This window comes from Bidens hawaiensis, unplaced genomic scaffold (assembly GCF_021521415.1).
Source record: "Bidens hawaiensis isolate Kalapana, Puna unplaced genomic scaffold, B.hawaiensis_p1.1 tig00024818_1, whole genome shotgun sequence".
Classification (NCBI taxonomy): Eukaryota; Viridiplantae; Streptophyta; class Magnoliopsida; order Asterales; family Asteraceae; genus Bidens; species Bidens hawaiensis.
The window spans coordinates 127,560-271,738 of NW_027493929.1; the positions used below are offsets into that span (position 1 = coordinate 127,560).

A 144,179-nucleotide genomic window follows, 5' to 3' on the forward strand; every position below is an offset into this window, starting at 1 on the left:
CACCCGGTGTTTCATGTTTCTAACTCAAGAAGTGTCTTGCCGAAGGTAATCTCCACATTCCTCTTGATGAACTTAGTATTGACGAGACTATGCATTTTGTTGAGCAACCCGTTGAGATCATGGATCACAAAGACAAAGTTACCAAGCGAAGCCGTATTCCCTTAGTTAATGTTCGTTGGAATTCAAAACAAGGCACCGAGTTTACGTGGGAGCGTGAAGACCAAATGAAACCCAAATATCCTCATCTTTTCGTTGTTGCTGATTCTCTAAATTCGGGACGAACCTCCCAAAAGTAGCGGATACTGTATGTGACATTCGTCATTTTCAGTTTAATTTATATTTGTTTCGGAAACCCAACCCATTTTGTCTTTCGGATCCTTTGTTATTAATAAAATATTGGGTTTTATGTTTCATTTATGTTTCACAATTTCCAGAACAATAAAACACCCTTTACGGTGCCTTAAAACACCATTTATTATTAAAAACGACTTAAAACGAACTTAAGGGACCCAAATCGCCAAACAACCAAAGCTAAAGGGGTGTTTCAAACTAATGGACAACCCTTACTTTTTCCACCATCATCCACCTGGTTTGACCATTATAACCAATCAAAATACATGCATAACTCTTATGGGTAACATTTGCTTTTTCCACTATAAATACAAGTCCAATGCGCCCATTTTTGTTGCTCATTCTTCCTCAAAACTCTCCCAATCTAGATCTAAGTATTCATATTTTAAACTCTTGATAGTTTGACTTCTCAATGTCAAACTAATGTTATTCTTTGTTCTAACTAATTCTTGTTAATTAAAGCTTGTTGTTATAGTTTGTTTAGAACATACTTCCCTTGTTTCCTTAGCTTTCCCTTCTCCGGCCATGGTCGATTTAGGTGTATTGCTAGGCAAGGCTACATGGAGGACTATTATAGTCCTTGTTAACACTTTAAATTTGTTTAAGCTTATTATAATTGTTTAGTTTCTATTCATTTTAGTTGCCAAATCAATCTAATAGTTCAATGGTATTAGGGTATGTGGCAACCATCCTCGGTTTCATTCAGAGTCAAGGACATAACCAAAACCGAACTCTTATTTAAATACTTTATTATTAACATGTTATATGTAAGACTTGAGTATTATCATTTATAAATTTATTTTAATAAGTTCTATGGTATTGGGTATATGGTAACCATCCTCGGTCTTATTCCGAGTCAAGGACCGAACCAAGACCGAACTAAACCGGGTTCACTAGCTTAAGACACACTAGTTGTGTTTTGGGCCACCGAATCTCGTATTTTTCTCTAAAACAATATTATAAACAAATTTTAATTATTTTCTCAAAACACTTGGCATGTTGGATCCAACTTGGTCTTATAACAAGTTTGGACCAACAAAGCCAAACACCCGTTTAAATGACGTTGAGGTTCTTCCTAATAGAACTACACACTTGGTTAAGTTTCTTTTGATTTCATTGAGTTAACTCATAACATTTATCACTTTGGAATCTCGGCTTCGGGCTTGACCATTTATCAAGAATCGAACCAACAAATCCGAACACTCGTAAAATCTCGTCTTAGTATCTATTTAACAAAGGGTCTTGCAATATCGCAGTTATACTAATATATTTACTTAACAAAGGTTAAGTAAAACTAATTGATAGAATACCGAGACCCGATTTTGAGTAAACTTACTTTTCAAAAACCATTACTTTAATTTCTTATGTATTTACACTTTAACCCTCAAACTTTAATTATTTATCTTACTTGTTATGTTATTTTACTTTAAAGCTTTTAAGACCATCTACTAACTCAAGACCCTCTTAATCTAGGTCTTGCTCGTTGTTACCTTTCCATTTATTTGCAAATTAATCCTTCAAGTTACTTATTTCATGTGAGTACATTTCATCCCTCATTTTCACTTTTATACTTTGGGGGTAACATGCATACTTATTCAAAACAAGAATGATTTAATATACTCGATCCTTAAACATAAACTCTAGGGTGTATGATACTTAGAATACTTGTTCTATTGTGTGTTATATGTTTCATATGCTTTACGTGCACGAGTGTTTATTTTATTGTTGTTGAGCCTCAATAAGTATGTACATACACACCCCTAACTATTAGCCTTGTGCTAGTAGAATAGGGCCTCATTATCCGAGTATGTTGGTTGTTACCGATTAGAAAGGATCCTCATTTATTTATGATTTATATACCGCAATTGTTGCTTTTATTTATAGTTTCATATACGAGTTGTGGATTTTGCCTCATATTATATATACTCAAAACTATGAAATTGCTCACCAACATACGTGTTGACATATTATATTTTATGCATTGTTACAGAGTTGATTATTGGTTGATTGAAGTTTGGAAGACGCTAAGTTATTTTGAGACCGTTTAGGTTATTAGAAGAATGAACAATTTATTTCTTGCATTTGGTGTTGTTTTGTATGAACGATGTTGTGTAACGTTTGATGATTAAATGAAGTGAATGAGTTGTATAAATATAGTCAATTTAATATTGTCTTGTGTTCTTGAGCAATCTGTTGCACCCCGGCATGTTCCGCCACCTTTGGTCGGTGTGTGACTGTAACAATTCAGATTTTCTCATATTTCTTTGTAACCGTTACCCAACCCATTTACGGGTTCGGGCTTTCTCATTAATAATATTCCCGCATTTATCGAGTTAAATTGATTATTTTATTAATATTTAATTATTTATAATTATATCTTTTATATTTTGACACATTTAACCCAAAACATAAGGTTTCAACTTCTTTGTACCATCATTAAACATCAGGGACTAAAGTTGAAATTTTGTTATAGTCCATTTCACATAAACTGGATATCCATTATCCAAACCCGTTTACCGATTTCGCAACCCGAATTCATAATCTGTTAACTTGACCATAATCTTAGTTTTTTTGTTGCATTTGATCTCGTGAATATCATATTTACAGCCTAATAAACGGTATAAACGTGTTAAATAATTTCAAATGTGATATATTATCCCTTATTAAACGAACCGTAAACCCTGATAACTAATTACTATATAAACAAACATGATTTGTGCAATTGAATCATCCCACGACATCCTCTAACCCTCACCATCAGCACCCCTTAATTAATTAATTTATCATCGCATGCAAGCACTTGTTCACCATCAAATCGTCATCAATTAAGGTAGCTTAAATATTCATCATTATCGCAATACTGTTATGAACGAAAGCCCTAATATCTATTATGTCAACATCAATCAGATTAACCGACTGATGTTGTTAGGGTTTATAATCAAACTTTGATGAATCTGTTTCTATTTATAATGAATGGGTTCTGGTTTAGTTTGCACGTCGCTGGTTAGCCCAGCTGGTCAAGTCACTTGATTATGGGTGGCAGGTTGCGGGTTCGACCCCTGCCAACCCTATTTTTAGCTTATTATTTATATTTTTTTTTTAAAAGCATTTTATTAAGTATAATAATAATAATAATAACAATAATAATTAAATAAAATTATTTTATTAAAAACCAACTATAGAACTTTTGTTTTCTCGCATCTTTCGTGTATGTATGTATATGTAACATATATGTATATATACATGTATATATATAATAACACGAAAACTAATATTTATGATTTAATATATATATATATATATATATATATGTATATGTGTGTGTGTATGTGTATATATATATACAACAAGTAAACTTTATATATAAATATATTTATATAATTTATTTAACAAACTAATAATATATTTTTAAAAGATGTATTTTACTTTTATGTGATAAAATATTTTAATATACTTTATATATAATTAACAAACTAATAAAATTTCATATAATATTATACTAATCATTATTAAAAAGAATATAATATTAACCTAATAATAATTATAATTATCAACCTTTTATAATCTCTAGTTCATTAACTTAGCGTATCTGTATTCTATTTTCATTTATAGACTTTATCGTCAACGCATGAATTCGGTGAATCATTCTTAATATTCTATTTCACCTTTGTATCCATATCCATACCACATTCCCCTATTTTTACATGCTTCCTACACTGTTTTTAGGACATATACGTCAACATATTATTTTATATTTATATATGTACTCAAGCTGCAACTATAGTCTCATGTGTTAACAATTTTGTACCATACTTGTTACGTGCTTACATGCTTATTGTGAATCACATTCGGAGAGGTCCAACATAATCTCATAATAGTATGATCATACGCCAGTCGTTATAAACATCGTGCTTCTCGACATCTCATTTATCTTTGCTCATTGGTTAAATTGCTTATCTTATTTGACTTGTGTAATATTTAATTTTCTATTATATGTTTTAAAAATCCTGTATTAATAATATCCAGAAAATTAGAAGCAATAAACGACACAGTAAACCGGGCTTGTGTTTAACACAATTCCCTTAAACAGATTCGCGGTCTGTTCCCAGGGTACTCCAGTTCGAAACAAAATCGGTGCTCTGCCGGACTGATCACTTTCCTAAAAACGAAAATAATATTGCTTCAGTAGAGAGGAAGATGAAGTGTGTATGTTGGTGTGTCTTAAACTAAAGACCGGTCCTGTTTATATAGCCATACAATTACACTCAATAATCAATATTGTTAATGACCATTAAATGATAATAATATCAAATAATGGCCATTAGTACAGATTATAAAACTGAAAATCATAATCATTCTCATAATGATTATTAATTGTATTAACCAGACCAATTTTTTGAATTTCAAAAACAAATTCAAAAAATCAGCTCACGCGGGCTCGGGTTTTTGGAGTTTCATTCGTGTCTGCGGGACGTGCGGGCACGCATGAATTCGATGAATTTCTAGTCCATAAACCCAAATTTGCAACCCCCCCCCCCCCGCGCGTGTATGACTTGTGGTAAAACATGTCATAAAGATTCAAATGAGTGGTAAGTGCTCTACCTTAAATACCACTCATTATTTTGTTCCCAATCCGTTTTGGGACAAACATTTTACCACTTCCTTCATTCACACACTTAAAACTTCCAACAATCCCCCACATGAATGGAGGTCAAAACAACAACATTATTGCGATTAGATTTCAGCAGTTGAATCTTTCATACAATAGGTATGTGTTATCCTTTGAACCTTTCTTATGAAGCATACTTATCCCACTGGCTCTGAGTAGACAGTGATGTCTTTGAACTCGTCTGCCGTTTGTGTAGACGGCAATACACTTCACACAAGACTCTCCCTTAAAAATTCAAGTCCTCATAATTATGTTCGTTATGGTCATGAACATGCGCCTGGTTTTGCAAGAGCTATTAAGTATTGTGCCCAACAATACCCTTCGAAGCGACCCCACTTCTCTCTCACATAGGTGATTCACCATGTATGACTACTTTGGTCGAATCATTAAAAGCCATATACTTAGCCTCACACTTGTCACTTTAGGAATGGACTAGGAAGTTTACCTAGCTATGTAGTAAACTCCTTTTTAAATTGTAGGGTTATCCCCCCACAATGATCGCACTAATTCATACAATTAGGTTTTCCTATTGAACTCAATTCTTGGGATCTCCATTCTGTTGAGTTAGGTTTCCTTCGTATGAACTTTAATTTTTCAATGGCTTCAGTCCCATTCCCATGGACGACTTTTGAACTAACTCTCTACTTAGGCCTTTTGTTAGCGGATCCGCAACATTATCCTTTGACTTCACGTAGTCAACAGTGATAATTCCAGTAGATATCAGTTGCCGTACCGTATTATGTCTACGTCTAATATGTCTATTCTTACCATTATACATTGTGCTATTAGCTCTGCCAATTGCCTATTGGCTATCACAATGTACACAGATGGCCGATGCCGGCTTAGGCCATCTTGTTATATCCTCAACAAATTGACGTAACCATTATGCGTCCTCGCCCGCTTTATCTAGGGTGATGAATTCTGATTCCATCGTGGATCTAGCTATAAACGTTTGTTTTGATGATTTCCATGATATAGCAGCACCTCCAGGTGTGAATACACACCCACTTGTTGCTCTGGAATCATTCGTGTCAGATATCCAATTTGCATCACAATGTCCTTCGACAACTGCCGGATACCTGTTATAATGTAACCCGTATTCCCTAGTGTATCTTAGGTACCGAAGTAACTGAATCACATTGTTCCAATGACTTGAACTTGGGTTGCTTGTGTATCTACTTAGCTTGCTTACAGCATATGCTAAGTCGGGTCTAGTGCAACTCATAAGATACATCAAGCTGCCAATAATTCTTGAGTATTCTAACTGGTTAACGGGTTCTAGCTACATTAGAGTCATTGGCATTAAACTTCTCAAGAATTTTTCTCACGTAATGGGATTAACTTAAAACAAGTCCATTTTGGGTTCGTGTGATTTTAACTCCCAAAATCACATCCGCAAAACCTATGCCCTTCATGTCAAATCTTGCTTTTAGCATGTTCTTTGTGGACGTTATGATTTTGTCATCACTTCCAGCAATGAGAATATCATCTACGTGTAGACACAAAATGACATATCCATCGGATGTGTCCATCACGTTTACACATTTGTCACGTTCATTGATTTTGAACCCAGCATCAAGCATAAACTTTTGGTGCCATTGTTTAGGAGATTGTTTCAATCCATACAAGGATTTCACAAGTTTACACACTTTCTTTTCTTGCCCAACGGCTATGAAGCCTTCAGGTTGTTCCATGTAAATCTCTTCCTCTAGATTTCCATTCAAGAAAGCCGTTTTTACATCCATTTGGTGAACTTCCAAGTTTCTAATGGCGGAAATGGCAAGCACCAACCTTATAGATGTTATTCGCGTAACCGGCGAATACATATCCAAGTAATGTAGACCTTCTCGTTGTTTATATCCTTTGATCACCAACCTTGGCTTATACTTATCGATGGTGCCATCAATTTCATCTTCTTCTTGAAGATCCATCGATATCATAGTGGTTTACACCCTTGAGGAAGATCCACTAGTTGCCACATATGATTTTGTAAGATTGAATCTATCTCACATTTGATGGCCTCCCTCCACTGAGGTCCTTCAGAGGAATTCACCGCTTTTTGATACGTTTGAGGTTCCTCTTCTACCATGTAGGTAAGGAAATCAGGGCCGAAGGATTTTCCAATCCTTTTCCGTTTACTTTTCCTGATTTCAACCTCCTCTGTCTCAGATTTTTCCCGAGGTTCATCTCCAGTACTCTCGTTTTGAACACTTTCCTCAACCGGTCTAGATTAGCTCGGTTTTCCTTTAACTAAACATGGGAACATATGTTCAAACCATGATGCATCCTTTGATTCTATTATGGTGCCATTGTTTATTCCGGGGTTCTTGGAATCATGCACAAGAAATCGAAATGCACCATCGAGACGGGTATATCCTATAAATACACAATCCACGGTTTTGGGTCCTATTAGTAGGCATTTTGGTGGAGTCACCACTACCTTGGCTAGGCACCCCCACACTCGCAAGTATTTATATGATGGTTTATTTCCCACCCATAACTCATATGGCATTAGATCTTTCTTCTTATTCGGTATCATGTTCAAGACATAATTCGCCGATAAGATTGCATCCCCCCACATGTTCGGGCTTACCCCAGAACTTATCATCATGGCATTCATCATTTCTTTCAAGGTTCGGTTTTTACGTTTCGCTATGCCATTTGATTGAGGGGAGTAAGGAGGCGTGACTTCGTCAATGATTCCTTCTTTTTCACACAAGTCAATAAAAGGTGAAACATATTCACCTCCTCGGTCACTCCTTACTCTTTTGATTTTCCGATTTAGTTGATTCTCAACTTCGGCTTTAAATAATAAACTTATCAATAGCCTCGTCCTTACTCTTAAGTAAGTAAACATAGCAATACCTTGTACTATCATCAATGAACGTGATGAAGTACTTGTTCCCATCATGAGTAGGAATTGCTTTTAGATTACACACATCGGTGTGAATCATTTCGAGGGGTTCGGTAAATCGTTCAATCTTTTTGAATGACGATCTCGTTTGTTTTGCTTCGACGCAAGTTTCACATTTATTATTTGAGTCGATATCGAATGTTGGTATGCAATTAAGTTTAATCAAACGCCAAATGGAATTAAAATTAACATGACCTAGTCTACCATGCCAAACATTAGAAGACTCAAACATATAAGCAGAACTAGTAGTATTCTCATTCATTTCATTAAACATGGTTACATTCAACTTGAACATACCATTGAGGGCATAGCCCTTACCAACATACACACCATTTTTGGTAAACACGACCTTATCAGACTCAATCACCATTTTGAACCCAAACTTGTTCAACTGTCACCCCGACACAAGATTCTTACGAATTTCGAGAACATACAACACATTTGACAAAGTGAGTTCCTTTCCTGAAGTCATCTTCAAAACCACATTCCCCTCACCTTTGACTTCGGTCGTAGCGGAGTTTCCCATAAACACCTTTTCTCCATTAGTCACCTCTTTGAAAGTGCTAAAGAGACTTTTGTCAAAGCACACATGACGGGTAGCCCCCGTATCGACCCACCAATCTTTATTATTTTGCCCAACCAAGTTAACTTCGGTAACCATAATCGAGAGGTCCGTGACCACCGCAACAAGGTTCTCAACCTCTCGAACCATGTTCACTTGTCGAGCATTTTCTTTCTTTGGAAGCTTGCATTCATTGGCCCTATGGCCTTGCTTTCCACAATTATAACAAGTTCCTTGGAACGTCATTTTCTTCCCAATTCCCCCTTAGGACCAAGGTTGAACCTTTTCCCATGATTTTTCTTTCCACCATTTTTGCCCTTTGAAGATTGGCCATGTTCAACCACATTGGACTTTGTTGTTCCGGGACCGTCAATTCTTTTTAGTGCAATTTTGTTATCTTCTTCAATACGAAGACGAACAACAAGATCTTCAATGGTCATCTCCTTTTGCTTATGCTTGAGATAGTTCTTGAAATCGACCCAACTTAGTGGTAGCTTTTCAATAATACAAGCAACTTGGAATGTCTCACTAAGCGACATTCCTTCCGCATGAATATCATGAAGAATAACTTGCAAATCTTGGACTTGACTCATAACAGTTTTTGAGTCTATCATTTTATAGTCCTAGAATTTAGCCACCACGAATTTCTTAGTACCGGCATCTTCCGTTTTGTATTTGCGGTCCAACGACTCCCATAATTCTTTGGCAGTCTTGGCCTTGCAATACACGTTATAAAGTGCATCCACCATGCCATTCAAGACATAGTTCCGGCACAAGAAATCCGAATGATTCCAAGCCTGAACCCCGCTTACCGACTGCACATCCGTTGCCCCTTCATTAACTTGGGGAACGGTTTCAGTCAAGAACCTCGCAAGGTTCAAAGTGGTCAAATAAAAGAACATCTTTTGTTGCCAATGTTGGAAATTCACACCGGTGAACTTCTCCAGTTTCTCAGCATGAGACATGACTGCACTAGGCAGCGGAGCAACCGAACCGATTGTGACAGCAACAGCGGAAGTCACGATTGCAGAAACGACAGTACTCATGGGTTGGGATTCCATTCTGAAAACGAAAATACAAAAAATAATAAGTAATCTGTTTAAGTTTGTTAGAAATCTTGTATTAATAATATGCAGAAAATTAGAAGCAATAAACGACACAGTAAACCGGGCTTGTGTTTAACACAATGCCCTTAAACAGATTCGCGGTCTGTTCCAGTTCGAAACAGAATCGGTGCTCTGCCGGACTGATCACTTGCCTGAAAACGAAAATAAAATTGCTGCAGTAGAGAGGAAGATGAAGTGTGTATGTTGGTGTGTCTTAAACTGAAGACTGGTTCGTGTTTATATAGCCATACAATTACACTCAATAGTCAATATTGTTAATGACCATTAAATGATAATAATATCAAATAATAGCCATTAGTACAGATTATAAAACTGAAAATCATAATCATTCTCATAATGATTATTAATTGTATTGACCAGACCAGTTTTTTGAATTTCAAAAACAAATTCAAAAAATCGTCTCACGCAGGCTCGAGTTTTTGTAGTTGCATTTGTGTCCGCGGGACGTGCGGGCTGATGTGCTTGAAGTAATCAAATAATTATTAACTAAACTTATACTAATCTAGACACTAAGTAATACTCTAGACCCTTAAACTTAACTTAAACTACTAACCGGCAAGTGAACCGGTTGACTCTAGTACAGCTAAGTAAGTCCGGAAATCGAATCCACGAGACTCTTTAAATTACGAAATTAGAAAACAAGACTCAACTACAAGACACGACTATTTATTAATAATATTTGAGGGGGAATTTAGAACTAATAATTAAGACTTAATAATAATTAACTAATGATTACTTTAATTAAATAATAATAAACTAAATTAAACCTAACCCTAATTAATATAATAATAATAAGACATAACCATTACCTTAAACTTAATTAATTTATTAAACTTAAACCTTAACCCTAATTACTTTAACTAATAAACAATTTAGAAAGCTTTGATTAATTCAGATGATGAAGATAACTACCTAGGCTATAATCCCCAAAGTTACGGTTATTAATTAAATTAAAAACTCAAGTTATGGAACTGGGATCGTAAAATAGACCCTTGACAGAAAACCCGAACAGGACCCTTGAACTTCAAGAAGACGCCTATGGATTTCTAACAAGTTTTAAGACTCGCCAGTTTTATATTAAACTTCCTAACGGTTATTTAATCGCTTATGTCTAAATATCTTTATGACGAAAACCTACCTTACAGCGCGGAATTCAAAGATAGCCAAGCAGACTTAATTAACTTAATAGACTAAGATGACAATAAAACCTAGACGGACTCCTTACGAAGAACTAAATCTAGCAATCCCGACAAGCAAAGATCTATTAATAGCCTATCACCTTATAGCTTTTTAGACTAGCAGCTCACTTTTATCTGTTTAATTGATTTTATTGTTTCTATGATCTTATTCGAATTCAATCACAAACTAGTCAAGAACACACAGTAAATGACCTAATAAAACCCTATCCTATGAAACAATCAACAAGGGCAATATGAAACAATAAATTCAAGTAAACAAAACCAAGCAATCAAACGCATCAATTAAATCAAACTCAACCGTTTACTTAGAACATAAAATCCATAACAAAACGAAATCCAAATAAAATCAAACCGAACTAAGGTTCATCACGACCTAGGTAGTTTATGGAATTTAGCCTAGCATCTTTAAGTCTAAATCAAACAAAACGAATAATAATGAAAACATGGTGAAAATATAAGAAACGGGGAATCGAAGATGATAAAACCCGTAAACTCGAACGTGAACGTGTAGCTCTTCACCGGATGTTCTCTCGCCTTCAAAATAACCAACCAACTAGAAAGTATGCTCCAAGAACTCTTAATTTCAGCCAAGGGTTTCCAGGTTATGTCAGGTTTAAGTTAAAGGTGTTTAAATACCCAAAACAAGGTCCAACTAGGCGCAAAAACGAATTAAAACCCCATCAGTAACCCCTAGGCGACGCGCGACCGGGTATAGGGAATCCCTCCGCGCGGCGCGGCATGCTTTTCCATGGGGCCGGTCAGACCGGCCCGGTCTGACCGTTTCTCTGTTCTGACCCTTCCTGACGCGTTCCGGATCTCCGTTTCGGCTCGTTTTAGCTCGTTTTTCGCCCTTTTTAATCATGATCAAATCCCGGAACCTACGACACACAAAAACGTTAGTAGTATACAAATCTTGGCTAAAAACGAACAAAAACAATTAAAATACTAATTAAAATATACACGGGAAACATAAATATTTAGCATTATATCAAATATCCCCACACTTATTCTATTTTCGTCCCTGAAAAAGTTTGATGCAGTTGGATCAGAATCGGAAAATTACAGTCTAACAAACATATAGTTTAATTTTTAAAGCTCAGAAAAACGCAAAAACCGCGATCACCGATATTGTTGTCCACTTAAACCTATGTCTTAATCTTTACCGGGACAAATATGATCCAACAATTTGTTACTCAGTGATTTACACAGTTAAGACCCGTTTATTTTCATTTTTTATCAAACTAGACCACCCCAACTTTACTTAAACCTCAAAATTAGCATATTTAAAACTTTTTGTTGCTCTATTTTTTCATGAATAGTTATGACGATCAAGGGTATTGTTTATGCACCTAAGCTTAAGAATCAAAGTCTACCAAGCAGCCATTAGATATTATTAAGGTACAATTATTTTATAGCTAGTGTTCCCCACAACATGTCATACCCCCGTTATCAAGCAATACCCCAAATCCATCACCATAGGTGAGTATGCAAAATTTCATCTGTAGGGCTTACATGTAGCGTGTCCCTTGTGGTCCGTTTCTTAATGGTAATGAGACGCGAGCAAGGGGACCCCACATGGCTAACAGCGTGGATGATCAAGTCTGTAATGCATTTGTACTTTTGTACTTTTTGTGATCATGTTTAAAGACTTATATGACAGAAATTTGCGGGTTTGCTCTTTTTTAGCTTTTATTTTAATTATTCACAACCCCATTTGGAATTGTGAATACCCATGAATAGCCGGCATACAGACCCATGGTCTCCGGACCTGGGGCATCCCATCAATACAAGATTTAAGGTTATAAAACCATACGCCAATGATGTGTAAAACACCAAAACTAGCAGTTTAAGATTTATATCACAGGCTACACGGCATACTCTAACGTTACCAAGCATCATATGATAACGTATTCAATTTTTTAAACTTTTCAAACTTTATAATATTTCCACTTTTCATACCAAGAATTGAGGCTTGAGTATGGCTCGACCTTTCATTACTTACTTTCTACGGACAAAACGCTTTACCCACAAGAGATTTCTGACCCATTTTATCAAATTGCCCTTTAATTTTTAAGGCTGAGCCTACCGACACATCCCAAGTTAAGTGCATTTTCTTTTATTTTATCTCATATTATTAGTAGTTTGAAAAACCAATTTCCGATAAATATCATCATCTCCCACTTTTAACGCAAAAACTAGATTCAAGGGACATTTTTAAAACATTTTTTCATTTTTTTTCAATTTTTCATTTTTTTTAAACAATAAATTTAAACTATGACTCAAATATCCTATACTCACACTTAAATTTTGCATTGTCCTCAATGCAAGGATAAGGACGACTCAAAATAAAAATAAAAATAAAAAATAAAGTCAGACTACAAAAAATTAAAAACTAAAAATTAAAAACAAAAATAAAATAAAAATTTAATAAGTTAGATAATGGAAAAGACTTAGCTGGTAATATGCGAATGAAACATGATGCCAAAGTCTTCTTCCATGAATGCCCTCCAACTACGAACATGCTCAGCAAATAGTAACTCCTTCTCTCTCACACGAACACAAGCGGGAAAAATTCAACAATATCTAATTATATATCTTATCACATGGATAGATATTATACATGTAAAATATTTCACCAACCAACAAATATATAAAACATGAATAATTCGGAGCAAATAAATAAACATGAAGTATACGGCTCCACTGCTCCATCATCCCCACACTTGTTTTTTTCCATTAAATTCTTCCTTGGGGATCGTCTCTATCTCAGTCTTTCTTCAAACTAGCAAAACTTAAAAACACAAAAACAAAGAACTACAAAAAACTACGTTAGTGACTCGATGACTTGTACAAAACTCGTGAAACCTCTACACACTTGAACTTAATATTTGAAGGGGAATTTAGAACTAATAATTAAGACTTAATAATAATTAACTAATGATTACTTTAATTAATTAATAATAAACTAAATTAAACCTAACCCTAATTAATATAATAATAATAATAAGACATAATAATTACCTTAAACTTAATTAATTAATTAAACTTAAACCTTAACCCTAATTACTTTAAACTAATAAACAATTTAGAAAGCTTTGATTAATTCAGATGATGAAGATAACTACCTAGGCTAGAATCCCCAAAGTTACGGTTATTAATTAAATGGAAAACTCAAGTTATGGAAATGGGATCGTAAAATAGACCCTTGACAGAAAACCCGAACAGGACCCTTGAACTTCAATAAGACGCCTATGGATTTCTAACAAGTTTTAAGACTCACCAGTTTTATATTAAACTTCCTTACGGTTATTTAATCGCTTATGTCTAAGTATTTTTTATGACGAAAACCTACCTTACAGCGCGGAATTCAAAGATAGCCAAGCAGACTCAATTAACTTAATAGACTAAGCTGACAATCAATCCTAGATAGACTCCTTACGAAGAACTAAATCTAGCAATCCCGACAAGCAAAGATCTATTAATTGCCTACCACCTTACAGCTTTTTAGACTAGCATCTCACTTTTATCTGTTTACTTGATTTTATTGTTTTTATTATCTTATTCGAATTCAATCACAAACTAGTCAAGAACACACAGTAAATGACCTAATAAAACCCTATCCTATGAAACAATCAACAAGGGCAATGTGAAACAATAAATTCAAGTAAACAAAACCAAGCAATCAAACGCATCAATTAAATCTAACTCAACCGTTTACTTAGAACATAAAATCCATAACAAAACGAAATCCAAATAAAATCAAACCGAACTAAGGTTCATCACGACCTAGGTAGTTTATGGAATTTAGCCTAGCATATTTAAGTCTAAATCAAACAAAACGAATAATAATGAAAACATGGTGAAAATATAAGAAACGGGGAATCGAAGATGATAAAACCCGTAAACTCGAACGTGAACGTGTAGCTCTTCACCGGATGTTCTCTCGCCTTCAAAATAACCAACCAACTCGAAAGTATGCTCCAAGAACTCTTAATTTCGGCCAAGGGTTTCCAGGTTATGTCAGGTTTAAGTTAAAGGTGTTTAAATACCCAAAACAAGGCCCAACTAGTCGCAAAAACGAATTAAAAACCCATCAGTGACCCCTAGGCGTCGCGCGACCGGGTATAGGGGATCCCTCCGCGCGGCGCGGTGTGCTTTTCCATGGGGCCGGTCAGACCGGCCCGGTCTGACCGGTTCTCTGTTCTGACCCTTTCTAACGCGTTCCGTATCTCCGTTTCGCCCTTTTTAATCATGATCAAACCCGGGAACCTACGACACACAAAAACGTTAGTAGTATACAAATCTTGGCTAAAAACGAACAAAAACAATTAAAATACTAATTAAAATATGCACGGAAAAAATAAATATTTAGCATTATATCACGGGCACGCACGAGTTCGATGAATTTCTAGTCCAGAAACCCAAATTTGCACCCCACCCCTCCCCGCGTGCGCGCGCGTAGGACTTGTGGTAAAACATGTCATAAAGATTCAAATGAGTGGTAAGGGCTCTACCTTAAATACCACTTATTATTTTGTTCCCAATCCGATGTGGGACAAACATTTTACCACTTTCTTCATTCACACACTTAAAACTTCCAACAATATGTACATTAAACTAGTGGGTTTCTCACTCAACCTTGTGTTAACAAAACTACTTTGTTTTTAACGCATATGCAGGTCATCGTGTGATGTGAAGTTAGTTCAAGATTGGAAAGAAAACTTAAGAATCAAGATAGAGAAATAAATAAGACATTTTGCTTTATGATTTATCTTTTCTTGGTGAATTATTTGTTTTTGGATATTGTATTTGAATAATATGTTTTAATTGAATTTTATTAAATAGATATTGAAATTTCCAATGTTGCATAATAGTACCTTGAGAGCTATGAACAATTAGCTCAAGCCCCGACATTTCCACTTTAAGTTATGGTGTGACATGTTTTTAAAAATAATTAGTGAGATCTTGTCTATGCAATTGCATTTACAATACATTAGGATTTACCCTGTGCGACACTGGTGGAAATATAGACAACGTTAATTAAACACATGTATATATGTGTGTGTATAAATTTATATTTCAGTAAATTTAATAATAATTTGTGTAGGCGTGTTATCAAATTAAAAGTAAGTATTGTTACTACATGAGGCGAAGTATAAGAATCATAAAAAAAGATATATGCAAAGATGTATACATACTGTAAGATTATTGTTACTTCATATAAAATGTGGATAGTTTGTATAATATGATTTTAGGAGTAACCAATTATTTGATTTGTATAATTGAAAACTATTGAAATATTGAAAATAATCATGGGAAAAAGCGTGAAACGACAAAGATTTAAGCATGAAAATAATCATAACTAAAGGAATTGATAAACAAATCAAATCAAGGAAAAAACAAATCGGATGTTGACGTATAATAATTCATACATCTATTCAACACTAAAGTATCTCCAAATAATCGTAATATCAACAATTATATTAGAATAAATAGTCACTAATGTTTATAATCTTTATTTTTAGGAAACTATAACCTTGAAAAATAAAAGAAGCTGAAATGAAGAAAAACGAAAAAAAATGTGAAAACAGACTCAACACATCCCATGGTGAATCAAGGCATGACCATGTCAAGAACATGGAAGAAAAGACAAAAATTAAGAAGACACAACATGCCATGTTGACATCAACACACCCCATGTTGGAAGTACAATAAGAAATGACATAATAGAATATTCTGAAGCTCGACATGGACATCGTGACACCTCAACACGCCCGTGTTGATAGTACAAGAGAAAAGACAAAATTGGACACTTCTAGACTCACCACGGCCGTGTTCAGAGCTCAACATGGTTGTTTTCTCTCTCCTACTGTACCACCTGCCAACGAGCATTTAATACAATAAGACAAAGTGATCAATACAATTGTGCACAACTCAACACGAGCCGTGTTGAGTGCCCAGCTTAGCCTATAAATTGAATGCTCATCCACCACATTCAACAGACCTTCAATAACATTAAATCCACCTCCTTTCACCACCATTAGTAAGGAAATAATCACATCTATCCAACCTTTGAAGATCAAGGAGACTAAACTCTTGAAAGAAGTCATTAGCATCAAAGATTACTTATCAAAATTGGTTAGATTGTTCTAAATCATGTTTGTATGTATTATTTTAATGTATAACATTATGCTTACTGTTAGCTACACTTTCATATTATCATCTTGATTTGTAATAAATCTTAATTAAAGTTTAATACTATTGGTTAAACATGTGAAAGTTTATAATAAGTAAAGGTTATGTTATAATTATCACTTGATGAGGAATGTTAAAATACTCTTAAAAGATACCACAAGTGTCGAGCTTGAAGATAAGCCGAGGAATTGTCACTCTTGTGAGGCCTTGGTTAATAAACTTTAAAGAGACACCAAGTACCGAGCTTGATGATAAGACGGAGAACTGCCATTCTTGTAAGGGTTTGGTTGAAAAAAAAATCCTAATATGAACATGGACCAAATGAAGTATTAGTAGTACTTGATCGTCTTAAAATGGGAATGATTGACAATGTTATGAAAACGGATTGTTGATGTTCTTCCACTAATATCGGTTAATTACTTGTGAAGTGCGTGTGCAACATAACATATTTTAAACAACTCTTGGATGGTTATTACATGAGTTCTATAATTGTCCAAGAGTTGTGTGGTTGGTAACTCAAGGTTGATCATTTACAACTTAACTAATCCTAATTGGTAAGTACAATACAAAGGTTATTTTTACTAAAATATCAAGGGCAATTCACTTAATAATTTAAGGGATTGTCTAATCTTTAAAGTAAGTTATCTTATAAATACTTATTATAAACTACTTGATTACATAAAATGATGTTTTAGTGTAGATCATGAAGTTATATATACCTCTTTCTTTAATTATCATGGAATAGCATGGCTTAGGAATAAGGTGTTATTTCCACGTTTAATCACCATAGCAAGCTCATATCACATGTTTACTAATTAATTGTTAAACCAAGTTAAAAAGGATGATGCACATTTATCCTTGATCATCTCTTTAAAAATATAAAAACCCAAAATATTGTCTTTATATTATGCTTTTAAATTTCTTTTAAAACTTACTTATCAAACAAACACCACTATGATGATTTTCCGATTAAAATAAATACAACGATTTAGTAATAAAAATCATACAAGTGTGTCCGTGGATCGATACCTTCAAGAGAGAAAGAGGGTGGATTATGCGGTCAGATAATCGCTTACAGTGGGAAATGGGGAATTAGATCAAAAGGCATACAAATATTAATTACACACATTAATTATGGAATTCTTCTCTTACAAGAATCTTGACTAAAGAACCCAAAGCCAATGTTCAAATTCGTTTTAGAAGCTCGCTAGGATCGCTCACTAGTGAATTCAGCTCAATGTATGAGTTACTTGAGCCGAATTGGTCCATGTGCCAAATCATCTTGATTTTGTATACGATCAAGCTACCAACAGCTCGAACTCGACACAAACATGTTACGAGCAAGCTACCTATAGCTCAAACTCGACACAAACATGTTACGAGCAAGCTACCTATAGCTCAAACATATATATAGCCAACAAGCTATAGTTTGAGTATTTACACAGGCCAACACAATTATAGTCCACAAACTATTTAAGCAACGCTACTCTTAAGTCAGTGTTGTAGTAACTGCTAGTCATCGGTCGGATGATGAGGTGAGGACTAGTGATTCGTCGACGCCTAGTTGGGAGTTTTACCACCATTCTTAAGTTTAAACTTAGTTATGTATTTAACAAGGCATTAACTATAATGAAATAAGAATTAATTACACAAATGGTCTTCATGGTTAGGACAAGTCACACCTTTAAAGTCCAAGACATCGCCCTTTTTGCATCGTAAACCATAGGAGTGATGGTATTGGTAACATGACGAATCGAACTGACATTGTCCTAACAATTGGCAACACAAAATTCTTACCGAACAACATCAGTACCGATAACAATAATGTCCGTTTCTATGATTTTTAATCAATGTAAAATATGCGTCGAATCATATCGATAACGTAATGAACCAAATCGACACTGACTGAGTTTCGGTCTTAACGGAGTTTAACTAGTTAAAAAACATTTAAAGGAAAAACACAAACACAGTGAAGGCTGAAATATGAAACACGGTAACCATGGATGGCTGTTGCTAAAATATGAAACACATCATGTTTAGATAACATGATCCATTGCCGTCTATTTAGAACAACCCATCATGGGTTTTCCGTTCTGCTGCAACTGTCATATCATTCTTACGGGCACGAATTGGATGTGGTAAAGTCATCCAACAGGATGATCACTGAACATATCCGTCAAGGTAATCTTGATTCAGCATACAATGTGTTTAAAAACATGTCAATTAAGACTACTGTTACATGGAACTCAATGCTAACTGGGTATTCGAAAACACCAGGAAGATTTGAAGATGCCCGCCAACTGTTTGATAAAATACCTCAACCAGATATTGTCTCTTATAACACAATGTTGAGTTGTTATATCCGTAACTGTGGCGTTAAGGCTGCTCAGGCTTTTTTTGACCAAATGGTGGTTAGAGATACCGCGTCTTGGAACACGATGTTATCGGGTTTATGTCAGAATGGGATGATGGATCAAGCCTATCAACTGTTTGATGAAATGCCTGAGAGGAATAATGTGTCGTGGAACGTTATGATTTCGGGGTATGCTGCTACGGGTGATTTGATCGATGCGGAAAAGCTGTTTAGGAAGGCACCTTCGAAATGTGTTATTGCGTGGACTGCTTTGGTGACTGGCTACATGAAGTCTAGAAAGGTTGATTTGGCTGAGAAACTGTTCTATGAAATGCCTGAGAGAAATCTTGTGACATGGAACACGATGGTCTCGGGTTATGTGGAAAATGGACGGGCTGACGATGGTTTAAAGGTGTTTAGAACAATGGTTGAAACCGGGGTTAAGCCGAATTCGTCAACCATTAGCAGTGTGTTACTCGGTTGTAGTAATCTATCTTCACTAAAACTAGGTAAGCAAGTACACCAATTCACACAAAAATCTCCACTTTCTTTACAAACCATAGTGAATACGTCTTTAATCAGTATGTACTGCAAGTGTGGTGAGTTGGAGACCGCGTGGAAGTTGTTTCACAAAACTTTACATAAAGATATTGTCACATGGAATGCTATGATTTCAGGATATGCTCAACATGGTGAAGGCAATAAAGCTCTTATGTTATTCGATTCCATGAAAAAATCGGGACTTGAACCCAATTGGATCACTTTCATAGGTGTTTTAACAGCTTGCAACCATGCTGGATTGGTCGCTCGTGGGATTCAATACTTTGATTCAATGCAGAGAGACTACAAAATCAAACCAAAACCTGATCACTTCACTTGTATGGTTGATCTTCTTGGTCGAGCCGGTAAGTTTGTTGAGGCTATAAGTTTAATAAAAACCATGCCTTTTAAGCCCCACCCGGCTTTATACGGGACCCTTTTAGGTGCTTGTAGGGTTCACAAGAATTTAGAGGTGGCTGAATATGCAGCTAGAAGTTTGCTTGAATGTGACCCATCAAGTGCAGGTGGTTATGTTCAACTTGCTAATGTCTATGCAGCCATGAAGAAATGGGACTGCGTATCTAAAGTTAGAAGATCAATGAAAGATAATAAAGTTGTTAAATTTCCAGGGTATAGTTGGATCGAAGTAAAGAATACTGTACATGAGTTTAGATCAGGTGATAGAGTCCACCCTGAACTTGTTTTGATTCATGAAAAACTGAACCAACTGGAGAAGAAGATGAAGGTGGCTGGTTATGTTCCGGTTCTTGAATTTGCATTGCATGATGTGGGTGATGATCTTAAGAAAAAGATGTTATTATGGCATAGTGAGAAGCTGGCAATTGCTTATGGTTTGATTAAAATGGCAAAGGGGGTTCCAATTAGGATTTTCAAGAACTTGAGGGTTTGTGGGGATTGTCATGAGGCAACAAAGTTTATATCTGCAATAGAGGAAAGGGAAATCATTGTGAGAGATAATTCGCGGTTTCATCATTTTAAGGATGGAAAATGCTCTTGTGGAGATTATTGGTGACCTTGAGGTCCATAGTTGCAGTGGTTTACCGCGAAGTGTTCATAAACCGTCCAAATCGAAACAAATCAGCTGGTTTGACATCCAGACAGCGTGGTTTCCAAGTCGGTTTTGAAATCCAAACAGTAAAACTTTAAGCGAAGTAGTCAATTCCACCAACAGTTGTTGGGCGGGTCAGAACTGAAATACTGTTGGATTCTGAATATGCCGAGCGGGGACTGTGTGTTTTGGACTAAAAGCCGGCTTTGAGTGAGCTTAGAAGGTAAAATATAGAAATTGTTCTTTATGAAGACCTCAAATGGTGTGTCAGGCTAGATAATCGATCAAGGATCAAAGAAAACAAAACAGGTGGCTCTAAGTGAAAAGACTCTTTTTTGGTTGTTGCTTGTTTAAGGTACGTCATAGATTGTAATTGCATCTCAGGATATGATTTTGGTAACTTTTGGTTGGTTCATACGAATCCTTTTTAATAATTATTATTGAGTACTTTACATGCTGTTAGATGTGTCAAAAGGGTTCTAGTAGAAATGAGCCATTTTAATACAGGTCGAAATAGGTCGGAAGTCGGATTGATCTGACCTGCAAACATTCTCTGTCATTTGTTAAAAGATTTATATTAAAGGGTTGTATTACTTTTAATGTTTGATATGTAGGCTGTGTTAATCAGTAATGTGAAGCTCTAGACTGTCCAAATATTGTTGGAGGGCCTTTGTTATGCGGTTTTTTTTTTCATATATATAGTTTATTATTTACTGCTACAGTGAAAACTACAGTAAATACCGGAAAATTGCAAAAATAAAAAATAAAAAAGTTAAAAAAACCTTCAATAAAAAGGCGTTAAAACTGCATACAAATAGACTTATTTAAAAAAACTATGATAAAAGCTTTTGCTTTTTGAGTGATTTTTCAAAATGGCCTGTTTCGGTTTTGTCACAACCCATTCTGACCTAAACCAAAATAACCATTTCTTTAATGCCCCGTCTCAACCCGAACTCATTCTGACCCCACCTGCCCAATTTGTTAGGTCTATTAGTTTCACTATGATTAAACACACACACATGGATGGTTACTTCGGTAAAAGAGATTAGACTACTGTTTTAGTCTCAACATATTGAAAATTACGAGTTTGGTCATCACCGTTTGTTAACCTGTAACACGTTTGGTCTTTGACATTAACCGGTAAAATTTCTCTTTAATTTATATGAAACGAATAAAATAGCCCTTTTATTTAAAAAAAATACAAAAAAAAAAGAAAACAAATTATAGCCCGAACACTACCGCTCTTTTCTCTTTTCTGCGGTGTAACATATCACCCTCCATTGGGTCTTGAAAGAATTTTGTTTATCAACTCCAAATAAACAACAAACACACACATGCAAACTAGCTTAGACGGATGAAATGATGCATTTGAATGTACACAACAAAATAAACAATGACAGTTGGACCTATGACTACAAACTTTTGGTGATCGGACTTTTTAGCAACGATAATACCAAGTGGTGTTTGAATATATCCTTATACTTGTTTGATTTTTTCAATGACTCAAATTTAAGTTTAAAGTACTCCAATAAACAAGAAATATTAATATTACGTACTTGCTTTTTTTCTACTTACAGTTGACCACCCTATATACATATAGATCGTATAGGAGTTATACGATCGTGTGGAATAAAAGTACAACAAAAAGCGCAGTGTACGGAGTTTGACTAGTATGACTCCCATACGATCGTATGGAAACAAAAAACAAAAACCAAAAATTCATTAAGTTGAGCCGTGTATGTTAAAAACAAAACGTGATGATACATGGACATCAATGCTACATGAAATATGATATGAGATACCATACGTACTTACCCTCGTTTTACGCAACAACACAATACAATAAACGGTAACACATGCATCTACAAAGTTATACCCATTCTCAAAACTCACACGCCCTAAAAAAAGATCGTATAATTGTTGGTTGTTTAAAAAACTCACAAACCCAAAGTTCATACGAAAGTTTCCGATTGTTAAAAAAAAGAAAAAAAAAACTTATACGATCGTATAGTGTCCATACTATCGTATGGAATGTTCCCGAACAGCAGACAAAGGCTGCGAGAAACTGACAAAAGCTGCAATCTTATACGATTGTATAAGAGCCATACGATCGTATAAATTCCAAGGGTGTGTGGATAAGTCAAAAGATGCGTGGATAACCGAAACCATTTTAATTATCAACTTCTTGAAAAGAACAAAAAAGACTTCAATTTTCTTTTCTTTTATATTGATTGCGTTATTATCTTAAATATTTTGTTTGGTTAAAACTCATACAGTGAGCACCGTTACATATGTATATAGATAAATACCAAAATGTTGGTCCCACAGCTTTTTTTTTAGAAACCCACACTTTTTGTATTACTAAATTTAGTTTCATCATTAAACATTAAATCAAATCTGTTAGTATAGTAAGTTGGTTGATGTTTGTTATGCTAACCTCTCCGGGTTTATTTTGCCTGGGTTCGAACCACCTAGCTGGCTAGCTGTTCATATGCATGTTTCTTTTATCTATCTATTGTTTTAATTTTGGTGGATTGTGACATCATATTTTTTTAAAGATCTTTGAATTTAGGTTATTTTTAAAGGTTTTTTAAAGTGTAATAATTTGAGGAGATTTAGTTTCGGCATTGTAAAGAACCTAAGTGATGCCGCAACGCCTCGTTATATACTATAGATAATTATCAGTTTGTCGGTGCCACAAACATTGAAAGCTACTTGTCTATGTTTATATTCAGAGTGTTTGGAATACAAAACAATTATGTTGTTATGGTCTAATGGCCAATGGGTGTTCCTTTTTTTCAAAAAAACTTTGCCTAACGCACGCTCGAACCTTTGTTACATCTATATCTATTTTTTTTCTTAAGATTTCTCTCTATATTATAACTGTATGGAAACGTTGACCCCCCAAGTCGTCAATTTGTATATGCTTATGACCCGTAAGTTTCCTTACTTTTTCTCATTGTATTTGTGTATCAATTGGTTAGCTAGTTTATTAATTATGTTAATGTTAATATGTTGTATTTTGGTGTTTACGAATTTTAGTTTCAGTATTGTAATGAATGTAACCGATACAGTCCGATTCACGTCGACTCATCGATGCAACGCCTAAGTTTTACATACCAGATAGACACATGTTTTTTTTATTCTAGGCTATACGAGTGTTCTGGTGTTTACTAATTTTTTTTTTATTTAGTGTCGGTACCATAACGAAATCAACATATACCAATCGAATTTGTCTCGCTTTGATCATAAGTTATTATGTGCCAGTACTATTTGGGCATTCACGAATTTAGTTTTTGGATTAGTGTCGCCGTCATTTCGAAGTTACTGATATGTCATACATGTGTCAGTGCTATTTTAGGCATTCACGAATTTAGTTTTTGGATTAGTGTCATTGGCATTTCGAAGTCAGTGCTACCAACCCAATTCACGGTTGGTGGTCAGTCAAATGTTGATTTAGCGTGGAGAAAATAGGTTGACCGAATTCGTAGCGTTGTGTCGTCGTCGGCCCGCCACGTTATTTTTTAATAGGTTTATGGGGAAATAGTTTAGGTCTCAAAATAATGATTTATCAATCTTGTTATTTAAGAGAGAGGGGAAGGGGGGGGATTAATTAAGCAATCGGCTTTCTCCAATAGTGTTATTATTGATAAGAATTACCGTTAAAGGTTGCAACTGACAAGACTTTTACCAAGCTACTACAAATCGGGGCTCAAATTGATGTGAGCTTCCTATTGCTCTGACAAGTTACTACTGATGCGACCCTAAGATGACATGATGTGGTTCAGCCATACAAACATTGTGAATGAGCATTTTCCACTTACTACATTTGTTGTTGAAAAAGGTGGAGATAGTTCGAGTTTCGATTGCTGCAAGTTCTTTTGATTTATTCATGTCTTCGGCTATGCTACTCTTTGTTCTAATTCTTTGCTTCTTCTTCGTCTCTTTGATTTTTAGCTCGAGGTCGTCTCTTTAATTTCTTTATGTCACTAACTGCTTCAGGTTTTTGTTTTTATTTTCTTAAATCAAGCTCAACTTTTAGCTCGGATAATATTTTAATCAAAACTTAAAGCCTTATTTAATACTCAAGCCTAACTAGAGCTCAACGTGACATTGAACTCACCCCGTATTTATAATTTTTGTTTTCAGTATTTTAAATAAATTCATACTATTAATAAAGTCTATAAATAAAAAACCTTATGAAATGAACAATTTAGAATATGATATCATCCTCCTTTTTGAATAAACTTTATACCACAAAGTAACGTAAAAAACGTTTAATATATGTGCAAAAATAGAACAGTTTTAATAATATCATAAAGCGGCATCACTGTTTGGTTCCACTTCCAGCTCTGAAAATTTCAAAGTTGTTTTGGAGGGATAATAATATTAATAATATTAACACCAAGGGCGGCACACCGTCATCTCGTCGTCAATCTCCACCAATGTCCTTCACTTCCCGGTCATCCAGATCCTCCATCTCACCCTTCCGGTCCAGAAAGTCATCGGAGCCACCGGACACCACTCGCCGTACCAAACCTCAATCCAAACCACAAATTTCTCCGATTCCGACCACTAAACCCTCGCAACGTCCGGTTTCAACCAAAGTTAAGGAGAGTGTGACGGTTACCGTCAGACTTCGTCCTCTCAAGTACGTGATTCCTGTTTATTTTAATTTTAATTGACTGTTAAATGTATTTGTTTTTATCTAATTTGAAGTGTTTGATTTGGTGGTGGCAGTCCTAGGGAAATTAACAAAGGAGATGAGGTTTCGTGGTTTGCGGATGGAGATTATTCGATTCAGAACGAGTTTAATCCGGCTATTGTCTATGGATTTGGTTAGTTAGTTAGTTAGTTAGTTAGTTAGTTAGTTTCTATACCTAATTTTGATTTGTTAACATGAATCTCTTTTTGAGGTAGTTATTATAGTTAGTGAGAGTTTTGCACTTTTATTACAGATAGAGTTTTTGGACCGGCAACGACTACTAGGCAGGTTTATGATATTGCAGCTCACCATGTTGTTAATGGTGCCATGGAAGGAGTTAATGGTAATCTTTTTTTTTTTAAATTAGTTTAAATGAAATATCTGCTATTATGTTAACACTACATTATAACATTTTTGTGTTCTTAATTATGAGCTATATTAGGTCAAGTACATATCTGTTGGTGTTTCCTTCACATGACATCTATTGACCATGTGACAAGTAGCAAACTTCTAATTAGAATACTTGCATGCAGAGTTCGGTGATTGGTGTACTTGTTTACAGTTTGTCTGATTATTAATTCTTATGCAGGCACAGTGTTTGCATATGGTGTGACTAGCAGTGGGAAGACTCATACAATGCATGTATGCCTCTATATGATCTGTCTTTTGCTTTGCCTTTTTCTATATGAGTGACATGATAGTACCAAAAAAAATAAAAAAATAATGTGGTTATACCATTTTTAACTTACAAAATACATTATTTATTCAACCTTTTTTGTTGCTTGTCGTGTTTGGTTGACATTAGATATAACTGTAGTCACTCATGAAAATCAATTGCTTGTATAGGGTGAGCAAAAGTCGCCTGGCATTATACCTTTGGCTGTAAAGGACGTGTTTGGAATTATACAAGAGGTATATGCTAATGCTCCACTTAATCATTTTTCTATTTAGTAGATACTTAGACTCTGATTGTAAAGTTGGGGCATGTTTGTTTAACTTATATACACTCTAAAAACATTGTATTGTATCAGACACCTGGACGGGAGTTTTTGCTTCGTGTTTCCTATCTGGAGATCTACAATGAGGTCTGCACATTTTTTTGTACCTAATATTTAATTGCATAAGCATCAGTTATTTGTAATTTGTCATGTCATAGCAATGTATGAATCTGCTGTGTTTCTTGTCTCTAGGTCATAAATGACTTGCTTAATCCAACAGGGCAGAACTTACGAATTCGAGAAGACAGCCAGGTTTATATCACACACTTATTTTAATCACTCGTCTAATGTTGAGGCGTATAGATTTTTTGTTGGTCTCATATGTGTTCTGCACTTGACAGGGAACTTATGTTGAGGGAATCAAGGAGGAAGTTGTTCTGTCACCTGCTCATGCTCTTTCACTAATAGCGTCTGGGGAAGGTATGGTAATTTCTCCTTGTCTTTATTTAAAATAATTCTGAAGTTTTATTTTTTCATGCCTGCAGCACATAGGCATGTTGGATCAAATAACTTTAACCTACTCAGCAGTCGTAGCCATACGATATTTACCCTGGTAATTATAAATGTTCATAAATTCTTTCTAGTTGTATACAGTTTACTGGCGAACTTACATGATAAACATTATTCAGATCATGCATCGTGGCAACATGGCATTCTGGATAGTAATCTAATGAGCTGTTTGTTTATTTGTCTACCAGATGATTGAAAGCAGTCCATGTGGGGAGAATTTGGAGGAGGAAGTAACTTTGTCACAGCTGGTATTTTAAATGATTTTTTTATTTTTTTTTGGGCTTTATATTTGTATCAAATTATGTTCATATCTGCCACTCTTTTTGTTGCAGCACTTAATTGACCTGGCAGGATCTGAAAGTTCTAAAACAGAGACAACTGGAGTGAGGAGAAAAGAGGGCTCATACATAAATAAAAGCTTGCTTACTCTTGGCACAGTAAGACCACTTATTGCTTTCTTGACTTTTTATAGAACGGGATAATATACTATTTATTGCTGTTGTATTTTTTCTGACGATTCATTGGTGTTTGCTTGCCTAATTTCAGGTGATATCTAAATTAACAGATGGTAAGTCTGCACACATTCCTTATCGGGATTCAAAGCTTACACGATTGCTGCAATCTTCCCTTAGTGGCCATGGACGAGTTTCTGTAAGTTCAAAGATATTTTTTATTTCTTTCGGTAACCTTTCTCTTAAATCCATATTCAATGACATTTTTTAAACTTTTATGTAGCTTATATGCACTGTGACTCCTGCATCAAGCAATACTGAGGAAACACATAATACCTTGAAGTTTGCTCATCGTAGTAAGCATGTGGAAATAAAGGCTTCTCAGAATAAGGTGATTACTAACATGATATTTGAATAGAATCATCTGGTTCTAGCAGTTTGTCTGACCTAATTTGATATTTGGTTCCTAGATTATTGATGAAAAATCACTTATCAAGAAGTACCAAAGGGAAATTTCCAGCTTAAAAGAAGAGCTTCAACAGTTAAAGCGTGGTATGATGGAGAATTCACGTATGATGGCGCCGAACCAGGAGGATCTGGTTAACATGAAACTTCAGGTTTGTTACAAGTTTTTTTAATTTTAAAACTAGTTGTAAGCTGTGATAGTAGGCACTTATAATCTTAAACAGTTACCCTACCTGTATTATGTGGCAGTTGGAAGGTGAACAGGTCAAACTACAGTCTAGATTAGAGGAGGAAGAACAGGCTAAAGCAGCTTTGATGGGAAGGATTCAAAGATTGACGAAATTAATTTTGGTATCAACGAAGAACACAATGGCATCAAATGTACCTGAAAATCCAGATCATCGGAGAAGACATTCTTTTGGTGAAGATGAAGTATGTAAATTAACTTATTTATAGAGTATATTAAGCTGTGTAAATTATGAACATTTCTTATTCATTATGGTTTTCATTTTTTTCAACAGCTAGCATACTTGCCAGAGAAAAAACGAGGGATCTTTATTGATGATGATGCTGGAAGCATTGATTCTGAGAAGTCTGATATGGCGAATCTTGATGAGCTGGTAAAAGATTTCAGGAAGAACAGAAGAAAAGGAATGCTTGGGTGGTTCAAACTAAAGGTATATCTTTAGTGATAAACGTAGCATAATAATGTTGTCTTTTGATCTTTTGAGTTATGTTTGCAGAAGCCTGACCATTTATCTGGTTTATCATCATCACATACTGATCATGAAAGCTCGACAAGTGGCTCACCTACATCTTCCAGATCATCAAAAAGTAAAGCGGTGTTTAGTGATATGAGAGATGGAGTGAGAAGTTCTGTTGGAAGAAAAGGTGACGACTTGGCATGTGGTGATGTGCTTCTGCAAAGAACACAAGCAGGTGACTTGTTTAGTGCAGCTTCTGGCAGCAAGCGTTTACCTCCGGTGAGAGAAACTTTTCTGCTTATTGCTAAAAATTTATGTCTACTCTTATAGTACTGGAAATTTGATTTTACCAATGAGTGTCTTACAGACAGGAACTACTATAATCGACCAAATGGACCTTATCAGCGAGCAAGTGAAAATGTTATCCGGTGACGTGGCACTTTGCACTAGCTCTCTGAAGAGACTTTCAGAACAAGCAGCTAATAGACCTGACGACTTGCAACTTCAGGTTACCTATTTTAAATCCATGTGTTTCACCTTAAATTTAAAGTTTTTCAGTCAAATGGTAGGTTGACTTTGTATTTTTCCTTAGGAACAAATACAGAAACTAAAATATGAGATTAAAGGGAAGAAATCTCAGATACGCCTATTGGAGCAACGAATGATCAGTTCTGTTGAAATGAATCCACATAACATAAAAGGCTTTGAGACATCTCAGGTAACATATGATTTAAATAGCAATTGGTTCCATTGTGTTACCATATGTATTTATCACCTTACTGCACATGCATTTTAGGTTCCTTCCAAGCTTATTACTCAACTAAATGAGAAAACATTTGAACTTGAGGTAGGTTCTATCCTTTATACAACAATATGGTGTTATTGAATAATAACTCACTTATTATAGTTTCTGTTGAAAGATAAAAACAGCAGATAACAGAGTTCTACAAGACCAGCTACAAGTGAAGGTATCTGAGAATGCTGAAATGCAACAAACCATTCTTTTATTAAGGCAACAACTGGAATCTCTAACAGCAGACAACAATTCGAGCCCTCGACAAAAAAAATATGTATATGAAGAAAAATACACCAATGAAAGCACACCAACCAGTGTTATGAGTTTAAATAAAGTATTCTCACAAGAAGACTCCAATAGCAGTAGCGATGATACATTTCTAAACTCTAAGCTTCTAATGCAGGTTAGTTAAAACCCTTTTCACATTTTTCATTATTTGTATCAGTTTTTACTGATTATGTTGCAAACTGAGTTGACTCAGGCGGCAGAGATAGAGACATTGAAGAAAGAGAAGGCTCAAATAGCTGAAGAAAAAGATGGGCTTATGATATGCAGTCAAAAATTGGCTGATGAAGGTTCATATGCAAAAGAGCTGGCTGCGGCTGCCGCAGTTGAGCTTAGAAACTTAGCTGCAGAAGTAACAAAACTTTCTTACCAAAAGGCCAAACTCAACGCTGAGCTGACGGTTGCAAAAGAATCCTCCAAGTCTAACTTATGTAAACAAGAAGACGGTTTGATTGTAGAAGAGTTGCAGAAAGAGCTCAATGCCCGACACCAACGAGAAGCTTTTTTGGTTGGTGCACTTTCTGAAAGAGATAGGTTGGAAAGTGAGTTGAGAAAAAGACTCGATGCTGCAAAGAGACATGAGGGGGATTTGGAAGCAGAGCTGGCAAACATGTGGGCCCTTTTTGCAAAGCTAAAGAACTCTTCTGCTGGTTCAGAGGATATTTTAACTGATAAAACCACAATTGTACGATGCAATGAAGTTTTTGTGGAAGATGATGAGACACAGTCGGTTAATGAGGTAAGATTATTGTATGAGAAAGAAAAAGAAAGGTGAGAGGAACTGGAACGTTATGTTTCAAGATTGAAGGTACTCGTTTTCTTTTATTAATGCACATTTTCTTCATGGGAGTATCTGTTATATATAGTTACCTAATATTGTATTTGTATTGTTAGGGTGATGATATTGCTGATTTGGACATTAATTCACTAGAGGAGCTCCAAAACCTTAATGTTGAGGCAATAACTAAGATCTGTCATGCAAAGGTAGAGATCGACATGACACTTTATGTATATGCGCGTGCGCTCGTGCGTGTGTATATTTTTACTAACAATTTGCTTATGTTGGTTGTTGATTACGCAGGCATCATACAGGTGAGGGTGCTATATGTTTAGCTAACTGCAGAAGGGTATTTGTAATAGATGTATTTATTTTAAAAAATTGTCACTACTAAAAGTTACACCTTGTAACAACTGAATATTATGTACTTATTGGCACTCTATAATAATTATTTCTTGCATTTTCTACATCCGAGTCTGGAACCTTTTTATTTATCAATCTTTTCTCAAGTTACTATGCATAGGCTTGTAAGATCTTCAGGTTGGATTCATCAGACTTGCAACGTCCTCTGTGATCTTGAGCTCCATTATAATGTATGCTGTATATAAACAACAAAAAGTTCTTGCTGTAATAAAATTGTAAAAAATCTATATTGTTTATTGGTTAAATAACTAAAAAAAAAAGAAAGACTTGGACTTTGGGAGTTTGTTGCAGTTTGCTGGAGCCCATCCTATTCGTTGCTTCTCATTATCATAGATGATGAGTTTATCATAAAATGATACGTCTGTAAGTACCACGTAAAATAAGCAACTTTATAATGCATATATACACCGATAAATGAAATGATATGTACCTCCGATTAGATTAACACTTTCAATGCCGACTTCTGAACCATTCAAAATCCCAAGGCAAGCGTTACCGTATTTCTGCATCAACATATGCAAATGTTAACCAACATTGTGAAAAAAAGGGGAATTGTTTTAGATTTCTGATGGCTTCTTACACTAATGATGAGATATGCATCGAGGTCCATCTGAAACCGAACTTTCTTTGATTTTGCAAAACTCAACATTATTGGCTTGAATAAGTTTTTGACATCTTGAACAGACTTAAACGGTTTTGATCCTTTCCAACATACCGGGAGAGTTGTATCTTCATTTGCATTCTCAATCTGCTTTCCTTTAATGTCATTCAAAAGCTGCAACCATGAACGATCAATTTCATATATGTAGCCTGAAAACTTGTATAATATCATATTTATAATTTATCCCACCATAGATAGTAGAGCTTTATAAGCTTCTTCACAAAAGTAAGTGTAGGTGCTTCCACTATCAAACACTATAGGGAGACCTTTTTTTCCGCTTGTTTTTCCACCAACATATAGCTCAGCGGTTCCTAAGTAGTAGTGGTTTCTGTAAAAAGCTCATAAGTTTGTCGACAGTTTACAATCTTTAAAACAAAAATGGAAAGGAAAAGGAATCTTACAATATTTTGGTTGTTGACATTGGTGACCAAATGACTCCTGAAGAAGGGACAAACTCATCACCGAAAAACAAGTGACCGTCTCCTTGCGCACCAAGACAATGAGCCACAACATTTTTAGTGACACCAAGTTCGTTTAATTGGTGCAAGATGCTTGCTTTACCTAACCCGAGACCAAGAACTCCATCTGTGTAAGGTGGGTCCATTGGGCCTTCTACTTCTTGATTGTAACCACATCTGAACATATGAAACTAAGACGCCATGAGCCATGCATTGAATAACAGATTGCAAAAATAAAAGAAAAAGGCGTTGACCCGAATGCAAGACGAGGTTTGACTACTGTTCCATTGGAGTATTGTAAGGGGAACCAGTCTTTGACCAAAAGACCAAGAGACGAACCGTGATCGGCATACTGAACTTCATAGTCACATTGATCGCTTGGAGACTCGCATTCGAGTGTTTCTGGTCCATTAACAGACGCACATAGTGGGTCTATGCATGTCACAAGGTTTTTGTTAGGCTTATAAGGCTTGTGAGGAGCCTACAAACATATTAAAACCATTGTTGTTTCAAATGCTATATATATATACACACACATCATGTGAATCACCACGAATAATAATGAAAGAGGAGTTACCGGGAAGCATTTGGTGCAAGGAACATCACACTGAAGCCAAGTGAGATCACTACCGGTATCGAGGTCTAACCAATATGGTTTTGGTGGATTCCCTATATTAACTGTCACATAATAATACCTGCATATACAATTACAACTCATCCCTTTATTCACAATAATAATAATAATAATAATAATAATAATAATAATAATTTCCATAATTCACAACACTCTACCTACTTCTACAAGTTGTACCAAAATTTTTGTCTCAAAATAACATGTTATAATAAAGGTCCTAGAGTTAAATAAGAAATAATAATAATCAAACAAGCTAGCCCATATAAATTAAATACTAGATAAAAGAAAAAAAAAATACCCAGTGGGATAAACATTTCCGGTGACTTGAAAGGCGATGGAGGAGGATGATCGGTGGCCGGAAGTAGAGTTGACGGCGGAGTTGGGGTGAACTGAGTCTGAATAACATGTTTGGAATGATGTTAATAAGTAACAGAAGGGTATGAATATAAATATGATGATGAAGTTGAATCTTGAATGCATGTTGAGTGATTAATGAATTATGAGTAATTGAGTTCTCAAAAGTTATATAGAGGATGGATGAGTTTGTGTTAGTGAGAGAAGAAGACGTTGACTTGGTGTTGGTGTGTTTCCTCCGTACATGTCTGAACTGAACTCAAGACTGTTTTTACCATAACAGTATATTTTATCTTGGATCATATGAATCATTACATGGTTACAGTTTGGTGAGCTGCTAGCTTTGGTTTACTTTTTCCATTTTGATTTTTCCTTTATTTATTTAAAATATAATAATATAGTGTTTACATGGCAAACGTATAATAAATTGGTCTCCAATCACCTTTTAAATCGTAAAACTTAATATTTTAAAAAATACATTAACAAATTTTGGAGTTGTAACATTATAGCGGTTGGCATTTAGTTCGATAATACAGGGTAATGATTAAAGATTAAGATCTTTATGATCTTATATTTAAACATGACTTGAGATACTTTTCCAACAATAATCGTTTTCTTCATTTGAGTGAGTCATATAATCAAATGAGTGATTTAACTCAGCTATAGAAGATTTAGTTCTATTAAGTCAAATGAGTTGAGAGATTGAATCTAGACAAATATAAATGCAAATACAAATATGATTTTTATTTTTTAAAGTTTTGTTATAAAACAGGATTAAAGGTAATCGGGTTTGTTTATTAAACGAGTTACAATATAGTCTAATTTTTATTTAAATTCAACTTGAGGTTAGCTTTTAAGTATTAACATGCCTAGATCTTGTTTTAATTGTTTTGTCTGTTTGCTCAGATTGTTGTTTCGTTTGAGAAAATGGTTCAACCCATAGAGTTAGTAAGTGGAAAGTCGTAGCTATAATAAGTTAGTTGTAGGCATTTGGCTCTCCCCTCCCCCCCCCCCCACGCCGGGGGGGGGGGTGTTTAATGATTTTTTTAATGACAAAAGTTATTGCCAAAATTTGTGTTAGCGTTATAATTGAACAACAAGAACAACAAATTTCATTTGATTAACTGAATGGACATGAATAAAAGTTCGTACATAAACAAGTTTATTTTCTTAACTATTAAACACGAACAACAATTTCCTTTACTTAGGTGTTAGTAAACTATTTGTTGATGCGAAAAAACTTTAAAGAAAGAATAAAAAAAAGACGCTGCTCAGTCTGTATGCATATAGCCCTGCCTATACATGATTATATTACGTGCCAACAATACAACAAAAAGAAGTATTTATTTTCCTTAGGATCCAAAATCAAAATCAAACAGAAAGAAAATAATAAAAATAGATTCATCATCATCATCATCATCATCACTCTTTGATCCAACAATCAATCAATCGGATCTACCAACAGGTGAGTCTGTTGCTCCAATTTCGTATCTTATTCGTCTTTAATTTCGTAACCATCATCATCATCCTATCAAATTGATCCGTGTTCAGTTAGGCCTTTGACAATTTACATGTTATTTATCATCCTAAAGCTTCATATTAACCCTTCTGTTTTGTTTAATTTATATATATGAAGTTCAAATAACACACGTGTACAGTAGATAGATCCCACTCTTTTCTTTCTGCAAATCGTGTATTGTTTTCATTTTTGTAAGTTGTGAGCCCTAATTTCATCATCAATCGTTGTTTTAGGTTGGTCTTATAATTGAACACGGGAGTTGAACAGAACAATAACACCATGGATGAAGGATCACTTGAGATTGGAATGGGTAATTATTATCATTATTTTCATGTATAAAATATATTATATTTTTTTATTAATTTGATGTTTACACAGAGTATAGAACTGTTTCTGGAGTGGCTGGACCTCTGGTCATCCTTGATAAAGTCAAGGTTAGTTTCGGTTGTTATAATCGTTAAACATGACACATCATCAAGTAACAGGTTTAATCTTCTATCTATCATGACAGGGACCAAAGTATCAAGAAATTGTTAACATTCGCTTAGGTGACGGAACAACGAGACGTGGTCAAGTCTTGGAGGTTGATGGAGAGAAAGCTGTTGTTCAGGTAATCATGTTATTATACAATATAATACGCTCACATTTTGTATGTGCATGGCTTATACATGTAACTTTTGACCAGGTTTTCGAAGGAACGTCAGGAATTGACAATAAGTTCACCACTGTTCAGTTCACAGGGGAGGTACGTGAGTTTCGTTATAGTGTCTTTTTTATATATCTTTTACACTTCATAATTCATTTGGATGCTTAGGTTTTGAAAACTCCTGTGTCTATGGATATGCTTGGACGCATATTTAACGGTTCTGGGAAGCCAATTGATAACGGTCCTCCTATTTTGCCAGAGGCTTACCTGGATATTTCTGGTAGCTTATCAACATTTAAAAATGTGAACTTTACATGTTATATATGTATGTATGTATGTATCACTGGTTTTATTGTTTCAGGAAGTTCTATTAACCCTAGTGAAAGAACATATCCTGAAGAAATGATACAAACCGGTATCTCAACAATTGATGTCATGAATTCAATTGCTAGAGGACAAAAGATTCCTCTGTTTTCTGCTGCTGGTCTTCCCCATAATGAAATAGCTGCACAGATCTGTCGCCAAGCTGGTTTGGTGAAACGGTTGGAGAAAACAGACAACTTACTTGAGGTAATATTTTTGATACTGTATATCATATTATCTGATGTTTTAAACGTTGTTAATTACTTGTTTTTGCAGGGTGGGAGTGAAGAGGACAATTTTGCCATTGTGTTTGCAGCTATGGGAGTGAACATGGAAACCGCCCAGTTTTTCAAACGTGATTTTGAGGAAAATGGGTCGATGGAGCGAGTGACTCTTTTTCTTAACCTTGTGAGTCCCTCGTGTTTGTTAATTATTGTTTTAAAGTTTTTGTTGGAATGCTGGATTACCTTTTAAAGATATTACTACTTGTGTTATAGGCCAATGATCCTACAATTGAACGCATCATCACTCCTCGTATTGCTCTGACCACAGCTGAATATTTGGCATATGAATGCGGGAAACATGTTCTTGTTATCTTAACTGATATGAGTTCCTATGCTGATGCCCTTAGAGAGGTAGAATATAAAACTTTGACCCAGTAGTGTTTGACCTGTTAAAAACCATTTTGACCTGTGCCCATATGCCATATGACACATATTTCAGGTATCTGCTGCTAGAGAGGAAGTGCCAGGTAGGCGTGGATATCCTGGGTACATGTATACAGATCTGGCAACAATATATGAACGGGCAGGGCGAATTGAGGGCCGAAAAGGGTCCATCACACAGATCCCAATTCTGACTATGCCTAATGATGGTCAACACCGCGCTAATTGCTTTTTACCCTTGTTTTCTTTTTCACTTTTATAAGTTTCTCTAAACTTTATGATCATTACAGATATTACACATCCCACTCCGGATCTCACGGGTTACATTACGGAGGGACAGATATACATTGACAGACAGCTCCATAACAGACAGGTGAGATCCTAGTCCACAATTTCAGCTTGTTTAATAGTGGATTTACCTGTTTGTGTTATGGAAATTTACAGATTTACCCTCCGATTAATGTGCTTCCGTCACTATCGCGATTGATGAAGGTAAACCTTAAACTCTGCTTGAAGTTTACATGGCTTCATGTTTATGGTATTAAGATGTTAATCATGAATGTTTATTATTGTAGAGTGCTATTGGTGAGGGGATGACTCGCAGAGATCATTCTGATGTGTCCAACCAGGTAAAATTACCTAATTGCCCCAACATGTCATCAAACATACACTTACGTCACCAATACTTTTATATTTTCAGCTGTATGCAAATTATGCTATTGGGAAAGATGTCCAGGCCATGAAAGCAGTGGTTGGAGAAGAGGCTCTGTCTTCTGAGGATTTGGTCTCTCTCTCTCTCTCACACACACACACAACACATTTAATTAGATAATCAATAAACATATGTTAGTGATATTTTATTGTATAAATATGACAGCTATATTTGGAGTTTTTGGACAAGTTTGAGAGGAAATTTGTGGCACAAGGTGCATATGACACTCGAAACATCTTCCAGTCACTTGATTTAGCATGGACACTTCTGAGGATATTCCCACGTGAGCTTCTTCACCGTATTCCTGCCAAAACCCTAGATGCATTCTACAGTCGCGAGGCAACCAATTAAAAAAGGAAGAAAGGTTTTGTATCATAATCTGGTTTATGCTTCTATTGTAATAAGGGTTTGTTATGTTTCTGTTTGAATTTGTTGAAGCCCAAGTGTTCTTTTCTATAAGAGGCGGTTAGGGTATTTATTTGGTATAGAACCAAACCAGCCTGACTGGCAAGACGTTTTGGCCCGAGATTTTGTGTTTTGTGAACCAGGTGGCTGGCTTTTAGAATTTGGGATGTTTTAAGACTTTGATCCTCTGTATGCATATTTATGGTTGAATTATAATATGAGGTCATGGTCGTTACTTGTTTTTATATTCATGCCATTCATTATTATAGTGAACTAGTGTTCAACCTGTCGGGCATGTTGAACCTGAATGTTCATGTAGCTGTCGTATTGTAGCGGTGCACTGATATGGTTTCGATTGGTATCATAACTACACCAAAAAACTAAATTTGTAGAAATAAATACATTAGCATGTAAAAAATTAAAATACTAAAAAACATTTATTCGGTTATGTTTATTACGCTACGGAATAAACGAAACACATACATACACAAATATATATTATGGTAAAGGAGCTTTAAACCACAACGAGGTTTTATGAGAAGAGTTTTAAACCCTCATCTCTTGCATGACGTCAAGGGCGGTATAAACCCTCCACAACACGCAACCTAAGCATATACAAGTAAATAGCAATTTAAGTGACTAAGTGCATGAAGTACCATTTGTCATTAAGTTTGCCCTTTTGATTCTAATAATTTATTCATTAAGCATTTTACCAAGATAATATGAGTGGCCAGTATTTAATTAGTAATGACTTAGACAATGAGTAGTGGTGGAGAGTGAACATCCTCCATCTTCTTCTCCATTGGCTAGATCTTGGTCCCACCTTTTTCTCCATCAGGGCGTTTTGTACAAAACGCTTTGAAGCCAAAATACCCCAAAGCTCCCCGGGGGCGGTGTACCTAGGCGTTTTGGGGCCTTTTCCCACACCACAACGCCCCACCACGTTTGGTCTTATTATGTAAGCATTATAGAGTAACTGATGTATGGTTTGCCTACATCCCATCATCTCCAAACCCTGATAATAATTGTGTTATTGATGGGATTTTACTGGGTATGATTGTTGCTAACCTATGTGATGTTTCATTCAAAGATTTATCAAAGAAACATTTAGTTTTTGAGGTTCATGTTGTATATTTTAGTTAAATGCTATGACACATAACTATATAAGTGAATACAATTGAGACACTGAGTAAATATACGTAGGTACATTGCAAGCACCAACCTTTATGTTTTATGCCTAGTGATTTGTATTTGGTGACAACATTTTTACAAGTGTACGTCTAGGTTATACAACACCTTAACTTCCGAAACTTATTATTTCAGTTTTACAAAGTTTCAATCTCATCTGCATGTGCTTTTTCATTATCGAACCACAAATTTCAGACTGTATTAATAAGATATCTATTTATCTAAACATACCGAAATTGTTATGACCACTTTTAGCAATTGCAATATCTGCTTTACCGCCAACATACATTTTCGTAACATTTTTCGCACATGAAAGAAAGAAATCTATACTTTGATCGCAAACTGATTCTTATGCAACCTCATAATAAGCCGGAAATTTGAATACACTAAGTAGAATTTCTTGACCCAAGTTTAGCAACAAATCGTTAACCAAGACTTAAAATAATTTTAACTAAAAAACATATTTGTAAAATGAGGAATGAAAAAAAAATTATTACAATCCCGTCTATAACTTATAAATTTCTGTCACGGCCCCCAGTGTAGAACTTTTTGTTCCGCCACTGCTAGAATGAAACATTATTAGACAAGGTTTAAGAAAAAAGTAAATTAAAAACAAAAATTGTTGAATATATAGTTTGAAAAAAAGGGGTATATTGTTTTGGATAATCGGGCTTGCGGTGCAGCTTATTACCCGTTTGTTCTCTGTATTGATGTAAACACTTCATATTAGACGAATTTAATAAAATTGCGTATCACCTAATTTAATAATCTTCCCATGGCCACAAAATAATATTTCTTTTATTTTTTTGAATTTCTATATCCGATCTCATCTTAAAATATATCCTTTCAAAACTGGCAGGGCCGACTAGAAGGGTGGGCTCAGGGCCCATGCCCACTCCCTTAAGTGTGCCATGGATTTTAAAATTTCATTTATACCATACTAGGTTATAACCCGTGTACTACACGGGGTTGGGTATCAGAAACTGCATAAATTAAGAAAAAATAATAATAAATCAATATGTTTATATGTGAATATTTTACAATTACAGTTTACGTATTAATATTAGATTTACAATTTACAATAATATAGCTACAAGTACAAATTACTAATCTTTATAAAATTCTTTAAATACAACATTAATTTTACATTTACAATGTACAAAAGAGCACAAATAACCTAACGGCCCCGACCCGGCTATTTTGCCACACCTACAACTCTACAAGTAATTTATCTAAGTTTGTATATTCACGACATGAACCAACATTTGTTGAATTATTTCTATATTTGTATACCTTGTTAGTTTGCACCTTGGGTTCCCGAAGATGGCTAACAGTAGAAACCAAATATCTAACCTTGCTTCAACCGTGTGGGTAGAAAATCTTCATGTAAAATGTAAATCACATGCAACCAAGTCAAGCTTTAAAGTGAAAAGTATAAATAAACACCATTATTTGTTATAAAACCATAATGGAAATTGAGACAGGTGTAGAATATGAAGTTGAAAAGTAGTCACTGGACCTAAAAAAAAAATAGCATTGCCATTTAGCTGTAGCTACTACATATTCCGAAGGCCACTTTCTTGCTAATCTGAAACTCTTGCTATAAATTCCTGCATTTTACCAAAAAAAAACATTGAAAATAAATAATAATAATAATATATTAAATCAATTATTATTATTGGGTCGGTGTATATCACATTTTTTTATCACGTTGTCATATGTTTGCCCTAAGAACAAAGTCATTGTGTCATTAAAGACAGTAGCAATAGTTTATAGTTGTACTTAATCGCGAGCTATATTTCCAGTGACGGAATATCTGTACATAGAGACGTTAGTATACTTATGTTATATTGTACGCAATCTGCAATATCTAACTTAGTCTTTAACTTCAATATATGTGAATTTAGGCCTACACAGTGGTGTGTAGCAAACATGCAAAGACAAACACAGTTGTGTGTGTGCACTTAAAACTCCCATAGACATGAATTCATGGACACAGTAGTAGTGTGTAGCATATAATTTGGCATTCAAAATTCAATAACATCAGGTCCCGAACTCAACTTGGCTAAATTGATGATTCAGTTTAATCTACGGGTTTCTAAAAATTGATGTGGAAAAGAAGTCATGTGAGGGGCAAGTGATGTTATTTAACTGGAAAATGTAACTGACATAAACCACATACCCTAATTTTGTTAAAAGATTGTTTTTTAGATTGAAATGGTTAAAAGAGGACAAATCACACGGAATAAAATTGTAATTTACTCTCACAAATATAAATACATCCCCATATTAAAGATAAAAACTGTGAAAACAAAGCTGAGACGAGTACAAACCTGAAGATCATGATTGGCAATCGTCTCAGTAAACATTAACGCATTAGCAAGAAGCGAGTGATAAGCATGAAACCCTATGTCACAAATCAAAATGCATTGTTACTATGAAAGATGAATGAATACCCAACCACACAATTATAACGCTGGTTTTCGATTAACTGCCGGTGTGAAGAATAGGGTTTATGAACCTATACAATTCACTGATATTAATCTATTGAAAATTGATGATGAAGCATGTATGTATGGTGGTGGTGGTGGTGGAGTTACTTGAATTCGACGGTTAGAAAACTAAAACCTCTACAAACTGCTTGCAATTTTTAAGCCCAGGCTCATCATTTATGCCACGGCTCACATACCACCACTTTTGCATTTATATAAAAACCAAGTATTATTAGCAAAGTAATTTTCGACCATATCAACTCAAAATAATAAGTCTACTATTTAAAAGGTTTCAACATTTTATTATAACAAGTATATCTGTTCGTGCGTTATGCGAAGCGTTTTATATGCACTATATGTTCTAATGCTATCGCGCGCTGTGATGGGAAGTTGATCGGTAACGATTGAATATGTTACGATAAACGTCTTGTGACAAAAGTTTCATATTAAAGTTAAAAGCCCAAAATGTATACACGGAAAACACTTTAAATTAGTGTTGCATCAGTGATCATGATTGATGTTTAATCAAATTTTCAACAAATCAATTTTTATGTTAGTGTTCATTTTTTTAGATGTTATCCCATCTAAGCCTAAATGCTTATCCAATTATTCGGTAGTCAAGAATTTAAAAGAGAAAATAGAAAAATAGTTAGAAAAAAAAGAGACTAATTGGGAACGGTGTATTAGAGAGTAGAGACCATGGATTACAAAGAGGTAATCAAAGGTTTTGCTTTCAAAAATGCTAAAAGAGTATCACGATTTAACAGCTAAAAAACTTTTGTTTTGTTTACTATTATATTTGTCTAAATTATATACGAAATTTTGAATTTGTATTATAGGTCCTTTGTTTTCTTTGTCTCACCCATTTTTATTTCGGTATTTTCGGGGACGGCTTTGATACTGGCTACGTAATCTTGAATATATACGAGCCCTATTAAATTATTGTTATATTTTAATTTAAACATTATAGCTGTTACGTTATTTGGTTTTTTACTTTATGATTTTCTGTACTGCTGAATGTTGAACCTAAATAGTAAAACTTAATTCATAAGCAATAAATAACATTCTAAAAATCTCGTTTGACCAATTGAATACGCGTCTATTTCATGCTTATCTTGTTACTATTATTTTTTTCTATTTTTATTATTTATCTAGCCCATCTTCAAACATAATATAATCAATTGCTTTTTTTTTTATTATAAAATAAAATAAGGTCTATGTCATTATTAATTAATAAAAATCAAAGCCGCAAATCATTTTATCGATTAAATTATTTAGTTTTAGATGACCCTTTCAATCTTAGGAAATTCCTAGTCAATTGGTTTTGGATTCTATAATAGCATGTATATATTTCTTAATGTTGATGTTTAGTATAAGATGTGATGTGCATATATAGGACTGATAATTCTTGTTTAATATGTAGTTGACGGGGTCGCCTTGATAAACAAATCAGGGTCACCAAAGTAAAAAGAAAATCATTTAATAGTCGTAGTATGTATGTATAACTATCTATAGCTATAACTATAACTATAACTATAACTATAACCAACCCAGAAGTCGAAGAAGCCATGCGTTACATTATTATTACACTTTCTTGCATAATTCTTTGTCTTTGACATCTTACCTCATCAATGTCAGACTCCACCTTTTCTCTGACAATCCTGTTTCTATTTTAGATCCTGTCCATACCTTTCATTCCGAAAACATCATATTATTATTCAACGCGTTTTTTCAAATTCAAACACACACCCACGTCATCATCTTCTACAATTCTCTGTCGGAAACACATTTCAATACTATATTCTTTTGCCGTTTAGTATTATTCATTCATTATTATTATCAGTACACATGATGATGATACGAGAATTAGGATTAGGGTTTTGTGGGGGTTAACCGTTAATAATAATATTTACTTACTTACTTACTTCAATGGGCTGTAGAGTTTCCAAAGTGGATGATCTGCCATTAGTGATACGTTGTAAAGAAAGAAAAAGATTGATCAACTCCGCCGCAGCTTACCGGTACGATCTGTGTGCTTCACATCTGGCTTATTTTCATTCGATGAAAGATTTTGGTTATATACTGTCTAGATTTGTGGATGAACAGCTTGTAATATCTTCCCCTGTACTCACATTGCCCCCTGATGTTAACATTAGTGGGTCGGGATCATCGGATATTCATTCGATTGATGGCGGTGGTGGTGGGAATCACGATGATTCGGAATCCGAGTTGAGTGTGTCTTTAGATGGTCATATTCATATACATGATGATGATGATGATGAGGAGGATAATAGTGGTTTTCGGAATGATAATAATCGACCGAAGGGCTATAATTCGAACGAACCTTATGTAACGAACCGAGGGCCACCATGGGGACCCATATATGATGAACCCGTATCAACACCTTGGGGACCAAACCAGGCTAGTTGGGGTTGGGGTGAGGGTGACCCGTATGTGATGAACCCGTCTGCATCGCAATATCCACCTCCATGGGGTCCATATCAGTCGAATTTTGATTCTGGATATAATGGGAATTCAAATTCAAATCGGTATGCTTTTTATATGAAAAAATCGGCTCCAGCTAGCCACACTGTGATTCAGCCAGAGGAAGCAAGGGGTTATCAAGAAACAGGTCCACCGCATTATGATCCGTATGCGAGTGCTTATGGGTACGGGTTTTCTTATGGTGGGTCATCATCAGGTCCACAAGAGCCGGAGAAACCTAAAAGTCCACCGATGGAATCTGATTATTTTAACTTTTTTAACGCGTATGATAATGAGTACCCTGGGTATAGATATGGGTACGGGTATGAAGCAACGGGTAGTAGTCCGGACACAGTTGAAGTGAGGGAAAGAGAGGGGATTCCTGATTTGGAAGAAGAAACCGAAACCGAGTCTCGCTATGAAGACGTTGAAAAGATGAAAACTTTTAGTGAAAAAAGAAACTTAGATAAAGGAAAAGAAAAGATTGAAAGTAGTTCAAGGAAGGAAAGTTCGAGTGGTACCGAGGGTAGTTCTGGAAAAGTACCATCAGGGAAAAGTGAAGGCACTCCAAATGCAGAACATGTTGAATCCACTTCAAATTCGATACATTCGGTTAACACTGAAGTAGATGAGCATAGCTCTGAAACAATTGTTTCGGAGGGCCACGAGGGTAAAAAGGGGGTAAGTGTTGATATGGATGAAGGGTCTATACAAGAGTTAGAATCTTCAAATATCAGTAGTTTGACAACATTGTTGCCTCATGGTTCTCGGGATCTTCATGAGGTGGTTAATGAGATTAAAGATGAATTTGAGAGTGCATTTAGTCACGGGAAAGAGGTCGCATTGATGCTTGAAGCAGGGAAGTTGCCTTATCAATCCAAGTTTGCAGTTCTCAAGGGTAAAGATTAATATTTTTGTCACCAGAATAAGTTTTATAATTTTTGACCACTTATACATGTCACTTTGCAGTAATTTTATCCAAGATTATCCATCCATTAGCACCTTCAGACCATTCAAAACAATCTGTAAGATCAACTTCTCAAGTTACAAAACTAGCAGGATCCTATAATGAGGATGCAAATGTGGATGTTAGGCCTATTAACATTTCTTCTACGCTGGAGAAGCTGTGCGTATGGGAGAAGAAATTATACAAAGAAGTAAAGGTAAGATCATCGTCATCATCTTAATACTTTTTCGTTAATGTTTTTGATGTGTACTTAACAATTGATACATCAGGTGGTTGGTCTGGTTTTAGGGTGAAGAGAGAGTAAGGATGATTTATGAGAAAATGGTAAAGAAACTGAATGAAATGGATGCTAAAGGAGCCGAATCTAGTAAGATTGATGCTGCAGAAGCTTCTAGAAGAAGACTGGAGACCAAACTTAATGTATCCATCAAAGCTATTGATGCCATATCCTGTGAGATACAGAAAGTAAGGGACAACGAACTGCAACCTCAACTCCGTGAGTTGATCAATGGGTACGAAAATCTTTTATTATGTTCATTTTTTATACTTGTAGCTACAACATGAGCTCATGCATAAATGATTGTTTTATTGTGTTTACAGATTAATAAGAATGTGGCAATCGATGATAAAATGTCATCACAGGCAGTTTGAAGCTATAATGGAGAGCCGGCGTCGGACGTTAAGGGCAAACACGAGTCTTGAAAGAGATTCAAGCTTGAGAACCACTCTCGAGCTTGAAACCGGGCTTTTAACGTGGGCCCGGCATTTTAATAACTGGATTAACGCGCAGAAATCGTATGTTAGTAACCGGAAGTAACCATTGATGGTGAGGTTCCTTATTCCCCGGGTCGTTTAGGAGCTCCACCAATTTTCATAATATGCAACGACTGGCACCGGGAAATTAAAGGCATTTCTCAAGAAAAAGTCTTGAAAGCAATGCATAGTTTTGCTATAAGTTTGAGGCAATTGGTGGAGAGACAAGACGAGATGCAACAACTTATGGTCAAGAAAGAAGATTTTGTGAGAAAAAGTCAAAACCATAGGTCAGATGACACACACGGGTCAGTGGTTCAGTCTGAAGACCGAGTAGGTCCGGATTATAATGAAGCTATGAAGTTGGTTCAGAATGGTGGTTCAAGTAGTTTACAAGGCGGTGTGACTCCAATATTCAAGGCTTTAGAGGTTTTTACTCGTGATGCTTTGAAAGCCCATGAGCGAGTAAGGTTGGCACAAGTAGGGTAGCAGAAACTGTATTATCAGTTTACCAGACGGGTGTGACCAGATGGTATCTGTGAATTTTGATATGAGAGATTAGTATTCAACTGTGTCATACAGTAGGCAATTGTTAAGCCATTTCTTTTAGGCCTGCACTACTGATAGGGTATTTTGTACATACAACTTTTGCAATTATTAATATTCTTTTCTTCTAAATATTGGTTATCTTTGAAGTTATATTATGAAGGTAAAAAAGTAATGTTTGAGACCGAAATACCGAATAGACATCAGTGATCAAGCCAGATGAACTAGGGGTTTTGAGCCATTGACCGCTGATTTGTTTTTCTTTTTGGCATGACACAAGAATGAACTGTGAAAACTGTATAGACACTTGTACGTGACGCGTAAAAGATAATCTTGCAGTCTAATCTTTTACTAATTTTCTTATAAAATTCTTACCCTAACTCAAAAGAATATTTAAAAAAAAAAAACTCTTATTTTTTATATAAAAAAAAAAAACAAAGTATACACTATTCACTTTCATATAACCAGATTTCAAACGTATTACAACTCACCAATCACCAACACAACCAAACCATCACTCTAGTAACAAGCAACCACCACAATATTAAAACATATACAGTAACTCATCATAATCAACATTCTGGAAGAGAGTGAGCTGAAGCATATGGAGAAAAAGTAGCAGCAGAATCACTATACCGCAACGCGCTTGGCCGCTGCTGACTAGACGACCCCATATAACCGAACGACCCAATTCCGGGACTCGGGTAATACGAAGACAAGTGTCGCGAATTCCGAGGCGACAGAGAAGGATATCCCATAGAATTTGACAAAATCAAAGGAGAGCCCCGAGATCTATGTGACGAAGACGCCATGTTCCTAATATCTAATGAGCTTCTCGATGGAGTAATATTATAAGGCGATTGGTGTCGGCTTTGAAGAGTATACGCAGTACTTGAAACAGAATTAACGTTAGAAGGTGTACGCGATGTTTGACCTATTTGTATTGCTGAAGATGATGCCGCATATGATGATGAATATGTAGAAGATAGTATTGTTGATGAAGCCACGGATGAAAGTAACGGTGTTCGTTCCGAGGCTGGTGGCTCATCATTAGCGGTCCTCGCATCACGTTTACAAACGGGGCAAAATGTTCTCCAAGAAGTCAACCACGCATCCACACAGATTGAGTGAAATTCTGTCGATATTCAAATGTTAGTGACATGAAACACCAAATTATAAAAATAATAATCGCTAAATATTAGACATCTAAACACACCAAACATTCAGTGAACCATCCGACTTCGTTTATGTTTGTTTATTTAAAATAACTGTATCAGCATGTACAGATTATTTGTTCATTTAGTTAAACAAACGAACACGAGCATGTCCCGTTTGTGTTTGTTTGGTTCATATACAGGTATATTAAGTATGTAGATTTTTATTAGTCACTACTATTTATTAGGGTTTAGTTGTCTTTAATCTGTGGGCTTATTAGATGTTTATTTAGGGTTTCTGGTTTCTTATATATTCGGGAATCCCCTTCATTGTAATTACAACTTTAAGATATATAACTATTCCAATCTCTTTTACAATAACAAATAATAATAATAATAATAATAATAATAATAATCCAAAAAGAAAATGAAAAAACGACTTACTATGTCGACATGGAAGAATTCTAAGTTTATCGCCGACATTATAATCTTCGAGGCAAATCGCACACGTGGCGGAAGTGGAATTGTCTTCTAAAACCGCTGTGAATACGAGGCTAGGCATGGCTTTGACTAACCGACTACTCATCCCGTGAAACTCACGAACACGGGAAGACTGAGGGCGTTCTCGCCTTATTCTATGTCTACGAACAAAGAAACAAGCTGCCAACACAGCAGACATTGCCAGCAAGGATATAAAAGATATGGCCATGATTGACCATGCTGAGTTTTCAAAGCTCGGGATGATCCATAACTCCATTGAAGGTAAGCCAGCGTACTTCAGGAGTTTCAAGCCCGATGACTTTGAAATAAATACTGCATGTATCACTATACCCGTTGAAGTCCCTGCCACTGCAAATTTAGGAAGTGTAGATTGTTAGACCATTTGAATACTGATTTAAGTATACATCATATGTCTCATATGAATTTGATACTCAAAAAAGTTAAGTGTCCATGAAACCGAAAAAACCGACCCAAACAAAAACGACAGCCTGGTTTTATTTTTTGTTAAAAAAAAGTTCGGTTTCAGTTTTGCATGCAACTAAAATCGAAAAAAAAAACATAACCGAACCAAATTTATGAATTTTCATTATTAGTTTTGAATAAGTAACTTATAAGAATTTAATAAACAGTGTAACCCATATACTTTATCCCAAATGTATAATAATCAATTAATTATTGAAGTAACAAAAATATTAAGGTCCAAATTCTTTATTTTGGGCCAAAATATTTTTTCTTCTGGCTTAAAAAATTTTCAAGCCCAAATAGCAAACCTGATAGACCAACCAAAAAACTAAAAACCGATAACCGAAACTGAACAGTTTTCAAAAACTCAAAAATCAAAATTTTAGTTTTTGGTTTGGTTTAAGCCCAAAACTGACCAATGCACACCCCTAAAAAGAATCAATTCAAGTGGACTTCCATAAAAAACTTTTGAGTGAATTAATTCAAGGACATATTTGTCAATATACAACCGAAAATGGCAACAATTTTACAGGTAGGGTGGTTTTGCCCAGAGTTAGCTTAACTGAAACAAAATTGATCCTCGGGTGGCCTGCAATTCTGTTTACTTTATCCCTAAAACTAATTGCATAAACTATAAACCGATACACGTCATAACAGTAATAATAAAGGCAGATAGATAAAGGGTCATACTTGCAACAAGATCACTATCATCATTGTCATAAATAATGGCTGCCTTGAACCCTGCAGATTGTGCTCTTTTAACTTTATCCTCAAAGCTACATCCTCCTCTAACTATTAACACAAAGGGCGGGTTAATGGTTTCTTCGCTCAACTCATTAGTCAACGGTGCACACGCATCCAACGGCTCAGCTTGAAACAATGTTCCACATTCCCCAGACCCTTTCACAGGTGGAGCTGCAAAAATGCCGACAAATTACAACACAAGAAGAACATGGCCACCACTATACAAACACCACTGACGTGTCATACGTGTTGTATGGCAATAGTGAAAAGTGGTCAAACCAAAAAGACCAGGCCATCGGTATACAAACACCATCTATACACAACTTATGTGTCATACGGGCCATATGGTCATACGAACTGTATGATAGATCGAAACGTGGTCAATCGGATTGTTCTGATAGTCATATGGGCCTTATGATAGGGCGGAAATGATCATATGGGTCGTATGAGAGCCAAATCATCCGTCAGAAAGACGTGTTTGACTAGTAAAGAAATGAATTATGCGTTTGACTTACAAAGAAATGACTAATGTAACCACTGATAAAGTCATACGACCGGTACAAACTTATTGCCCGTACCGTAGGATGTGATATGTTAACTTGTTTTGACCCCATATGACCTGTATGAACTATGAAGTAAAACGGCCCGTATGAAGTCATGTGATATGACCCCATTCAAAATTCTTCAGTTTTGCATTTATGTTGATAATTAGTTTTGTAGCCACAACACCATTCAAGATTCTTTGATCAAAATAATAATAAAGTTTCAAACAGCCTAAATAATATAAGAAGTGTGTGTATTGTAACAGGTTTAAAGGATCCAAATAAAGACAGCATCTAAGTGTATAAATAATAAAGAAGGCGTTTTGAAGTAAGGAAGGAAATAAAAATAAAAAGAAGAAGGTGACCAAAAGTAGCTTCGATGTCATCGAAAGATAGTGTGATATTATTCCCCATCAAGACAACATTAGCCACCACCCCAGAAGCCATCAAGTAGCAGCAAAAGATCCAAACTTTGAACAGCATGGTATAGGAATCAAGAAACACTAACTAAATATATATATATATATATATATATATATATATATATATAAAGATCCAATAAAAAATATTATATTTGGTTGTGGTTGTGGTTGTGGGAAAGGTAAAGTGGGATGGAAACATCAGCTTCCATTAGGGCTTTCTTTTGGAATAATAAAAAGGTTGATGCTTTTGGATCCAATTGAATTGAGGAAACAGTGAGGTGATGACGATTGGTGCCTTGGTGAGCTTCAGTTATCTATCTGGTGAAATAATAATAATAATTATAATAATATATTAGATAATAATAATATTGTTTTGGTTTGGTTGAATCCGGGGTGCTACCGCCAGTAGACAGTAGGCTGGAGGGTCCACTGGAACCAGGAGGAGGTTTCCCCCAACTTGCCCAACAATATTTCTATTCTATCATCATCCTAAATATTATTTTAATAACTTAATAATACGGAGTAATTAGTTTATTATATAACATAACTAGGTTAGGTACCCGTGTAGAACACGGGTTAAAATAAATAAATTTATTTAAATAATAACACAATGTGAAATATAAAAAATATGTTCAACATATAAAAAAATATAATATATAATTGAATAAATTACACAATACACAGTATGGAAATAAAAAATTACAAATTCGTAAATCTCTAAATATTTTTTTGTATACAATATTTGTAACTTTATCATCCATATTAAAATTATTAGTTTCACTTTATTTTTGTTTCAACTATATATAACGGAACACATAACTGGCCATATGTTAAAACATGTTGTCTCAAAAACAAACAAATTATCTAAAGCAATCGGCCTTGTCTTTTATTAATCTTCATTGAGAACCAAACATAAAATGAAAATTTCTTTTTTTGAAATTTGAAATTAATTATTTTATCTAAATCAATGTGAAAATTCATTGTTTATAAAAACTTACTATTAATAGCTAGTACAATATATTAAAAACTAAATAATATATACTTAAAATAATATATATTAAAGCAAATTGGACTTGTAAATATATACTTAAAATAAAATTCCATAATTAAAGCAAATTGTCAAAAAAAACATGAAAGTTAACAAAAGTCATGGCTTAGAATCAAGTAACCCTTGAGCACTCATCAACAGCCTTAAACTTGTTCTCACTTACCCTTTGTATTTGTAACATCAAATATATTACAGACTTCCTCTTAGGTTCATTCCATTGTTGCTGCAAACGTAAATGCAAATAGTCAACGGTCTTCATGTTTAGTCTTCTCTTTGACTTTTAAGGTCAAATACATTATATATTTTTCAGCTTTAATTAATATGATTATCTTTAAATTTAGACAAGTCCACAATGATTTTACTTAATATAGTTGAAAGTACAAAGGTCAACTTTTACCTCTATAACAGCAGCCAAACGCAAAATCGTTGCTTCACACCAAGGCCGTCCTATTAGTTGCAGCCCTATTGGAAGTCCCTGCTTATCATAACCAACCTAGTCAGACGCAGACAACAACATAAGACACGAGGAGTGGTTACGTTTATCATTTCCATACACACTTACAGGGACAGAAATGGCCGGGAATCCAAGAACATTTGCTGTCAATCCATATTTCATTAGGCTAGCTGAACAACACACACATATAATAATAATTAGACTCACATTCCATTTTGTTTGTATAAATAACAGATAATCTTTTCTTAAGTTAACTATGCACCTGTAACCTCCAGATCCGATTCACCACAAGCAAGTGCACTCGGGTGAATCTTAGGTGCAGTCATGCTGGACAATAACGCAATTAGATCATGAAAACAATCAACATATACATACATAAATACATACATATAGTAGCTGCTGAGCTTATCATACCCTGTTGAAGGGGTCACAATAATGTCCACCTTCTTGAAGATTTCCATATGGTAATACATTAATCTCCATCTGTAGCATATTAAATTATAATTATTTCTCTAGCTATAGAAATCATAATAAAGAATTTTTTTTTTTACCTAAGACGTTGGGCAGTAACATAGTTTGAGCCTATGAATGACTGAATAACTGCCAAATTTATACGACTATCCAATGCAAGTTTCTGAAAGTTCCTGCATGAAAAACAAACAACCTGTCATTCACCAAAAGTCCATTTTTAATGTTTATAGAATTCTGAAATCGTTTTACTTGTAAATTAAGACTACTATAGTAACATTAAAAATTATATTCTCATTAAACTCAAAACGATTACAATAAAGTCGTGATTAACATGTTTGTAATTATACATAACAACACACACATACCTTTCTAGGAATCGAGGCATTAATGAGCACAGGGCTTCACTACCATATGAAACGATATGTGCTATGCGCATCTTTTGAAGCTCTGGTATAGTAATCTCTACTATCTTGGACCACAGAGAAAGCAAATTATTTCAAGCTAGAAGAAGTAACATTTAAGTAGATATATAGACTTACTTCACACCCATGCATCTCTGATAATGAAGTAAGAACTTGTCCACAGACACCAGATATGTCAGGCGAGTTTACATCATCAAAGCACTGAAAGAGTGGTACACATAGACATATTTAGTACTCTTTAATACCTTATTAGGTAAAAGTATAAAATTGTGTCCGTTTCAACTCAATTATATATTTTAACACAGTAATCGGCGAGGCATGGATTATTTGAGGACACGCCGGAGCAATTAAGAACTATACCTTAGTCGCTGTAGCAATCGGCGAGGCATGGATTATGATGATAAGACGTAACAAATCTTCTAGTGCTGGATCGAGAAGAAGAAAGATTTGAGTTTTTTTTTTCATTTTTTGTAGTTTATTAATTATAATATATGATTTTAATAATCCTTTTATATATATTAATTTTTAAAAATTTAAAGAAGATGGAACCTCTAAAAGAAGTGCTGACATATGAAAAGATTAACAAACCTGAGCTTGCTGAGGCAAAAGTTCCTTTGTTTCTTCGGGCTTTGCAAACTCTTCCTCGGTTTGAGGTTCACAATTTGCATCTGAAAGAAGTTGTTTTAAGGATGCAATGGTTTCTTTTAGTCCTTCACATTCAATTATCTTGCAAAAATCAAAAATATTGATACATCAGAAAACAAAGAATATCAAAAGGCAACAGAAATCTGCAATGGACGTTTAAAATTGTACCTTTTGGTTGAGCTGTTCTTGTATTAGTCGATGCTCCTCGGTTTTCACCTGTTAATCAAAATGATATAACATCTATGCAATAATAATAAACATAATCATCGAAATTCACAAAATTGAAGAACATTTGGTTAAAACAACAAATAAATAATCGACCCTAAAAAGAATAAGGAACACGATTTAGAGTTTATATCAAAACAAAAATAAAGATAAAAGGCACATATCGAACATAATTTCATACATTATGAAATCGAAGAATAAACAATGGTGAGATGCTGCTTGTTAATCAATTCATGCCTAAATACATTCTGAAATCGATTTAGGGTTTATATAAATAATTAACGAACACCGAATCATATGAGAAAGCAAGAACTATAACATACCAGCCTGAGGTCCAAAGACTGGTGTACCAAAAGGGTTGTCGGCGAGACCAGTGGTGGAATCAGGTGAGAAAAAGTGGGTGGCGGTGGCGGTGGCGGTTGCGGCTGCAACATCGGAGACGAAGGTAGCTGAAGAATGATTTAACAGATGAATCGGACCAGTGTAAAATCCGGTGAGAAAAAAGGGGTGGCGGTGGCGGGTGCAGCTGCAACATCGGAGACAAAGTAATTAAGCTGGAGGATGATTTAGGGTGTGTATGAAAGAAGGCGTTCAGATTGAATCAGGCCTGTTATAGGAAATGGGTTTGTAAATGGATATTGGTGAGAGGCGGGAATGGGAGACTGATGATGGGTTAAATGGATGACATGTGGCATAAAGAAAGGTTTATTTATTTAGTAGTATAGATTTATCATCTTCATTATAGATGCATATACTTTTATAATTTATATTGTATATGAGTTGCTTGATACATCTTGAGGTTGGAGTACGTACATGTGAACATAATACAAAAATGATAAATATTAGTATTACTTTTGACATTTCATAAATAAAAAATAGGATTAACTTATGGGAATATGTAAGATTGGTATAACATCAATTAAAATTTTAGTTATTTGTATGTTTTAAAACTGACATCATGCTTTTATACAATTTCTCATGTTTGAATCTTTAAAGAGAGTACACCATGAGTTTGCCAAAAGTGAAAATATAAAGTTAAATCTCCTACATCTCATATTAAGGGTTTTATTCATTTTCAAGTTACATCCATGTGACATTTCAAATCTTCTTCATTCTATTGTAAGTTTGTTAAAAATTTAAATATGAAGTTCAATCCCCCCATCTCAGATAAAGGTCTTCATGTTGACGGGTGGTCCATGGAACAACCCTTAAGTGGTTTAAGTTCGTTAATATTCATGCGTTTAATCGATTTATCCCGTTGAATTAGATAACTACCTTTACTCGTATAATGGCAGGTATGAGAAGATAGAAGATGGAATTACGAAAGCGTGGGCGAAAACGGTGAAGAAAACGGATTTAGAACGAGAAAGTTATGGCAAAAACAAGAAAACGAGTTTGTGGTGAAAGCCACCGTAGCTTACGGTAGCCACCGTAGCTTACGGTAGCCACCGTAAGCTACGGTGGAGCCTGAAGACAAACATAGCCACCGTAAGCTACGGTGGCTAGCTTACGGTAGCCTGAAGACAAACGTAGCTTACGGTAGCCACCGTAGCCACCGTAAGCTACGGTGGCTAGCTTACGGTAGCCACCTTAAGCCACCGTAAGCTACGGTGGAGCCGTAAGGCAGTTGTTACCTACCGTTGGCTTTTGGAAGCCACCGTAAGCTACGGTGGCCACCATAGCTTACAGTGGACGCGACGCTGCAGCTTTGTAACTGCCATATTTTGTTGTATTTTGGACGGCCTTTCAAATTATTATCATCATCTTTCATCTAGAGACGACCTAAGGGCGATTTTTGGAGACAATTGATCAATTGTGGGTGTGGTATTCATAAAACACTTGTTTTTAATTCGTATGACTAGTATAATCGAAGGAATGATGAACCGAATCATGCTCGGCTAAATTTCTTTATGTTTTCCCTCGGATTGTAAGGTTTCTTATGATTGTTTTGTTGAATGTTTAGAAAATTTCTGAGATATTAGTTTGATCTTATTGATTAAATTGTTGTGGTGTTTATGTATTGGTTGATAGATTGTTAGTTTATCGATTTTGTGTTCTAAACTGTCAGTTCTTGGTTTTGTATGTAATCGAGATTAATCGGGAGGGATTTAGGGTTAGATAAACTAATTGGTTTTTGATTGATTACCTTGCGTTGTATAATCCAAGTACTTGATCTTCAATTATCGCAATCGTTTACATAAACACGAACTCAGTTTAAACATCAACTGTAGCATTCATGGAAACCTGAAACCGAGGGAGGACATATTTCTCATATTGCTTAAAACCCGTTTATCTGTTTCAGTTTTTTTTTGTTAATCAAAACAACCAACTCTTTGACTTTACTTTTGCACTTAGCTTAATTTAGTTTAATTATAAAGCTACTTGGTAACACAATTTCCACAAACTCCCTGTGTTCGATACCCGCTTATCGCTATCTAATAGTTGTAATTGGTTTATTTTTGAGTGAGTCTTCGACCTCACGTCACATGTTAAGCAACCACATAGCGGAAGGGATGGAACTTGGATCCTACCATCTCAATTTGACTCGTCACCGTTGGTTTGGCATGCCAATAGGAAAATAGAAAATCAACCTCGTCATCTCAAATGAAAAAACACCTAAAACTCGTTAATACTTTTGTCAGATTCCTACAAAAAAAATTCCTTTTTTTTATACAAAACCATGGTGCCCTACTACTTTGAAAAAAAAATCATGTATTTGGATTTAGATTCGAGTAAGGCAACAACAATACTGTGTGTGTAACTCATGTCTTACAATTTTGACAACAATGTACGTCTACCTACTATGAAAAACCATGTCTTTTTGAACTAGAACCATGTAAACAGATTATTGCTCGACTATGCATGCAATTCATGTCTTCTAAGTCGTTGAATAATTTTAGTAATGCCACCGCACACTATTAGTTAATCAACAAGAAATGATGTTTTTGAGACTCTTGTTGTAACTTTACGTTTACTATCTTTGAGGTTTGATATGATACATAAATTTAAGCAGAATATCTTTATACGCTTGATCTAATAAATTTGTAACTTTTAGTTGCAACTGTTGGAATCGATCTGCCCAAGACACATATTTGAGTTGTGGCTAGTACGTATTGATCCAAGTCGGGTCATCCCAATAACAAGCTAGACAAACGCCACGATATTTATTATTAGACATGATCTAAGTAACAAATATCAACACTTATAATATTTGAAAAAGAGTTTTCTAAATATTAGAGTTTGTGTGTCAAATAGATTATGTGGATAATTTATATTTGAGAGTTGTTATTTATTAATTTGGGTAAATAAATAAACTAAGGTGTTGTTTGTTTTTTAAGAGGTAAAACGTCTGCGGCCTGCGGACCACATCTGCAAGCATCTGTAGCAGAAGAGGTGGACCAAACATCTGCAGTCTGTAAGAAAAAGATTGTTTGTTTTTAACGTCTGCAGACTTATAAAATTAAACATAAATTTTTAAACAACCTGAACCGAACAAACTAATGGTAATCAAACCTATTAAAATTCTTAACAAAACCAATATAAACAAATTATTCATAAACAAACCGAACCAAACAAACTAATGGTAATCAAACTTAATAAAATTCATCCGGTGACCTGTTTCACCTGCACAAAAGACCTCACTTTCTTTCCCTAAATAAACACAACTGTAACTCGGTTCCTTATTCACATAACCAGCAGCCATCAATTTCATAACTTTTTGCCACATTTTCCTACATAAACACACTTGGATACGTGTTACATAAAAGTATATACGTCGATGGATCTTTAACGCCCAACTCCATTAATCGATCAGCAACCCGAATCCCCATCTGGGTTCGCCCGAATCTTCGCTGGAGTTGGGAGTGGAGGGCGGCGCCGCAGGTAAGGAGAGGGGTGACAGGAAGAAAGTGGGGGTGGAGGGCGACACCGGAGGTGGGTGGAGGCCGACGGCGGTGGAGGAGTGGAGGAGGAGTTGGAGAGGAGAAGAAGGTTAGGATTAGGGTTTGGGAGTGAGATGTAGAAGAAGAAGTAGAGAGGATATGAATAATAGGGTTTGGGAGTTCTGATGTTTTTTGGAGTCAGAAGAGGTGAGAACAAATGGGGTAGAAGAGGTGAGAAGTAACAATGCCATCACTTCTAGGAGAAGAGGGCGCGCAGACGTTTTTTAATGAAACGTCTTCGGAAAAACAAACACACTGCAGAGCCCAACGTCTGCGCGCCCTCTTCTCAGTGCAGACAAAAGAGGTGGAGAAGTGCTTCTGAGGAAAAACAAACAACACCTAAAAGTGTTTTGGGTTTTGGGGGGAAAACCCCTTTGTGTGGGTCGGCCCCTCCCTCTCCCTCTCTCCTCAATGTTTGTTCCAAGACATGCAATGAGATTGATTGGGAGATCACAACTCTTGGGTGAATCATCTTTACACCTTTTCACACACACACATTTTCTCTTTTCTTTCTCTCCATTGAAGCCGAGAACAAGAAGAAGAAGAACAAAAGGGTTTTGTTCTTACAAGTGTTAAGGACCCTAGCAACCTTGGTGTTTTGTTGGAGCTCGTTGTGTATACAAGCTTGAGGTTTTCTCCATTGGAAGCTAGCCATTCGACTCATTCATCCCTTTCATTTTCGGACTTGAATGTATGTATGTTAACACCCTATGGTTGTTGTTTGATAGCATGTACAATCGTATATGGATCCTGGATTTGGTTTAACATAAACGGGTTTATGTGTAATGATTAACAAGATTTAAAACTTAATTCTTCCGCTGCGTTTCTTAATAAATGGTTTATTTTGAACTTTGATAATCTTGCTAAAACCCAACAGCAACTTCATGTATCATCACCGTCTTTGAGGTTTGATTTGTTACAAGATTTAGGCAAAGTAAGATCATATAAATATATTTTTTTATTTCAAAACTCTTAAACGTAACTTTATGTATCATAACCCTCATTGAGGCATGATATGATGTGAAACTCAGTCTATTTAAGGGCATATTCTTGATCCAATGAACCTTTCATGACTCTTATCTATAACTTTATAACTTTATGTATCATATGTCATCATCGGTTTTGCGAATGATGTAAATTTAGCCAAAAAAAAAGATCACATTCTTAATTAAATGAACCATAGACTCTTACTTTTAACTTTATATATCATTCATCATCTTAGTGACTTAATACGGTACAAGTTTTAGCCCGAAAAAAGGTCATGTTTTTATCAAATGAAGTTTTTAAGAGTCTAAGTTGTAACTTTATGCCATAATCACCATCTCCAAGGCTTAATATGATACACTATTTAACCACCGTTTGATTCTTTCGATCCCACCATTTCTTGGTGTTAATTCCTAACATGAATTAATTAATGCTAGTCAAGACAGTTAGCGAGCATTGCTTGGGTTAGAAAAGTTTAATGCATTACACTCATGACATTATAGGGAAGTTTATGGATGTAGCCTGAAAAGAAGAAACAATGTTCCCTAAGTCACGTGGAATGTTTATATATATTTGTGACATTATACGTAAGGATGAAATTTGCATGAGCATAACATACTAAGAGCCATGTCATGAACGATGGCCGCTAGTGGGTCACGTGCCAGAGACATGGGTCGTGTGATGATATCTTAGTAGCTTATCAAGCAAGATATATGTTTTGAGTGTATACAAGGTTACATATTACGAAATACACTATTGCTTTTGAAGGCAACACAATTATTTATATGTTTTTATCTTACCTTTATAAAATATTGCTAAATCTGTTTAAAATCTCAAAACAATTAATTAAAAAATATTCATCAAGACTTTTATGTTGATAAAAAAATCTTAATTCATCTATCTATCTATAATATATATAAACGAAGACATAAAAATCCTACGTGTCGCGATGTGGTCGCTCCCCCTTTTTTTGGAGTCACCGGATTTGCTTGATTTTCAAATGGAGGCTTCTCGTGCACTTGACCCGAATTCATGGGTATGGGGCTTACCAAACCCAGATATTTCTTAAACGGGTTATAACATCTCATTAAATTAAAAATTATTCTCGCCAAATTATTGAGAAAATCCAATAAAAATTGGATATACAAAAAATTATTATATGATTTTTTTAAAAAGATATTATTTATAATTAAAAAACAATTTTATAGTAAAAAAAATAAGCGGGTCTTGGGTCTCACCAAACCTAAATAACTTTTAAACTAGGTTATAAAATCTTAGTTGTTTGTGAAACCCTTTTATTATCAAACTCTAATATAAATTTTCTTACAATTAATAAAATTGAACTCCAAAAAAGTATATAAATATTAAAAACGAATGAATGAATAATGTAAAACAGCCCCCGTAATACGGGGGATAAAAACTAGTAATATATATAAACGAAAACATAAAAATCCTAAGTGTCGCGATATGTTTGCTCCCCCTTTTTTTGAAGTCACCAGAATTGCTTGATTTTTAAATGAAGGTTTCTCGTGCATTTGACCCGAATTCATGGGTATGGGTCTTACCAAACCCAGATATTCTTTAAACGGTTTATAACATCTCATTAAATTAAAAGTTATTCTCACCAAATTATTAATGTAAAAATCCTATCAAATAGGATATACTAAAAGTTAATATCTTATTTATTTTAAAATATATATATATACACTAGTTTGACCCTCCCGTGATACGGAGGTTTATTCAAGTTTTTGTTTTAATCGTTTTGCTATTTATGATGGTTTATTTTATTTTTTAACGTAGTTTAGTTTTAATTTAATACATATATATTAGTTTGTTATTATATTTTTTAGCATTTGAGTTTTTCCAATTAAGATGTGTAGGTTTTTTAGGTTTTTAACAAACAAACATAAACGGACACGAGCAAGTAGATTTTTTTAAATGAACAAACATGAACACAACTATTTGTCTAATGGAAAAGGGGATGTTAATGTAGTTGACAACGGTGGGTAGTATCGGAAAATAATTGGCGATTAAGTGATAGACCAGCAACAGAAAACATGTAAAGGAGATAAATTAAATTAAGGTTTAATGATAGTGTTTACCAATAAATGAGATCTTATAACCCATTTGAGGGCTATTAGGGTTTTGTAAGACCCATAACCCGTGTAAATTATTCTTTGATGATTAAAGGGTTATTTCACAAATAAATGAGATGTTATAACCCGTTTAGGAGTTATCCGGGTTTGGGGAGACCCATGATCCGCAAAAATTATTGTTTGATTATGACAGAGTTTCATAAATATATGAGATGTTATAACCCATTTAAAGATTATCCGGGTTTGGTAAGACTCATATCCGTGAATTCGGGCCAAATGCATGAGAAGCCTCTATTTAGAAATCAAGCAATTTGGTGGTTCTAGAGAATGTGGGAACAACTTGAGAACGACGCATAGGATTTCATGGTAGGCAATTATATAGATAGTTAGATTATTTAAATTAAAAAACCAATTTTATAGTAAAAAAAATAAACAAGTCTTGGGTCTCATCAAACCATAAATATATTATTTACTTTCATAAATATTATTTATAATTAAAAAACCAATTTTATCGTAAAAAAGTAAACGGGTCTTGGGTCTCATCAAAACTATATAGCTTTTAAGCCGGGTTATAGCATTTCATTTATTTGTGAAACAATTTATCATCAAATTATAAGTATATTATTAACTTTCATACAATAAAAAAATATAAATTCAAAAAATAAATAAATATTAGAACTAATAATATAAAATAACCCACGTAATACGGGGGATAAAAACTAGTTGGTAAAATATAACACTTTGTTAACTTATTATTTATTTATATTGAATAAAATAGAAGATTGGTTTCGCAAGCTTTCAATTGAGCCAAGTGGCGGCCCTTTGTTGGGCCACGCTAAATTGTTTTTTTTTAATTCTGGTAACGGATGTAACGAAAGCCGATCAAAATCGTGTAGACTCATTGCCCCAGCCCCCGTGACCAACAACGTTTGGATTTTACCAACACCTGAGGTTCACCAACCGATGCTACCCCATTGATCTACCTCAATTTTTATATATTATTTGTTTTAGTTCCGGAACCATAAAGAATGTGACCTAATTCACATCAACTCACCATCTCAACGTCCAAAAATGACAATGTTTGGGTTTTTATCGAGCGAGTAAACGTTGTTATAAATATTTTTATTTTTTTCAAGTTAATATATTTTTTTGGATTCTAACGCTCGGGTTTAACCAACATTGTTGATACCATAACCAAAGTAACTGATACCAACCAACTTCGCGTCGATTTACCGTCGTAACGCTCGAGTTTTACAAATAGCTGGGTTTCAACCCTCAAGTTTTACCAACTGCAACGTTTAGATTTTACCGTACAATGCGCGGGTAAATAACTAGTTAATTTATACACATCAAAATCATATATGTATTCAAACAAAAATAGTAATGGTAATATGAAATCGGAATATGTATATGGAATGAAATATAAATGCAGACAATTAATATGAAAAGTTGAAAGAGATATTTTAAAGAAAAAGTAATATTACAAATCCCGAAAGTACCCTCGGAAACAAAAATCTACAAATGCATTTCCAGGTTTCCAGCCGCCGACGCGTACTTTGCAGTTTGCAGTTTGCAGTCATCTCTGTCTGCCATTTAACTCGTTCAGCTAGATTGCCTTTATGGCCCACCATTGACGACTAATTCACCCCCAAATCCAATTCACACTTCATTCATTCTAGGGTTTGTACCTTCATCCAATTCAAACCCTAGCTTTCTCTAATCAATGCGATACAATACACGGCATCAATTACCTCCAGATCATCATCCACTAGCACAATTTGAAGTTAATTGTTATTAATGGCTGCCCCGAGGAATCTGGTGGTGGACACTGGACGGTTGATCAAGGATGAAGAGACTGCTGCTGAAGACTCACCTACCAGTAAGAAGCCTGTTGGTGCCAAATTGGACGCCAGGTATCCGCTCACCGGCTGGGAATTCACCGTTGCGTTGAGCGTGTTCCTTGTGTTTACCACCGGATTGTTTTGTATTTACCTTACTATGCCGGCAGCCGAGTACGGAAAGCTTAAGCTGCCTCGGTCGATATCGGATTTGAGAATGATCAAGTAGGTATCTGAATGCGAAAAGAATGATTGTTTGAGTATTATGTGGTGTGGTACTAGTAACATGTTATATAGGGTTAACAATTGGATTATTGGATTAAGAATTGATAGAATCTGATTTGTTTGAATTTGATATTGTTAGAGATGATCTCGGAACGTATGCAAGCGTCTACCCAACAAAGTTTATTCTTGGATACTGTTCGACTTACATATTTATGCAAACGTTTATGATTCCTGGAACCATTTTCATGTCGTTGCTTGCTGGAGCTCTATTTGGTGTAAAAGGTATCTTCTTGGTGTTGTTCAATGCCACTGCGGGTGCGTCGTCTTGTTTTTTTCTGTCAAAGTTGATTGGGAGGCCGTTAGTTTTGTGGCTGTGGCCGGAAAAGTTGAAATTGTTTCAGGCAGAGGTATGTGTGTAGCCTTAAGTCTTCAATTTAGCTACATTTGTTTCAGTTTTGGTATCAAGTGTGTTCACCTTTGGATTTTTTATGTGTTTTCAGATAGCAAAGCGCGGTGACAAATTGCTAAACTATATGCTCTTTTTGAGGATAACTCCGACCTTACCAAATCTTTTTATTAATTTGGCATCTCCAATTGTGGATATACCATTCCATGTGTTCTTTTTGGCTACTGTTGTTGGCATCATTCCAGCTTCTTATATTACAGTGAGGGTAAGTTGCTTGTTGTTTAAAATTGCTTTAAAACCGATTTTAGTTTTTAATTTATGGCTTATTTTTGTTACAGGCTGGGCTTGCTCTTGGAGACCTGAACTCGGTTAAAGATCTATACGATATGAAGACGTTAACTGTACTTTTCCTCATTGGATTCATCTCTATAGTACCAACGGTGCTGAAGAGAAAACGGATATATGAATAGGTAAAAACAGGCTGTTGTTCCTTTGTATGTTCTCATTTTACCTAAACTCATCTTTTAAGATATTGATGTTAAGAGTGCCAAACATTGTATATGGATAAACATGGGGTATAAACGTTTCTAAATTATCATACTTTTTCATGGTAAAACAAAACAAATCGATCTAAGAATGTGATAAAACTTTAAAAGCATGGCTGAACCAACAAACTTATAAGATTTGACAAGAAAAAAAACCCCTTCATTAAAGATTTGACAAAAAAACTACAATCATTCTACATGAAGTCAAGTCAAGTTCTGTTCTACAAACGAGCACAAAATATGATGGGGAGGTTAAACTTCTCTTTACAAGCAATATGCACTACACAGAGCCTGGTCCAGGCATGAAGGGCGTGAAATCCGGTTACTTCAAGGATTTAGATAAATTTTCCCGCTTTGGTGGGACCCACAAACCTCCATTTGGAAGTAGTATCTGTGATTGGTCATTCCTGCTGTTGCCTGCTTCGATGCCTTTAGTAGGAACTTCTTTAACCTTCTTTACGTATTCGAAAAACTCGGCAATTTGGCGTGCATACCTTAACATGCATATAAAATAGAGAAATATGTTCATATCAATCTAAAAGAAAAGACATGAATGCTGAAAATTAGCACTTTTTAGTACATTTTCTATTTGTAATCATTAAGTTAATTACGATTAGAAAAACATACTGTTTTTTGGCTTCGACATCCTTGTTGAAATCTATTGTGGGCTCACAGTCTAGAACCAATGCAGGTACCTGTGTAGCATATAGAGACGATAAGATATGTAGGATAACTGTTAAAAAGGTCGCATTGAGAAAATTAAAAGATTAAAAACTACCTTCTGTATGCTTGAATGCATGTGATTGCCTTCCAAATAAAGCACTCGGTCTCTAATATCAGGATGTAAAGAACCATCCATGTGACCAAGAGGGCTGCTAACAGATAGAGTTCCATGATCTCCTCTTTGAGACGGAAAAAGCCAACTTTCATGCTTTTCATGCAGATCACGAAGAAAATCAAGGGACCCCACCTTCCTCTGATCTCTTACGAAGCATCATTCGTTTATGGCATGTATCCGGGCTGGCCCGGAGATAGATAAAAGCATCTGGAATAAGACCCGGAAGAGATGAAACAACTGGATCAAACCACGAGTCGTAGATGCTAATTTCCATTTCATTCATCCACTTCGCTTCATGTACCGCTCTCACAAAAACCTTTAAACACAAAAAATGTCAACTTAGAGATTTCATAGTTATAACAAACTTCAATAATGATTTAGAAGCTTAAAACATAATATACATACCATCCTATCACTGAAAACGCTTCTCTCCATTAATCTGAGAGGCTTAATTCCACTCGACGACTCCTTCTCCTGCATAAGTCGTGTAACAAACACATAGTTTTGAAACGTGTAAGCATACCTTTCTGGCTCGGCATAAAAAGCATTCAATATGTTAAAGTGATCAGGCCCAATATCTTGCCACTTGCCAATGGGTTCAGGAACAATCTCAACAAGATCTTGAAGTTCAAGAGTTTCATTAGCAATTCTCTGCAAGAAAGTCGTCTTTCCCACACTTATATTCCCTTCAACACAGAAAGTAAGCCGTTTCTTTTGTGGTGCGGTGGTCACACGGTCATCTTTCAGCTCTTCATCCACACTCTCTTTGATGAATGTGGTTATACTTTCAGCATGGTTTCTGTGTATGATGCCAACTGAGCCTCTCAAAAACTCAACCATCTTCTAACTTGATTCCCCAAAAAACTAAACATAATGAAAAACTAATATGAAATATACACATGTAACAAAATGAAAAACCCTACAGCAATCACTAAGTTTCAAGATTTGAGGACTAAGATACTTTGAGTCAATGACCATATATGTAACATGATTTTAAAGCATATGAAGCTGTAAAATTACTTAAATACCCTTTTTTCAAATACTACACAAACAACATCAAAAATCTCCTATAAGCAACCCATAGAATATTTCATCAAATTGCAGGCATCTTTTTCATGTAAATTACAATACACTACAACAAACATGCCCATAAATTACATTATCTAAAAGAATAAAAAAGTACCTTGTCCTTATAGATTTGCTTGAGTTCAGCCACACCTCCTATACCATTCTCAACCAATTTCCTCAAATTTCTCAGGCCCACGCCCGAAATCGTCAGTAAATCCGGGTTTCCAAACTGCAAAGCACCACCACCACCACCACCAAAACCCCTATGTCTCCTATTCAGTTTCACAGACTTATCATTATCATTAACATTAACATTATCACCACTACTGTTATCCTCAGAGCCCGTCGCCGAAACCGAAAGCGAAACCTCATTATGAGGAAAAGCAGAGGTATGCAACCAAGCTACCTTACCCCCAATTCTATTCTCCTTTAACACAGCCCAAGCCCTAGACGGAACCATACCACCACTATCCATAACACACCGGCAACCACGACACGTGTAATTAGAACTAGACACAAAACGAGTCGAATTCAAACATGTATTACTACTACTATTAATATTAAAAGTTTTAGGGCTTGTACATCCTACAGCAGTAGCCATACCGGCGGCGGCTGACGGCATTGGAATTGGATTGTGTTTGATAAACCCTAGGGAGGCAAATGTAGAATTGGTGGTGTTTGGATTATTATTATTAAACCTTGAAGGGATAAGGTGTTAAAATGTGAGATAAAAACCTCTGCATATTAAACCATTGTGTTTTGTTATGCCATATGTGTGTTGTCTTGTAGCTTTGTTTTCACTGTGATAATAATAATTTATCTCTGCAACTGGCGTGTACAGAGAAGACCCAAAAGGGTTTTAGCTTCTTAGGGTTTTCGGAATTCAGTTTTAAATCAATCGTCCCTTGAAATTTTTGGGATTACAAGTTTAGTCCCTAGAGAATTTGTTTAACTCTACCAACATCCAACTCCATTTGTTTTGTTTGTCTAAGTTGCTAGTTAAAACCCACAAAGAGAGCGCCACATGCCATTACAACCCTTAACAAAGAGGGCGGCAAAGGTGGAGGCGCCAAGCGAGTGTTGAAATTTTTGGGGTTACAAGTTTAGTCCCTAGAGATTCACATGTTTCTCTAACCGATCACATTCATCCATTTATTTTTTATATCAGATAAAAAATAATCGTGTCGTTAGTTAAACCGTTACACATGTTTAAGGTTGTAAATGAACTGAATCGGATGAGACATTGTTCGTTCGTTAAGATTTTAACATACCAACAGATGGTTAATGAACAACTTTTTTATTAAAATTAAATTATACATTTATTTATAGAAATAAACTAAGCTAAACTTTCGTTAAATTAAAACATAACATAATTAAAAAAAACATCACAATATGAAAACACAAAAAAATTTAAAAATACTAATTAGAATCTTTGGCTTGTTTGACAAGATTATAGAGAAACAGAAGTCTACTATTGGTGGAGAATACATCATCGTAAACACGGGGTGGAATGAATAATTTTCATGAATCATCCATATTATTTGTGTGTATGTAAAATTTGATAAAAGTATTTGACTTTTAACACTAACTAAATTTATTTTAATTATTAAAAGGCTATAGAACCTTTGGATAACGGCTACATTCTTCAAACCATACGGTGAACAAACCCGTGACTTAAACCTGAACTTGGTTCAAGGGTGATGGCCGGTGTACCGGCGCGGTTATGCTACTCGTGCAAGGGTACGACCTCCCTTAGTTAATTAGTTTGGTTATATTCTTTTGGGTTGATCATTTATTTATCATTTATTGATTCTAAGATTTCTACATACAAAAGATTTTATTTATATACACAAACAATATATAATAGACACATCTACATGTATACCGTATATATATAAATCAAAACAAATACCAACAAGACCTCTCAAACAAAACAATCAACAACCCAAACACGTTTCCTATTTCCATAGAGCCATGGCTACAGACATTGCTATTATTCCAATCCAATGAAACCCTCCAGGAAGAAATCTGTTGCCTGCAAAACCAAAAGTCAAAAGTCAACAACAATGTTTGACTTTTTATATAATATATAGTTTGCAGTTCACATGTAACTTTCATAAGGTTGAAGAATCAGCCAATCCTTGACTAGTTCCCAATGTTTTCAGAGTTATCTTTATAACTTAAATTTTATTTATCACCACTTCATCCGGCTTTTGAAACCGGTCCCACCTGTGGACCGGTAAAAATGACTGGTTCAGTTATGAAAACATTGGTGTTTCTGAGCCAGTTGTCTCACCTTGATTGTGATCACCAGAAGAGCCACTTGGCGATGACGTGTCTGCCAACCGTACTCCAAGTTTATTGCAATCGTTTCCAATTGCACCTGTTTCCAAACTCAAACGTTTATTCAAAGATCTAACTAACTCGCGTTATATATATGTAAAGAATTAACGGTAGGTTAATCGTACAACTGCTGAAGCACGGAAAGTGGGAGATGTTCATGAGATTCGTGTATCCTGGGTTGCAGTCACATGTATGCTTATATGTATTATCCTGGTTGCATTTACCTTCTCCACAGTATGTCCAATAACAAGCTAAAACAAGCCATAAAAACGTATAAACATTAATAAAAACACCCTAAAAAAACATAAACTATGCTGAAATCATGAAATTTAACGAGTAAGTGGATTACGATCAAAGAGAGAGTTATTATTAGGGATCGGAGGGCTCGGTGGAGGAGCTGGCATGCATGAGTAGTCAAGAGTACCTAATAAATTAAACAACATATTAAGGTTACTTATAATGTCAAAACAGCTAGTTACTTGCATTTAACGGTTAATGGTTGATCTTACAGTTGGGAATGACACATGGAAGGAAGTCATGATCATCGTCATCATCTTCAGACCGAGTTCTGCGCCATCCGGGATCACACTTGCAGACGAAACCAAACGGTTTAGTGCCATCTGCTGAGCAGTTTCCTTTTCCACAGTTGACTTTACCACAAAAATCATCTATTCAAACATATACATATATCTTGATTAGCATGTATACAAAATATACTCTATAGGTAATAACAAAAAGAAAAAAAAGTGTTTGGACTAGTCGGGGTCTTAAAAGGAGCAGCCTCTCTCTATCTATCGTCAAAGATAGAGGTAAGGTTTGCGCTCATGACATATTCTTTGGGTCCTGCCAATACTCTGTATTAGTGGGATCATACATGGTACGCTTGTTTGTTTGTTTGTTTGTTAATATGTATACAAAGTATGGCTGAATTAATTTACCGAGGAAAGGAGAATTGATAGGTGGCATGTTGAAATCGAAGTCTGATTTAGCCATCGAAAACATGAACACAAGAACAATTAGCATGGTAGAGATGGAAGCAAATGAAGATATGGAAGAAGCCATTGTATTCACTTAATGGAAGGAGGATATGTTTGGTAATTAGCAGGGACTTTGTATGCTTTATATATATGTTAACATAACTAAACCACCACCTAACCAAATACTTAACAATATCTTTCTAGTGATAACAGGGAAAACCTCAAAAGATTTTAAAAATACACATTTAACAGTGTAACATATAAAAAGCAAATATTAAATTAAGGATGAAGATATTATGCCAACTTCATGTACCAGAACCAAACCGATACCGACCGTACAGGCGTACACCATTGATATTGGTACCGGTATTCGTTGTTTCATGTTTTCAGTTTTGGTATTTTCGATGATTTTTCGTTACTAGTTCGATACTGGTCGATCTCATCCCTATATCAAATACTATATAACATATACAAGTCGATTTTTACACGTGACGTATACATAAAAAGTAAAAAACAAACATCTTTTAGGATACATTTGTAATTTTAATTGTAGTCACCAATTTTCTTTTTTACTTATTTAGATTGAAAAGAAGTTATAAGTATTCCAGAAACAGTCAACAAATTATTTTATTACCCAATAAAAGTCAGTTGTTTAGGTATCATTTTGTATTCTCATTTGACTTGTACATTGCCTAAAGTTTAATATTTTGCGACTAATTTGATGGCGTGTATATTGATTTGTTATACCATACTTATAATTGACTTTATTTGGTCATTGTGTTAAAAGGGAATAAAGCTTTTAAATAGGCTTTAACATTCGAATTTTCAAAATCATAAAACTTTTAACATTTCGTTGTATGATTTTTCTATTGTTTACTATTACAGCGTTGCCCGGATTCAAGAAAGCTTTTTATTCTAAAATTTTGCAATTTTTTTTTTTTTGCAATTTAACTTAATATTGGTGAAATTATAGAAGTGGAAATTTAACTTTAATAGATTTTGGAAAACAAATGTAGTTTAATTTAATTTAATTTTTTATATGTTATAAACATCTTTTCACTCTTGAATAAAATGAACATCTTCTGGAAATGAGGACCAATTCAAAAAAAATTATGTAATAAAAGCTTTTGGACGGAGACTTGTGGGTAAATTTCATTTGGTTTAAAGACTTCACGAATTGAATGTTTCCATAAGAAGCTTCTTTAAAGTTTAAAGTCTTAAAATATATAAAGTAGTTAAAACTTAAAATGTCAATCCTTAGCGTACACGAAGCTACCAACCTTCTTCTTTCGTTGCCTTTTTTAATAGAAGTGTTTGGAAATTATATAAACATATATGGATGGTTTTAAAAGAAAACCAATTACACACTTCAAAATCAAAAGAAAGCTATTGTTTGGTATTTGGTTGTGGTGAGGATGAGAATGTGTCATGCGATAGTCTTAAATAAGATCACCGGCCGTACTTTTCACTCTGCGATGATCTTTGTCGATGCCATCTTAATCCTATATTAATGTTCACTCTTCATCATTTAACTAAGAAAATACTTTTCACTAAGCACCATTATAACCTTGTTATGTGAACATCTAGGGAGTTAGGAGTATGTATGTGGAAAGCTTGGTTACATCATACGTCTTGTCATGTGAATGTTACACTTCCTTTGAAATAACTCTATATAGCTGTGTACATAGCTATTGTATGATTAAATTACATAGTTAATGTGATTTAGTATGTTGGTGTATTACTAGATTACATGAGAGTTTACGTGGTATTCGCATGTTATTGAATCACATAGGAGGTTTTGTGATTTTAGTATGTTTGGGGGTTATTCGATCACATGGGACTTTACATGCTATTGGCCATTTCTGAGACTCAGGTGTCCTGAGCAAGAACTACAAAATGGGCCCTTATATACAGTATAATCATTTTCCTCATATATCGATGATAATTGTGAGAATAAACAAAACAAAGTTACCATAATTGTTTGAATTGTGGAAATGGCCATTCGATAAAAATTCAAATTTGAAATAGAGAACTTTTTAATTAGACAACATAAACACATGTTGCTTTGACAATGATATATAAAAGTATAAAACTGGCACATAACCACAAAGTAATCTCCTTTTTTTTCGGTTATTATATCTTTAAAGCACCACTTAAAAATGTATATATGTTTTCATTAAAAATATACCTTTAGAATATATAAAAATGATTAACACCCTATACATATGCATTTAAAAATAAATAAATGTTTCAGGTTTAGCTATGAGATTTTCTCATTTATGATGAGTTTTCTCTTGAGGGGATTCCATGTTAGGGCTGATGTACGAGTTTTCATTCAAAGACGTACCAGCCTAGTACCCCAAGGTTTTGTACTTAGAGAAAGACAATAATCGGATGAACAATTGTCCCGTCAGTGATTCATGTTAAAGAACAAATTCATTTAAACATGTGAAATAATATGGTAACTATGTTTTAGTTATTTGTGGCAGCCATAGGAGATATGTTGAAACTTGTCTGGCTTCCCCTTGTCCACTTGTCAGCATCAAAACAGGAGAACATCAGAAATGGAGATAACTGAAAAATCCACGAATCATGAAAATGTCAAAAAATCACAACATAACAACAAAACAAAATACTTGTTATTATCCACACTTCCTAATTTTCTCAATCCACACACACACATCTCCCATTTCTATGGTGTGGCATGTCGTCATGCCACTCGCTCATCGTCGACATGACTACTGCTTCCATTCTACGCACATTAACCCCCATACCACATCACCTTCAACGATCCATTAGTTTCATTGCCAGGTCTGTACGACGTCGTATCACTGTCGTTGCTGCTGCCGGTGCCGAGCTTTCTAATCCCTTCTCCATCAACATTGGCTTGGATTCTCAGGTGCCACTTTTACCTAATTTTATTAACCATTAATAATAATATTAATTCAGGTCGATTTAGGTTATGTTTTATCTCTGTGTCGTTTAGATACAACATATGGTGATGTTAAAGTGTATTTTTGACCCGAGGTCTATTGAGGCTTGGGTTAAACTTTTGTTGTTGCCTCGTTGCACGTTACGTGTTGTCAAACCGGCTACTAGGCAAGAACGAAGGTCCGGTAACTGGAAATCGCTTCAATATAGCTCCATTATGCGGGCTTTGGCTGTTTGGAAAGATGGGGCAGGTTTAGAAGAGTTGGTGCTACCGCTCCTTGAACTTCCAGTGATGTGGGATTGCCAACATAAAGAAGAGAGAGGGGGCAATATCAAGCAGTGCCTCCGGAAGGTAGCGGACGGCCATTACACAGCGGAGATCAAAGTCCTGTGTTCATCCGGGGTCGCGCCTGCCGGGGGGATACTTTGAGAGCATTGATTGATAAACATCCTGTGGTGGACCCTCCGACCATGCCCTCCGTCGTGCCATCGGAACCAACCTTGCAGGTGGACGGTGATTGTGTGTTGGAATGTATTAAAACCTTCCCGAAAGGTACATCTTGTGGGAGAGATGGTTTGCGGGCCCAACATATTTTAGACGCTTTCTGTGGCCAGGGGTCTCCGACCGCCTCCAGGCTCTTAAAGGCCATCACTGATGTTGTCAACTTATGGCTTGGGGGGCTTTGTCCAAAAGTTCCAGCGGAGTTCATTGCTTCGGCACTGTTGACCCCCCTGTTGAAGCCTGACAATGGAATTAGACCCATCGCAGTGGGGGCCATTTGGAGAAGATTGGTTTCGAAAGTCGCTATGAGTAAAATAGGGAAAAAGGTTGCTGCTTATCTAGGGGATTTCCAATTCGGAGTTGGGATCCCTAATGGGGCAGAAGCGGTATTGTATAGTGCTAACAGATTTTTGAGCGCGTTTCATTCTGACGGGTCCCTGGCTATGCTCACTGTTGATTTTTCTAACGCCTTCAACGAGGTGGATCGGACGACCCTTCTCAGGGAAGTTAGCTGCATATGTCCATCCATCTTCCCATGGGTCCAATTTTTATATGCCCGCCCCGCCCGTTTATATGTGGGGGATACTCATATAGGGGCTTTTACTGGGGTGCAGCAAGGGGACCCCCTTGACCCTCTTCTTTTTGCGTTGGTCCTTCATCCGATCATCCTTAGGGTGCAGGGGACCTGTCCCTTGCCCTTCCATGCTTGGTATTTAGATGATGGCACTATTATTGGTAAGGCTGAGGAGGTCGCTAGAGCGTTGGGCATTATTCGCTCAGAGGGGGCGTCTCTAGGGCTTAGGCTTAATATTCAAAAAATAGAGGTTTTTTGGCCGTCATGTGATGATTCGAAGAAAGTGTCGGGTTTATTCCCTGGAGAGATTAGCAGCCCTGCGATGGGAGTTAAACTCTTGGGGGGAGCGGTTAGTCGGGATGCAGGGTTTATTCGGTCTTTGGCAACTAAAAGAGCTTTGAGGGCGGTTGAACTTATGAAACGCCTGCCGGACCTGAGGGACCCCCAAAGTGAGCTCCTTTTGTTACGCTCGTGCATGGGGGTTGCTAAGTTAGTGTTTGGGCTCCGGACTTGTCAACCTGAACATGTCAAAGTGGCTGTGTCTATCTTTGATGCGGGTCTGCGGGGGGCAATTGAAGATATTGTTGTGTGTGGAGGACCGCATTTTGGGGACCTCCAGTGGAGGTTGGCTTCCTTCCCTATGCGTTGTGGAGGCTTAGGAATTTTCTCGGCTGAGGATGTCTCCGCATATGCATTTGTGGCTTCCAGGTCTCAGTCGTGGAAATTGCAAGACCACGTCCTGCGAAACGCTGGTGTTACGGGGGTAGATCCTGACTACTCTTTTGCACTTGGTAATATTGGAACAACTCTCCCAAACCTTGATATAGGCGGTTTTACTGATAAGGAGACCGCCCCCAAGAAACCTCAACAAACCTTGGCGAGTGCTCTTTATGGTAAACACGTACATGATTTGGAGGAGCGATTCGATATGACCCCGAGACAAAAGGCAGTTTTAGCTTGTCTCAAGGGGGCTCATGCCCAGGATTTAGGATTTTTTGACTGTTGTGCCCATTGAAGGTCTTGGGCAACGGATGTCGGCAGTTGAATACAGAGCCATCCTTAAATACCGGCTTATGATTCCCCTTTACCCTCCAGATGAATTATGCCCCATTTGTAAAAAAGCTTGTTTGGATAGATTCGGTGAGCATGCCCTCCACTGTAAGGTGTTAATTGTATTTAGTTAGGGTTTTAGCCCATTTGGTTAGATAGAGCCCATGGGCCTTTTATGGGCTGTTAGCTAGGGTTTAGTTGTGTATATATAGGTGTAGTGGCTTATGTATTAGACACACCTTCAAGTAATAAACATTACTTTCCTACAAACCATTTCTTTACATGGTATCAGAGCTACGGCTCTCGATCCAAACCCTAGCCGCGATCTGACCCGAACCTGAGTCTGACCGGCCGTCACCAGCAGCCTTCAGATCTGAAACAAGCTCCTGCCTTGTTGTTCTGTCCGAGCACTGTTCACGCGAGCACTGTTCACCGGTACTGTTCATCGCCGGAAACACTGTTCAAGCCGGAAAACACTGTTCACTGCCGGATTCGAACCAGCGACCTAAGAATAACGTTGAGTTGAAACCCACTACAGTCCTGTTCCTGCCCTCCACCCGCACTTGTTACTGTTTAAGCCACTACATAACGTTGAGTTGAAACCCACTACGACGAGTAACTGTTTAAGCCGGAATCTGTTCCTGCCCTCCACCCGCACTTGTTACTGTTCACAGTCAATTTTCAGTTTCGTGTATCACTATGGGCGAAAATACATACATGTATACATTTACTAAAGAGGAGCATGATCTTATTCAACGGTTTCTTACCTCCCAGTTGCCTCATCCTCAAACCAGCTCGGCACATTCAGGTAAACCTTCTAGCCTTGACTTATCATGGGTGATTGATTCTGGAGCCACACATCACATGACTGGGAATCGGGGTATTTTTTCTAGTCTTCAAAATGTTTCCCATGCACCAGTACGTCTTGCCGATGGATCTTCATGTCCCGTTCTCGGCATAGGATCCATCAGTAACTCGGAAAACCTAAAACTGTCTTCTATCCTATTTGTTCCTAAATTTCCTACCAGTCTTTGTTCAGTGAGTCAGATTACCAAACAAAACAACTGTTCTGTGACCTTTTACCCAACTCACTGCGTTTTTCATGAACTAGGAACAAATCGGGTAATTGGTACTGGTTTTGAATCAGGAGGTCTCTATCGTATATCCCCGTTTTCGCATCCTGTAGCAAACTTATGTGATTCCGCTGTCAGGGAGGCTCATTGTCGGTTAGGTCATCCCTCTACAGCAGTTCTGAGGCAAATGCGACCAGATTTACCACTTTCGTCTTTTAATTTTCATTGTGAGTCGTGTCAACTTGGTAAACATACCAGGCGTCCCTATCCCCCTAGGGTGCCCAATCGAGTCAGTTCTTGTTTTGAACTGTTGCATTCTGATGTATGGGGTCCTTGCCCTATCAAATCTACGTTGGGTTTTGAATATTTTATTACCTTTATTGATGACTATTCTCGCACTACTTGGGTTTATTTATTGAAATCTCGTAGTGAGGTATTTTCCATATTTCGAGAATTTAATGCTTATGTTCAAAACCAATTTAACACCACCATTAAAACTTTACGATCTGATAATGCTAAAGAATATTTTTCCACCGACTTTTCTTCATACTTAAAAACCAACGGCATTATTCATGAATCATCGTGTGCTTATACATCTCAACAAAATGGTGTGTCCGAACGCAAAAATCGTCACATATTGGATGTTGCTCGCACAATCATGATCCAATCACGTGTTCCTCATCGTTTTTGGGGAGATGCCGTTCTCACTGCCACATATCTGATTAACCGCATGCCCTCAACCGTTCTTCATGGTAAAACACCGTTTTCTATACTATTTCCCAACGATGATCCATTTCCTCTCGCACCTAAAGTATTTTGTTGTGTCGCCTATGTTCATGACCATAGTCCAAAAACCATCAAACTTGATCCTCGAGCCATTCGTTGTGTCTTTCTTGGTTACTCACGGGTTCAAAAAGGGTATCGATGCTATAGCCCATCACTTCACCGATACTTTACCAGTGCCGATGTCACTTTTCACGAGTCTCCTTACTTTCCCGAGTGTTCCACTCCTGTTTCTGACCCGTTTCCCGACCTCGATATACCCACATCTCCCTTCATCCCCACCATTCCTGTGTCAATTCCTTTTACCGATCCAATCTCTACTGATTCTGACCCACCGACAGAATCTCCGCCACTGCTTTTCACATATGCTAGGCGGGGTAGGGGTCAAACATCAGCGACTCTTGATTCACAACCTGGCCACGACCCCGAAATACCCTCCGACACTCCGCCTACATCTGAGCAATCCACACCTCTCACTACTACATCGTTACCCGATCCACCAACCTCTGACACACCTGTTTATGATCCTCCTGGTGCCCCACTTCCCGATATACCTATTTCCTTTCGCAAGGAACCCCGGACATGTACTCGTTACCCAATTCAGGACTATGTTGCCTACACCCACCTATCTCCTGAATCTCATGCGTACACCACTACCCTTGATTCCTACCCGATTCCCAAAAATGTGACGAGCGCTCTCGCTCACCCAGGATGGAGACAGGCTATGGAAGATGAAATCGGGGCTCTAAAGTCCAATCATACATGGGATCTTGAAACACTTCCTAAAGGGAAGCGTATTGTTGGCTGTCGTTGGGTGTTTACGGTTAAACTACACCCGGATGGCTCCCTACACCGCTTAAAGGCTCGGTTGGTTGCAAAAGGGTATTCTCAGGCATATGGCATTGATTACGATGAAACTTTCTCTCCGGTTGCTAAAATGCCATCTGTCCGTATTTGCATTGCTCTTGCTGCCATTAATCATTGGCCGCTCCACCAGCTTGATGTCAAGAACGCCTTTCTTAATGGTGTTCTTGAGGAGGAGGTATATATGGAGCAGCCCCCAGGGTTCGTCGTTGAGGAGGAGGCCTCGAAAGTTTGTAGACTACGTCGTTCTCTATATGGTCTTAAACAGTCTCCCAGAGCATGGTTTGGTCGATTCTCTAGTGTTATGGGACAGTTTGGGATGACGCGGAGTGCCTACGATCACTCTGTCTTCTTTAGACACCAGAAAGGGAAGAGGATTATCGTAGTTGTTTATGTGGATGACATTATAATCACAGGTGATGACGAGGTCGGGATTTCCGAACTCAAGCAGTTTCTTCAGTCTCAGTTTCAGGTAAGCGACTTAGGTCGACTGAGGTATTTCCTTGGCATAGAAGTATCCCGCTCTCCACAAGGAATACTTCTCTCCCAACGAAAGTATGTTCTTGATATGTTAACTGAATGTGGCTTACTGGGTTGTAAACCTGTTGATACACCAATGCTTCCTACAAAGAAACTCCTCCCAAAGGAAGGAGATCCAATGAAAGATCCTGAGCGATACAGACGGCTGGTTGGTAAACTTAATTATTTAACCGTCACACGACCGGATATCTCCTTTACTGTCAGTGTTCTGAGCCAATTTATGGCTACACCATACACCGGTCACTGGGATGCTGCCCTTCGTGTCTTAAGATATCTTAAGACCTCACCTGGCTTGGGCATATTATACTCTGATCAGGGTCATTGTCGTGTAGGTGCCTTCACGGAAGAAGGAGATGGTCGAATATCAGGGTTCTCAGATGCAGATTGGGCAGGTTGTCCAATTTCTCGACGATCTACCACCGGATATTGTGTGTTTGTTGGGGGAAACCTTGTATCATGGAAGAGTAAGAAGCAACACACGGTCTCCCGGTCGAGTGCCGAATCAGAATATAGAGCCATGGCAGATGTAACATCAGAGATGACATGGGTTCGTCGTCTTCTCAGAGAGCTCGGGGTTGTTTCTAATGACTTGATGAGGCTATACTGTGATAATCAGTCAGCTATTCACATAGCCAAGAATCAAGTATTTCATGAGAGGACAAAACATATTGAAGTCGACTGCCACCTTATCAGAGATCAGGTAGTAGGCACACAAATTGATCCTCCTTCCATTCAACCAGTTCATGTGAAGACAAATTTTCAGCTAGCAGACATTCTAACTAAACCGCTCCGGAAAGCTCAGATAGATTTTATTTGTAACAAGTTGGGCATGATTAACATCTATGCTCCAACTTGAGGAGGAGTGTTAATTGTATTTAGTTAGGGTTTAGCCCATTTGGTTAGATAGAGCCCATGGGCCTTTTATGGGCTGTTAGCTAGGGTTTAGTTGTGTATATATAGGTGTAGTGGCAGAGCCATCCTTAAATACCGGCTTATGATTCCCCTTTACCCTCCAGATGAATTATGCCCCATTTGTAAAAAAGCTTGTTTGGATAGATTCGGTGAGCATGCCCTCCACTGTAAGGAATTGCCGGGATTCAAGTATCGTTATGACTGGGTTAGAGATGTGTTATGGGATGTGCTTAGACGTGCCGGGATCTCAGCCAAGAAAGAGGCACCTGTTAACTTTTTGACTGATCCGCGTGAGGGAAGATCTACCCTGCGTCCTGCGGATGTTCTTGTGGTTGGCTGGGCAGGGGTTAAGCATGTGTGTGTTGACCTCACTGGGGTGTCCCCGTTGGTGGGGCTGAGAGAAAGTGGCTTCGTACCGGGACATGCGGTTTTGAGAGCGGAGTCTAGGAAGGTTGCTAAGCATGAGACATTGTGTTTGGAGAATCAGCACATGTTCATTCCATTTGCCTTCGACACTTTTGGATCCCTAGCTCCTGAGGCGGTTCGCTTCTTGGAGCGGGTGCAGAAGGTGGTCACAGTGACTCGCAGAGCCCGAGGAACCAAGGATTTATATTTAGTAGAATAGGCTTTGCGATTCAAAAGGGGATAGCGGCGCAGCTTGTTGCTCGCTTACCCATTATCCAGATGTAGTTCGGTTTGTGTTATATATAAAAGGATCAATATTTTCTCAATTGAAATAATATGATTTTTATAATCATACTTTGACACACTGAGTAACCTTAAAAGGCAAGACACACACACAGCTATTTGCTGTTTAGATTATTAGACGGCTCGATTTAGGTTGTGTGTTATATGTCTTAGATCAAATGGATTAAAATAATATTGTTTAAAAAGACACAGTCAAATTATTTTAATGGAATAATATGATTTCTATAATCACACTTGACGCACTGATGTCTATAATCTTAAAGGCAAAAAACACACACACATACACACACAGCTATTTGCTGCTTAGGTCATTAGACGGGCTGATTTAGTTTGTGTTATCTCTTAGATCAGACGGATTAATATAATACTGCTTAAAAAGACACACACAAATTATTCTATTGGATTGATATGATTATTACAGTCATATTTGACACGCAAATTAGCTATAAAAACCGTGACATGTTAATCCAACCTGACCCGTTACAATCGGCACCAAAAATGACTAAACTACCCTTGACTAACATTAACACTTTGTTTGTAATTTTTTAGACGTACCAATCCCACAATTTGACACAACTGCCTTGGGTGGGCCCGCTTCCAGGAGACATAGCCGAAGTCGAAGCGTACTGTAGAATTTTCAGAGCTGCTGAAAGCCTGCACAATGCATTAATGGACACATTATGCAATCCACTTACAGGCGAATGCAGTGTTTCGTATGCTTTCCCATCAGAAGATAAACCATTACTTGAAGACAAGATAGTATCTGTTCTCGGTTGCATGATCTGCATGCTGAATAAAGGCCGTGAAGATCTGTTATCCGGCAGATCGTCGGTCATGAAATCATTTAATGTCACAGATGTAGATACGATGGAAGATAACCTTCCACCACTAGCTATTTTCAGACGTGAAATGAAACGGTATTGTGAAAGTTTACACATTGCTCTTGAAATCTTTTTGACTCCGGATGATTCAAGAAGCCGAGTCGTTTGGAGGAAGCTTCAACGGTTGAAAAACGTTTGTTATGACTCGGGTCTTCCCCGTGGAGATGACTACCCGCCTCAATCGTTGTTTGCTAACTGGAATCCAGTTTATTTATCTACTTCAAAAGAAGATATTGAACCGAGTGATTCTGAAGTTGCATTTTGGAGAGGTAGTCAGTTGACTGAGGAAAGTTTAAAGTGGTTGGTTGATAATGGGTTTAAAACGGTTGTTGATCTTCGAGCAGAGACCGTGAATGATGTGTTTTATGAAAGCGCATTGCAAGATGCGGTTTCGTCTGGGAAGATTGACCTGGTCAAGCTTCCGGTTGAGGTGGGGACTGCACCGTCAACCGAGCAGGTTGAGATATTTTCAACCTTGGTTACCGACTCGATGAAGAAACCGATTTATCTTCATAGTAAAGAAGGCGTTTGGAGAACGTCTGCAATGGTTTCTAGATGGAGACAATACATGTCTCGGTTCAGTTCACCGAGTAACAATAAAATTTCAGAAAAGAAGCCACAAATTTCATCAGTAGTGATGGAAGAAGATAATGAAGAATCTTTAACCACAAGTAACGAATATAAAAGCAGTAACGGGGCTTATACTGAACCGTTGAATAATATTTATGATGATCAAGATTTCAGTGTTAATCCTATTAAATCCCAGTTACCACCCTGCAATGTTTTCTCCAGAAAAGAAATGTCCGTGTTTTCTAATAATAAAACACGTTCCCCTTCGACATATTTCACTTTCGAACGCAAAAGATTGGAGAAACAAATGAAATCAAGCAAGACACTTAATTACAACGGGTCGGTTTTCAGCATCAACAATCATGAGTCAAGTTATTCAACATATGGTTCAGCAAGCAATGGAAGTTTAAGCTTATCTAATATCATTGGACACAGTGCCAATCGTGATCATGCAAATTCCAGTTTGACAGAATTTAATGATGCAGACAGGCACGCGAAAGGTGTCACACAAATGGATAGTTTACAGGGCTTAACCAATGAAGATGGGGACTCGGTTGAGGGAAACATGTGTGCTTCAACAACCGGTGTTGTGAGGGTGCAATCAAGAAAGAAAGCAGAGATGTTTTTAGTGAGAACAGATGGATTTTCTTGTACTAGAGAGAAAGTAACTGAATCTTCATTGGCTTTCACTCATCCTAGTACACAACAGCAGATGCTGATGTGGAAATCATCACCGAAAACTGTGTTACTGTTAAAGAAGCTCGGTGAAGAGTTAATGGAACAAGCTAAAGAGGTATATTTGATTTTTTTTTTGAAAGGTGAACTTTATAATATCAATCCTAAGAATGCTATCGACTGAAACACAGGTTGCCTCTTTCTTGTATCACCAAGAGAATATGAATGTTCTTGTGGAACCCGAGGTTCATGATGTTTTTGCAAGAATACCCGGGTTCGGGTTTGTACAGACCTTTTACAGTCAAGATACTAGGTATATATAATTTTTCATCATATAAATTAGATATGGCAATTTTGAGCCACCTACTTCTAACGGGTCGATTTGTGCTAAGTTTCTCTCTAACTGGTAAAAGCAACACAGGGTTGTAAATGAGCAGAGCTGAGCCGGCTTGGGCTCGGCTTGCTTACAACCTGAGCTGGGCTTGGGTTGTTTATCTTAATGAGCTGAAATGTTGAGCTTGGGCTTGGCTCGTAAAAAGCTCAAGCCGGCTCGTGGCTTGTCGAGCGAGCTCATTTATTTTCTTAAAACTAATTTCATATATTTTGTTTCACACATATTGATATGTGTTTGTGTGTCTATATATATAAAAGAAAAAGGTATTTATGGGTTATACTTTTGAACCCGAGGTCCAGGATGTTTTTGCAAGAATACCAGTCTTCGGGTTTGTACAGACCTTCTACATTTAAGATACTAGGTATTTTCATCATATAATTAGAGATGGCCATTTCAAACAAGTGAAATTCAAGAGAGCAGTGAGCTTTTTAAACAATTCTAATGTAACAAAAGTTAGCTAAAAGGAAAGCATGTAAAGTTTCCAAAAGTGTATTTTTAATACATTAAACCTTCTAAATCATGAAAATAACATAAAATTTTCAATTATATTATAATAATTTAGGTAGAAAACTTAACATTTTGGGCAAAAAGTGTTCCAGCCTTCCGGGTCAATTCAACCTGACGTGACCTGTATATAAACTATCTCGTTTTGAACTGAACCCGTAGCCTGACCTGCCATTTCATCACCTTTATATAGTGATCTTCATGAGAGGGTAGATCTGATTGCATGTTTGGGTGGAGACGGTGTTATTCTACACGCTTCAAACTTGTTTCGGGGTGCAGTCCCCCCTGTTGTATCATTCAATCTTGGATCTCTTGGTTTTCTCACTTCTCATGCTGTAAGCATCTTGTTCAACTTAATGCAACTAAAAAGACCATTTTTTTATATGTTAATAGATTTATGTGGTACAGTTTGAAGACTATAACCAAGATCTGAAACGGGTCATTCATGGAAATAACACATTAGAAGGAGTTTATATAACTCTTAGAATGCGTCTTCGTTGTGAGATATTTAGAGACGGGAAAGCAATGCCCGGAAAAGTGTTTGATGTTTTGAACGAGGTTGTGGTTGACCGTGGTTCCAACCCGTATCTTTCTAAAATTGAGTGCTATGAACATGACCGTCTTATTACCAAGGTGAGTTGTTGAATCATGGTCTGATGATCTGTCATCTACCACGTCATCTCCGGTCCGTTTGACCTATAATATATTTGACCGAATAGGTACAAGGCGATGGAGTCATAGTAGCAACACCTACAGGGAGTACAGCTTACTCTACAGCCGCAGGTGGTTCCATGGTATGCTAAAACAGATATTGTTTGGTCGTTTTATTTATTTTTTTGGAGTACATCATGCTTTTGGTCCATGTGATATGGTATGTTTAACTCCTTCAGTCCAAAAAGGAATCTTTTAACATATCATGGCTTAGAGTTTAAATTTTATAACTTTTTCACTCCAAAAAGAGTTATAAAATTTAAACCTCAGGCCATGATATGCTGAAAGATTTTCTTTTTGGACTTTAAGGGTTAGACATGCCAAACCATAGGGTCCAAAAGCGTAATTTACTCTTTATATATTTATGTATTTATTTATTTATTTTTGTTTGAATGCAGGTTCATCCAAATGTTCCGTGCATGCTTTTTACACCGATTTGTCCGCATTCGCTCTCATTTAGGCCCGTTATACTTCCTGATTCTGCGCGTCTTGAATTAAAGGCCAGTCAACTCTCACACGGTTTGACTTTATTATAAAAGATTGGGAATATGACATTTTGGTTGTTTTAATGGCAGATACCGGAGGATGCTCGAAGTAATGCTTGGGTGTCATTTGATGGGAAAAGAAGGCAGCAGCTATCGAGAGGAGACTCGGTGCGTATATGCATGAGTCAGCATCCGCTTCCAACGGTCAACAAGTTTGACCAAACGGGTGATTGGTTTCGCAGTTTGATTCGTTGCCTGAATTGGAACGAAAGGCTAGATCAGAAGGCCCTATGATTCCATTCAGAATATTTTTTTTACCAAATTGCTTGTAAATGTAGTGTACATATTATACAGGTCAGTCAACACAAATATAGATGGAGTTTAGAATTTATACTGTACACGATGTAAGTGATTATAAATGTATAACCGTTACTGTATACATGCCTTATTCAGAAAGAATAATGCTCATTTAAGTAGATGTACACAAATGTGCCTGAACACAGAGTGATAGCAAATGGTTTAAGATAAGGGTGAATTTCTAACTAGCCATGAATTTAACACGAAATTCACGGGTCTTGGTTAATCTAAATGGGTTCGGGACCTTGGGGTAAACTTCGTGTCAAACCCACAAACTTCATGTTTCTTTTTCTTTTTTTTTTATCATTTTTTAAATGTGTTTCTGTTATGCCTTAAATTTACAAGCTAAAAAAGAGACGGTATTTGTTTCATACACATTTGTATTTTGGTTATAAATCTAAGGTATTAATCTGCAAAAAATAAAACAAATTAAATTAAGTTAAACGATCATCAGGTGTTGACACAATCATCAGGTTCGTGAAAAATTTTTGTCCGATTCGACTCGTCAACCCAAGAACATGACCCGTTCAACAACTATAGCATGATATGTAAGATTCTTGTCTTCTCATAACCTTTCCCAGTGACCATTTTAGGACCAAGCTATATTTAATCATTTGTTTGAATGTTTTTCCTGTTTTTCTGTTAATGTGAAATGGCTATTTTTCTTTTGCAACTACTACGTAATACCTAGTATTTCTTAAAGGCAGAAAGCTAGTTTTCAGTTAAGAATGCGTATATAATTATCTATATTTAAGAAAACAAAAACAAAATATAGAAGCAATTATTTGATACAGAAATCTCAGTTTTAGTTTTTTACAGAACCACCAGTTCAGTTGCTTAAAAGTTAAAATGCTGACAGGTTTCACAAAAGGAGAGTATTTAAAACCTCCTTTACTCTAAAAGATTTAAATCTAAGATTAACTTGTGACCATCCCTGAAGTACTCGACAGCGGTATTCACCCAACGCCCAAATGGGGAAAATGTTTCTGTATGCAGCATATGTGATCATGCAGTTCCTGTTGAAGACCCCCATGATCTCCTACATTATTTTTTGGAGAGAATTAAATACAGCAAGTATTGAACATAGTCACAGTAAGTATTGTGTTCTCTTAAACATAGCGTCTAGCAAAATGAAAATGCCACAGGACTGATTTACCTGTTGCGGGAAATCTCCATTTTCCATCTGAGAGTTAATCAGCACTCGTGCTGCAGCGTGTAACGGCGTCGGATCTCTTTTGGCCTGAAAAAAGTTGGAGTTTGTTAAAACGGGTTGGCTTTATAAAACACATATAACTTTTATTCCAGTTTTGTACGGGTTGTTGTGTTAATTAACCTATTTAAGAAAGGGTCATGCTATTGGTATTTGGTATACCACCTCAACAGTGTACACCAAGCCCCTTGTCACGCCATGCGGGTTGTGTGATGGCGAAAAATTGTCACACTGAGAGTATGACTTTGTCAGGGACACATCAATTAATTCTGTGCCAGTCAAAAAGTCACATGTGTTGTATGATTTACCCCTCATACGACCCGTATGACAATTTTTCACCATATCTTACGACTTGTATGGCATTTCAGTGGCGTCTAACTAGTTTGCCATTGGTGTTTGTTTAGTTGTTCCCTGATGAATAACATGTGATGACTGATGATTGGCACTTGACTCGGGATGCATACCTGGTCAGCATCAACGAGAGCCATCAAAGCGCACGCTGTATTTGCCACATGAGAGCGATTTCCTTCAATATTGGTATACACCTATATAGAAAACATCAACAAACGAGAAACAATCGAACATAAATTTTGAAATTCCAATGTTGACCTTGGTCTGATTAGAGAGGTAGCTCTCTCCCCATCCGCCCGACGCAAGCTGTTTCGACAACAAAAAGTCACAAGCCTTCCGAATGCTTGCACAGTTGGAAAAATTCTTTCCAGCAGCCACTAACCCTTTGACTCCAAACCATGTCCCATGAGTGTAGCAAACTGCCCATGAGCCATACCTAGTGAAAATATAACAAAATGTTTTTAAGTTTCCAACAAACAAACACGGTAAACTCTCACCCATAGCTAAAGCTACCGGTAGGGTTTGAGGAGGGTACAATAAACAAACCATGAACCATCTGCTTCTTGGATTGATTCAATAAACGCAACAGCCTTATCGATACAACGTTGTACTTCTTCTCTCCTGTGGCCAGGGTACAACCTTTTAAATGCCACCAAAGCTTGAATTGCAGGTGAAGTACACTCCACGTCTCTGAAAGATCATACACGTAGGTAGATACGCATCAACATCCGTATATTTTTAAAAAATAAAATAAAAAAGAAAAGAGGCCTTGATATCTTACGGGTGTTCGATAATAATGTTACCAAAAGTTTCAGCAGGATTTAACAACTGAAAGTCAGATTACGAATATAAAGGAGCATTAAAACTATGCTGTGAGGATACTTTATACGATTACAGCCAAACATTCAATACCTCTAACCATCCGTAAGATCTTGTTAGTTCATATGTTGCAAAACCACCATTAGGATTCTGCAATGATCATATGTCAGTCAGACATTTAGCACTCTTGCAAACTGTAAAAGTAATGGACTACATTTTAACTGAATTTTGTGTAATTACAGTGGACCGAGGGGGAAACAAACACTAGAGAAACCTAATTAAGAAGAATAACCTGTAAGGATAGAATGACATTGACGGCATCATACAACTGTTTTGCATCCAACGGCTGACCAACAATTTCTGACGGCAACATTGAGAGCAAAAGTACAGCCTAACAGAAAGCAAATAAGCATGTGTTTAGTTAACAAACTGATCACAGCTTGAATTTATGATAAATACATACCTTTAGCCCTTGTGCAGTACAATCTGAAATGGGCCATCCATTGTCTGCGGTTGAAAAAGGCCAGCCACCTTTTGAAATATGACGATACCAATAATCAAGATCGCCATAACTGTTATCCAATACCTTCATATAAAAGAAAGAAACAATTAAAAAGAAGCAAACACAACTAAAAGCTTATAATCAGTGAGTTTCACCTGTGACTTCTTTATAAAGACGTGTGCTTTCTTCAGCGTCGAGCTAAATTCATCGATGAGATTAGTAGAAATAATTGCTTGAACAGCAAGTGAAGTATCCCATACTTGACTACCATTATAACCCTGCAAAGTCAACCGGATCGAGATCAAGAGTAAAAACAAGCTAGCAACATATTTACAGAATGTGATCAAGACCTGCATTTTCATGCCATCTTCCGCAAGCCACAGATAATCAGGTATTCGTGGGAGGTGTAACTTGAAAGCCTCTGAGTTCGGGTCTTCAACCCAACAGCAAAGCATATTTAACATCTGAATAAAACATGTAGGTTTAAAATCAGAATCCTTTGAACATATAATAATAACCGCAAGTTATTTACCTTGTTTACTGGCCCTATGCAAATATAGCGAGTATTGTGATCCTCGTAATGAATATGTTCCATAACGGTGCAAAGAGCCTTCTCTCTCAACTTCTTCCCGGGCCATCTCATGAGTACGGGCTCCACAATCTTGTTAAGAGTTGCCCAAACTATGTCCTGGATGTATGGGTGTGGGTAGTAGAGATCTTCCTGCAAATAAGATTTGTTATCTTAAAAGTAGTATGATGGAATCAAGTGATTTAAATTTATCCACTAACAGATCCTTGAAGACCACATGGCCGGTGTAAACCACACTTATCGATTGATTCAGGTCGGGTCACATAATAAACAGACAAACGAAATTATATATCAAATACATAATAAAAATACGTCATTCCGACAAAATTGACGTACATTTAAGTAAGTATACAAATCGCATCCAGCAAAATTGATTCAACATCCAAGGCTAGTATGTTTATATCTGGGATGCCTGATGGAACATGTACAAACCTTGGCACAGCGGTTTCGTGCATCATTCCAATCTATATCACGATAGGGAATAGTAAACAACTCCTTTCTCAAGGCTAGAACTGTGGATGTGATAGGTCCAACAAACCTCGTTCCGTATAAGTATGACATAGGAAGGTACACCATTCTACAATGACACCACATCCTACCTGAAATGTTTTTCTAAAAGCTTTGTAAAATAGTATCGAATTAAATTAACTAAGTAATGCGATTACAATGGAGGAGAACTCTCAAAATAGAAAACCAGAAACATAAGTAAGTTATATTTTCATAATTAATAATAACGAAGACAAATCACGTACTCACCAGGATGCACCGGAAGGAAATATGGAAGGATCCACATCTCAGGGGGGATAGGATTATTTCCAGACCACTCAAATACACCAAGTACCTATTATTAACAACATATAAGATCAATAAACATATAGGTAACTTAGATTCAAATAAACAAGATCAACTAAAAGTGAATATTAATTATACCGAGAGCCAGAACTTCCCCCATGAAGTTATGTAAGTGGCGCCACCATGGTCCAAAATCCACTCCCGCCCCCTCTCCATCGCCCCTCCTCCGCCATTCGCCCCTTCGCCAAGCAATCTCAATGTAACATAGTTCAAAGCACTACCAAACATGGTGCTATGACCCTCAATGTGCAGACCCCAACCGCCATCTTTATTCTGCACTGCATGATTACAATCTCAATGACTCTTGAAAACACAATAAAAGGTAAATTATTTAGGAGATACATGCCTGATGATTGTAAATATAACGACGTATCTCTCGTATATGCTCTTTGGATAAAACATCATTCAGTGTGCCAGTAATGGTTAGAGTAAATACCTGAGTACTCATTAAACATTGTCATCAATATGTTGATGAAATAGTTTCTGTAGACAAAATGGGTCGGGTCAAAACGGGCTAGATTGAAGATAAGACTAATTACCAGAGCAGGCAGTAAAAACATAGGGCCTCCAAAGTCTCCAGGCCAATGTCCATCATCTGCCTGAAGGGTTGAATGAAAACCAATAGCTCTTCTTAACACATTTGTTACTATATCCTCTGTGATACCTTCATCATCTTTTACATTCACTTTTGGTGGGAAAACAACATCCTTTGTAAACTAGAGTTTTTCAATAAAAGAAAAAGATAACTGGCAATAACAAAAATGTAACAACAATATTTATAACATATCTAAAACATGTTATAAATGTACCTGAGTGCGCATAAGCAGATCAGAACTGTGTTTCTTTTCAAAGCGATTATCATGGAAGGTCCTTCGGTGTTTCTCAATTTTAGCGAGTTCCTCAGGAGAGCCTAGCGTCGGATCAAACTCCCAGTATTGACGGCCCAGGTGATCGTTTACCGAATGGAGCAATGGACTCCCTCCTTGTGCTATCTGCAGTTTCCACATTATATATATATATTCACTACGATAACTATAAAAAAATTGCAAGAAAAATACAAGATTCCCATGAGAGCTCAATCGCTATATATATAAAGTTATTAATTATTAATATATATGTTGAAGCATGATAACAAATTAATAATTTGCATGCATGCATTTGATTACCGACTGTGGAAGAGAAATTAATAAGGGCTACGTGTGAGACCATGCATTTATTGGTGAGTGTTGGCACATGACCGGTGTCACCACTGTCAGCTGATCATCAACGAGTGTTCTTCTGATCAATTTCTATCTTATCGTCTTTCTTCTTCTTCTTCTTCTAACATTAATTTCTATTTCCTTTTAACGGCTCAGTAACTTATATTAATTTAAATAAAATCCCCTTTATAACCTTTTACTCTTAACCATTCGTATTACATATTAACCAGGTTCAAACGGACGTGAATTCGGTTGGTACTATGGAACCTGCCCGTCTATCTGTAAAAAATGATGGACAGTTTTTTATGTATCAAATCATAGGTATTTCATTGGTTCATAAAAGTAAGCACCAAAGTAATCAAAGATACCGAAACCCCCAAAATGTTGCTAAGAATCATTTTGATGAATCCATTCCAAGACATAAAAGAAAAACTCTAAATAGAGACAAAAAGAATTCTAATTTGCTTGTTCCTGAAAAAATTTTATCGCTGGAGCTGCAGCCGGAATTGGAAAGATATTCAGTTCGTTGATCCATTCAGTAGCACGGAGTCCGTAATTGGATACTAAATTGTTTGGTTATGCCATTTTAGGCTTTGCTCTAACCGAAGCTATTGCCTTGTTTGCTCTTATGATGGCCTTTCTGATCTTATTCGTATTCTGAGATTCGCTACCGTCAGTAGCCTTCCTCCCAAGGCGAGCGAAGTGACGTGAGGCGAGCGTCTGAGTGAGTTGAGTGAGGAAGTGAGGGCCCTGAGGAAGCGGAGGGAGCGAAAGCTGGATCGGGTTTCACTGTTGTGTTGGTTAATGCCCAACCACCTTCAAGAAGGCAAAGAAGTCAACTTCATAACCTTTTCCCTTATCAGTAGCAGCAGTGGACGAATCGAGACAATAAAAATACAGGTAGGAATCTGCTTATCTACTTGCCTTTCAACCTCAGAGCATTCAGTTCAGGTACCGCAGCGGTCGACGACTTGGCTGGGGCGGATCTTATAACCGGGAAGCGTTGGTAGAACTTGTGTGGAAGGAAGACACTGGTAGACCTGTGAGAGCCCCCCATCAAAGGTCGATATCTTACCTTTAAAAGCGGGTATAAGAATTGGAAGTCGGGATATCCCAATCATATGAACTTGCTTGGCGAAGAAGAGGCGGGCGCGCTAGACCCCTCTCTTCTAGCCGAAGTTCTCACGGATTTACAACTTCCGAGTCCAATTATCAGTTGGTACTGGGAGGAAGCCTTCCGTTCTATACTGTTATTACATGGATTCATTTTGTAGCGGAAATAGAGCTCTTTGAAATTGAAAGCGGTTTTCCCTCTTATATCCAAAATAAATAGAATCATGGAATTCTCTCCGAGAGCTGCTGAACTAACGACTCTATTAGAAAGTAGAATTAGCAACTTTTACACGAATTTTCAAGTGGATGAGATTGGTCGAGTGGTCTCAGTTGGAGATGGGATTGCACGTGTTTATGGGTTGAACGAGATTCAAGCTGGGGAAATGGTTGAAATTCCTTGCGGTGTGAAAGGAACACCAAGCAAAACCGGTGGTTTCTTGGTCACGACCAGCTAAAGCTAAAGTTCCATTAAAGAGCGTTTCCACTGGTTAGAACCTCCTCAGGGAATATAAGGTTTTCATGAGGCTGATCTTGAGCCGCCATCCAAGCACGAATACCTTCGTTTAAGAGAATATTTTTGGTGTAGAAAGTCTCAAATTCAGGATCTTCCGCCGCGCGAATTTCTTGAGAAACAAAGTCATAGGCACGTAGGTTCAAGGCCAGACCGACTACTCCAAGAGCACTCATCCATAAACCAGTTTTAACAACACTAAACCCAAAAAAGTAAACGTACAATTGTACCGCGTGGGTTCTGCCAACTGACTACATTTTGGTACTGGAACTAAACCGAAAAGCTAAATTCGTCAACGCCAAATACAAGAAATTAACATATTTAAAATAAAAAAAAAATTAATCACCCACAATGTTATGACAAACCGACGCTAATTCGGTCGGTATTGGGTTACGGCGATGAAACTAAACCACAAAATGATTCGCCAACGCCCAATACAAAAAAATAACATAATTTAAAAACAAAAAACAAAACTTACAGTGAGCCAACGAAAAAACAAACCTCAAGCGTCGCGACGGGGAGCCAATATGAACTCGGTTGGTATTGGTTTTAAATCGTAAACATAACTAAGTAAACCCAAAACGCAACATAATAATAATAATAATAATAATAATAATAATAATAATAATAATAATAATAATAATAATAATAATAATAGAAAAAAACTAAACCATCCGGGTCAACCTAGAGGGTTCATGTGTTGATTTGTTTATTTTGATCGTATTTTTAATGTGTTTATGGTGTGTCATAGTTAAAAGAGAGAACTATTAAATACCCGTTTGTATTTTTGGTTATAAATTTATAAGTATTAATAATTTTAGATGCTGAACAATTTTGTTTGTGTCAACATGAATACACATGTTACGTTTAATTTTTGTGTTGACACAATCATCTCTTCTGTATAAAAATTTCTAGGTTTATGAGGTTTAACCCGTCAATCCATTAACATGACTGTTTAACACATATAGCGTGATTTGTAGGATTCTTCTCTCCTCATAACCTACCGCAATGATGATTTTTGGACCAAGCTATATTTAATGGGATAGGTTAAACGTACCATTCTTCTCTACTTGTCATACCCTCTCTCCTAAACTTTTATTTTCTTTAAGAATTTTATTTGACATATTACTCCCCTGCAACATTATTATTGCATTTGATGGTTTACTTGAAAATATTAAATTAAAAAAATATATTTTATTTATTTATTTTTCATAAACTTTTATTTCCTTTAAGAATTTTATTTGACATATTACTCTTATGTAACATTTTTTTTTCTTAAGTTTAAAATTTTAAATTAAAAACTATAATGGTTTTCTTTTCTTTTTTTTCCCTCTTTTTATGTTTATTGTATTTGATCTTAATAATAATATTTATTATTATTAGTGTCGATGTATATATAATGTAAGGCCTCGGTCCTGATGCCCTACTTTAGCATTGAATTTACCTATAAACACAGTTCTAAATATCAGAGTTAATTAAAATTTTCGTGGAATAATTAAACTTCAATTATACATTACATAACCATTCAAATCTTCTTAACAATTAAACACCTGTCTTTAACATAATTCAAGAGTCATTTCAAAACATCACAACATTTTTCTCAAGATGCTAGTATCTTCAGTCCAATGCAATGTGTCCTTATTCAAGAGCTGCCTCAACCTATTCACTTGCGTGCATACTAAAAGTCAGCTACGCTGAGTGAGTTCTAGAGTTAATCAGGCATAATACAATACGTTCACATACTGTAGGTTCTCTGGATGGATCGCACGAGATATCTCGATCTACTCAGGTGCGGAATCCCTGCGTAGATCGTTACGAGTATAGAACACGAATCACACGAACACACGAAACGAACACACGTTATATAATAACTCAAACACGTGATACGATATCACTATTACAGACACACGTTACAGCTCTTGTAACAACTCGAACAAACTAACACGAACAACTGATTGGAACTCAACACTAAGCCGTAAGCTAGGTATATAAATACACGACAACTTCGCCTGGCATGTTCAGGCGAAGTTGTCCATAACTTCGCTTGACTAACAAGTTCGCCTGTTAAGCAAACTTGTCAGTAACTTCGCTTAAACATACAAAACATAATTAAACATTACAGACTCGATTACAGACACTAGACTATGAACTACTGACATTATGCACCAACAGACTCCCCCTTGGCAGTAGCTTCATGTCTTGATCTTCAAGCACGTGTCTTGTAACCTTCAATCTCTTTGTCTTCATGCATGTACTCCTTCTCTCACACATACCGTGACTACTCGCTGATATTTCCTCGCTTCGTATTTCCAAGCAGGAATATAAAATATCTTCTTTTCATTTAACACCTGCAGATCAGCTTTCGATAAAATTAACAAGATGCATCGGATCATACACTCTTAGCACTTCTTGTTCGTCTTCGTCTTCCATCACGGCTTCAGCAGTCTGGCAATCAACATACCACCATTTAAGGTTCTTCAACACATCCTTGGGCATTGTCTTCATCGGCACATCTTTAAGACACCGAATCGGTTTGTACTTCATTACCATCCAAGGCTTGCCATCTGTTCTCATTCCCCTTTCTTTATCTTCCACTAGCTTTCCCTTCTGTGGCTTTAATAACTCAAACTTCTTTTCTTTAATACTTTCTTTCCACACGATCTTCCCAATAACTCTGGCCATGTTGTCGTCACTTCTATTAATCAACCCCAATCTAGCCAAATCCTTCACCTCATATTCAGGCAATGTATTGAGAGATCTCAACGTCCTCTTAAAGTATTGGATCCCATCATATCTTTTCACCACGAACACTTTTAACTGTTCATCATATAGCCAACAGATAATTCCTTTCTTTGATTCAGCATAGCCTTTGATATTATAACTTTTCTTGAACATGGTTGGAACAGCAGGCTTCTTAGTTTTGATAAACCAATGAGCATAGCCTTCCTTCCATCTAGGCTGCTCCTCCCATTATGTATCATCACCTGATGTGTCTTGACATACATCTGACTTTTCAACTTCAGGGATCTCGTGTTCAACATTCTCCTCAACTATTTCACCCTCTTCAACATCATCTTCAATCACTATTTCAGCACCAATCTTTTCAATCTCCTCAATTGGTAGAACATCATCTTCACACATAAACTCATCATCCAACATATCATCATTTAATTCCTTCAAGGCATCGATCACATCATCTCCCATCTCCTCGTCATCAACCATCACCACCTCATCACCACCAGAACCACCAGCTGCGCTTGCAGACTCCCCCTGAGCTGTGGAAGTCCCAAGAGCTTGAGTAGTTCTTGGCAACTCACCACCTGCACCTTTCGATGCATTGGGATCATCGTCTCTGTCATTCCTCTTCTTTGTCCTGAGCTCGTCGCCTTTACAGCTCATCTCCCCCTGAGATGCCAAGAACTCCTTCATAGCATCTATAATTTTCCCATGTTCAACCAGGAGGGACGACTGTAGTTGATTTTCTGCTACTAGGCGCTGAATAGCCTGGGTCTGGATAAGATTCACCCTTGACTGCTCTGCCACGACCCGTTCCAGTGCGGCTATTCTTTCCGAGTCTGATAGGGTTGCATCGAAATCGAACCTCATATGCGATAAATCGTGAGTGTAATGAGGAGGGATTTCCGATGAAACCGGGACATCAGAAGCAGCTGTGGACGTAACCGCAGGTGGTATCGTGACCGACAACCCTACAGTTGCAACGACTGTCGACTCAACAAATTGTGCAACAACCTCCGACGGAGTAAGCGTTGGAGGCGGCAACGATACGATATCTGGAGTCGTCAGCTGGAGTGTGATTGACGGGAGGCCAACAGATGATGTTGTAGCCACCACGGGTACATCGGTGGCGCTTAAACTTGTGACCTGTAGTGATGTAGGAACAATCGACATACCTGACAGTGCGGGCGGAGCGAAACGTACAACTCTTGAAGTCTCTCCAGCTCCCATACCTGCACCTGTCCTTTCCCGTCTTGAACGTCTAATCAACTTGTGAATATCCTCTTCTTCTTCTGACTCACTATCATCATCTGTCCTCTTTCTCTTCCCAAACGTCCTCTCTTGAGTCACCAACATCCTTCTCGCCTCATCCATAACATCATCAAGATCTGAGTCAGCCACCGTCATAGCTGCTCTAGTAACACGCACAGTCGAGACACGGTCAACTGGGATCTGAACGTTCTCCTCTGGATCCACCCGATCCATATCGAAGAATCCTTGACCTCCGAATTCTGCATCAAGGTCCACTTCCCCCTCCGGTGACACAACAGGAGCAGCACGTATAGCTTGAGATGCTCCTGCCTGTTGTGGTGCCGGGTCTCTGAACTCATCCCCACGAGCTGGCACATACCCCGGGTTTATTAAATACCCAAAGAGTGGAGTATGCCTTGGACGCAGTTCAGGCTTGCTCCTCGCACTGGATGTTCGGCATTGAGCGAAGATACGTTTGCTCACACTCTCCACGTATCTTATTGGACGTCGTTGAGGCAACGTGGGAGCAACATGATTCAAGATCATCTGAATGAATCTTGGATACATGATGAACCTTTCACGATCCATCGCCCTCCTCTGTCTATCGATCTCATAAAAGACCATCTGACTAAAGCTATAACGTTTGTTATAAGTCAGAGCAGTCATTGCTGACTGCATGGTCGCACCCATACCATCAGTGCCCGCCTTCCTCCCAGACATGCAGACAATCATTACGTGCATGAGGAAGCGCCACTGATCAAGTAGGAAACCCTTCCTCCGTTGTGTATCGCCCAATGGACCAGAATAGCCCATTCGTAGAAATGCTCCATCGCGGAACGGAGCAACAAACTCTGTAGGGTCATCCCTAGTCTCCTCTCCAAAACGTAAAGCCACCCGAATTTGTTCAGACGAGAACTGAACTTCTTGATTGTTGACGGTTGCTCGCATAACCGGGGGCTCAACGCGGCAATCGTATTCCACCGTCTGCCAAAAATCCTCAATATTGGGTAAGGATATCGGCAGAGTAGTTGTGATCGCGTGGAATATCCGCGAGCGAAGGAGGAATGTAATAATCTCGCGGTAATCCTCCACACCACTCGCATCTGGGTCTAAGGTAATGTACATGTTGTGCCCAGGGAAGAATTGTCTCTGGTTATCTCCCCCGTCATCGCCACCAGCACCTCCAGCACCAGCAACAGCAGCCATATCTGCAACAAATGAACCAAGTTAGATAAACGTTAAGGCATAACACAAGTTCGCTTGTTACCATGAGCGAAGTTGTGATAAAATCTGTATAGGCGAAGTTAAAGGTGGGGCGAAGTTGGGGACAACTTCGCTTCATCTTTAAGTTCGTCTAATAACTGATAAGTAAAAAGGTCTAGGCGAAGTTAATGATAACTTCGCCTCACCACAACATCGCCTCAGGCGAAGTTAAGCCTCAGGCGAAGTTACGGATAACTTCGCCCAAACCCTAAGTTCGCCTGAATCTGAATCGGCGACAGTAAGCAGATTCAAACTTTGAAAAATCTGATGTTTTAGGTTAGTTTGACGATTGAGGGTTCCGAAACACATGATGTTAAGACAATATGGACGATAAGTTCGTTCATGACCACGTAGAGACAAGTTTTGAAATAGGGTTCAAACATCCGACGGTCGGAGGTCCATAACCGGGTCAAAACGACCACTGATTAACATCGGAGAGCAATGATTATACGATATAATGACACCACGAACCTTGAATCGTAACGGAAACTGAGAAAAAGAACAAGGAATCGGAATAAACGACAAGTTCGCCGGAAAACTGGATAAGTTCGCCGATAAATACGGAGGATAAGTTCGCTGAGTTTGAAAATAATGAAACTGCTGACCTTAAAAATTCCTTTATATAGGGGCGGAGTTACACACGCGAAGTTGTGGATAACTTCGCCTAGGGCAGGCGAAGTTAATCACAAGTTCGCCGATTTTACTAAATAAACCCCTATAGTTTGAACATTTTGCAATTAAGTTTTAAACTTCCCTTTAAGAATTAAATAACACGATCAAGTCCAACGGCACGAGGTCTAGGAGTGCGGAATCCTCCTAGACTCGTTTATTGGTGTAAAGATGAAGAACACAAACACGTACACGAACAAATACACGAACAAATACAAGAACGGGATAATCAAATCTGCAGATTCCTATATAATAATCAAAACACGTTACATACCGTAACCAAACAGAAAACACGACTGACCCGAGGTGAGCTCTACCTTGGGTCGTCTCACACGACTCTCCTTGTCTCTTACTCTCTCTAAACAAACAAACTGCTCAAAACACACACTAATTTCTGGATTACTTAACCTAAACAAGACACACGTATATATATATAAAACATTCTCGGGCCTGGGCTTCAGTAGGCGAAGTTGTTACAACTTCGCCTACGGCGAAGTTGTTCTAACTTCGCCTATGGCGTCTCCGCTGGTCTGAATTGCATAGCGACGGTCACAAAATGCACCAACAGTCTCCCTTTGACCGTTGCTCTCAATTCTAACAAACACGAAAGATCATCTGTTACAAAACATGCACCAACACATACTTACATATATATATATATATATACGTATCCAAAGATACATATTCATACTTAGCCTATTACCTTTCTTTCATACATACATACATACATACATACTTTCATCCATACATCTATGTTTTAAAGAGCATTTCGCCCTATAACCTTCGTATATATTGTTAGGGTCTGTTCCCTACATTCACAGATATTATCATAGTCTGTTTCCTACATTCTTCGCATATATTATTAGAGTCTGTTCCCTACATTCACAGATACTATTAGGGTCTGTTCCCTTTTTAAACATACATTGCATCCATCCGATAACCATACATACCTTTCCTTATATAAACGTACTTTCATACATACTTATCTCATATTAGATATACTACACATTACTTTCCCTGACGATACGTGCAATATCGGAAGATCGTTCACGCACCGGCAAACATTCATTCATCACATTCATACCATATTATCACATCAATCATCATAGCATACACTTACTATTTACGGTAAGTGTATTAACATTCACATTGAGTATGTACACAGCCCCCGAAAACATAACAAGGAAATGGGGCTAGAAACTCACCTGAGCTCGATTACATTCGGAGTTAATGGTAATCCCTTTCTTTAGTTGTGCACGGCTAGCTGTATAACAATTATACATATCAATTACTGTCACTACCTATATTGTATTTCTAGTTTAATTATAACCCTCAACGAACGGGGGTTCGGGGGCAGCGCCCCTGGCAGCGGGGTTCTAAGGGCGGCAGCCCCTAGCGGGTCCAAGAGGCAGAGCCGCCTCTGGCTGGGGTTAAGTTGCCATGTCAGCTTGGAAAAATTTTATTTTCATTAACTGTCTTAACACAAATTTCATTGAAATTCTTAAACTATTATTTAATTTGTCAACTCATTCGTTATAATGAATAGCCTCTTATTAAGCCTCATTCGTTATCCCATTCGTTATAAGGAATGGTCTCTAGTAAAGCCTCATTCGCTACCTCATTCTCATGACAGTTAACTTCATTCGCTAAGAAGAATGGCTTCATTCGTTATAACTTATGGTTTGGTCTGAGACGAATGTGCACATAACAAATGACTAAGGCCATTCGTACTTTCTTTGAGACGAATGAAGGGCTCATTTGTTACAGGAGCAACTATAACGAATGGCTCCATTCGTTGTCTCCTTATGACGAATGAACGAATCACGAATGAATAAGGTCATTCGTGATTCCTATAGGACGAATGAGGGTTCATTCGTCACGCTTGCATTCTCATTCGTTATAATTGCTTAACGAATGACCAGCGATTCGTTCAATCATAACGAATGAGCATTAGCCCTTATCCAAATCTTTGACTCTGTGGTCAAAGTCAAAATCGTCAAGAACACAGAACAGTCAACAGACAACAGATCTGCAATTAGCCCCTCAAATCGCGGTGAAACAACAAAATTTTGGTATCAATCTGCTCGTATACATCTCGCCTACAAACCCAATCGTCCAAACATCTAAACATCATGTTTTAATTGGTGCACACTACGTGAAATTGACCTTTGGTTACACGAAAAAAGTGTGGCCGTAGGCCTTTAGCCACACACATTTGGTTCAGGTCATATGTGACCAAAGGTCGCGACACTGTGGGTATGATATGGCTACACACAGTTTTTAGTGGCCTTATGTGGTTATAAGTGTGGCTAATGGGTACATGCATTAGTTGTTGGCTATAAAGAAGCCTCTCCAATAAGTGTGGCTAAACGGTAGAAAATGGCCACATGACAATTTACTATGAGTGACCAATGCACGTATAGAGCCACATGAATTCATGTTTCAGCCACATGAATTTTATAATAATGTGGCCAATAGGGTTGTGTTAAGCGTGCATTGTGACCTATACCGTGTGGATATAGCAAAGCAATGGCCACTTAAATTTAATAATAGTGTGGCTAATTATATCATATAGACACTGGATATTACATTAAAAGTGGCTAAAAATGTTTACTTGCCACTCAAACACTCCTTTGTAGATTATATTGTAGTTATTGTCTTACCGTTTGTCAAACACAATGCTTTTCGTAATTTAAAGTGTGACTATTGTCAAACTTTTCGTCACACATAGTGAGGTATTGTATGGCTAATAATATCATATAGATACCAGAGGTTATTGTCAATGTGGCTAAAAATATGAACTTGCCAGTCAAACACTCTTTTGTAGTTTATGGTGTGGCCATTGTCTTACCGTTTGTCACACATAATGCTTTTCCTAATTTAAAGTGTGGCTATTGTCAAACTTTTCGTCACACATAGTGATGTATTGTGTGGCCAATCATATCATATAGACACTGGAGGTTATTGTCAATGCGGCTAAAAATGTGAACTTGCCACTCAAACACTCTTTTGTAGTTTGTGGTGTGGCCATTGTCTTACCGTTTGTCACGCATAATGCTTTTGTAATATAAAGTGTGGCTATTATCATACTTTTGGTCACACATAGTGATTTTTCCAATGACGTTTGATCTCGTTCCGTCACACAAACAAAAACCAAGTGATGAAAGTGTGGCCAATGGCTAGTGTGGTTATTTTATGCCATTTGGTCACCCTTGGTGATTTTTATATGACGTTTTATATGATTCCGTCACTCACACAAAAAATGAAGCAAGCATGGTGTGGGTAACGGTGATATATAAGATCACGAGTTTTCGGTGTGGCTATGTCACACTTTTAGCCATACATAATTTGTTATCTCCATCAACTTTGCTACCCTTTCGTCACACAACAATGTTTTTGTTGTGGCTAATGTTCATTTATAGACTCTAATTTTTGTAATTTGAGGTGTGGCTATTGTCTTACTTTTGGCCACACCTATTTAATGTGTTCTATGTGGCCAAGTAGTGTGTAATTAGGCAATATATAATTATTTTTATTTTTTGTGCAGTAATATAAAACAGCTGTAAACAAGTATGACAAAACAAAATTAGAAACAAATTATATTAACAATAATATTCACTTAAGCAAATGTATACATATTTTTGTAAGATATATGCAAAATATCTTACAAAATACAAAATAACGACAACCTATATACTAGCTAAGACGTCGGTTTTCTTGGCACTGCTCCTTGTCTTCTGTTTGGTCACCCTGTCTATCGTTGTGTACTTTGCCTTTGGCTTCTTGCCAGCTCTCTCTGGTTCTTTTAAGGATGGGAGTGGTGGTAGCTGGAATAACAGAATATGAAAAACAAATATGTATAATTAATGTCATATTTTGTAACTGAATAGAACAAAATAGGAACAAACCTCCTTGTCACAAAAGATACGATCTCTTGTGATATTTGTAATTGAATAGAACAAAATAGTAGGCCTGCAAACGAGCCTAATGTTCGTTGAACTGTTCGTGAACCGTTCAACGGGAAGTTCTTTTATGTTCATTTATTTAATAAACGAACGAACACGAACACAAAATTTGTGTTCGTTTAATTAAACGAACGAACATGAACACATGTTCTGTTTGCTCATTTATGTTCATGAGCGTACGTTCGTTTATGTTCGTTTATCTTTGTTTAATTATGTTAGTTTAGATTATAAACAAACGAACATAAATGAACACAAGTGTTCATTTTTTAAAATAAATGAAAATGAACATAGATATTTGTTCGGTTAAGTTTTCGTATAGGTTTAAAGTTAAAATACATACATACTTTCATCCATACATATACGTTTTAAATAGCATTTCTCCCTATAACCTTCACAAATATTGTTAGGGTCTGTTTCCAATATTCGCAGATATTATAAAGGTATGTGATGGTTGGTTAATTTGTATATAGTTTAGTTCGTTTATTTCTTAGTTTTAATCGTTTATTGTAGGAACTTCGATACTTCATACGTGTTTATGGTATTTTAGGTCACATGCGTTAAAGTACTCAATTTGGACCTGTTGTGACACAGGATGAAGACCCGGGACATCCAACACGCAAAACGAGAAAAAGTAATGATGTTTGCTGGTGATAAGACCCATCGCGTATCATGATGGGAGGTTTAATGAAGTTTGACTTCAGGTCCATCGCGATACACGATGGACCAGTGAAGACCCCATCGCGTATCGCAATGGGGTGTGCAGACGGGCTGTTAGGTTTTATATCAAGTTTTCATCAAACTCGACCTAAACTTTGTTTTCATCAATCAAGGCGATTTCCAGAGCTGTTGCAAGGAAATTCTACCATTCTTAATCGATCGGAGAGTCCATACATGATTCATATAATCCAGATTGAAGATCTTACGATGTCGAGGCTCAGCTAAGCTCTTAGAATCTCACCCGGGAATGTCTAGTTTGTAATTCTTTCAGTTTTCTCATGTGACTAAGAACACTTATCTATAATTGTTTATGGTTGATCTATGATTATTGATGTTTGGTCTTTCTGTGTGTTCAATCGGTTTAGGTTTACGTTGATCGGAACGATTAGTTACTAGTTGCAACAATGATTGATCATAGGACTGTTTGATTAGATTGAATACGATAAAACATATGATTGCCCTTATGAGTCACACTGGAAGGGATTGTTTGATAACCAGTGCCGTGTGTAAAGTGATTGTTGATGTCTCAGGTTTTTCCTGGTTGATCAGTATGTAGTTAACCGTTAATGATTAATCTGTTAGGTTGCATGAGATTACTGTAGGTTGCTTACTTGAAGTCCCGAGTGTGATTTGCTTTTTAATAATTGATTGAAACTTGCTTACTCGTTTGTTTGCTTAATTCTAAACTCAAATTATTGCTTGTGTGATAAGCACTAAAATCTGTTACCTCATAATATTCAAACTGTTTACACAATTTGCATTGACCACATACTCCTGGTGGATACGATACCTTATGTACCCTATCTGTGTCATAACGAACAACCAATTTATAAAGGAAAATATTTAAATATTATTGCTCATCATAAATGAGGTAAGTACATTTACAATAAAGTTTTTACATTTGCGGAAGCGTATAATTTATGAAAACACTTAAAAACCCAGAGTGCATGTCAAGACGCCCATACATAACATTTCATTAAAGACTCCCAGCATAATTCGATGCTTAGTGGGATCCATGAATCCTAGACTCATTTCAACTTCGCACGTGCACATTAAACACCTGAGAAAGACATGCTAAACGGGTCAACACAACGGTTGGTGAGTTCACAGATTTGAGTTTAAAACAAGTTTGCCAAAGAAACCAGTAGGTAAATAAGTAAAAACATTGTAGAGAATATAAGTACGGATAATGTATGCCTCTGTAATACCACTAGTTAATTAGGCTAGTAATCATGCTACATTAGTGTAAGTTCCATTGTGACCGAGGCTGACTTGTTAGTTTGTTTGCCACCCACGGAGTCTAATATAAGACTAGTGCATATTATGTTTCTAGTAAATGAAGACACCTGGCGACTCCCTCTCCCGAGATCCCCGAGGGGGTTCGTCAAACCCAGTAGTACTACCTTTCATTACCCAGCCAATATACAATTGTTAACAGTCCAATGTGTATGGGGGACTTCAGTTTAAGTTCACTATGTACACATGAGGTATTAATAAAGTCTACAATATCCAAAAAGTTTTGTATGCATGCTTTCTCCCGCAAAAGGAGTAACTTAAAAGAGGAGCAGTGAAACTCACATCGAATGCGGTTTAACATAGAAGTCACTGCTTTACGTCACAAAATGTTCTAGTGCCTAAATCATACAAGCACTATAAGTATTTGTTAAGCGATTCCTAGAATCCTTAGTATCCAAACAATCCCACGAATTATTAAAATTTTGAATTTGACCAATTTTGACTTTTCGATGACTTTGACCAAAGTTTGACTTTTTGTTTGACTTTGACCAAAAGCTTCAAGTTGTTGACCGTTGACCAAGAATGTTGACCGTCGACCAAAATATTGACTGACAAGCAGTTGGTGACTTTTGATCAATTTTCTAGACTTAGAATAATTAAATGATATTCCTAGTCATGACTTAACAACCAATCATGTAATTTGCACTTAACCACTTTTCATGCAATCCTATGACTAAGTCCAACATTTACCAATTTCAATTTTTCACAAGTAAGACTAAACATTTAGTCAAATAGTTCCAAGTTGACCAATAAAGTCAAATTCCAATTCCACACAACAATTCATGCATGAATCATATCTATTTTACCAAATAGCATGCTGGACAAATTTTAGTAGATTTTTAAGTTATCAAAACCTATTTTTCTAACTAATCAAAATCAAATAATTACCACAGAGACTTACTATTATTAGGTACATCATGGTATTTTCTTGTAATTTTTCAATGTTGACAACAATCATGAATATTCATATACTACAGAAACCTACGTTCAGTTATACTACAAGCGCAACATAAAATAAATATTTTCCAAAAATTCCATATATGTCCAATCAATGCAAGAACAATTGGATTTGTTCCATAACTCAATATATAACACAACAGAAGTGGAATCACTCAAATATTAATTTTCAATAACAAGTTATACTCTTTACAAGACAGACCAGAAAATTACATGTACAATCAGAATTGATACACGATTTTGTAAATTCATAAACAGTAGTCAAACAGAGTTCAAAAATTATGATTTTTGACTTTTTGAAAACTAAACTCCAGATACTTAGCCGTAGAATCAAGAATCAATCAAAAATACCATCGTGTCAATAAGTTATACAACTAACAATCTAGATCACAAAATCTGTCAGCAAGCCGATCTAAATCAAAACTTACAACAATCTTGATTTTTATATCTCTATGATCCTAAATCACCAAGGAAACATTTTATATGATCAAAACTCATGGTTTAATAATATAAAAAATTTATAAAATAACAGTTATATATAAAAGGGTTTCATCTTTTATTTTATAACAAGACACAAAAATCTTTTTTAAACAAATCAAACTTGATCATACTTTATTTATTTGTATGATCCAATCATTTGGATACTAATCCCATAAATCAAAATAAAAAACATAAATAAAGACATGTACTAATCATGTTTACCTATTGCTTGATTCAAAGACTCAACACCCTTGCTTCCAAAAATCACCAAAAGTGCTTGAGTGTGTGTATGATCTTAAGAGAAAATTGTAGAAAAATGAAAAGTGTATGTGTGTGTGGGTGTGGTGGACGACTAAAGAGGAGCAAGAGGGAAAGAAAAGGTTGTAACCTCCTTTGATAATACTACAATCATTAAGTCTTCATTAAATGAATTCAACCTTAGATAATTTTATTTCATTTCATGTGTGACATGCTACAACTTTTTAAAAACATTTTCTAAGTATTTCTTTAGTCTAAAGTTTAATAGTTCATCTAGCTAATTAACATATAACACACCATACATTGTATCATTAAAATTACCCAACTTTCTTATAATATCACATAAGCATATAACAACTCGTCATGTAACATATAAAGTATATAACACATTATATCTATCATATAAGGTACATGTAACCAATCACGATTATTATAGCATGTGTAACAGTTTATTATTCTAGTTACAAATAACTAGTTATTCTTGTGTAGGTCACCAATGACACGACTAATTCAAGTGTATGCATACATTACACTACATGCATGAGAGTTCATTAAAGTAGTTAACAGAACTAACTGGGTTTAGAGATATAGCCAACAAGATTTAACTGGGTTTAGTTAACGGAGTTAACCTGAAAATGCCGGGTGTCACATTTTAAACGTGAAAAAAATAAGTACCATAACCAGAATTGTTAGGTTCTTCGGATTCTAAATCATGGTTAAACTAGAACAAAAAAGGTCAACTGAAACTACAACTTTGTGGTTCGAGAAAAGTGATCTATATTCTTAAAAGCAATTTAACCATTTTAAAATAATCATGCGCTTTGAGTTCTTGGTGAAGCAATGGGTAGTATACCTTATTAACATGGATGGTGATGCATAAGTTAAAGGATTTCAAGTAGCTAGATATCATGCTTGGTACCAACATAATTATCAAGTAATCTGATATATAAGAAACAAACTTTTGTTGTGTGATAATTTTCAGGTCACTATTATAGGTAGGTATTTTTGAGACCTTCGAATGGGCGCAACAAATTGATGGTAACCGCCAACTGAAAGGTCATGACATTTTGTACAATCACCATATATCACCCTCGACCCTCAATTTATGCGACTAATACTAACCGATGTGTTCTTGGAACCAACCAACGTGAATAGACCGAACCAAAACAACCTTGAATCAAACAATGTGGATCGTTGCAAGTGTTTGAGCAAACCAAGCTGCTATGAACAAATTCTATGCTTCTCTCTCTTTGTTTTTTTATTTATATATTTTGTTTGTAACCATGATAAACCGTTACTAGAAAACTCACAGGACGCAACAAATATCCTACTAATCAACAGGATCGGTGAAAACTGTAGCTTCCGTCGGACATGGGACCTTCAAGAGGTTATGGAGCGTTTCTTTGAACTTAAGACAGTGAGATCTCTACTAGAGGGGAATCATGCGCTTACCATTTTTCCGGACAAATTCTATGTGTCTTTTCTATTTTGAATAAGATTAAACCCAAAGTATACTCATTTCTTTGTCATTTTGAGAATGATCCCAACAAAAATTACCTGTAAGGATAGAATAGCATTGACGGCGCCAAACAGTTGTTACGCATCCAATGGCTGATCAACAAGTTCTGACGGAAATTCTGAAAGCAAAAGTACAGCCTAATAGAAAGCAAATATGTTTGTTTAGTTAACAAGCTGATGTTGTTCCTGTAATAAAAAGTTAACAAACTAATCCTAATTAACTTGAATTAGTATAAGTGTTTACCTTTAGCCCTTGCATGTGAAGTACAATCTGAAATGAGCCATCCATTGTCTGTAGTCGAGAAAGGCCAAGCACCTTTTGAAATATGACGATACCAATAACCAAGAGCACCATAGCTAATATCTAACACCTTCATATACAAAAAGATAAAAAAAAAAAAATTAAAAGGAAGCAAAATTCAACTAATAACTTATAAAAAGTGTAACTGTGAGTTTCACTTGTGACTTCCTTATAAATATGTGTGCTTTTTTCAGTGAACTAAATTCATCAACGAGGTTTGTTGAAATAATTGCTTCAACAACATATGGAGTATCCCATAGTTGACTACCACCATAACCCTACATTGGATGATCAAGCAGATGTGATATATATAATGTAAAGACAATCAGAGGTCAATAGGTAATCAGTGAAAACAAATGAAACATATTTAAGATTTGGATCAGGCAATTTCAATTGAATCAAAGAAACTGGAACAAAATTGCTGTCGAAAGTAACCTTTATTATAATAGCCAAATGCTTAGGCATGATTGAATGATTACAAAAGTGAATTTCGCCTAATTGAAAGTGATAATAAACAACACAAACTAAACATGCTTAAATAGAGAAAAGGGATTACAAATTAGGCAGATAACCCGATCTTCATTGTGCTCCTTTATTAATTCTTGGACTCCGCCCTTAATTTGGTCACCACACCAACGACTCTTCTCTGGTGGCTTAGTCAACATTAATCCAACACTCTCTCCATTACTGTTGATCTCTTTGCCAAAATTCTCCATACCATAAGGCTCCTTATTTCTGCAAATTTAATTCGGGCCAATGGTTTCATTAAAATACCAGCCCTCTGCAGATTCCCGCTTACATGTTCGACAAAAATTTGAACATTTTCAACACACAACGAATGGAATGATACTTCATGTCAATGCGTTTGCTTCTTATGTGGAAAACATGATTTTTCATCAATGTTATTGCTGACTCGTTATCATCCAGAAGCTTTACTTGCTCTACAGCTCTTCCAACTAAATCACTCAGTAAGTTTCTTAACCACAGCTGTGCTTGACACACTGCTGATGCTGCTGCCATAAACTCCGCTTCACATGAACTGAGTGCTACAGTCTTCTGTTTCTGTGAACTCCATATGATTAAATTATTCTAGTAATAAAACTCCATACCAGTCATGCCTCATCGGTCTTTAATATTAGTACCATAGCTACTATCAATGTACCCAATTAATGTGCCATCTCCTTCACTATTATACTTCAGACCATGTTCGACTGTTCCTCGAATATACCTCATGATTTGTTTAACTGCTGCATAATGACTTTGCTTTGGAATTTGCATGAACCAGCTTACTGTTCCTACTGCATAACTCAGATCTAGACGGGTTTAACTTGTTGCATTTTCATGCCATCTTCAGCAAGCCATAGAAAATCAGGTATTCTTGGGAGGTGCAACTTGAAAGCCTCTGAGTTTGGGTCTTCTACCTAACAACAAAGCATATTTAGCACCTGAATAAAATATTTATGTTAAGGAGATAATCCTTTGGATATATAAAAACTGTGAACCCACGAATTTATACATGCATTCATGTAGAAGTTATTCACCTTGTTTACTGGTCCTATGCACATATAGAGCATATTATCATCCTCGTAATCCATCCCGGTGCGAAGTGTAAGATTAAATATATAATTATATATATTTATATATGGCCATTATAATAATTTATATTATAATAAATCAAAATATTAACTATACATTATTATATATTAGTTTGGTAATTGTTTATGGGTTATATTACCCTAATTACCTAATACTGGGTTCTATAAAAAATTATCACTTTAATATTTACTATTACTTTACAAAGGTTTTATTGTTGCTTAAACGTTGGCATATTCAGATTTCTTACTAAACTAATCCTCACCAAGAGATACAACAACAAGTTATATTATTAACTTGTTTCTCTATTAGAATCTATTGGTCTTTGAATATTGACCATAATCATGTAAATTTTCTAAAGGCTTCTAAGGTCAGTAGGAGCAGTAAAAGTCCTTATAATGACTTAATATAAGAAATGTAAGATTATATATATATATATTTATATATGGCCATTATAATCTTTTATATTATAATAGATCAAAATATTAACTATACTTTATTATATATTAGTTTGATAATAAAGGGTTTCTCCTTGAGTGTATATAAAGGGAGAGAATAAATTAACATCATACCCTAATCATACATACATAACAATTTTGTGTGCCTCCTCTCTCCTAAAACCGGGTTCCTATCAAGAACGATAATCTACATCCTTAACTATACATCCTAAAGGGGAACCCGGCTAAGCTGACAAACATTTCATCTACATCATACTATGTTGCTGTTACTACTCTCCATGTTGTATCTCTATGTAGTAACTGGTTCATAGGTTTAATATGTTGGTTAATCAGTTGTTAATGTTTTCCTTAAATTTGGAATTGAAATCAAAAAACAAGAATTTTGATTAAAACCATAATTTTTTCAGTTTTCTGTTTTCATGTTTTGTTAAGAAAACTAGTTGTATTTGCTAAAATTCGTATTTTAAACTTTAATATATTCAAAATATGTTAAAAATATGTTTAAGATTTTGATTCCAGAGAAAACTGACTACAGATTATTCAAAGAAGTTCTTCATGCTGATCATAAAATTCAAAAAATCATCCTTATTTTGGATGAATCGTAAGATAAAATATGTTGTTTCCAATTCTAATTAATTCTTATCTATTAAAAATTTTGAAACATGATATAATTTTATCAATAAAAGATTTCAAAATCTTGGATAACTATAATAAATTATTTTAATTAGGAAACAAGATAATCCATTAAAATTCGAATTCCATCATTATCATAAATTAGTTTATGGGATTTAAAAATAATTTATGGGTTAAAAACAGTTTATGGGTTATGTAACATCCTACTTTTGGTTATATTAATAAAATAAATTTCGTCTATTTTATAGTGGGTCGTTATTGGTTTAGATAAATAGAATATGAGTTGGGCTAGTGTTGGGCTAAATGGGTATGGGTTATAGACTTGGGTTATGAAAGAAAGAAGGAAAGACCATGGGCTTAAGCCCATGATCCCATAAATATATAAACCATAATCACCACTTAATCCTTCATTTCACATATTCCATACACCTTCCAAAACACACACTTAAGCGCTCTCTCTCTCTCTAGCCGAAAGATAGAAGAAGAACCAATTTCGACCTAAGGTAATTATAGTATGATATTGTTTGAGTTTAACCGTTAGATATAACCACGAAACGACGAGACGACACCGTTAAACCGTTTAAGTCACGAGATCCGGGTGGAATCGGGTATAAACCGAACCTATGATGAGCTTACAGGTCACCCTATCTCAGATCTGGATCGAACGAGGCGAAAAACGGTGAATAACGAGTCAAAACTCGTTTTTTCCGGCGAAACCGCTTTTTTCCGGCGACGGCGCCGGAAAGGAGGCGTCGGAAAATATACGAGGTTAAGGGAATGTTAGAGAATGTTCTGACATTCTCTGACCTAACCCTAATTCGTTAACGGAGGATTAACGAACTAGAGGCAACTCGTCAGCTGATTCGTTAAGGTAAGATTAACGAACTAGCTTTAGTTCGTATCCAATTCGTTAAGAAGAAAAGATAACGAATCACCCATGATTCGTTATAGCCAGTTCGTTAGAAGAGATAACGAATTAGATGGACTAATTCGTTATATGGACTGGTTCGCTATGGACTGATTTGTTAAGAAGTCCAGTTCGTTAAAGGGGTCAATTCGCTATGAGAAACAGTTTGTTATGATAACCCAATTCGTTATGAACCAGTAACGAAATATAAGTTTAGTAAATGACAAGAACAGTCCCTGGACTTAGAAAAGAATGATTTATTTACAAAGAAGCCCTTGGACTTTTAAGTAGCAAATTAATTAATGATTCAAAATGCTAATGGAAAATGTGATAAGACAGTTAATAGAAATAAAATTTTTCCAAGCTGACCTGGCAGCTCGACCCCAGCCAGGGGTTCTGCACCTTGGACCCTGCTAGGGGCTGCCGCCCCTAGACCCCGCTGCCAAGGGCGCTGCCCCCGGACCCCCCTTCGTTGAGGGTTATAATTAGACTAGAAACGCGAGATGAGTAGTGATAGTTAATTAATGCATGTAATTATTATATAGTTAGCCGTGCCCAACTGAAGAAAGGAATAACTATTAACGGTGAACGTAATCGACTTCAGGTGAGTTTCTAGCCCCTTTCCTTGTTATGTTTTCGGGGTTGTGTGCATACTCGATGTGATTAGTTAATTCACTTACCTTAAGTGGTAAGTGTATGCCTTATATGATTATGTATAAATGAATGCTTGACGGTGTGTGAACGATCTTCGGATATCGCATGTACCGTCGGGTGATAGTTGAAGATATGAATGATATGTATATAAGGTATGTATGAATTCTTGTCAGTACGTGAACGATCGTCGGATATTGCACGTACTGTCAAGGTATAATGTTATGTAGAATGTACGAATGGTATGTATGCATGTTATGAATGAATGTAAGAGATAGTCAGGTACAGAGGAAAGGGACTGAGCCCTAATAATACTCAAGGTAGACAGGGACCGGACCCTAGTAATATCCGAGGCAGAAAAGGGACCGAGCCCTTTATAAATCTTGAGGCAGAAAGGGACTGAGCCCTAACAATACTCAAGGCAGAAAAGGGACCGGACCCTAAAAATATCCGAGGCAGAAAAAGGGACCGGACCCTAATAATATCCGAGGCAGAATAGAATTATGTAAAGTAGGATTTAGAATAAAGTATGAAGGTAAGTATGCATATTATGAACGAATGACGAAATTATGAAGTACGTATGGAAATACGTAGTTATGAATGTATTGAATGTTGTATGATTAACTAGAACTCACTCAGCCTAGCTGACTTTTAGTATGCACGCAGGATAATCGACTGAGGCAGTTGGCTTGAGGAAGACACCTGGCAGGATCCGAAGAAGCTAACATATGGAGATTTGTCGTGATGTTTGAAATACTATGTTTTAAGTATATTTTTGAAAGACAAGATATGGATGTTTGTAATGAATGGTTGGCTTTTATATTATTCCGCGAAAGTTTTTATTAACTCTGCTATTTAGAACTGCGTTTATGAGTAAATCCAACGTTAAAGTGAGGCACCGGTAACGGGGCCTTACAGGTTACCAATGGGGTGGGTGGTCTATTGGCAAATGCAAAGCCTTTAAACACCTAGGTTTAGGGAGGGGAGGTCTTGGGTTCAAGTCCCATAGAACACAAGGATTAAAAAAAGTTCACTATTCAAAAAAATATAGTTTATGGGTTAAGAATTTAAAAATAGATTTCGGTTTTTTCTAAAATGGTTTTGGTTTACCAAAATCCCAAAACCCTTATAAAACCCGAAAACTCTCATAATCTCGAAAACCCACTAAAAGCCGAGCTCACTAAAATTCTCGGGAACTCATAATTCCCAATAACTCAAAAGTCTCGATAACTAATTTCCCTAGAACTATAATTTTCTCATAAACTGTTCCTAATTAAATGTTTTGTAAACAATTAAATCTTATAAAATTTTTACAAAACATTAAAAGCTTAATTTGAGTGAATTATGATATATCACTTCTACCCAAAAGTGATGTGTTACATTTACCATATCATTCAAGTCTAATTGAAATCTTTTGTTAATTTTTGCATAACATGATACAAATGTCTTACTTCCGCCCAGAGGTGATGTGTTACATTTTTATATAGCTCGTTCACAATTATAATAATTCTCTCACTTCTGGCCAAAGGTAATGTGTCACACCCCAACCTACGGCGGAAATGCCGGGGCGCGAACTGATTGTCACAGCTCTCAAGGTTACTATCATGCACAATATAAGTTTCAATATCTATTTAATAATTTCAAATAATTCAAGTACAAAAATACAACTTATTAAACAAACAACAATTACAAATTAAATTTATTTATCGTATCATTTCTAACTTAAATTCTTCACTAAGTCTTCACCAACATGCATTAAATTCCTACGATAACCTGCATATGCGTTTAAAATAGAATTTTGTCAACAACACATATTAAGTGAGCAACACACCATTTTAGTTGTACATATAGTATATATAATAAAATACGTAGCTGCAACAAGTCATATGAGAATAACAAATTAACCAAATGAGCAAGTATAACTGAGATGTCGAGAAACACAAAGGCTATAACGACTGGCGTATGATCATACTATTACGAGATTATGTTGGACCTCTCTGAATGCGGTTCACGTAAAGCATGTAAGCACATAAACAAGTAAGGTTTAAGTTGTTAACACATAAGACAATAGTTGCAGTTTTAAGTATAAGTATAAATAAGAAATATATTTACGCATATGTCCCCAAAACGTGAGAAAAACGAGTAGAAAGAGGGAAATGTGGTACTCACCTGATTGGATGAACGAAACGGGAATAAATACGGTACAACGGTAAAGTAACGTCTCGCTCGAGGTATATCAAGGAACGAATCTTAAGTAATAAAGATACCCAAAGGATACAATGAACCAATAGATGCATTAAAGAAATTGAGATTAATCGGGTGTTCTTGACGGAAGCATTTATTGCTTTAAATTATAATTAACTTTATTATTTTAAATATCATAGCTAATATGATTTAAAATACATAAAAATACATAAAAATACTTAATTAAATATTTATAAAACTTTATAGTTTATACAAAGAGAATTTTAATTCAAAAATACGTTACATGTATTCATTTATAAAGTTTTCTTTTATATTAATATCGTAGATAACAAATGATATTATATAAAATAAGATCTTTAATAAAATACGTAAGCTATATGTTTAATATGTGAATTAACAAAGTTGTATTATGTATTCAAAACTAAACCCTTTTAAAATATTTATCAAAACCTTTTTAAAAATCTTTACTAACACCTTTATAAATATTTTAATTATCTAATATATATATATATATATATATATATATATATATATATATGATTTAAACCAAGATTTGGAAACAAAATTAGTTAGGATGTCGGTTTGATAAAATAAAGTTTATTTGATGTTTAATATTAATTAAGATTAATCATAAAATCATTACTATGCTTAAAAAAAACAAAAATAAATAAAGAAGCAAGAGGGGCTGGCTAGGCTCGAACCTGAGCAGATGGCCGGCTCCCAAACACCACCCACACGCCTAGCCAGTTGCGCTAGGTTTGTTATAAAATGAATATGGGTACTTGGTTGGGTAATGGATCCGGGTTACAGATTTGATGGGTTATAAAATGTGGATTTTGCACTTTAGACCCCGGGAGTTGCAGGTGGAAACATAAATGGGTAAAATTTTAAGCTTATGGTACAAATTGATTATAAGTCAAAGTTAAATTTATATAATAAATAATAATTATAATAAACAATATAATATTAGATAATAAGGATAAAATAATACTAACTCGATAAAGGTGACGTTTATTAATTAAAATTTTCCGAAAATGAAAACGGGTCGGGTAGTTTAGATTTTGGGAAACCCGAGTTGTTACAGTCTCCCATACTTTAGGGAATTTCGTCCCGAAATTAAATGATACTATAACAAAACCATTAGATTTTTGTGAAAAAGGAAAATTTAATTAAAATTTTGAAAAAATAAAAAAATAAAAAATAAAAATTTATCATAGTATAGAACTTAGAATAGCTAAAATAACGTTCCAAATGCAAATCCGATAAGGGCACTTATATATAGGATGTACCAGCGGCGTATCCACCATGTCCTTATCATCTTTGCATTCGTAACGTTATTCCAACCACTTTCGATTCTATATTATGACACACAATCTTACTCATCATGATTTCCATGCGAGGACTTTGATAATTATGTTCCGGACCATAATTATTTTCATTGTCGGATGGTCCACATGATTCGTCTCATCGTGCGGATTTTCAAAAAGTTTGATTAAAACATGACTTTGAGGAAACACAAGTTTTAAGAAGTTTTAAGTTAGAACACTAGAAAGTCACCAATGTATAAAATAATTTCAAAAGTTATAGTGAATTTTAATGAAGCAAAGAAATTTTTAGGACGACTTTTAAACGTAAAGATATAAGTATTTAAAATTTAATAAGGGTAGCTTATAAATAGTGAAGATAAAGAAAGAAGATAGAAGTAGGCTTAAATAAACAATCTATTTAATCAAAAAGAACTTTATTCATAAGATAGATTATAAAAGATAGATAGTTCAAAAGGCCATAAGAGGCGTTACAATAATTAAGAAAAAAACAAAACAAGGTAAGATAGATAAAGGGAACGGCAAAGGTCTTCAATATCGTTGAGTAGCATGATTGACGTGACTTTAGGCACCATGAGGAGTTGCAGGAGTAGGAGAAGTTGAGGTAGATTGATTTGGGAGTGCTTGGAAAACTGGAGCTTGAACGGTTTGCAAGAAGCTTGTTTGTTTGATAAACTTGAGCTTGTGGTTGCGAGGTGTGGTAGTGTTGGGTTAAGTAAGGTTGACCTTGATTGATGGGAGGAGTTTGAGGGACGTGAGGTTGGTGAGTTTGAGCTTGGTAAGCATGGGTCAAGCAGTATGGTGTAGTCGTGGATTGGACTTGATGAGCTTGGGTAAGTTGAGGGCACACATTACGGAGGTGATTTGGGTCCTTACAATGGTACTAAGCACGGGTATTAGGAACATCAGGTTGAGCATGAGGGGTAAGTTGTTGCGGAACAGTTTGTGCAGTAGGCGAGATACGACAAGTGTTAGAAAGGTGGCCACAATGATTACATTAGATGCAGCGAAGGCATAGGGATTTAACCGAGTGATAACGGTTACAAATGGAGCATGACAGAAAAGAACCGAGGTAAGGTTTCTTGTTTGAGGATGCTTGCGGGTGGGTAGGATTTGTTGCAGTAAGGTTCTTACGTTTGTTGTTTTGAGGATGAGTGGAGGTAGACGGTTTGTAGTCACTAGTAGAGGAATTTGTGGGAATAGTTGAAATCGATTGTAATGATGTTTTGAATTTGGGTCACTATCCGAGGGATCGTAGCAGCTATCTCTTTGGCGATACAGACAGCCATACAGTGGTTGTGAGAATCAAACAATTGACGTCGAGGATGATGGTAGTTTCTTGAATGAGACATTTTATGTGGACAAAAAATGAGGGTTTATAAGATGAGGGATAAACTGGGGAATCATAAGAATAGTAAAATATTTAATTATGTGAAAATAATATTGTTTTCTTAATAAGTGAGAAATTGCGTCATGAGGATTAAAAGTAAAAGGTTATAAGATGAGGGGGGTACATTGCGTAAAATATTGCTAAAAAATGAATTGATTTTATTATTTTATTATTATTTTTATTATTTTTTTAGTTGTTTTTAAATATAATATTAAAATTTTCAAACATCCTTTGAAAGTATAGTGCTGCAACCAGTTGTCTTTGAAAAGATAAATTGTGTTGGGTGAACATATTTATAAATTATTAGAATTGAAATTGTGTAAATCCAAAAATCGAGTAAAGATTTATTATAATGTACGATTGAGAAAGGTAAAGTATGTTTAGATAAAAGTGACAAAAACATCTTCTTTAATAAACTTAGTTATGAATAACTTGATTAATTAAATCTGTAAAAATTTGAATAATTGAAGTTGATTGAACTGAAATATTCTGATTAGGTCACAAAGTAGGGTTTAATAGAGTAAGTTTGGAAATTTTGGGCTTGATGAATATGATTGAGTCGGGAACACACATGGCATAGGTGATTAGGATTTTCTTAGTCGTGGAAAGTATTAACAAGATAATCAAGATTAAAACAAAAAAGTGACAAAAACATCTTCTTTAATAAACTTAGTTATAAATAACTTGATTAATTAAATCTATAAAAATTTGAATAATTGAAGTTGATTGAACTGAAATATTCTGATTTGGCCGCAAAGTAGGGTTTAATAGAGTAAGTTTGGAAATTTTGAGCTTGATGAATATGATTGAGTCGGGAACACACATGGCGTAGGTGATTAGGATTTTCATAGTAGTGGCAAGTATTAACAAGATAATCAAATGATTACTTTAGGTATAAAACGATCCGAGGATTGAATTGAACAGTGATAGTAAGTGAAGAATACCGAGTGAATTTTGAGGTAAAGTTTCTGGTTTGAGACGCTAAGATTTTGTTGAGATTAATGGTTAACTTAATTGACAGCATATAGTTGATGTTTAGACTTGTGGTTTTTGTTGTTATGAGATTGAGTAGGGGTAAATGAATTGAATTTATTGGCGAAGAAGTAACGAACAATATTGAATTGATTGTATTTATGTTTTAGAAATTGAGTTTATATTTTAGAGATTGCAGGAGTTATCTCATTGACTAAACATGTAACCATGAGGCGGTTATAGAAAATAAATGATTGGTGTTGTTTCATGTTAAGAAAACATTCTATGATTAATAAAGATGTGACTTGATGAGAAGATTGGATAGTTGTGTAGATTTCATATGAGTTATTGTGTAAAACAAAACTTAAATATGTTATGCTGATGTTTATTCATAACTTAAGGATAAGTTAGAATCCAAATTAAAAATCAATGGGTTAATATGATGAGTTAATGAGTTTCATCAAAGTTGGCATGTTTTAACAAACTAACATTTTGAGGTTGAATACTGGAAATATGTTTGATTTATATATATGATGTCATGAGTATTAATTAAGTTATTGACATTATAATAATGTGATAAGATGAATAGGTGAAAACCGATTTTAATGAGTGTAAATTGTTTTGGTTAGCTCGTGATAACCGAGTCTTGATGAATGAAGGGCCTGTATCCGATCAGGTGAATAAAAATGTTTTGAGTGTATGAGTAGATCAAATCAATAGATTTTGATTCAAAAAAATGATTTAGTAAATAAGGAATTGAATAGTTAAATAATAGAATAATTGAATAGTTAAATCAAATCATAAATTGGTTCGTATAAAATCAAACAAATAAAACAATTAACGAATGTTCTTCGAGGTGTTGGGTTTTCCATGAGCTTTCCATGGCATTTTGTTTCCCCAACTTATTAGCATACCAAAACCAAAACAAATGTGTTAGTCGGCCTCCCATGAGCATTACATGGCAATTTGAATGACCCAACTTAATTAACGAATCAACGAATCAATTGAGTTTGTCGGCCCATGAGCGTTACATGGCGATTTGACCGACCAAACTAAATAACGAATAAACGAACTCAAGCACAAATAGTTGAAACATCTTGTGTATCACCAAGGATGATAATGTTCCAACAAAATATCGCAAATATAACAAATTGTGCAAATGTACAGTTGGCGTGTCCATGGCGTCCCATGGGTTTTACACCCGACTAGACATTTTAAAAACAATAAGACACAATAAATGGTGTACCGTTTAGCTGGTTACATTAAACACTTAAAGTGTCGGTCGCATGAAAATTTCCACTATGGCGGGGAATCTTGTCACACTCCCTAGTTTTAAGTGAAAACGAGCAAAAACAAAGCTAGGAAATTCACAAGGAAATTTCCGACAATAAAAGACAATCCAATAACATTTAATATAAATATTATAAAATTGAGGCATAGCCTCGAAGTTATAAAAACATTTTGAGAATGAGACATAGTCTCGGAGTAATAAAACATTTTGAGAGTGAAGCATAGCTTCGGAATTATGTGTGTGTGCATAACAATACAATAATAAATAATCATTAGATAATTATCTAAGAAAGCTGTAAACAAATAATTTTTGAACACAAAAGGCAAACAGATAAGCACGTATAGGGCTCCTAAACATGTGTCTAAGGCAATTTCTAACGACCTATATTAAACCTTCGGCTTTGATACCAATCTGTTACACCCCAACCTACGGCGGAAATGCCGGGGCGCGAACTGATTGTCACAGCTCTCAAGGTTACTATCATGCACAATATAAGTTTCAATATCTATTTAATAATTTCAAATAATTCAAGTACAAAATTATAACTTATTAAACAAACAACAATTACAAATTAAATTTCTTGATCGTATCATTTCTAACTTAAATTCTTCACAAGTCTTCACCAACCTGCATTAAATTCCTACGATAACCTGCATATGCTTTTAAAATAGAATTTTGTCAACAACACATGTTGAGTGAGCAACACACCTATTTAGTTGTACATATAGTATATATAACAAAATACGTAGCTGCAACAAGTCATATGAGAATAACAAATTAACCAAATGAGCAAGTATAACTTAGATGTCGAGAAACACAAAGGCTATAACGACTGGCGTATGATCATACTATTATGAGATTATGTTGGACCTCTCCGAATGCGGTTCACGTAAAGCATGTAAGCACATAAACAAGTAAGGTTTAAGTTGTTAACACATAAGACAATAGTTGCAGTTTTAAGTATAAGTATAAATGAGAAATATATTTACGCATATGTCCCCAAAACGTGAGAAAAACGAGTAAAAAGAGGGGAATGTGGTACTCACCTGATTGGATGAACGAAACGGGAATAAATACGGTACAACGGTAAAGTAACGTCTCGATCGAGGTGTATCAAGGAACGAATCCTAAGTAATAAAGATACCCAAAGGATACAGTGAATCAATAGATGCATTAAAGAAATTGAGATTAATCGGGTGTTCTTGACGGAAGCATTTATTGCTTTAAATTATAATTAACTTTATTATTTTAAATATCATAGCTAATATGATTTAAAATACATAAAAATACTTAATTAAATATTTATAAAACTTTATAGTTTATACAAAGAGAATTTTAATCCAAAAATGCGTTACATGTATTCATTTATAAAGTTTTCTTTTATATTAATATCGTAGATAACAAATGATATTTATATAAAATAAGATCTTTTATAAAATACGTAAGCTATATGTTTAATATGTGAATTAACAAAGTTGTATTATGTATTCAAAACTAAACCTTTTTAAAATATTTATCAAAACCTTATAAAAATCTTTACAAACACCTTTATAAATCTTTTAATTATCTAATATATATATATAATATATATATATAATATATATATATATATATATATATATATATATATATATGATTTAAACCAAGATTTGGAAACAAAATTAATTAGGATGTTGGTTTGATAAAATAAAGTTTATTTGATGTTTAATATTAATTAAGATAAATTATAAAACCATTACTATGCTTAAAAAAACAAAACAAAAATAAATAAAGAAGCAAAAGGGGCTGGCTAGGCTCGAACCTCCTGAGCAGATGGCCGGCTACCAAACACCACCCGCACGCCTAGCCAGTTGCGCTAGGTGTGTTAATTGATTAGGAACGACAACATAAAGATAAATACTAAAATTGATATAATCAAATTTGAACATAAACCCTAGAAACCACAACTGATTAAACCCGATTACGTTTGATTAATTAGAGTTGGGGTTATTGATAAGAAGATCTCGACGAGTATAATGATGTAACTGATTACCTTTAACAGTTGCGAATAGGAGGTTAATTTAGACGATGAAGCAGCCGACCATGTTTTGATCGGGAGCGGGGTCTTTCGGGTTACGATAATCAAATTCATATTGGGGTTATTGTAGGCGATGGTTTGAAGATGCTATATGCGTGTTTAATTGTATTATAACAACTGATTTCGTATTTTCTAGGATATTAGGGTTTTTGGCTTAAGTAAAATAGGAAAACAGATCACTGATTGATATTGTAAACTCGTATAAGGTGTCGGTTAGGCCGCATTTTGTAAGAGTCATCACAAACATAAATCAATTCCTAGTTTAGAGTGACAATTGTGGTGCAAGAATCCTAAACGGGTAGCAGATACGTTCTGGATCATGAATATGGGTACTTGGGTTTGGGTAATGGATCCGGGTTACAGATTTGATGGGTTATAAAATGTGGATTTTGCACTTAAGACCCCGGGAGTTGCAGGTGGAAACATAAATGGGTAAAAGTTTAAGCTTATGGTACAAATTGAATATAAGTCAAAGTTAAATTTATATAATAAATAATAATTATAATAAACAATATAATATTAAATAATAAGGATAAAATAATACTAACTCGATAAAGGTGACGTTTATTAATTAAAATTTTCCGAAAATGAAAACGGGTCGGGTAGTTTAGATTTTGGGAAACCCGAGTTGTTACATAATGTGTTACAATTGTATTGCACACATACTTAACTAATTTTTAATTCTAGCCAAAGGTGATTTATTTTTGTTTAAGTATAACTTTTAATTATAGTTTATTAGTTTGATGTTAATAATAGACATATCACATATTTAATAAAATATAATACTCCTTACATTAATGATCATTCATTATCTAATGATCATAAATTTTAATATGTATTATTTTAATATCCCATAATATTACTCACTTTAATTTTCTTTTATAAACAACCATCTCATCCAAATCATCCACTCTAATATTAAAACATAATATAAGTTTTAAATCATAAAGAGTTATAATAACATTTAGCTCTTATAAGTTTTAGTTCCATTAAGACATGATATGACTATCCTACTGCTCTTTATAATAACAATCATTCTATTGAAAACTAGAGCATAACAAATGGGATGAGTCAATTATAATGTCTTTTATGATAATGATAACCAAGAACTTATCACTAGAGTTATTCTAGATTTAGTTTTTCTAAGACTAATAAAAATAAGTCCTAAGAGGCATGCATTCCTTCTAAATTCTAACTATAAGGTTAAATGGTATCCCTGAATACATCATAATGTACAATACCATGACCCATAAAATTAAGGGTTCAGGCATGAAAATAACTACAATTTTATAATACATTACATGCTAAAATTTTCAAAGTACAATTTGGTGCTTTAAGAATAAACTATAACACTCAGAAGTACCAAAGGAAAATGAGTGTGTTGATCAACAACATGTGTACAAGAATATAAATGTCTGGTATTGGAAATAAGATGTTATTCAACTCACTACCACTAAAACCTAAAAGAAGATAATTCTAAGGTTCATAGACAAAATACAAGTATTATATCCAGCTTTAAGTTCTCTAAGGAGAAGTCTCATTACAAAAATTGCCAATAGATTAGGCATAGGCATTACAAGATTATCCATAATTCAAAAGAACAACTGGCTAACATTGATAGTGTATATTATGATATTTAAGTATGCTAATCCTAATATTTCTATTAACACATGATTGGTTGAGTCTAGTTTTAAAGGTTTACCCGACATCAACAAATAACTAACATGAGTGTTAGTGACAAATTTAAATGTTAAGGTTATTAGAACCAATGTAAACTGTCTTCTAATTACGTTTTATGATACCTAAATATTCTGGAGATTAATCACAATTTAGTATCAATACTTAATCTACATTTGACAGTTATGAGGTTTTCATAGCCAACACAAAGACACTCTTACCTTAAACTCTCATATTATTTGTTATCAAAACCTAGCTTGAAACATTTATAAAATAGAACTAGATGATACTATATACTTTCATAACTTTTATTATCATGCAAATTAAAATTTAACAAAAGACAAATGAGACCTATAAAATTAATCCATTAAAACCAAATTCAGGAGAAATCATGACATGGTTGATGAGGGTGATTTTTCATATAATGTCATTCTTAGTGATTTTAAACATGTGTTAGATGCCCTATTACTTGGCATAAGAAATAAGTATGGGTCTACCAGAAGTTATATTTCACTTAGATTCGTGGAACTTATTTAGACGGAATAATCAAACATAATTCTTTTATCATTTAAAAGACTATTTGATTGTATCTAATATGTCTTCTATGGTTCACGGTCTTAAAGAGATCCATTAATATATACTTATTACGATTTCTTTTAAATATGTCTAACATATATATGACATATTCCTACGTCACGTACATCATTGAAACTTCTCTTGTATTTTTTCTATATATATTAAAGATCAGTGAGAGCCTAAAGAGTCTCAATCATAACTTACAAGATTTGCAAGAGGTGGGGGAGTGAAAACTTGATATTACCTCAATTAAACCTCTTGTACAAGACACTACTCCATCACCACACTTTTCCATAAAAAATTATCACTTTAGTATTTACTATTACTTTACAAAGGTTTTATTGTTGTTTAAAAGTGGGCATATTCAGATTTCTTACTAAACTAATCCTCACCAAGAGAAACAACAACAATTTATATTATTAACTTGTTTCTCTATTAGAATCTATTGGTCTTTGAATATTGACCATAATCATGTAAATTTCCTAAAGGCTTCTAAGGTCAGTAGGAGCAGTAAAAGTCCTTATAATGACTTAATATAAGAAATGTAAGATTATATATATATATACATATATATTATATATTTATATATGACCATTATAATCTTTTATATTATAATAGATCAAAATACTAACTATACTTTATTGTATATTAGTTTGATAATAATGGGTTTCCCCTTTGGTGTATATAAAGGGAGAGAATAAATTAACATCATACCCTAATCATACATACATTACAATTTTGTGTGCCTCCTCTCTCCTAAAACCGGGGTTCCTATTAAGAACCATAATCTACATCCTTAACTATACATTCTAAAGGGGAACCCGACTAAGCTGACAAACATTTCAACTACATCATACTCTGCTGAGGTTACTACTCTCCATGCTGTATCTCCATGTAGTAACTGGTTCATAGGTTTAATATGTTGGTTAATCAGTTGTTAATGTTTTCCTTAAATTTGGAATTGAAATCGAAAAACAAGAATTTTGATTAAAACCAAAATTTTTTTCAGTTTTCTGTTTTCATGTTTTGTTAAGAAAACTAGTTGTAATTGCTAAAATTCGTATTTTAAACTTTAATATATTCAAAATATGTTTAAGATTTCGATTCCAGAGAAAACTGACTACGGATTATTCAAAGATGTTCTTCATGCTCATCATAAAATTCAAAAAATCATCCTTATTTTGAATGAATCGTAAGATAAAATATGTTGTTTCCAATTCTAATTAATTCTTATCTATTAAAAATTTTGAAACATGATATAATTTTATCAATAAAAGATTTCAAAATCTTGAATAACTATAATAAATTATTTAAATTAGGAAACAAGATAATACATTAAAATTCGAATTCCATCACTATCATAAATTAGTTTATGGGATTTAAAAATAATTTATGGGTTAAAAATAGTTTATGGGTTACCAATGGGGTGGTGGTCTATTGGCAAAGGCAAAGCCTTTAAACACCTAGGTTTAGGGAGGGGAGGTCTTGGGTTCAAGTCCCAAAGAACACAAAGATTAATAAAAGAAGTTCACTATTCAAAAAAAAATATAGTTTATGGGTTAAGAATTTAAAAATAGATTTCGATTTTTTCTAAAATGGTTTTGGTTTACCAAAATCCCAAAAACCTTATAAAACCCGAAAAATCTCATAATCTCGAAAACCCACTAAAAGCCGAGCTCACTAAAATTCTCGAGAACTCATAATTCCCAATAACTCAAAAGTCTCGATAACTAATTTCCCTAGAACTCTAATTTTCTCATAAACTGTTCCTAGTTAAATGTTTTATAAACAATTAAATCTTATAAAATTTTACAAAACATTAAAAGCTTAATTTGAGTGAATTATGATGTATCACTTCTGCCCAAAAGTGATGTGTTACATTTACCATATCATTCAAGTCTAATTGAAAGCTTTTGTTAGTTTTTGCATAATATGATACAAATGTCTTACTTCCGCCCAAAGGTGATATGTTACATTTTTATCTAGCCCGTACACAATTATAATAATTGTCTCACTTCTGGCCAAAGGTAATGTGTTAAAATTGTATTGCACACATACTTAAACTAATTTTTAATTCTAGCCAAATGTGATTTATTTTTGTTTAAGTAGAACTTTTAATTATAGTTTATTAGTTTGATGTTAATAATAGACATATCACATATTTAATAAAATATAATAATCCTCACATTAATGATCATTCATTATCTAATGATCATAAATTTTAATATGTATTATTTTAATATCTCATAACATTACTCACTTTAATTTTCTTTTATAAACAACTATCTCATCCAAATCATCCACTCTAATATTAAAACATAATATAAGTTTTAAATCATAAAGAGTTATAATAACTTTTAGCTCTTATAAGATGTAGTTATCCATTAAGACATGATATGACTATCCTACTGCTCTTTCTAATAACAATCATTCTATTGAAAACTAGAGCATAACAAATGGGACGAGTCAATTATAATGTCTTTTATGATAATGATAATCAAGAACTTATCACTAGAGTTATTCTAGATTTAGTTTTTCTAAGACTAATAAACATAAGTCCTAAGAGGCATGCATTCCTTCTAAATTCTAACTATAAGATTAAATGGTATCCTTGAATACATCATAATGTACAATACCATGACCCATAAAATTAAGGGTTCAGGCATGAAAATAACTACAGTTTTATAATACATTACATGCTAAAATTTTCAAAGTACAATTTGGTGCTTTAAGAATAAACTATAACACTCAGAAGTACCAAAGGAAAATGAGTGTGTTGATCAACAACATGTAAAGCCCCGAACCTAGTAGCCCTACTTTAGCGTCGGATTTACTCATTAAAACAGTTCTACAAATCATTGTTAATTAAAACTTTCGCGGAATATAAAACTTCGATCATTCTTTAGAAAACATTACAAACTTGTCTTTAAATCATAACATGAAACATCATATTTAAAACTTCATTTCTTCCATCTTCAGATGCCAGCCATTCAATCCATTCCATGTGCCCTCCTCATGCTAGCTCATTAAACATATTTACCTGCGTGCATACTTAAAGTCAGCTAAGCTGAGTGAGTTCTATTTAATCATACATCGTGCCATACGTACACATATCGTTCATACATATATGTCTTAACCTTGTATAAATATCCGTAGGAGGAACCTCACGTAATATTTATTAAAGAACTATTACTATTATCCCTACTATATATATATCCTCCATAGAAGGACTCTCTGTATATATATTCTCCATAGAAGAACACTCTGTATATATATTTTCCATAGAAGGGCACTCTGTATGTATATTCTTCATAGAAGGGCACTCTGCATATATATTCTCCATAGAAGAGCACTCTGTATATATATTCTCCATAGAAGGACACTATATATACTTCCATAGAAGGAACATCTTATATATTTCCATAGAAGGAACACTATGCTTTCCATTAAATGAACACTATGTTTTCCATTAAAGGAACACTCTATATTTTATCCGTAGGGGGAACTCTGTACATAACTTATTATTTAATATCCATACAAGGAGACAATCACTACCCTTAGCAATACATGCAATATCCGAAGATCGTTCACGTATCGACAAGCAATCACTCTTACATTACATACAATATGCATATCTTTATTTATAATCTGACAGTACGTGCAATATCCGAAGATCGTTCACGTATCGACAATCAATTATTTGTATCTATCACATATATCATACACGGCGTACACTTATCATTTAAGGTAAGTGTATTAACTATCACATCGAGTATGCACACAGCCCCGAAAACATAACAAGGAAGTGGGGCTGGAAACTAACCTGAATTCTGTTACGTTCACCGATAGTAGTTATTCCTTTCTTTAGCTGGCACGGCTAACTGTATAACGATTACACGTATCAATCAACTATCAGTTTCCATATCATACTTTTAGTCTAATTATAACCCTCCACAAACGGGGTCTGGGGGCAGCGCCCCTCGCAGCGGGGTTCTAGGGGCGGCAGCCCCTAGCAGGGTCCAAGGGGCAGAGCCCCTGGCTGGGTTTAAGCTGCCAGGTCAGCTTGGAAAAATTTTATTTTCATTAGCTATCTTGACACATTTTCCATTAGGATTTTAAATTATTTTCTAATTCGTTAGCTAATTCGTTATCTTTCATAATCTAGTTCGTTAACTGATTCGTCATTTGGTCATCATCTGATTCTTCATTCCAATTCGTTATTTGAACAAGCCTTGATTCGTCACATTATTCTTAACTAACTGGCGAGTAACGAATCACCTGATTCGTTATCTAGTTCGCTAGCTGATTCATGATTCTGGTTCGTTGTCTAGTTCATTTTCTTAGTATAACGAATGGATATATTCATTATCCATTTACACGAATGAGTCCCATTCGTTATGTACGCGTAACGAACTGATCATCCATAATGAACTACCAACCGTTCTTATCCAGATCTTTGACTATAGGGTCAAAGTCAAAATCATCAGGAACATACGCAGTCAACCTTCATCGAATCTGCAATTAAACCCTCATTTCGCAATGAAATAACACGATTTAGGTATCAATGGATTCTTCTACCCAGCGCCTACAAACCCTAACCATTCAATCATTCAAACAGTCGTGTTTATAGGGTGCGATTTAAACATATATATACGGGTTCTTTAGGTTAGCAATTAACCTATCAATCGTTAATGGTTTTCAGCAAGAATCATCACGTTTGGTTCGTTGTTATCATATGTATACAGATCTAACATTATCTAAATGAATCCAGACCTAAATGAACGATTCCTAATTGTATACGCACCTTAAACGAGTCGAACTACGAACACGGTTATGCCTTGATGTTGTTTTGGTTCTTCACGATGATCTAGCACCAACATGTTCGGGTTTCCACCTTCGAATCTTGGCTCGGGTTATAGGATGGTGTTTGTGTGTGTTTTTCAAGGTGTAGGCTATGGTGTAGAGATAGATAAAAATGGAAAGGATTAGGGTTTAAGGGGTATTTATACTCCCTTAAGCCCATGGACCTAAGGCTCATCTTTCCCTTTTGGTCCATAATTAATTCCATCTAAAAGCCTACTTATCCTATCATATTTTTATTATTATTATCAACCGAACGGAAAATTGGGATGTTACAAGTCTTCCCTCCTTAAAGAGGTTTCGTCCCTGAAACCTAGCTTATTCCTTGTAAAAGGAATAATTCTTATATTCACACACTCTATTGAATCATATTTGCTTTCTAGGTTTTTGTTCTTACTCCGGGCTTGCGGTCATCGAGTGGTGTTCATGTGATTTAGCTATTCAAGGTAGCTCGTCCATGAGGCCTTCGATGTCTCACGTCTCGTCTCGTCCTTCCTAGGGACCTCGTTTCATAATATTTAACGCTATTGTCTAAAATGACGTTTTATCATTACACAACAATCATTCGTAACCAAAATCAACTCATAACAGTTTCTTAACATAATTAATTCAGATAACTCCAGTATAAACTTTAAAATAATACATAAAGACACGCGTTAAGTCATTGATAATTAAAACACATATTAAAACTTATGGCTAGTAACTAGCCTTCCTGAACGGTCTTTCTAAGCATAAGGAGGAAACTGTTAAACCTCAAGCATTCTTCTCTGCTTCATGTCCTTCCTTCGGCTTCCTGCAATCCCTTGCTAGGTGTCCACACCCTCCACAGTTGTGACACCTATGATGATCTTTGCACTCCCAAGAAGAATGTCCTGCTCTTCCACACCTGTAGCAAACACCTAATCCCACTCTGCACTCTTCTGGGTGTCTCTTCCCACATTTTTCACAAGCGGTGAACTCCTCTTGCCTTGCCTTCTTCTTACGTGGATCCACCTCATTGGCTTCATTTGGTTCTGGGGTTGGGTTCTTTTTCTTCAGTTCCGTCTTCTCCTCTTCACATATGGCAAGGTCCTCATAAACCATCTCGGCCAATTCCACGGCCGAGTCAAATGTTGCGGGTTTACTAGCCTTAACCAAAGAGCGAACATTCCGCGGAAGTCCTCTTACGTAACACTTGATCCTCTTAGCTTCAGTGTTCACCATGTCAGGTACCAACCTAGACACACGGTTGAATTCAGTAGTATACTCCCATTGTGTCATCTTTCCCGCTTTCAAGTTCAGAAATTTCATCTCCATTCTTTCAACTTCGGTATAAGCGCAGAACCTCTTCATCACCAACTCCTTTAGATCATTCCATCTCATCGCCTTAACCTCTTCCTGACCCTTCCTCTGCTCAACCGTCTCCCACCAGTTCATTGCTTCTTTACCGAATGATTGAGTAGCATAACCCACAGCTTGGTCGGGACGGCATTCGCTAATGCGGATAATTTTATCCATGGCGGTTATCCATTGAAGAGAGGCGATTGCGTCTTCCAAACCAGTTAGCTTCGGCGGGTTACATCCTTTGAAGGAATTGTAGTTACACCCACCTCGTCCTCTCTTTCCATCATCAACTTTCACAGATCCAGCTTCACCTGAGTCACCCTTCTCTCCCTCACCATCTTTCTTACCATTTCCCCCTGACCCTTCAGCAGTTCTCCCATGGCTTCCAGCAGATCTCTCAGGATTCTGGTTCTTCACAGTAGCGGCTACAGCTTGAACAATGGCTGCTTGAATCGCAGGGTCAAGTTGAACGCCTTCGTTGTTGCTCGGGTTCCCTCCAGCTGCGCTTCCTTCATCTCCGGTGTTGGAAGCTGTTTCTACCGAGGGTTGTCAGACAATACGAGGCTTGCCTCGACACCCAGTGCGACCTCCAGTGCCAACGATCTCTCTTGCGCCAGCCATCGTATTCTAAAAGGAAAAACACAAACGGTGTCTATTACGGCACTCATCCTACCATTTAACACCATTGTCTAGACGGCATTTTATCATAACATAAATAATCATTCACAACCAAACTCAATATATTACACGTCATAGATAAGCATAAGTTTTAAACCTTAACACAAAACAAGTTCTTAGGCAATCATACTTAAAACGAAATTAAACTATTTTCTAAGCAATTATTTCTCCATCGAGCGTTCATCTCAGCAGTCTTCCTTGGCCTACGCTCCTATCCCTTTCGCGCCTCCCGCATTCGTTCCTTTGCACTCCCTTGCCATGTGATCCGTTTTACCGCATATGAAGAATTTTGGGCGATCAGGGCATACTCGAGAGTAATGTCCACTCCTCCCGCACCGATAGCACATGTCCGACCCAGTCCTGCATTCTCCCAGGTGCATTTTTCTGCACACCTTGCATGTTTCCTTGGCCGCCATCTTTGGTGTCTTCTTCTCCGCATACTCCACGACATCTGCAGGCCGTTTGGTTCCTTTCGCCCCACTCTTATTATCATCAACTTTCTTACCGTCTTCCCCTGCCCTCTCAGTGGCCCTTGCATGGCTTTCAGCAGACTTGTCATGATGGAATTTCTTTGCTGCAGCAGCCACAGCGCAGGAAATGGCATATTGAACAACATAATCCAGCTGATACCCTTCATCGCTGCTTGGTCCCTGCAGAGTTTCACTTTTCTCCTTTCTCGTGGTAATAACTGGTTCTTCAGAAGGTTCCCGGACAACACGTGGCCCACAAGGACGTCCAGTGTGACCTCCCTTACCAACAAACCTTCTTGCTCCAGCCATCGTATTCTAAAGGGAAAACACAAGCGTCATCACTCCAGGAATTATTTAGCACATGATTCTTAAATTAAGTAGTTAATGATAGTGGCCAAGTGTAATTAACTATTTGCACTACTCCTCAGGTTCTACATACTTCCCTTTATGATTTCACTTGTGCTAATTTCTACTTTAAAACAGTTAATCAATCAAACAACTAATTAATCCTATCCCTATCCTGCACATATCCTTCTTTTAATAATTAAGCTAAAGTTATCATGCACTAGGTAATCATACACTTTTACCTTTACCAGGCTTGCTTGAGAGACACATGGCTATCTTGAACTGGCATCTTCTTTCTTTTATTACTTAAGTACCATTTTCTGTTCGAGTCTAAGCATGTAGGATACTTAAATCTCTCGAACTTATGCTCTGATACCAACTTGTAAGGCCCGAACCTGGTAGCCCTACTTTAGCGTCTGATTTACTCATAAACACAGTTCTACAAATCAGAGTTAATTAAAACTTTCGCGAAATATAAAACTTCGATCATTCTTTAGAAAACATTACAAACTTGTCTTTAAATCATAACATAAAACATCATATTTAAATCATCATTTATTCCATCTTCAGATGCCAGCCATTCAATCTATGCCACGTGCCCTCCTTATGCTAGCTCATTAAACATATTTACTTGCGTGCATACTAAAAGTCAGCTACGCTGAGTGAGTTCTAGTTAATCATACATCGTGCAATACGTACACATATCGTACATACATATATGTCTTAACCTTGTATAAATATCCATAAGAGGAACGTCACGTAATATCTATTAAAGAACTATTACTATTACCCCTACTATATATATCCTCCATAGAAGGACTCTCTGTATATATATTCTTCATAGAAGGACACTATGTATATATATTCTCCATAGAAGGGCACTCTGTATATATATTCTCCATAGAAGGGCACTCTGTATATATATTCTCCATAGGAGGACACTGTATATACTTCCATAGAAGGAACATCTTATATAATTCCATAAAAGGAACACTATGCTTTCCATTAAAGGAAAACTCTATATATTATCTGTAGGGGGAACTCTATACATAATTTATTATTTAATATCCATACAAGGAGACAATCACTACCCATGGCAATACATGCAATATCCGAAGTCGTTCACGTATCGACAAGCAATCACCCTTACATTACATACAATATACATATCTTTATTTATAATCTGACAGTACGTGCAATATCCGAAGATCGTTCACGTATCGACAATCAATTATTTGTATCTATCTCATATATCATATACGGCGTACACTTATCATTTAAGGTAAGTGTATTAACTATCACATCGAGTATGCACACAGCCCCGAAAACATAATAAGGAAGTGGGGCTAGAAACTCACCTGAATTATGTTACGTTCACCGAATGTAGTTAATCCTTTCTTTAGATGGCATGACTAACTGTATAACAATTACGTGTATCAATCAACTATCATTTTCCATATCGTACTTTTAGTCTAATTATAACCCTCTACGAACGGGGGTCCGGGGGCAGCGCCCCTGGCAGCGGGGTTCTAGGGGCGTCAACCCCTAGCAGGGTCCAAGGGGCAGAGCCCCTGGCTGGAGTTAATCTGCCGGGTCAGCTTAGACAAATTTTATTTTCATTAGCTATCTTAACACATTTTCCATTAGGATTTTAAATTATTTTCTAATTCGTTAATCCATTATTTATCACGAATTAAGCCTAATTCGTTAGCTAATTCGTTATCTTTCGTAATCTAGTTCGTTAACTGATTCATCATCTAGTCATCATCTGATTCGTCATTCCAATTCGTTATCTGAACAAGCCCTGATTATTCACTTTATTCTTAGCGAACTAGCGAGTAACGAATCACCTGATTCGTTATCTGGTTCGCTAGCTGATCCGTGATTTTGGTTCGTTGTCTAGTTCATTATTTTAGTATAACGAATGGATAGATTCGCTATCCATTTACACAAATGAGTCCCATTCGTTATGTACGCGTAACGAATTGATCATCCATAACGAACTACCAACCGTTCTTTTCCAGATCTTTGAATATAGGGTCAAAGTCAAAATCATCAGGAACATACGCAGTCAACCTTCATCGAATCTGCAATTAAACCCTCATTTCGCAATAAAATAACACGATTTAGGTATCAATGGATTCGTCTACCCAGCGCCTACAAACCCTAACCATTAAATCGTTCAAACAGTCATGTTTATAGGGAGATATTTAAACATATATATACGGGTTCTTTAGGTTAGCAATTAACCTATCAATCGTTAATGGTTTTCAGCAAGAATCATCACGTTTTGTTCATTTTTATCATAAGTATACAGATCTAGCATTATCTAAATGAATCCAGACCTAAATGAACGATTCCTAAATATATACGCACCTTAAACGAGTCGAACTACGAACACGGTTATGCCATGATGTTGTTTTGGTTCTTCACGACGATCTAGCACTAACGGGTTCGGGTTTCCACCTTCGAATCTTGGCTCGGGTTATAGGATGGTGTTTGTGTGTGTTTTTCAAGGTGTATGCTATGGTGTAGAGATAGATAAAAATGGAAAGGATTAGGGTTTAAGGGGTATTTATACTCCCTTAAGCCCATGGACATAAGGCCCATCTTTCCCTTTTTGGTCCATAATTAATTCCATCTAAAAGCCTACTTATCCTATCATATTTTATTATTATTATCAACCAAATGGAAAATTGGGATGTTACACAACAGGTGTACAAGAAAAGAAATGTCTGGTATTGGAAATAAGATATTATTCAACTCACTACCACTAAAACCTAAAAGAAGATAATTTTAAGGTTCATAGACAAAATACAAGTATTATATCCAGCTTTAAGTTCTCTAAGGAGAAGTCTTATTACAAAAATTGCCAATAGATTAGGCATAGGCATTACAAGACTATCTATAATTCAAAAGAACAACTGGCTAACATTGATAGTTGTATATTATGATATTTAAGTATGCTAATCCTAATATTCCCATGAACACATGATTGGTTGAGTCTAGTTTTAAAGGTTTACCCGACATCAACAAATAACTAACATGAGTGTTAGTGACAAATTTAAATGTTAAGGTTACTAGAACCATGATAAACTGTCTTCTAATTACGTTTTATGATACCTTAATATTTTGGAGATTAATCACAATTTAGTATCAATACTTAAGCTACATTTGACAGTTATGAAGTTTTCATAGCCAACATAAAGACACTCATACCTTAAACTCTCTTATTATTTGTTATCAAAACCTGGATTGAAACATTTATAAAATAGAACTAGATGATACTATATACTTTCATAACTTTTATTATCATGCAAATAAAAATTTAACAAAAGACAAATGAGAACTATAAAATTAATCCATTAAAACCAAATTTCAGTAGAAATCATGACATGGTTGATGAGGGTGACTTTTCATATAATGTCATTCTTAGTGATTTTAAATCATGTGTTAGATTCCCTATTAGTTGGCATAAGAAATAAGTATGTGTCCACCAGAATTTATATTTCACTTAGATTCGTGGAACTTATTTAGATGGAATAATCAAACATAATTCTTTTATCATTTAAAAGACTATTTGATTGTATCTAATATGTCTTCTAGGGTTCAAGGTCTTAAAGAGATCCATTCATATATACTTATTAAGATTTCTTCTAAATATTTCTAACATATATATGACATATTCCCACGTCACGTACATCATTGAAACTTCTCTTGTATTTTTCCTATATATATTAAATATCAGTGAGAGCCTTAAGTGTCTCAATCATAACTTACAAGATTTGCAAGTGGTGGGGGAGTGAAACTTGATATTACTTCAGTTAAACCTCTTGTACAAGACACTACTCCATCACCACACTTTTCCATAAAAAATTATCACTTTAGTATTTACTATTACTTTACATAGGTTTTATTGTTGCTTAAACGTGGGCATATTCAGATTTCTTACTAAACTAATCCTCACCAAGAGAAATAACAAGTTATATTATTAACTTGTTTCTCTATTAGAATCTATTGGTCTTTGAATATTGACCATAAGCATGTAAATTTCCTAAAGGCTTCTAAGGTCAGTAGGAGAATAAATTAACATCATACCCTAATCATACATACATAACAATTTTGTGTGCCTCCTCTCTCCTAAAACCGGGTTCCTATCAAGAACCATAATCTCCAACCTTAACTATACATCCAAAAGGGGAACTTGACCGAGCTGACAAATATGTCAACTACATCATACTCTGCTGCGGTTGCTACTCTCTATTTTGCAACAGGTTCATATGTTTAATATTTATCATGTATTCTATTGATTACATGAATAAATGATCAACACAGTTTAATAGACTTAACAAAAATCTGTATTCAGATTTACATTACATAAACAAAATACATGCACAGAAAATAAACAGAAACAAAGTACCACTGTAACAATACTAACTAGAAAGACAATTAGAAAAACAAAATGAAAACTACAAAGAAAATAAATAAATAGAATAAAGGTGGCTGAGGATTTCCGTTTAACTAAGGTCCCTTATAATAGATTTCGGGCCACCATGTGTACGCGTCTGTCTCCCAAGGTATAGCAGCTGCAATAGAAAGTACTACCTAGCACCGAAACTATGCATGCAACGAGCGTGGAAGGATCGTAAAGCCTGGAAATTCTTCTGGATGTATGTTTAGTTGCATAAACGGATTTTTTTTAGTGTTTTGTGATCCAAGAACCTATGGTAGTATATATAGAGGAGCCATGTGCTAACCAAAGAACTTGACTTAATACACCATTAACTATGTAACATCTCAGATTTTTTCGTTTATGTTTAACCCGGACTCGGGAATGTAATTCGAATCCTTCATAATTATAAAAACTTGTACTTATTAGTATTTAACTTGGTTTAAGTTAATTTATATCCTCATAACTTTCAAACTCGTCAAACAACTTTTAGAAACCCTTAAAATCGTTTATTTTGGCTTAAAAATGCATTTTTTTAAGAACATAGGGTGAAATAGTAAAAAACAAACCTTCGTTAGATATCCCCTCCCCGATCCGCGTGTAGGAAGTACCCTTGCTCCACAAGCCACACGGGGAGACCCATTTGATACAACCAAAATTCAGTTTTTATTCGTTTTTAATGCGAGATCTTTCCTTAAACGACCTAAACTATGAAAATTGAGCCCTAAGTCAATAACCATAACATTATTACATGTCCAAGTTCTGTATTTGGTTAACATAATCGAGATCCTAAAGCTAAATGAATTAATTTTATCATAATTTAATTATCCGGCTCCTTATTCGAGCTATTACTAAATAAACAAGTTATTACTCATATTACTTAATCAAAATTGATCTCAAACCCTGAAAAGTATTGTACTCAACGGTCCTTTTATTAAACCCATGAAATTCCCTTCATCCTTTATTAATTTCTCAAGAATTAATCAAGTTAATACTAGCTTGTTAACTTTCATGTTCAATAACGTTTGACCATGAATTTTCTCCTAGTTATAATATTTGTTCGGGTAAGTTGTCGTTTGAGTTTTCATGGATTTTTATCTCATTTACAAGATCCCTCAATCAATTTCTCAGATTCAGGGAGTCTCGGTGGTCAATTTGATCCTGGCGCCCGTTTAAGGGCATAATAGTCAAAATATTTGACTTTCTCCATCTTCTAGTCAAAACTATATTTCAAACAAGAAGAATTTTATGTTTATTTTTAGTTTGACTATACTGGTCAGATATTAACTTCCGACTTGAAGTTCGGATTCTGAACAGTGCCAACTCGTTTAAATCTTGAAAATCTCATAACTTGATTTTTATATATCCGTCTGATCTAATTCCAGCGGCTATGTTCTCAGTTTTAATTCTAGTTTACTGTCTCAAACTTCCAGGTTAGTTCATTTGTAACATCCTACGTTTGATAATAATAAATAAATGAATTTTGTTTAGTTAATGCTATGTTATTATTTAGTTAAGTTAAATAATAATAATAATAATAATAATAATAGAGTGTGAGTTTGGACAATAAAAGATGGAATAAGGGATGGTGATGAGCCTTAGGTCCATGGTCTTAGGGGTATTTAAACACCCTTAAATCGCCTTAAAACACTAAAACCCTCATTTTCCACCCTCTTGCCTCCATACACACTCAAAAAAACACACAAACATTCTCCTTCCATCCGAATCTAGAATCGAGCTAAAGGGTAGTATATTTCGTGTCCACACATCATCAACAACATGGAACCTAACATGATTCACATGTTGATTCAGATCCGAACCAAACCGGATCCAAGAAAGGTACTGAAAGACGATACACAAACATTCTCCTTCCATCCGGATCATATGATGTCATCGTATACATGTTGGTGCAATACGATACGGACCGCATATGTTGTGTCACTATGCTAAGCTATAAGGCGGAAACAAATAGCAAATGAATCAAACACATACCAACTCAAAGTAATTATCACTATTTCATATAACAATGTCAAAGAGTACAAGAGACAATTTTTTCACTAAAAGATTACAAAATATAACAACATCAAACATATTTATACAAGAAGCCTATGGGCCGTATAAGTCTTAGAGCGTATACGACTTATACGCCGTATAAGTCTTATACGCTGGTATGACTTATAGTCCCTTAACATACAAATCTAACAATTCAGCTCGTTTAACTTTACCAGACCTAGCATTAGACATTTTGCACTAACAAACTCCCCCTTGGATATTGCTTGGTCTTGGTGTCTAAACAGCAGACGTTCATGCTTCAACAGACTCCCCCTCGGATTTGTTTAGACTAGGTTTTCCAAAAACTTTGATCATTAAGTCATCTTCAATAATTCTCCCCCTCAAGTGTAACATCCCGAATTTTCTAAGAATAATATTTAATATATTTATGATGGATAAGTTTACTTGAGTTAGTAGAGAAATAATAAAATAATAAAGATGAAAGGTTAAGTAGGCTAATTAAATGGAATTAAATATGCACCAAAAAGGAAAGATGGGCCTTAGGTCCTTGGGCATAAGAGAGTATAAATACCCCATAAACCTAATCATTTTCATTTCCATCCTACTCTACACCATAGCCTACACCTTCAAAAACACACACTTAAGCCAAACACTCTCTACACTAATCCTTTCAGCGACCCGAGACCAACCGAAGGTAATAAATGATTTATCTCAGCGGTACCAATCTATTAGAACCTGACACCACAGCCCCAGGATGCCGTATGAGTCGTTTAAATCTAGATCTAGTTTTGTTCAGGCGTTTATTCAACCAAAAACGAGCTTAAGGACCGCCTTAGCTCAGATCTAGACACCCCGAAGCTACCTAGACCATAAAAGATCAAACCCCGATCAACCATGGTAGTTAACAACGACTAACTGTGCCGGAATAAAAGAAAAACTCCAAAAATGCGTAAATGAAGGCTGACCTACACATATATGGCGTATAAGTATACGGCTGTTGATGTGTTGTAAAACACATTTACTTTCCGTATCATTTTTATCATGTTTTAATTACTTTTTAGTATAATTATTAAGTTTTATGGTTTGTTTATGCTTAATATTACAAAGATGATTGTTTTCTTGTAGGTTATGAAGTTTGGTGGAAAAAAGAGTTAAATTTGAAGAGTTTAGGGGCTTAATTGGTCAACTTTCAAACTTATAAGTCAAGGCCCGACCCAAGCCCACATCTTAAAAGCCTTTTATAATATTATATTAAGTTAATAACAAGAGAAATCAGCCATTAAGCCAGCCCTAATCCCGAAAATTAAAAAACCCTAACTTCCTTCCAAGTTCCGATCGCAACTTCAGCAGGAAAAAGAAGAAGAAAAAAAGAGAAGAAGGAGGCGGCTGTTGGTGTTTGTGGCGGCTGGAGAGGAAGAGGAACATCAAGGGGGATCTTGTGCAGCTACTAGGAGTCTCATACATCCATAAATCTCAGCCATAAACCCTAAGTAATCATCCTTAATCTTTGGTTATTGTTCAAGAACCCTAACTTTGTTGAATTAGTCTTTTGCTTTGGATTGTTTTGCAAGTGATTGATAGTTTGACTTGTGATTGATTGTGTTTGAATCTTGAATGAATTTGATCATGTTTAAGTTGATGTTTGTGATGTTTTTCTTAAGTATACATGGCTGTCCAAAATCTATGAGTAGCTAAACTTGCTTGTTCTACCTAGGATAGATGATTGTTGAGTAGTTTAGACTTGTATAATGGATTGTTAATGTTCAAGACTTGAATTATCGATGTAAAGTTTAACTAAACCATAAATTAGATTGTGTGTGATGGCTGTGTTTTATGTGATATTACTTATAATCCTCTTGCATTAGTTAATCGAGTTAGTTTGATTAATTGATTGCTTGTTAGACTCTTGACTTGGTGTTTCGGGTTTATTTGCGGGGTGTACAACCGTAGGGATAAGTGGGTAATATAAACTATCTAAAATCAGTTAAAATACACCTTATTTGAGACCGAGAGGTGATAAGAAGTAATATTGTCTCGTTGCTTTTACTTGTTAGAATTAAGACCGCGCGAGAGCGGGTTTTTGTCTTGTCGAGTGTGAGTGTTTATGTGCAATTAGTTGGTTTAATTTGGGTTAAGTTAAATTGTTCCTCTATTCTTGGTGACATAGTATTTGTCTCCATTAGGATAGTGTGTCGATGAGACCGAGAGGAGAGTCGTCATTTGAACACGTTAATAATTGTTTTTCCGGTTTATTCTTTAAAATCAACTAAGACAAGTTAGAGTTTGTTAGAGAGACTGAGAGGTAATTGGACTTTCTTAAACAAGTTTTAGTTGTGTCATCTTTTATAATCGGTGTCGTGAATATTTTCAATCCGTTGTCTTGTTATTTCTATCAACATGATTCATTCCTAGGTAGACGTCTTTATATATTGAATTTAAACTAAAGTTTTCAAAGTTTTGTCAAAAGTTTTCATTCAGTTAAGTTAAGTAGTTAAATTAAATTCTAAAATAAATCAATTACATATTTTGGTGAGTCTTGGTTAGAGTTTAGTAATTATAAACGTTTTCACGTGTCTTCGAGTTCGATATCCGGACTTTCTTTATCTGTGCTATACGCGACCGGTACACTTGCCGTTTGTGTGAACTAGGATAGATTGTTTGGTTTTTAAAGCTTAGTTGCGACTTGTGTTTTATTTATATATATATTTTCACACATCAAGTTTTTGGCGCCGTTGCCGGGGACACGGTTAGAGGCGTATTAAGAACGACTCGAGTTAAGACTTGCCTTGTTTACTACTTGTCTTTCTTATTTGTTTTATTTGTTAGTTTAAAATAGTTTAGCTAATTATAATTTCTTTTATTTATTTTAATAGTTGTATGCGACGTACTCGATCTCTAGGACCACCAGAAGTTTAAGGATTTCCCGAACCAGAGAGAGAGCTTCTTGAGAGACTTCGTACAAAACCGTCTTCCAGTTCATCTACATCCGTCGGTAATACGTTCTCTTCTCCTACTTTTTCTGAACCCGTCATTAGGGATAGGATTATGGGCGACGCGAATCCACCACCGAGGAGGACAGTTGCAGACCGGGCCCGTCCGGTCGATGCTGGCGCGAGATCCAGCATTGCTCCACCAGCTATAGGAGTTCAAACAACTTGACAGATTCCATCTAATGTTCTGAACACGATTTCTCATTCTGCTCAGTTTCACGGGTTGCTCCACGAGAACCCGCATTCTCATCTCACTCGTATTACCCGAATCTGCGACACGTTTCATCTTGCCAGCGTATCCGAAGACGCCATAAAACTCCGAATCTTTCCGTTCTCACTCGTTGATCATGCGAGTATGTGGCTTGAGTCCCTCCCACAGGGATCCATTGCTACTTGGGCTGCCATGCAGACCCAATTTCTTGAAAAATACGATCCTCCGGCTAAGGCCGCTCGTTTGCGTTACCAAATTCATTTTTTCCGGATGGAAGACACCGAGAGCTTCTACGAGGCGTAGGAAAGGTTCAAAAATCTACTCGCATTTTGTCCGAACCACGGCCTACAAGACTGGGCGGTTGTCGAGAAGTTCTACAACGGAGTGACGTACGCAACTCAGAGTATGCTCGACATAGCTGCAGGAGGTAACCTACTAACAACGAAGGATACGGATGAGTGCATTGCCTTGTTTAACGGTTTAGCCATGAGTGGATACCAGCGACCACCAGTTAAGAGTACCAAAACCGTCGATTCTCTGTCACGCGGCATGCATTCGGTCGACACGAACACCGCACTTGCGGCACAAGTTAAAGCGTTAGCAAAGATCGTGAAGGACTTGCAGGTGAAGAGTAAGTTATGCGAGATCTGTAGAGGGGGACACGATACCGTTCAATGCCCCGTAGGTTTCCAGGAGGAGGCAGTCGACTTCGTAATAATCCAAACCGAAATCAACATTCTTTCAATTCTTATAATTCGGGGTGGAGAGGTAACCAAAATTCCAACTGGAGGAACGGAAATTAGTCCGGCTTCCAGCAACGTCAGAGCCTATTCCAGGATTCCGGTGAGGGACCGAGTAGTGGGGAGAAGAAGCCCACGTTAGAGGAGATGATGGCACAGCAGACACAGATGCTGTCGCAACTCATGACTCGAGAGGACTCCCGTCACAAAGAAACTCAAGAGAAATTCCGGGAGCACGAGTCATTCATGAGAAATCAAGGAGCATTAATTCAAAATCTTGAGCGTCAGATGGGAGAGATAGCAAGTCGTCTAAATGAGAGGTCGCCAGGTACACTTCCAAGTAACACTGAACAAAATCCGAAGGCGTTCGCGAAGGCTGTGACGACAAGGAGCGGTGCGGGGGCACGTAGCGAGCCCGTGATTCAAGAGGCGACGAGAGGAGTCGTTAACGAGCCTGCGGCAGATGTGGAGGAGCAGGTAGACGAGGAGATTCAGTTGGAGTCTCCACCGGCCTAGGTGCATCAAAGGGACAGACCCGGAAGTTCAGCACAGGCCGAGAACCAACCATTACCCAGCACACCACCGAGAGTCTACAAACCTAGACTCCCATTTCCCGGGAGAGTCCGTAGGGATAGAGACGAGGAGCAAAACTCCAAATTTCTTGATCTTCTGAAGCAACTTCATCTTAATATTCCTTTCCTTGAGGCACTTACGCAAATGCCCAAATAAGCAAAGTTTCTTAAGGATATACTTTCAAACAAGAGAAGTTAGCCGAAGTCTCTTCCATTCCTCTGAGTGCTGGTTGCTCTGCAGTCTTGCAGAGAAAGTTACCAGAAAAGATGTCCGATCCTGGGAGTTTCACAATTCCCTGCATCTTGAGTGATAATACGGTCATCCATGCGCTGGCAGATCTTGGTGCCAGTATTAATCTCATGCCGTATTCCGTGTATCGCAAGTAGGGACTAGGCGAACCGAGGCCTACCCGTATGAGTATCCAGCTTGCTGATCGATCTGTGAAATACCCCCGAGGGGTGGTCGAGAACATGCTTGTTCGTGTCGACAAGTTCATCTTCCCGGTGGACTTTGTCATCCTGGACATGAACGATGACGATAGTGTCCCACTCATCTTGGGCTGACCATTCCTTGCCACTGCACAGACATTGATCGATGTCTGCGAGGGTAAATTAATCTTAAGAGTTGGGGATGAGAACGTCACCTTTGACGTTCGACAGTCACTGAAACACCCCAAGTCTGCTGATGACTCCTTATACTTCATTGATACCATCATGGAGCATGTTGGGGAGTTTCTCAGCGAAATTTGCGGAGGATCTGCCTCCAACACCCAGATTCTCGATAGGGAGATTCCGGAGATTGAAATGGTTGCCGTAACCAATCAGTCCTTAGATGACGACACCGAGTCGCATACCCCTGAATCTGGCATGTCAGCTGAGATCGTACGAGACGATCCGATGGACCGACCTTCGGTCGAGAGTCCTCTGCTTTCCTTAGAGCTTAAGGATTTACCTTCCCACCTTGAGTATGCTTTTTTAGATGAAGAGAGGAAGCTTCCGGTTATCATTGCATCTGCGTTGACCAAGGTCGAGAAGGAGAAGTTGTTGAGGGTGCTACGAGAGCACAAGGAGGCTATTGCTTGGAAGATTATCGACATCAAGGGTATCAACCCTTCGTTCTACACTCATAAAATCCTCATGGAGGAAAATTTCAAAACTGTCGTCCAGCCGCAACGGCGGCTTAATCCGAAAATGCAAGAGGTCGTAAAGAAGGAGATCATTAAACTCCTTGATGCGGGGATCATTTTTCCTGATAGTGCTTGGGTGAGTCCAGTCCAAGTGGTTCCTAAAAAGGGTGGCATGACTGTCGTCACCAACGAGAGGAACAAGCTTATTCTCACGAGGACTGTGACGGGATGGCGAGTCTGCATCGACTATCGCCGACTGAATGATGCCACCAGGAAAGACCACTTTCCTCTCCCATTCATTGATCAAATGTTAGAGCGTTTAGCAGGTCAGCAGTACTACTGCTTCCTAGATGGTTTCTCCGGGTACTTCCAGGTTCCGATAGCTCCCGACGACTAGGAGAAAACCACTTTCACCTGCCCTTACGGAACGTTTGCTTACAAACGTATGCCGTTCGGACTTTGTAACGCTTCGGCCACATTCCAGAGGTGTATGGTGGTCATTTTCCATGATATGATCGAGGACTCCATGGAGGTGTTCATGGACGATTTTTCCGTATTTGGGAGTTCCTTCGATCATTGTTTATCAAATCTCGAGAGGATGATGTCCCGCTACGTTGACACCAACCTAGTCCTTAACTGGGAGAAATGTCATTTCATGGTTCGCGAGGGCATTGTTCTAGGTCATCAAATCTCAAGTGCGGGGATAGAGGTTGACCGGGCAAAGGTCGAGACCATTTCTAACCTCCCCCGGCCTACTTCTGTAAGATCAATTCATAGTTTTCTAGGTCATGCCGGGTTCTACCGCCGGTTCATCAAAGATTTTTCTAAAATCGCGAGACCCATGACCAAACTCTTGGAGAAGGATGCTCCATTTATTTTTTCTGAGCAGTGTATCGAGGCGTTTGATCTTCTAAAGGACAAACTAGTTAACGCCCCGATCATGGTTGCTCCCGACTGGTCGTTACCATTCGAGTTGATGTGTGACGCGAGCGACTTCGCAGTCGGAGCGGTTCTTGGACAACGGAAGGATAAGCATTTTCATCCGATCTACTATGCGAGCCGGACCTTAAATGGCGCACAGGAAAGCTATACCACCACCGAAAAAGAGCTTTTAGCTGTGGTGTTCGCTTTAGACAAATTTAGGTCCTATCTGGTTTTGTCCAAAACGATTGTTTATACGGATCATGCCGCTATTAGATATCTTTTCAGCAAGCAGGATGCTAAGCCTCGTCTTATCCGATGGATCCTGTTGCTTCAAGAGTTCGATATAGAGATCCGTGATAAAAAGGGGGCCGAGAATGTGGCGGCTGATCATCTTTCACGACTAGAGGGAGTTGATTCAGGAGATTCGGGAGTTAGGATCGACGATCGTTTTCCGACGGAGAGTCTGATGTTCGTTACTGCACAAGAGGAAGGTTTCCATGGTTTGCTGATTTCGCGAACTATCTCGCTGACGGATACCTCCCAAAGATGCCTTACCAGCAAAAGAAGAAATTCTTTGCTGACTTCAAATTTTACCTTTGGGACGATCCTTATCTTTTCCGCATTGGTGCTGATCAGCTTATTAGAAGGTGTGTAGATGTCAAGGAAGGATGGCAAATTTTGAGCCATTGTCATGTGGGACCGACTGGAGGTCACCACGGTGTGAATTCTACGGCAAAGAAAGTCTTTGATTCTGGTTTTTACTGGCCGTCTATCTTTAAGGATGCTCACCTGTTCGTTAAGAGTTGCGATCTTTGCCAGCGTGTCGGCAACATTTCTTCGCGAAACGAAATGCCCCAGAATGGCATTCAAGTTTGTGAGGTTTTTGATATTTTGGGTATTGATTTCATGGGACCGTTTCCATCTTCGCGTGGAAACAAATACATACTCGTGGCCGCCGATTACATGTCTAAGTGGGTTGACGCCAAAGCTCTACCCACCAATGATGCCCGAGTGGTAGTCCGTTTTCTGAAAAGTCTATTTGCTCGTTTTGGAGTCCCGAAAGCCTTGATCAGTGATCGAGGTACTCACTTTTGCAACTCACAGATGGATAAGGCGTTGAAGCGTTATGGGGTCACCCATCGGCTTGCGACCGCCTACCACCCACAGACTAGTGGGCAAGTAGAAGTGAGTAATCGGAGAATCAAACGTATTCTCGAGAAAACGGTTGGTTCAAATCGTCGGGATTGGTCCGACAAATTAGATGACGCTCTGTGGGCCTTCCGTACAGCCTACAAGACTCCGACTGGTTCCACACCATTTCAGATGATTTATGGGAAGGCCTGTCATCTTTTTGTTGAATTGGAACACCGCGCTTCATGGGCCCTTCAAAGGGTTAATCTTGATTTACCCGCCGCAGAGGGTAATCGTTTCCATCAATTACATGAATTAGAGGAGCTCCGGGATCACGCATATGCACAATCATTTCGGTATAAGGAGCATTCGAAGTAACTGCATGACAGGAAATTGAAGGGTAATAAGTAGTTCAAGTGTGGGGATAAGGTTTTACTGTATAACTCACGATTGAGGTTATTCCCGGGAAAGTTGAAATCTCGATGGTCGGAACCGTTCACGGTCACTGAGGTTTTCCCGTATGGCACGATTGAGATACAAGATCGAAGCGGGAAGTTTAAGGTGAACGGCCATAGATTGAAGCACTACATAGGAGAGCCGATAACTGATCAGACAGTCGAGGTGTTCTACCTTGACTCATTCACCGAGGAATAGTCGTGATGGATGCATCACTCGGGAGACAGCCCGAGTTGTAGAGTTTGTATTATGATTCTCTTTATTATCTGTTTTTATTTGTTTTATTTTTATTTATATTTATAAAAACATAAAAAAAATTAAATATTTAATAAAAATCAAAAAAATTAAAAAAATTCAAAATCACAAAAATATGTTTATTTCTTATGTTTTTGTTTTCTGTTTTGTACGCCGGTACATGCGAGCGAGTTTGAGTTTTTACAGGTATTATTATGCGCATGGTAGCTCTGATGGCATTTTGGAACTGGTCCACCCGAGGTTGCGGCCGCGAATGAAATGCTATACGGTCGTTCATTTGAGTCATACACAGATGATGAAGAATTTGCATCTAAACCAGGGGAGTAACCCGTTCTCTATTTTAATTTCTGTTCTTTCAAGTTTTAATTTTATGGTTTACGTTTTATTTTTATTTTATTTCTTTTTCTTGTTTTCATCGAGGACGATTTCGTTCTAAGCTTGGGGATGGGAGTTTATTTTACTTAGTTGTAGAAAAAAAAATTAAAAAATTTTAAAAATAAAAAGGTCTTCACTTG

General features: G+C 36.2%; 9 protein-coding genes, 1 long non-coding RNA gene and 3 pseudogenes across 13 annotated transcripts; 6 read left to right on the forward strand and 7 right to left on the reverse strand.

Moving 5' to 3' along the window:
- Positions 1-19,062: 19,062 nt before the first annotated feature.
- On the forward strand, positions 19,063-21,092 carry LOC143570033 (pentatricopeptide repeat-containing protein At4g16835, mitochondrial-like). Its single transcript, XM_077055795.1, has one exon. It carries the CDS (start codon positions 19,063-19,065, stop codon positions 20,941-20,943), a length of 1,881 nt encoding a protein of 626 aa, XP_076911910.1. The 3' UTR covers positions 20,944-21,092.
- A 4,103-nt stretch (positions 21,093-25,195) lies between these two features.
- Positions 25,196-31,141, forward strand: LOC143570034 (kinesin-like protein KIN-7E, chloroplastic; annotated as a pseudogene). Its single transcript, XR_013141845.1, has 24 exons — positions 25,196-25,630; positions 25,720-25,817; positions 25,938-26,027; positions 26,274-26,326; positions 26,531-26,596; positions 26,716-26,769; positions 26,875-26,934; positions 27,024-27,102; positions 27,168-27,235; positions 27,381-27,440; positions 27,525-27,629; positions 27,739-27,843; positions 27,928-28,035; positions 28,115-28,261; positions 28,359-28,541; positions 28,631-28,786; positions 28,853-29,092; positions 29,181-29,321; positions 29,406-29,531; positions 29,610-29,660; positions 29,734-30,012; positions 30,091-30,702; positions 30,789-30,878; positions 30,976-31,141. The product of XR_013141845.1 is annotated as a kinesin-like protein KIN-7E, chloroplastic (transcript).
- LOC143570037 (aspartic proteinase Asp1-like) lies at positions 31,033-33,459 on the reverse strand. The gene is made up of 9 exons (XM_077055797.1): positions 33,147-33,459; positions 32,792-32,909; positions 32,469-32,695; positions 32,158-32,391; positions 31,946-32,084; positions 31,676-31,870; positions 31,526-31,598; positions 31,369-31,456; positions 31,033-31,270 (listed from the first exon to the last, which is right to left on the reverse strand). Exons 1-9 carry the CDS (start codon positions 33,326-33,328, stop codon positions 31,186-31,188), a joined length of 1,341 nt encoding a protein of 446 aa, XP_076911912.1. The 5' UTR covers positions 33,329-33,459; the 3' UTR covers positions 31,033-31,185.
- Positions 33,460-34,619: 1,160 nt separating this feature from the next.
- Positions 34,620-37,720, forward strand: LOC143570036 (V-type proton ATPase subunit B 2). The gene is made up of 15 exons (XM_077055796.1): positions 34,620-34,675; positions 34,955-35,031; positions 35,100-35,155; positions 35,233-35,331; positions 35,407-35,466; positions 35,536-35,647; positions 35,729-35,937; positions 36,007-36,138; positions 36,228-36,365; positions 36,454-36,604; positions 36,686-36,768; positions 36,840-36,887; positions 36,971-37,024; positions 37,096-37,179; positions 37,273-37,720. Exons 2-15 carry the CDS (start codon positions 35,001-35,003, stop codon positions 37,456-37,458), a joined length of 1,443 nt encoding a protein of 480 aa, XP_076911911.1. The 5' UTR covers positions 34,620-34,675; positions 34,955-35,000; the 3' UTR covers positions 37,459-37,720.
- Positions 37,721-42,981: 5,261 nt separating this feature from the next.
- Positions 42,982-46,049, forward strand: LOC143570038 (uncharacterized; annotated as a pseudogene). The gene is made up of 4 exons (XR_013141846.1): positions 42,982-44,574; positions 44,646-44,839; positions 44,932-45,155; positions 45,244-46,049. The product of XR_013141846.1 is annotated as an uncharacterized LOC143570038 (transcript).
- Positions 46,050-46,367: 318 nt separating this feature from the next.
- On the reverse strand, positions 46,368-49,882 carry LOC143570039 (receptor homology region, transmembrane domain- and RING domain-containing protein 2-like). The gene is made up of 4 exons (XM_077055799.1): positions 49,711-49,882; positions 48,750-48,974; positions 47,541-47,945; positions 46,368-47,077 (listed from the first exon to the last, which is right to left on the reverse strand). The coding sequence occupies exons 1-4, from the start codon at positions 49,826-49,828 to the stop codon at positions 46,515-46,517; spliced, it is 1,311 nt and encodes a 436-aa protein (XP_076911914.1). The 5' UTR covers positions 49,829-49,882; the 3' UTR covers positions 46,368-46,514.
- Positions 49,883-50,927: 1,045 nt separating this feature from the next.
- On the reverse strand, positions 50,928-51,730 carry LOC143570030 (fatty acid amide hydrolase-like). Its single transcript, XM_077055793.1, has 5 exons — positions 51,684-51,730; positions 51,532-51,596; positions 51,378-51,439; positions 51,213-51,308; positions 50,928-51,038 (listed from the first exon to the last, which is right to left on the reverse strand). The coding sequence occupies exons 1-5, from the start codon at positions 51,728-51,730 to the stop codon at positions 50,928-50,930; spliced, it is 381 nt and encodes a 126-aa protein (XP_076911908.1).
- A 129-nt stretch (positions 51,731-51,859) lies between these two features.
- On the reverse strand, positions 51,860-52,394 carry LOC143570029 (uncharacterized). Its single transcript, XR_013141844.1, has 3 exons — positions 52,280-52,394; positions 52,106-52,209; positions 51,860-51,913 (listed from the first exon to the last, which is right to left on the reverse strand). It is a non-coding gene; the product is annotated as an uncharacterized LOC143570029 (long non-coding RNA).
- A 9,233-nt stretch (positions 52,395-61,627) lies between these two features.
- LOC143570041 (putative membrane protein At4g09580) lies at positions 61,628-63,065 on the forward strand. Its single transcript, XM_077055800.1, has 4 exons — positions 61,628-62,116; positions 62,256-62,523; positions 62,617-62,787; positions 62,861-63,065. Exons 1-4 carry the CDS (start codon positions 61,851-61,853, stop codon positions 62,990-62,992), a joined length of 837 nt encoding a protein of 278 aa, XP_076911915.1. The 5' UTR covers positions 61,628-61,850; the 3' UTR covers positions 62,993-63,065.
- A 20-nt stretch (positions 63,066-63,085) lies between these two features.
- On the reverse strand, positions 63,086-65,854 carry LOC143570040 (uncharacterized; annotated as a pseudogene). The gene is made up of 5 exons (XR_013141847.1): positions 65,089-65,854; positions 64,311-64,769; positions 63,846-64,221; positions 63,695-63,762; positions 63,086-63,561 (listed from the first exon to the last, which is right to left on the reverse strand). The product of XR_013141847.1 is annotated as an uncharacterized LOC143570040 (transcript).
- A 1,003-nt stretch (positions 65,855-66,857) lies between these two features.
- Positions 66,858-68,549, reverse strand: LOC143570042 (uncharacterized). The gene is made up of 6 exons (XM_077055801.1): positions 68,255-68,549; positions 67,826-67,984; positions 67,666-67,740; positions 67,442-67,567; positions 67,270-67,356; positions 66,858-67,008 (listed from the first exon to the last, which is right to left on the reverse strand). Exons 1-6 carry the CDS (start codon positions 68,376-68,378, stop codon positions 66,932-66,934), a joined length of 648 nt encoding a protein of 215 aa, XP_076911916.1. The 5' UTR covers positions 68,379-68,549; the 3' UTR covers positions 66,858-66,931.
- A 2,246-nt stretch (positions 68,550-70,795) lies between these two features.
- Positions 70,796-82,757, forward strand: LOC143570043 (NAD kinase 2, chloroplastic-like). Its single transcript, XM_077055802.1, has 7 exons — positions 70,796-71,192; positions 78,780-80,474; positions 80,548-80,669; positions 81,448-81,589; positions 81,663-81,887; positions 81,974-82,048; positions 82,364-82,757. Exons 1-7 carry the CDS (start codon positions 70,998-71,000, stop codon positions 82,499-82,501), a joined length of 2,592 nt encoding a protein of 863 aa, XP_076911917.1. The 5' UTR covers positions 70,796-70,997; the 3' UTR covers positions 82,502-82,757.
- An 872-nt stretch (positions 82,758-83,629) lies between these two features.
- LOC143570044 (cycloartenol Synthase-like) lies at positions 83,630-88,137 on the reverse strand. Its single transcript, XM_077055803.1, has 18 exons — positions 87,940-88,137; positions 87,670-87,846; positions 87,477-87,566; positions 87,209-87,403; positions 87,035-87,119; positions 86,711-86,877; positions 86,222-86,410; positions 86,040-86,153; positions 85,845-85,967; positions 85,651-85,773; positions 85,480-85,578; positions 85,281-85,337; positions 85,150-85,196; positions 84,915-85,058; positions 84,627-84,804; positions 84,482-84,562; positions 83,964-84,047; positions 83,630-83,846 (listed from the first exon to the last, which is right to left on the reverse strand). Exons 1-18 carry the CDS (start codon positions 88,135-88,137, stop codon positions 83,670-83,672), a joined length of 2,328 nt encoding a protein of 775 aa, XP_076911918.1. The 3' UTR covers positions 83,630-83,669.
- Positions 88,138-144,179: the final 56,042 nt, after the last annotated feature.

Excerpts from the sequence above, each read along its gene's own strand:
- LOC143570033 (XM_077055795.1), top strand. The coding sequence starts at position 19,063 with ATGATCCATTGCCGTCTATTTAGAACAACCCATCATGGGTTTTCCGTT.
- LOC143570037 (XM_077055797.1), bottom strand. The coding sequence starts at position 33,328 with ATGCATTCAAGATTCAACTTCATCATCATATTTATATTCATACCCTTC. Across the intron at positions 31,599-31,675 it reads ATGCATATCTCATCATTAGT|AAATACGGTAACGCTTGCCT; the intron begins GTAAGAAGCCAT and ends ATGTTGATGCAG. Across the intron at positions 31,271-31,368 it reads AACTGCAACAAACTCCCAAA|CATACATTATAATGGAGCTC; the intron begins GTCCAAGTCTTT and ends GTTTATATACAG.
- LOC143570036 (XM_077055796.1), top strand. The coding sequence starts at position 35,001 with ATGGATGAAGGATCACTTGAGATTGGAATGG. Across the intron at positions 35,467-35,535 it reads CTGTTCAGTTCACAGGGGAG|GTTTTGAAAACTCCTGTGTC; the intron begins GTACGTGAGTTT and ends TTGGATGCTTAG. Across the intron at positions 37,180-37,272 it reads CTCTGTCTTCTGAGGATTTG|CTATATTTGGAGTTTTTGGA; the intron begins GTCTCTCTCTCT and ends TAAATATGACAG.
- LOC143570039 (XM_077055799.1), bottom strand. The coding sequence starts at position 49,828 with ATGCTGTTCAAAGTTTGGATCTTTTGCTGCTACTTGATGGCTTCTGGG. Across the intron at positions 48,975-49,710 it reads TGACATCGAAGCTACTTTTG|CTCCACCTGTGAAAGGGTCT; the intron begins GTCACCTTCTTC and ends GCATTTTTGCAG. Across the intron at positions 47,946-48,749 it reads TGATAGTGATCTTGTTGCAA|TGGCAGGGACTTCAACGGGT; the intron begins GTATGACCCTTT and ends CTAAATTTGCAG.
- LOC143570030 (XM_077055793.1), bottom strand. The coding sequence starts at position 51,730 with ATGGAAATCTTCAAGAAGGTGGACATTATTGTGACCCCTTCAACAGG. Across the intron at positions 51,440-51,531 it reads ATCGGATCTGGAGGTTACAG|CTAGCCTAATGAAATATGGA; the intron begins GTGCATAGTTAA and ends TGTGTTGTTCAG. Across the intron at positions 51,039-51,212 it reads GTTTGGCTGCTGTTATAGAG|CAACAATGGAATGAACCTAA; the intron begins GTAAAAGTTGAC and ends TTACGTTTGCAG.
- LOC143570041 (XM_077055800.1), top strand. The coding sequence starts at position 61,851 with ATGGCTGCCCCGAGGAATCTGGTGGTGGACACTGGACGGTTGATCAAG. Across the intron at positions 62,524-62,616 it reads TGAAATTGTTTCAGGCAGAG|ATAGCAAAGCGCGGTGACAA; the intron begins GTATGTGTGTAG and ends ATGTGTTTTCAG. Across the intron at positions 62,788-62,860 it reads CTTCTTATATTACAGTGAGG|GCTGGGCTTGCTCTTGGAGA; the intron begins GTAAGTTGCTTG and ends TTTTTGTTACAG.
- LOC143570042 (XM_077055801.1), bottom strand. The coding sequence starts at position 68,378 with ATGGCTTCTTCCATATCTTCATTTGCTTCCATCTCTACCATGCTAATT. Across the intron at positions 67,741-67,825 it reads TCCATGTGTCATTCCCAACT|GTACTCTTGACTACTCATGC; the intron begins GTAAGATCAACC and ends TTAATTTATTAG. Across the intron at positions 67,357-67,441 it reads CTTTCCGTGCTTCAGCAGTT|GTGCAATTGGAAACGATTGC; the intron begins GTACGATTAACC and ends GTTTGGAAACAG.
- LOC143570043 (XM_077055802.1), top strand. The coding sequence starts at position 70,998 with ATGTCGTCATGCCACTCGCTCATCGTCGACATGACTACTGCTTCCATT. Across the intron at positions 80,475-80,547 it reads TAATGGAACAAGCTAAAGAG|GTTGCCTCTTTCTTGTATCA; the intron begins GTATATTTGATT and ends ACTGAAACACAG. Across the intron at positions 80,670-81,447 it reads TTTTACAGTCAAGATACTAG|TGATCTTCATGAGAGGGTAG; the intron begins GTATATATAATT and ends ACCTTTATATAG.
- LOC143570044 (XM_077055803.1), bottom strand. The coding sequence starts at position 88,137 with ATGTGGAAACTGCAGATAGCACAAGGAGGGAGTCCATTGCTCCATTCG. Across the intron at positions 86,878-87,034 it reads TTTCCTTCCGGTGCATCCTG|GTAGGATGTGGTGTCATTGT; the intron begins GTGAGTACGTGA and ends AAAACATTTCAG. Across the intron at positions 84,563-84,626 it reads ACCTCTCTAATCAGACCAAG|GTGTATACCAATATTGAAGG; the intron begins GTCAACATTGGA and ends TTTTCTATATAG.